The sequence below is a fragment of the Anopheles nili genome, chromosome 2 (genome assembly GCF_943737925.1).
Source record: "Anopheles nili chromosome 2, idAnoNiliSN_F5_01, whole genome shotgun sequence".
Lineage (NCBI taxonomy): Eukaryota > Metazoa > Arthropoda > Insecta > Diptera > Culicidae > Anopheles > Anopheles nili.
This window is the reverse complement of record NC_071291.1, coordinates 36,739,418-36,883,596: the sequence shown is the minus strand read 5'-3', so window position 1 is coordinate 36,883,596 and position 144,179 is coordinate 36,739,418. Positions and strand designations below refer to the sequence as shown.

At 47.2% G+C, this 144,179-nt stretch overlaps 2 protein-coding genes across 2 annotated transcripts in view; one reads left to right on the top strand and one right to left on the bottom strand.

The window, feature by feature from the left end:
- The first annotated feature begins 28,086 nt into the window (after nucleotides 1-28,086).
- On the top strand, nucleotides 28,087-116,942 carry LOC128721684 (dopamine D2-like receptor). The gene is made up of 10 exons (XM_053815463.1): nucleotides 28,087-28,510; nucleotides 37,150-37,343; nucleotides 95,119-95,228; nucleotides 104,547-104,799; nucleotides 108,520-108,740; nucleotides 110,115-110,201; nucleotides 111,100-111,327; nucleotides 111,406-111,540; nucleotides 114,944-115,044; nucleotides 116,731-116,942. The coding sequence occupies exons 1-10, from the start codon at nucleotides 28,087-28,089 to the stop codon at nucleotides 116,940-116,942; spliced, it is 1,965 nt and encodes a 654-aa protein (XP_053671438.1).
- Nucleotides 116,943-141,059: 24,117 nt separating this feature from the next.
- LOC128722360 (methylcytosine dioxygenase TET-like) overlaps nucleotides 141,060-144,179 on the bottom strand; it is a 3,366-nt gene continuing 246 nt past the window's right edge. Inside the window, exons 2-3 of the mRNA XM_053816099.1 lie at nucleotides 142,093-142,163; nucleotides 141,060-141,593 (exon numbers count right to left, since the gene is read on the bottom strand). Coding sequence (XP_053672074.1) covers nucleotides 141,060-141,593; nucleotides 142,093-142,163 — 605 coding nt within the window. The remainder of the gene's footprint in view (nucleotides 141,594-142,092; nucleotides 142,164-144,179) is intronic.

Here is a 144,179-nt window from a genome sequence, read left to right as displayed (position 1 = left end):
CCAGGGGTGAACCCAGGCGGATGCATCCGGGAGGACCCTTGAAAGCTTGGCTGCCTCTCCGGGAGATGCCATCACGCACGTGCCTCGTTAGCTGACGGTTGATGGAGGCGCCCGGATGCTGGCTCGATGCGGACGGAAAGAAGCGTAATTTCCGTACGTGTGTAATGCCACGTGGCAGTGAGTCTCATGTGCGGGCCACCTTCCCGTTAGTCTGGTTGTTTTGTCCGGGTCACTATGTGGGTGAGGGGTGTGCTTACCAAAGGGGCATTTGAGGGGAAGGAAGACCACCGGACGTCCACTTGAAGTTAAGCGGCAGAAATGCGCTGACTTTTCACCAGGCCAGCGTGCGAGGTTTGCAAACGAGAACGCGATAATTGTGCCACGACGCGCTGCGGAGCAATGAACAAGTTTATTAATAAAATAGCACACGTAAACCTGCAACACAACACTTGCACAGCGCGCCCTTGCGAAGAAAGGCTGCAATGCGCGTCCGTACCAACCCACTGAGGCTAAACCCACTGGGGAGAAGTAAAACAAACAACTTCAACCCGCGACGCGCTGGCCCTGCGCCAAAAGGGAAAGTGCTGGTTTGCGAAACGGTTGCAGCTGGCGGTTCGTTCCATCCATCGACCACGGGTTGGCATGACGCTCCTTGTGGCGGTAAAGCTGGTGTGCGTGGAAAACGGATGCTTCTTCTGCGGGTTTTCCCCTTTCCCTCACCGAACACGCCGTTTTTAATGTATTCAAATTCGTCAAATTTGGGCCCCGTTTCGGTAAACGGTTTGATGGTTTTTTTTGGCGCGCAAAAAACAACCAGCTTGTGACGCGGTTTTGTCAACTCCTCCCCGGGGGGCCAAAACTCGTTCCCTTCGGCCTTCGTTCGGTGCTTTTTATAGGGACAAACAGCCACCGTGTGGTGGCCTGGCTGGGAAAGGGGGCAAAATAAATAAATAACACAAAATAACACCAGGCGCACCAGACCACAATGGAGTGGATAAAAAACAAAACCGTACTCAAAATTCGTCAACCCAATGCCCGAGGCATCGAGAAACGGGCCTCCTGCTTCCCAGCTACAGCCGTGCGATTCTGCTGCTGGGCATCATCGGTACCGGGGATCGGTGGGGAAGGACTTAACCGGTGGAGAAAAACAATAACCCAATAATCCTCGATAGCTGCTCGCCTTTATCCGCCCGCGAACGCGAACGGAAGCTGCTCGAAATAGGGATGGAGGGTTGGCAAGAAATCAACACCAGTAATGGCCGCGTTCGAGTGGGAGAAAGAGTAGCTGGATATGGGCTGGATGGGGCGAGAACAGTAACGGAAAAACGATTGATGGTGAAAATAAAAACACTCGAAATCGCAGAAACAAACAATAAATTTCCGGAACGAAACGCGCTCGTGAACCGGTCGGTGGATGTTCAGAGGGGAATGCAGGAAAAGCCACACGAACGGAGAGGAAACGGAATAAATCCTCTTTTTCCTCTTCCCTCGCAAACCCTACTCGGCAACTTCAGCTGAGGCGCGGGTAACGGCCATGGCGCGGAAATGAACTGACAGTTTCCATTCGGGCACTTCATCTTGCGGTTGTTTTTTTATTCTCCCCATTTTTGCTGGGACCCTTTTTCTTCGGGACGGTTCTGATGCGGTGGCAGCATATTTTGAAGCTTCGCTCATGATGGACCATTCGTGTGTGTGTGTGTGTGTGTGTGTGTGTGTGGGGAGGTGAATTTGGCAAGTCTGCTTTTTGCCTTCCTCGCAGCTGACCAATGCAAGAACGAACATCGGTGCAACGAAAACTTTTCTCGCGAACCCGGTATGTGCGGTCTTATGAAGCTTTGCTGGGGGGCTACGAACGAAGAAATATATACGATCGATACGATGGCTGGCGCGTAGGTGTGTGCGCTCCCAATTGGCATGAAGAAGAAGAAGAAGAAGAAGAAGGAGACGCAGAACAACAGATAAAAGATGGGGCAAACAAATGGTTTGAAATTTTCACCAATCGATACCAGCCAGACCGAAGCGGATGGGCCGCGATCGATCCTGACGCGCCCTGCCAAGGATCCATTGTCACTTCTTGTTATCTTTGCAACGGGTTCGGTGTGTTCATTCCCCTGCTCTTCCCTCTAGGGAAACGACCTCTAGGGCTTCGTGGCTTCATGCGGGAAGGGGGATGGAAAGCCACATCTCACCTCGCGACGCTTTGCGAGCGCGCATTTCCACCCGAAGTGAAGTGTTTTTCCACGGTTCGCGCGGCGAAAAAACAAGACAAACAAAAGCTGAAAAGCGAATAAAAACGGAGCGAAATGTCCCAGCGAGAGAAAAACAACCATGGTGCGTGTGTGTATGTGTGTGAGTTTATTTTATTATTATTATTTCGCGCCTCCAGAACCATATTGTGGAGGGAGAGCAATGAAAAAAAAAATTAACAAAAACAAAACGCACGAGTAACACGAGAAGCATCGTAAGAAAACCTGGCGCTTTTTATGTACGTGTGTGTGTGTGTGTGTGCCATTTGACCAGCAACTGACGATGTTGCAGGACTTTTTATTCTCATCGTTTACCACACCAACTCCATCAAATGGTTGCACGCTGGCACTGGCTGAGTGCTCCTGAGACGGCGGTTGGGCTTAGAGTTTTCACGAACCGCACTCCACGGCCACCAGACAGCACACAGCGAAGGGCTTTCTTGCGCCCGCCTGTGAGATAGTTTTTCACTCGATAAACCGAACGCCGTCAAATCGATCGTTACAGTGCGATAAAACGTAATGGGCCGTGTGGTTGATCGAGATGGGGATGGTTTTGAAATGAAATCCGATCCCGGGCGTGGGAGGGCACCAACAAAAAAACACACTAATCGGTTTCTGAAGTGCCCGCGTGAAGTGGGTGGAACAGGTGGGCCCCGAAGCTTTGGAAAAAGCCGGAGTGTGCGAACTAAGGCCCGTGGCGTTTAATGGCCAGAATTCATGATCAAGAAGAAGCGCACGACCATAGGAGTGGAAGATAACGAATCCAAACGCTCTCACCCACACGAGACTGGAAGTGTCCCGCGAAAGGTGCGCTGGAGTGAAGTGGACACCTCAGGATAAAAAAGGTGGTGCTTCTTTTTTTTCTTTGGTGTCCGTTCGCCGTTTGGTCGACAGAAAAGCTCCCGTGGGTCGGACGACCCGCATGGACGAACGAGACTGCGAAGGCAAAGGTAAATTATGCGCTCGATATTGGTTTCCTGTTCCCTGCGTTCGATCGAGTTTTCCCAAGGGCGGTTTTCCCCAAAAACGAACGTAGCGTTCGCGCGAACCGGCAAAGGGCTCCAGTGCCCTGCGTTCCGTGAAAGTGGAAATGAATCCCGATCGAGCTGTGATGCTATATCGTGAGTGTGTGTCTGTGGAAAAACGCCCGAGCGTGCACGAGCGGGCGATAATTTTTGCTGGAAAATCAAAAGAAAACGCAACCCCTGCAACCGCCAGTAAATCATCGTTCTGCTGGTGGAAGATCCACGTTCGTTCTGTTTTGCTCTCTTTCTCGTACTGGCGTGGCGTGCAATTTGCAATTTACGCGGGTTGGATAAATTTAGCACCTGGCAACTGGCAACCGCTAGCTAGGATACGCGTTCGAGTGCGGCTGCCGGTACGATTAGTCGCTCTACCGAGCCATCCCGATAGCCTTCGAGAAGCTGTGCTGCGAGTGCTCATCGTCGTTCCATCGTTTCAGCAAAAGGCGCCGTTTGCTGCAAATACCCTCGTGCGAGAGTCGGAAAATTTCCGCACTCGGTTTCGTGAAAACACTCGTTCGGCACCAAAGCGCCATGCTTTGCAGGCCGTCTGGAGCGACTCGCGCACGATTGAAGTGTATCAGTTTACGTCTAACTTCTCGCGTGCCCCACGATTGCCCCGGCGTTTAGATTCCCGACCACTCGACTTCAAACGAGGGCGCCTGGGCCCGGGGAGCGCTTATCGTGCGCTATTCGTGCGTCTCCCTTGTCCCCCAAGAATGGTGTCGTTTTCCCTAATAATTCGCTTTGAAATTTCCTTCCCATCGGCTCATCGGCCACGGCTCGGGTACCCTTGGCGACCCCGAGTGTTGGGGTGGGTTTCGCGAAAAACTTTCCCTCGAATGCTCGTGCCGGATGCGATGGTGCGGGTCCCTCTTTCGCCCAAACAAACCACTCGACATTTTTTTTTGCGTTAGCTCCCAGGACGATGGCGGTGGTAAATTTGGGGATTTCTTTCATGAACTTCCAACCACTCGCGCGAACTAGCGAACGCAGTTTATTAGGGAGCGTACACCCACACAACCGTCTAGTTGATTGACATTGGGCGCTGGAATCACGGGGGGGTTTTTCTTTGTGCTTTTTGATTTAAAAACTCTCTCCGTGGCTATGTGCGAGGAAAAGCGGCTTGGCGTTCTGGTACGCGTGTGCGTTGAACGGTGGGCCCTTTTTTGGTGGTGAACATCCGCTCTGTGGTCTGTAATCCGGTGTTGTTTCCTTTCGTTTTTCCCGTCCAACGTGTCCAACATTTTCATGCTGGTGGAGTTTTTCACGAGCGCCCCAGAACGGGAGCAAATTCGGTGTTTGGTAATGGAGCCGCCGTGCGGCGTTCCTGGCAAACCGAGCCAGGGATGCCAAATTATCATCGACCATTTTTTAAAATGGGAGTAAGTCTAAGGAAAACAAAAAAAACACACACACACACGGAAGCCCTTGCCTTCCTGCTCACATTTGAATGCCGCGTGCGCCCATGTGCGGGCAAACTCAACCAAAACGCGCTTTTAATACCGAACGCAATCGCAATAGCCGTTTGATAACTTGCCCCCACCCGTGTGCGCCATGACCGTGAAAAGCGGACGAAAATGCGGCCCATGGAAAGCAATTTCCATCCCTCCGGCTTTCAACCTCACAGACGGGGCCGCCCTTTCCCTTTTGCCGCCCGATAAGCGCCGAGTTTTATCTGCTCGGGTGTATCGGTCCGGGTGTACGTGAAATTTCCTTCCCGGGCTTTCTAGCGATTCGTTTTTCACCCCATGCCGCTCATTCCCAATGGAAATGGGCTATTTTTTTCTCTTTTCCGTGCTTCTTTGTCTCTCTCTCTCATGCTTGGTTTTCTTACCGTTCGGGGCAAGCCTCGGGAAGGGCGAACGAACCAGGGCTCCCTGGAGGTTTTCTTCATCGTCCATCGTGTTCCTTTTTCCGCCCGCCTGCCTTTTGTTTTATGCTGTCCTCCAGGTCCGTGTTTGTGGCCCCTGTGACCGGCTTTTGTTTGTGCGCTTGTGTGTGCTTTCGTCCCTCGCCACCGTGGTCTCGGGAATTTCTCCCACCCACGGACTACGCCCGGGAGCCATCCCTTACCAACCGATGACATCCGTACGGCGAGCAGCGGGAGAAAAAGTACTTGCAAGCGAATAGAAACCGCACTGAAAAATGAAAAGCCCGCACGCCCCGCGTGCCCTTTTTGCGCGTGTGGTTTTGGGTGGGATCGGTGGCCCATCGGCCCTACCTTTGCGAGAGCAAAAGTTTTGCGGTGAAAATAAAAAAAAAAAAACCTCGCGAAAACATCCACTAAGAAAGCCCGTTCCAGCCGCGTTTGCGTTGCTAAGCAAAATTTGATTAGCATTACAGGCGCATCAACCCCTCCCCTTGAAGGTGCGTGAGGGTGGCCCAAGAGGGAGGGGTTTGAGTTGGGGGTTTACGGCCGAAGAAATATTGCCCCACGCGGGGCCCGCCGAGAAAAGGAGCAACGAGGGCGAAGAAAACGGGAAAAAAAACTCCCTCACACTCACGTACAGCAGAGCGAGCAGGGGGCACATTTTCCGGCCCGCTTGTTTTCGGGCACTCGCTTTAAAACCTGGGCATGCTTTAAACCGCCACGTCGCCTACTGAGCGAAAGCAGGCCCGCTCGCGCTCTGGACCGTTGCGAAGCAACATGCGGCTGTCCGGTTTATTATGGCCTGCTTTGGGGAATTTGATCGGGCGCAATGGGCGCAGCGTCGAACGAAAATGGCAGCGGAATTGTTCAGCTCGGTTTGAGAGTTTGGGGGGGACGAGGATAATTTTCCAACTGATTGATTACGGTCCCCGCTGGATGTGTTGGGTGGATCGATCGGTTTGATTCGGCTCGGCGGGCGTTAGAAAAGTGCCAGCTATGAAGCAAAAAAAAAACGCTAAAAAAAAGACCAAATCCGCTTGAGACTGAATCCCTCGGGCCATCCCAAAATGGGTCGGGCCGACTCGTTCCCCTTTTTTGCGCGCGGCCTACACCTACACCGAGCGTGGGTTCCGTTTAGCGAAAGCTGTCGCGCTTGGGCGGTGGCAAATCCGGCAATGATTTCGTTGACAAAATTCGACAACGCGCAGATTGACCCAATCGGTATGTATTTATGCATGAGCTCGCCGCTCGCCGGTGTGGGGCTGGAAAATGGCACCGGAAAACGGAAGCTGCGCCGATTGGCTGGGGACGGAGTTTCGCTCTTCTACCGCCGTGCCGGCACGTCCTCGGCAGCAACATCGGACATGGACTTTCTCCCTTCATCCGTTTTGCTTTGTCTAATCGAAACACATCGTTCCGAGCGCCGGTTTCCGTTCGGTTCGTATTAATCTTCCACCGCCCATCGGCGGGTCAGGGCCGCGCAGGTGGCTTGGGGGGGGGGGGGGGAACAACAACAACGGGGGCACTTTATTTTATGGATTGAATTTCTCGGTTCATTAGGCCCCGTCTCATCGGGCCGGTGAAGCGTAAAGCGCCCCCTAGAGGGTCCGGAACCGGACATCCGGAACCAGCGCGTCCCGAGCCTTGGGTCCGGGTGGTATTCCGGGTTTTGCAGGCACTCAACATCGGGGGCATTGATCTAAAATTAAAATCTTCCCTCTCCCGAGCCTGTTCAGGGCTCTCCCCCCTTGAAACCATTCACGCTCTTTTACCGGCCTGTCTCGCCTCCATAATTTTACTCTAATTTCCGAAACGAGAACGAGCTAGCTCCGTGCTGGTGCTGGATGAAACTGGGTGGAAAGAAAAACGGCGGTGACTCCGTTTTTCATCTCCCACGGGAACAATCGTGTCCTGTCGTGCCGGTCAGTGTCCTTTTCCGCCCTGATCGGGTGGAGCGGATTGGCAAAGGTCGGAGGGCGTAATCGATAAGCTCCGATCGCTCACAGACACACACACTCTCGCCCCGCACGGGTTCATTCCGAGAATTGTTCCGGGATAATTAATTTCCAGCCTTTCATCGGCTCGCGACCGATCCTGGTGGTGGTCCGATAGGCAAAATAGAATGACCGCTCTCTAGCAGCAAGCGAAAGGACATGTTTTGACGTAGAATGGTGCCGGCCAAATCTGTGCTGTTGAATAAAAAATTGAATAATATTAAGGAAGGATAGCACAAACAATAGAGCAGAAAGCAGAGTGAATGAAAAAAAAACAAACAAATGGCTCTCCATTTTGCTCGCTTATCGAGCGGACCGGTGGAAAGCAATTATGACGAGCGTTCGGCATCGTTTTACCGGTAGGATTCGAGGAGGTCACCATTTCGGGCGCGCTTCATCCTGGTGAGTGTGCTGTGAATTGGTTTTCTGGCCATTCGCAGCGCTTCCTCCATTAAGCTGCTTTCCGGTTTTTGCACACGCAGCCACTTCGTTTTATTTTTCAACCCCTAGAGACAGAGAGAGAGAGAGAGCGAAATCGGGTGAAAATCCCATGCGGATTCGAGTGTGCGGTTGGCACCCGTAAGACCGCTCAATTCTGCATGGGAATGTGCTTCCTTTACTGGGGCTTTAAAATAAACTCATCTCCATTTATTAAAAAAAAAACCCCAGCATCGAGTTGCGTGGACGCAGCGAAAGCGAAAGAGAGTTTGAAAAAGCTCGCTTCGACAAAAGCCCCACCACATGGTGCACGTTTTGGAGGGCTGTTGATAAAATTGGGACTATGATTTGCATATTAGGTGTAAGCGGATTATTGAAATTTGCCCGTAAATATGCCAGCCCTCGCGCGGTTACATAAATTAGAGAATGGGAGATAAATAATAGCAAAAAAAAACACAAGCAATCTCCCACTGGAGGGAAAGCGTAAACAAGCGACAAACAAATCGCCCCATTTTCAAGTGGCGCCCAATCCAAACCGAAAGATCATCTCGCGAAAGTCGATGGTAGCTGCGATCGTCGAAATAATCGCAACGTTTGACAGTTCGCCCCTTAAGCGCGTGACCAAAGCCTACCTCGTCGTTCGCAACATGTTTACGGCAAATTCGATGAACAATCGCAACATGCTCATTAAATCAAATCATGAAATTCTGTAATCGGTTCGGACGGTTTCGGAGTGATTTGTGGGCTATTGTTGCTTCCGCTCGCGTGCCCTATTCCTCTCGCGGTTAATGAAACCATTTGCACCGGAGGCCAAACATCACCACGACCAGGCCGCTTCGGGTCGGCCATTTCTAATTAATATACACCGCTCGCACTCGTGGTAGCGCAATCACTATGCAAATGTGATCGGCATCGTTGTGGTTCGGGAAAACTCGCCAAACCCGCCAAACCCAGGGCACGCTCGAGGGTTTTGGGTGGTGTTGTTTTTTTTTTGTTTTTGATTTCGGTCTGTTCTACAACCACGTAAGGCACGCTCGAGGGTGTCACTGGACGGGTGTGGCGGGTACCGAAATAAGCTGTGTTGCGATATGTTAATCACATGTATCCCGGTGGCAGCTGTTCACCGGCTTTCCAAGCGTGTCCGGGGGTCCCGCGTGTTACATTCGGGCGGCGCAGATTAACAAGCTGCGAATGTGCCGCTTTCACGCGATCCGATCGTTGGATCAATGGCCACCGTTGTTGGTGTTTGTGTGTGGGAGCACTAATTAGTGCGCCATCATATTTTCCACGAAATTGGAACCACCTTTCGTCGTGAGCTATGAAGGCAGGTGGCAAGCGCCGTATAAAAGGATGCCGGTACCGGTGGGACGCACAAGAACGCAAGAAGAACGCAAGGACACCCTTGCGGCTATCTCGACACGGTCGAACGGGAAATGGCGGCAGTACATGCGCCCGTCGTAATCTCGCCCGTATCGGTTGGAGCATGTCCATCAAATCAAAATCGAGCATCATTATCCTTCGTCGGTGGAATTCCGCTTCCCACGTGGAGCGCTCGTTACCTGGCGGCAAAAAAAGCAAGCTTGAAGCAAAGGAAAAAAAAAGCGAAGCAATAACCGGATACGTGTCCGTTGGGCCGGTAATTAGTGAGCGAAATGGTCATCGGATTGGTCATTTCGATGTGTCGTTAAAGTGGGCGAGCTTCCGACCATGTGGTGTACACAGTGTTAGTGCGGCACTCGGGATGGCGATGGTGCACCAAAACTAATCCTTTGACCTTCGCAACAAACCACGCGCTAGTGGGCGTCGAGATTGTCGTTAGCCAGCGTTCGACAGTATTGGTTCCGCTTCGGTGTTCCGTGATAGGTGTTCTGGGAATTTGCAATAACCCCGGAACATTGGGGCTTAATGAAAACGCGCCCGAACCGGGTTGATGGAACCAGCGCTCGCTGCTCCTGTGTGGGTGGAATGCAATCAAAATATCAAGCTTGCATCGGTACAAGCATATTGTTTAAAACTATTTTCGTTCTTCTCGTTACCCAAAGCCCGCGGTCGCTTCGTCTTACTCACTCGCATCGCTGAAGCCGCCTCGTGCATTTCCCTAGCAAACGTGTGTTTTTGGTCCATGCGAGCCTGATCACGGCACGGCACTGGAGGAAGCCGAATAAAATGAAATAAAACCATTCCTGCCGTTTCTCAGGGTACTGAGGACAGCGTCCCTTCGATTGGAGCTTAGTTACGCCATCTCGCTTCGAATGGCTGTCAACGAACCGTGAACATGCCACCGCCCGGGTGCCACCATCGGCTCATGCCATATAGACCCATTAGATGGCCATTTCTCTTACGAGCCCATCGTTATGCCCTTCGCAATGGACCCAAATGGTGTCCCGTGTGTGGGAAGGGAGAGAAGAAAGTTCTTCCTGTCCTGTGGGTGGGTGTGGCCAATCCCATCCGATTCCACCGCCCGGAACCACAGCCGTCCGGGAGCATCGCCCATAAAGCTCGCACAAAAAGGATCGCATTGTGGGTTGATGTGTTGCTTCTTTTATGTTATGTTTTTTTTTTCCTCCATTTGGGTGGGTTGTTGTTTTGTTTCGATTTCTGGTTGCCGTTATGGGATCATGCATGGTGTAAGTAAAAACGATACACCGGAACGGGATGGTTATGACGAAATATTGATATTGGAAGAACGAACGTGCGATGCTGTTCTGGGCGAAATATGGCAGCCCGTTCCGTTCGCCCGATTGAGATTGATACCGATGGGACGTGAGGACATGTGGGTGTACGCCGGGACCGGATGCGTCCGTGGAAAGCAGGTCCGCTCGTACGGTGTACGATTTCCGATCGATTTCATACCCACGTTCCCATCCTGACCCTGACCCGTCTCGAGCATCTTTTTTTTCGCTCTAGTCGTACGGATGTCTGTCTGCTTCTTTCACGTTACATCGTAAGAACGTTGCAAAACCACCGGTGGGAGGGACTCGGGCTGTCGATCAGGTGTTTTTTTTCTCTCTTGTCCGTACCCTGTTAGAGTGTTGTGAGTTTTGCCGTCACCGTTCGTCCGGGAGCACCCGAAAAAGCATCCAACTTTGGGCTAAACTCGTCCGGAAATGTCGGAACTATTTTTGGCAAGCGAGGTAAATACGCTCCGACACAGGCGATGGATTCTCGCTCGTGGATGGGGGTGATTCTTTTTAGCCCGCCCCATCTCCCACCTCACTGAGAAAGGTAGGACAGTGTTAAGCTAGCTGACGAGCCGACGACGTCGCGAGGGCTTATTAGCGGAAGTATGAATGTCTCACCAATTCGCTCCACCCGTCAGGCGCAGGCGAGACCGCTCGAGCGTGGAAAACTTATCATCATTTGGCCGCGTTTGCCAGCCATTCGGTCGACTCGGTGACGGTATGTCGTGGGGCTTCCACGGAAAATTCCACGAAAGTTCCACACACGTTAAATAGGTCACTTGCTCGTTGCGCGACCGGATTAGAACACCTAGAGACCAGGGCTGCCCGACCAAACGTTTCCGAATTAAGCACTCCGACTTTCGGTGGAGCTTCACGGGTGGCGTAATGTGATCCTTGTTCAGCTGTTTCGCGAGATGGCGCCCAAAATGTTCGTCAGATCACGCCAGATGAGCGACAACCTGCTGCCGTGAGCTTTTACGCCACGGGCGATGTCGATGATGCGCACCAGGCGTTGGGGTTCGTGGCACCGGAACGCCCGCCTTTTTCCCGACGGTGAAATCGATTTATTTAGATTCCCCATAAAATATGAAAACATTTTAGCGAAATTTCGCGCACGTGAGTGGCGTGACTTTCACGGGAGCGGCGGGATCCAAAAGTAACGGAAAAAAGCAAAAGCGCTCCGATGGTAAATGCCGTGCAGATTGAAGGGTGACTTGGGGCTTTTTTTTGTTGCTTCTTTGCTGGCGTCTTTTGCCAACTGCCGGTGGCAGTGTTTAAGAGGATTTGCGTCTGCGTGATTGCCCGGTCGGGTGGTCGTGGTCCTAGACCTGGCCAAAAGGGGGTTGGTTTCTGGGTCGGGCATCCTTTTTCCACCGAGTCACCTGGGGAGGGTTTTCATCCGCTTTTCGCCGTGTGTATTTGTGCGCGCGTGCTCTGGCACCATGTGTTCGGGACGGTCTGAGGCAAACCTCACTCAAAATTTGCGCCCTCGTCATGGCGAGGGCCCAAACTCCCTGCTGAACGGAACGGATGGGAGCTGGGAGCGCGGAAATTGTGATTATTATGATGATGTTATTTGGGCGGGTTGGGTACCATGTAGGGAATGCGAGAATGCGAAAACAGGGGCAACTCAGGAACCAAGGACAACCAGCCCAAAGGAACCAGCCCGCCGACACATGCGGGTGTGAACAAGATCGATTTCGCCTTCGAGACCTCTTTCGCAGGACGAACGGGGCGAAAGGACTCCTACGCCTTTCCGTTCGCGGGTGAGGCAAGGCGTTAGGACCATTTTCCTAGCACATTTGGGTAAAGACCTTCGAGACCGTGCGGACGGAAAAACGAAAACTTTCATCAATCATCGGGCGAAACCCCCACGCCATGCGGGAATCGGGACGGGACCGTGCCGGTCACTTATTTCCCGGAGAGATTTTCCGACCGGTTTCGTACTGCTCGGAGGGGTGTGTCGATGGGAGAAACAAGACGTAGCAGGAGGTCGGTTGGAGGGAGTCCGTTTACATGTAATTTCTGTGTTTTGGTTTACATTCACGCACGCAAAGCTTTTGGGCTCAAGAACAAGGAGAAGCTGTGTGGTGATCAAAGGTCACCAGACCAGGTGGGCGGTGCGTGCGTGTGTGCAGCAGTGTGTTACAGGCAGGATATTTCTTGGTATAGGGACCGGTTTAATAATGTGCAATCTAGATGAAATAACAGGCGTCCAATTAAGCGGACTCCATTGACAGCTGACGTGGTTGTGTCGTGAGTAAACGTGTTTCGGGAAGTGAAACACCTGGCCTGGGTTTGTGCAAAGATGGCCGTACGATAAGCTTCACAATCAATTTGTGCGAATTGAAATGTATGATAGAGAACGGACTACGGGTTGATTGTTTGCATTCTGGATTCCAAACAATCAGATCAAAAGACGCTATGCTTTGTTGCCAGTTTAATGCGCGATGCGATTGATGAGCGATGATGATTTTGGAATGCTTGCACCACGGTTAGAATGAACCATAAATCAATTGTTCAGTTGGGCCCGGAGTAAATTGCATCCCGATGTTCCGCTGGTTCCGATAAACATTTAAATTCTATTCATATTCATATCTACATTATTCTTTGGATTATAACTAACGTACAGCTTATGAGCGCTTTGATTAGATAATGAACCAGGGAATGTTATTGTCTTAGTATTGTTCCATGCACCTTTGAAGTTCTCTTCCTAAATATTTGCTTCTGGAGCGTTAAAACAAATCGACTATAATCAATCAAAGCCCTCTACGGACGAGTATAGTGGTTTTTATATGATTAAACAATAACAAAGGACTTTTTTCACCACATTGTTCCTTTTGCTGCTTTCATCTTTTGGGGTATTTCTCTGGGTTATTTACTTCTTGCAAGCTTGATTATGTATAAATATTTATTTTAAACCTTCTAGGGAGATTCTTAATCATTTTAAGTCGTGTGCAGTTTTGTCTCTTGTACCTAGACATTGCATGTAGGGAATTATTCAACGTTAATGTGCATTTGCTATAAAATTTACTGATTTTAAATTTTAAATTTCACATCGACTTGATGTAATATTTAGCAAATTGCATCGTAGTCTTGTTGTCTAGCACTTGGTTTTATTCCGTCCATTGTTGTTTGCTATATCATGGTGTATCCAAAACCGTAACCTAAAATTCAAAGCCAGCAACACACCATCGAACAAGAACATATGGGGATCTTCTCATTAAGTTAATCTCTGTTGGCGTTTGTGTTGTGTGTGTGTGTTTTTTTTGTGCCAATAATAAATGGTTGATATGGCACACAGACGCTCCAGGCGCCAACCCTACGCCAACTCCAGGCGTGTAATACGGGAAGTGGTCACGTATGAGAAGGACTCTTTCCGGCACGTTCCCAATTCGGCGACATTGAAACGGACGGATTGTGCACGAGCGGTTTGGTATTTGTTTTCACTTGCCATCGTCATGAATTTCGTTATTAATGAAGGTGGTCTGCGTCGGGTCGGGATTAAAGGGTTGCCCGGGCCGGGGTTCGAGCCGCCGGTCACGTTTGTGTGTGGTAGAACGGCTTCCATCGTTCCAGCCGCGCACGTGTACGTGTCGATCAACCCAAACAAATAGCTCGAAAATGAATGAAGCATTTTCCCCAAACATAACACAAAAACGGTCGTGGGAGCCAGAAAAAAAAACGACTAACCAACAGCAAAAACACATTCACTCACAGCCCGTGAGCGACAACATTTGGGACGTGAGCCAACGTGGCGTGGAAATCGATTTCTCAATCACGAGTCCTATCGCCTACGACCTACACCTCAACCGACGTTTGAATAGGGGGGACATTGTTTTCCGGACCCAATTCGTCGATTGGAGGTCACGAGGTCGAAAGGAGAGAGAGAGCAAACGGAACGCTTTTCTTCCGCCTCGTCACAGCTGTCAGAAGCAGCAGGCCATGGAATGAAAGAACGTCATCTTTGACAGCTGACACAGTCGTGGTCGAAAATGGAAAGGGACTGCGTACGATTTGCGATCCCAACCGTCCAATCAGGCAAGGGTCGAAAATTGCAACCGCATGTTGCACGTCTGCATAATTCATGGTGCGTATTGCCGGGACCTAGCAACCCCAGCCGCTTATTCTTTTAAAGCTCAGCACGCGCTCGCTTTAATGCAAAACCCCCATCCGACGCGCCCGAAGGGTTCGGAAAATAAATCGTTCAAACGATTCACTCGCCGTATAAATATCGCATGTTTATGATTGGGCAGGAATTCGTGACCGTTTATTTCGGGCTTGAGCAATTTATGGCGGAATTTTTAGGCGGGCTTCGGGAAAGCTATCGCTTAAAGTGGGTGAAATTCTGCACGCGCTCATATTAATTTTTCCACCCGAGGCTCGTAGGGAGCGGGCGTGGTGCCGATGGAAGGATAACACACCCGCGGTGGTTTTGCTGCCGCGTGTAATGTGAAGAAAGCGATAAATCGTCCGTTGTTATGGTTTAATTAAATTTTTCTCCATCTGCCGATGGAGGTTTTCCCGGCGAGATGGATACTTTGCGAAGGTATGCAGCGAGAAGAAAAGTAAAGCAATTTTGAAGCGACCAACGTGCCTGTTCGCGGTGCATGGATATATCGCTGGCGTGCACAAGCAGCACAACTCCGCAGGCCACCAAACCGGTGGTTTTTTCGTTGAATTTTGGATTTGAGAAAAAAAAAAAGAAAAAAAAAACTCCACAATTCAGCCCGGCCCCAAAAGAACCGCCTGGAGATGAGTCCGGCTTCGATATGGGTTTGACAGATCGGTTTTTCGTTCCATCTGGCCGCCTATTCCATCCGGCAGGTCTTGAGGCACAAGTCCGGTGCGCATTCCAAATGGGTGGAATGGTTGCGGCCACCGGCTGGAATGTGGATGAATTTTTAAGCTGCTCCAACCATCCAACGAACGCATTGGATTTGCAGGATGCGGAAATGCTGGCATGCAGTCTGAATTTCCACCGCACCTGCTCAGGCAGGTCCGCTGAATCTATTCCAAGATGACGCGCTCGGAACGTGAACCATCGGTGAGGGCTTACTCGAGAGGAAATTTGGAAACCCGAAATTCGGAAACAATTGCACAACCCGGAAAAAGTCGTCAAAACGCGCCCGAGCGGCTGTCTTCCGCTCGGCCCGGCACGGATAAAAGTCAATCTTCGTTACCACGAAATCGGGGCCCCAGTTTTGCTGTGTCATGTATAAGTGAAAAAGGTCATGCCTGAGCTGTTGTGGTGTGTTCTTGGCTGATACGCTGTACGGTTCCTTTCTTATTGGGGGATTTTTCTGCGACACGCAGCCCCAATACCCTCGGTTCGGAGAAGCGCAATGCGATAGGATGCCACAGAAACGCGAGAGGGTGGATGAGTGGGAAAAGTTTATTGGAAATTTAGCAGCATGAATGACAAATATATGAATGCGTAGTAAGACCCCCGGCTCTACGGTTGCGATGCTAGAATCTATTTGACGACGCGTCGTTTTTGGTGATCGTTCGACTTTGGATCGGATTTGTAACGTAAGGAGGGAAGCAGTAGCAGCGAAAAAAAAAAGGGGATAACTCCACCTACCGAACGTGAATCAAACAGTGCCATTCTGGAAGTTTGCGGGTCGGAAAAATGGGGCCAGCAAGAGAGGCCAAAACAAAAAAAAAGCTAGCAGATGCAGCAGCGAATTCGAAGAAGCGATGAGGTTTTTTGTGCCACACGCGTACGTTTGCCGGCAGGTTCGGTTGGAAAAGGATGAATTATTCAAGCGCACCATCGACACGGGCTATGATAGAACGTTATTGGGATATTATGTTATAGCTCCCTTTTATTACACGGGCTGCAAAATGTAGAACGAGCTTATTGTTTTAGCTCGATTGAGGGCAAACAGCTCACATTGATTTGGCACTGAGGCGACGACAAGGCGTCACACAAACAGCCCGATGAAGTAGGATGATCTCACATTCGCCATCACGGAGCACTTCATTCGCGAAAGTACCCCACAAGCTCAGCAAACACTTCGTCAAACTTTCAACTGTAGTCCTGCGAAGTTGTGATTCATTTCGGCAACTTTGCGCACCTAATCCTCAGGGTGATTATCGCACCTACCGGTACGGAATCCCTGCAGATTTGTGCTCTCCCAAGCACCATAACGCCGCACACTGCCGTAACGCTTGTAGTTACAAATCCGACACAAGGTCTTAATTTGGTGACCATTTTCCTTTTCATTTTGTTGTTGTTGTTGTTGTTGTTGCTGTATGCCATCCACGTTGTATTGCGATAAAAGATTTCGGCATTCGTTTGTGCTTCTCCCACCACCATCATGCGTATCTGCCGGCTGGCGGGGTCTCGTTTGTTCTTGGTTTTGTTTGCTCGGCCAAAACACTCAATTCTACAGTGGGACAAGATGCAGAAGAAAAGAAAAAAAGATGAAAAAACCACCCTAAAGCCGTCCCGCAAACCGAACGCTTGAAGCGGAAAAAGAACGAACCAGAACACCGCAGCGTTTCGTTACGGCGTGCGGTAAAAGGTTTCACGTTGCGCTCCGGTGCCATGTATTTTCGCCTGTCATAATGGATTTAATTACGCCCGCCTGAGACCTTCATCAGGCCGGGCCGGCCGCCCACCCGGATGATGCCTTCCGACGTGCATCCGCAATCACCGTACGCACCGTCGGCCGGTGTGGGTGGCGTGGGAATTGTAAGTGAAAAAAATACAACCCACCCGGTGTTGGAGCTGCTCGTACACCCCACGTTGGTTGTGGGATCCAGTGTCGACTTTAAGTCGGGATCTCGTTAAAATTTGAATCCTGACTCGTTTGCGCGACAGACGTGCTAAAACCGCTGCGTGTCGTGTTTTATTCTATGTTTATATCATTGTTTTCTTAGGGGTCCCAAATGATCTCTCTCTCTCTCTTTATATATTTTCTTTTTCATGTTCCTTTTTGTGTTTTCGATGGAAGCGTATTTCAGCAGGGTGTACTATTTTCCTCCCACACGGTTAGGGTGAGTGAGTGTACGGGAAAGAAAAAAAAAAGCAAATCCTCACACATTCCACCCTTCCAGGACGGCTTCGTTAATGGTGGCACCAAAAGGTTCGAGCAGCGCGTTTGTATATGTGCGTACGCCGGAGTCAGTTTGGAGCCCATTCCGAGCCTGTTTGTCTGTGCGTTGGTGTGCGAAAGAAAAAAACGGCCCAAATAAAGGCATTTTTGGGGTTCGGGATGTGATTATTTTTTTGCACATTTTCCCCCGGCCGAACCCGTGAGCCAATAGGGGTGAGTTTTGTCCCTCTGCACACATACTGCCAAGGGCTCTCCCATAGCTTGCTGGGGTGGAAAAATATACGCTCCATCTTGCTGGCCTGCTGCGTTCCATCGTTCCCTCTGGTCGCCGAGGGACGGTTTGTGCAAAATTTTGCCACCCTCTCCGGTTCGAGTTCCAAACCGCACGTGAATGTGTCACATTGGAAAATGGTTACGCGCCCTAACGATGTTACCAGACCGGGCACCCATCCGTTGGGTGAGCCGAAAGAAAAAGATGAAGGAAAAAAATGGCCACGTTTCCATTTCTGCCCGTTCGCGGTTTGCTCTTAAAGCCGGTTTTCTTACAGCTATTGGGGAGTTTTTCGTTTCCCCAAGGTAATAGGTTGTATCGAAGTGCGTCCAAAAACGCGCCCTACCTGATGGAAATGAGGCAAAATATAAAACCACCCCTAGCCAAGCCCCCCCAAAGTTTGGCACCGAGCTCGCAAGAGGGAGTGGGAGGGTTCACCAAAAAGTTGCCCCAGAAATCGAACGGCGAGGAACTTTGTCTCTGTGTCTGCCTACGGTTGAATCGCAGTACGAGATCGATCCGAATGGCGGAAAAGCTGAAGCAGTAGATGCGTATGGCGTGGTGAAGCTGCCAGCTGGCAACAGGCAACTCACTTTACATCGATCTCTATTAGAATTATCGTGAATATTTTCCATTTTCTGTCTCTCTCTCTCTTGCCTACGATGGCGACGTCCATGGTTCGTCGTCTTGTCCAATCATTTTCTGTACGCAAGCTCGAACGCAAACGAAGCGGAAAAATGACACAGTCGAGAGTAGCAGTGAATTGGAAGGATGTGGCGAAGAGCGGTCGTCCTCAACCAGGACGTGGAAGAGGGCTGTAATGGTGGGCTGTTTTACTCTTCGTCCTTGCTTCTTAGTTCTCACTTTTTGCTTACCATTTTTCTTGCTTCAGCCTTGCTTTGTGCCTTTTTAAACAACCCTAATTTGAGTGGCGGGATTTTCGTAGCATGGAAAGGAACTTCGCATCTGCCGAGAAGCAGCCATAATTAATTATAAATAGACATTTTTCACTTCGCTGCGCCTCGCGGAGCCGATATGGCATTGAAAAGCGGCTAATAAGAACGTGGCGGTGGTTGGTTTCCCGAAAATATAAACCATCCCATCGGTGGGGCAATCCCCTTTTTGGGCGATGGAATGCGATAATTAGAAACTAAAAGCTTTCGACAAGAAGGGCCATTTTTGCGGGTGAAAAAGGCAAAGAGAAAACGCCAGAACGAGAAACCTGGGCCAGCATCTGGCAAGCACGGAATGATGGAATGAATCTGGTGAAAGAGGCATCAGTCATTCGATGCTCTAAAACAGATCTTGTTTGACCCTATGGGTTGAGGAACCGAAGTCTGTGTTTGATTTTGTTAGAGTGCGATTTTTTTTGCTATAGTTACTGACGGCATTGCTGATATAATGCTGAAGCAGAAAGTTTCGAAAACATTTTCTTTAAGAACCTGAAAAAAAAAACTAGTGCCCATGGAGTAATTTTGTTTAAACTTTGTTTCAAACTATTTCAATACGATTTAAAGTATCATTTAGACCTCTTAGTAAATGGCCGACAAAGCACGTCGATTGAAAATAATTAAAAAATAAAAGTACGTAATAAAAGTAGCCTGCCCTTTAACGCACTTACTGATGTTTTGTTGTGGCATGCAGGTTTCCTAAGCCAAGGAATGGAGAGCAATCTTTTTTCTCATGTTAGATAGCATTGAGCTTTGGTAAAACGACTCATAGACATGGGTTTTCTGTTTTCCGGGAAACAGAAACACATTCGGTAGGACACGTGTGCCATACCGTTTCGCGGAAGGTTGTCCCTTGAGTAGCATACGGTAGCATTTCGCATAGCTTCTACGTTGCAGTGGAAGATTTCTAGCTGGAAAGGCATCGTGTCGCAATCATACGCGCGGTATGCTGGGTGACGATGTTTTTGCTGCTCCATATGGGATGTTTGTCGAAAAACCTACTCTCGTTATCTCAGTGCACCCGCGAGTGAGATATCGCGATTGGCTCGGGAAACGAAAGGAAACATAATTTCGTCGGCCCAGCCACACGATGATGGTCCCGCACAAGGTGATGGAGCAGCAAAATAGTTTTATATTCATGACCGAATGGTGAAGGATCCTGCTTCCTGGCGCTTACTTCTTCTCCGTGAAAGAGGAAAATCGACGATGGAAGGAAAAAAAGGGCGTTACAGGAAATCCCTATTCTTATATCTTATGCATGTGGTTCGCACCCATCCTGGATGCCTGTAAAACAGGTGGAGCTGAGCTGGGTAGGTGATGGGAAAAATTACACACACACACACACAAGCTAGGGGAAAATATTTTCCTCAAGAGCCGCCTTCGGGGAGCTGTTAAGACTGAAGATGAGGTCGATTACGATGCAAAATAGAACCGCGCGTAGGCAGTGGCAAATGCTCTCTATCGGAAGCATCACAGAGATGCGCTTTGGCTGTTGACGTTGGGAAGCAAACAAATATAGCCTCTTCATTGGCACGCGGGCTTACGTGCGCGATGTCACCAGGCACCAGGCGCCTCCATCGGGGGATATTCGACGCGCATTACCCATCGGAGACCGGTAACTGTATTAGCGGGATCGAGCTCGTTCGCTTTTCCCGATTGACGCTACACAGTTCACAGTAACGTGGCCACCCTTGGAGCCGCTAATGGGGGGATTTTTCTTTCACCGGGAAAACCGCCAATTCGGAAGCCTCCGAACGATAGTACGCATGCAGCCGTGAGGAATGGATAGAGGGAAAAAAACCCGCTGCATAAACAAACAAAATAAAACGAATGAAGAAGTAAAGCATGCGACAAAAAGAAAGGGAAAATCGCTACCCTTCGCGGAAACTTGAGCACGCAAACGAGCACCGGCAATGGAAAACCGCAGCCAGGATGCCTGATGCGAACCGCAACCAAGGGAAGCTTAAGATCTACCGCGCGCGCGCGCGCGCGCGTAGATAAGCGAAGCGCGCAATGATGATCAAATGAAAGGGCGTCACCGCCTGGCACCGGCATCGAACCGGGAAGTCAACTAACAAGGACCCTTCAGGGGAGAGCCAAATGCGCTGGAAGAAAGCGGTGCTTGGCGGCTTGGGATAGTTAAAATGAACCTCATGCATCAACATTCCGCCCGAGGCGATGAAAGAGCGCGGATTCGACACGGAGTGGCCGAAGGGTGGAAACTGGGAACGGAGCCCGGATTTGCGGACGGAAAGGAAGCGATGCAAATGCAAATTTTCTTCGACGCTCCTTTGCTCGGTGCTTCGTTGCCCAGGCGAACGAATCATTGGCTGCCATTTGAAAGGAAAAGCCCGACCCGTGCGGGTGGCATCTTGCTGTTGCGCAATGAGGTGCGTTGGTGGTAACCGGGTGAGGTGAAGGAAGCAAGAAGGTACCGTCCATCTTGTGTACGTGTCCCGGGTGCTCTCGGGCCGTCATCCTTGCCGATGCGATATGCATTTGTATGCTGCGTTTTTCGCCGTTGGAGATAGTTTGCTTTCTTTTTTTTTACGCCTCTCTCACACGCTGGGGCTCCATCCGAGTGGGCTATGATTGGGCAAAGAAAGAAAGCGAAAAAAAAATGAAAAGTGAGATAAAAAAATGGTTTTCTGGGAAGCAATTGCTCACTTTTGTTCGGAGCATCATAAATAGATTAAGAAAAAAAAGACGCTCGCCACAAAATTGAATGATTAGGATCGTTTCACGTATCCTTTCCGTGCGTTCGGCTGAGCTGACAAACAAGCAGAGCTGAGCGCTGATAAGTACGGGCGGTGTTCGTTCTAAACATTTGCGGAAACCACAAAATGGCCGCTGAAGCTGCAATAGGAGCCTGCTATCCAGGATGGGTAAATCAACGGGTTGCTTGTGTGAAACGGGAAGGAGATTGAACGGGAATGAGACGCCTGTTTTTTTTATATCTCGCTGGTGCTTTCCTATCATTCAACCCGTCGTCTCACAAAAAGGCGTCCCGGTGCACGGTGGAGCCTTTTGATCGGACCCGGAATGGACGATGATGGAAGGCATACATATGTAAAACTATTTCTACATGTCACTCGTGTGCAGGAACCGTACGCTTCCGGATTGCAAGAAGCGAAGCTGCCTGTCCTTGCTTCGGGATGGATGCGGGAAATCCTGAAACTTCCTTTTCCGCATTCCTTTCGAGAAGATGCATGAGAAGGGAAGCAGGATATCGGGAGGTGAGGAGAGTGATTTTTAATAAAGAAAGCATTTGAAACTATTTTACCCGACGGACACTTTGGCGGGTGCACGTCGTTCGATTCTGGTCGTTAGGTGTAGTTCTGCGTGGTGGAAAGACGGCACAAAGGAATTTTCATGATATTAAATATCGGAAGGCTTCCGTTGGCATATGTCAGGAAGCTCGTATCGTACGGGAGCATTTATTTTACAATCCCTAAATTTGACCCACATCATGAAATGGGAGTTATTTCCTCCGACGAGGCGGCAATTGAGAATTGTGTGTAGGAAAAATTCTTTCAAGCCGGAAAAGTACGGAATGTATGAAAGTATTTTTTTCTAAAATCCCTCTTTTTTCGGTACAATTTATTTAATTGCTTCAGCATATCCACGTCACTCGTGGTGCGTGGTGGAACGTTTGCATGTCATAATGACTTTTTACGCAGTTTTGAAAATATATTACTTTTATTAAATCTCGAACAAACTCGTTCGTCTGGAGGGTAAACGTGCATGTGTGGCTTTTGATTTCAAATCGCTTAAACAACTCGTATATGACTATCAGATATCTATTTGCGTCGAAACTGGCGCATCATTAGGTGAGCTAAACTAAAAAACGTAGAGTGTGGCGCATAGTATTTCATTTTTCATTTTAAAATGCCATTATTCGAGGGCGTTTATTTCCTTTTCGTGAACTTATTCCTAGAAGAGAGTTAGGGCAACGGAAAATGCTTTTGTGAGTGTTTCTTATTGATGGAAAACCATAAGCTTACTGCAGCTAATAAGTAGGGCATTCAACACTCTTTTCATGCATTTTCCTTTATATCTATCCTTTGAAGCCTTTAAAGAAACAGCCAGATTATCTATAGGTGCTCAGGTCCTAAAAAGATATGACAATTAGACCCTGGCAAGTAGTAAATTCTTTAAAACGAGTACGGAAATGTTGTTTGCTGAGGCAGACAAATGTTGTTTGGCCTTATCAATGAGATTCAGATTAGTATGTTTAACTTTCGGCCAAAATGTGACCTACCGAACCAACTTCCTTTGTAATGTTTTCCTTTCCTGGGTTGCACGTTATATCAAACATGCAAATCATCTAGCGTAAGAATAACTGTGGAATTTAGTTGACTGCCTTGCGCAAAGCCACCGACGGCTTGGGCTGAAGTAATCTCAATTGAATCATTCGAAAGGTATTTCAGAAATTTGAAATACTACCGCCGGCTCAGTGCTTACGCTGGCAGCTTTTCTATATCATGCCCCTATTCGGCATTATCCGCTGCGTGCATAAACCGTCTCAATCACATCGACGAGGCGCGTCGTCGTTAGCCCAAGCATAATTGAATGGTTATGTGTCACGAGACATTGGCCCGTTGGTATGACAAGTGAATACGCACAAAGCGAAAAAAAAACGAATGGATACACGCAAGGGCTTGAAGAAGAAAAAAAAACCCCACGCAGCATAAAAATAAAAACGTCACCAAACACTCGCACTACCTCGTTCACGTTCTTGCGTAAGGAACAGCATCGACGACAGGCGCTCAAATTTGATGCGCTTCATTACGCAACGCTCACGCTGCCGATGCGTGGATCGTACACGCGGTTTCCACCAGCAGAATCGATCTCGTGCGACCATTGCTTGAGCAGCACAGCGTTTGGTTGGTGAAGCAATTTGTCGGGCGATCGTGAAAGCAAGATTAGGTTCGTTTGTCGAAGAACACGGTGAGAGTGGCCGAGTAAGCGAGACAACGCCAGCCAGCTGTACTGCTTAGTACTTCGGAATCTAAACCCCGAGCCAGCCCTCCGGTGGAATGTGTGCGCTCTCGCTTGGGCGGGAGAATTTTCGCAATGCACAATGTGGTTTTGGAAAATGTCGGCACGAATTCCGACAGCCCCGCGTCTATCCGGGGTCGCTCGCTAAAGACGCACCGCATGGGAATGAGCGCTCCTGATACGAGAAAATTAGCAAGTGACGCTTAAATTTATCGCTTTTTGATGGGTGCTTTCCAGTGGTGCGAGGCGATACTGCACTTAAAAGCAACACGAGTGCCGAGTGTTGACAGCGATTGATTCTGGAAAAGCGTCAAAGCTAGTGGAGCTTTAGTGGAGCTCTCGATTGGTGTTTTCTTTACGTAGCAGAATATGCTGCGTGCCGTGCTCAGCGACCGTCGTAATGTAGCCTTCGAAATCGATCCGTCGGGTTAAAACCTCGAGATGGAAGCGTCATAACGTAACCTACAATTTAGCCCACCGCACGATGGCGTGTTGCGTTGCGGACAGCGACCGGAAAGCGGAAAAGGTTCCCGTGTCGGCTTTACGCAACAACAATCTGCGCCCGTGGCCGTCCGAGTGCATTAGCGCGCTTTTGCTCGTTCGCGAAAGGAGCTGTCCTGGTGCATTGCACGCGGGTTCGCTGCACGAGGTTCAGATTACGCCAGCGACAGGAGCAAGCCTCGAGGCGAACCACTGGCACGAAAACGTAAAGAATAGCCGGATAAGGCAACACGTTGCCGGTTTCCCTTCACTCAGGCACCTGTAGCGTCTGGCATGGATCACAAACTGGACGGTCGTGGCTGCGAGATTCACCCTTCCAGAACAGCGCCACTGGCTACCACAACCGGCTGTCACGTGTCCGCTAGTGCTATCGCCGCCCGTTGTGGCAAGGTTCTTCTGCGTATCGCTTGCATGTTAATTGCTGTGCCGTCCCACGGGAGAGAGCATCGAATGAGAAGCAGAGTGGTGGAAAAACTTTAAACCATAATTCAAATAGGATGTAAAAGGCTTACTGGCGTCGGCAGAGCGCCAGGAGCCTGCAGCTTCTGGACGTGATTCGCTTCGGTGGGGGTTTTAACTTTCTCGCGAACTACGGAAGGATCCGCCTCGGTCCAGCACGAGCTCCGAAGTTCGCCGGGTCCGATCCGAGGTGGATGGTTTTGTGCAAGTTGGCGCAACTGCAGGGTTTGCCCTTAGGGGGGTCCACCCTGGTTGTGCTTCGAGTACAGCTTCTCGCAACTTTGTGATGGGATTCAAACCTGGAGAAGCATTGTGGAGACTTCTTGCGTGAAGCTGAGCAAATACAAAGTTGTGCTTGGAAAAGCAGGTAAAAATTGTGTGGGTATTATTGTGAGCTACTCTCAGAAAAAAAATTGAAGCATAGCACAAAAGGGGCTAAGAATGGAGTGCGAGATTGCTCTAGCACTGGGTTTTAAGGTTCTAACTCTGCTGGGTATCACAAAACACCCTCTTGAGTGTGTTCATTATACCATTGAACCATAATAGTAAGAAATTTACGTGTGTGTAGTGTGTAGCGATTAATGCCTTGATTCTGTAGATTTACCATTCTGTGTTGGTAAAGCAACGGTTTTTATTTATATAATTTTACTTAGCCTAAATTTATTATTGATTTTTCTTAAATATGGAGTGCGATACTGTTGTTGAGTGAACTAAATGCTGAAATTATGACAACTTTAAGCTATAGGTATGCTTTTAATGTATGGTTAACTACGCGCAATTTTATTCCTTAGAAACTAGGTATGACATATTAAATCACAAGCAATTCTGGCGTATTTCGGAATTACTTTATTTTGTCTGTGTTGGACTCTTGAATGGAGGGAAATTTTGCAAAGTTTTTCGCAAGCTTTGACAGATTCACCATGCATAAAGTTTGGGTTTTTATTTCATTGTTGCGACTAGAACTAACCCTTAGATTAGCTTTAACCTTTTTTTTGTATTCTCTTGTTACCTACCTAATCGTTCGAAGTGATATGAAAAACTATGCTAGCCAGCATGAAATATGAAGTATTCATTACTCGCTACAGTGCCGGCCAGGTTCCCGCGTGGTAATATTTATGAACCTTTCGCATATTCATTCCAAGTGCTTTCCAGCCTGTCTGCGCTCTCTTAACGGCACGAACTTCGCCGCCAAGTTCTCTCTTGTGAAGCAAAGTTTTCAAGCAGAGTCCGGACACAGAAAACGGTTGCAACTGAACGGTGTCAGGAGCTGGCTTAACATCAGCTTTAAGTGTGTTTCATTGGGTTTTAGTTTTTTGATTTCACAACCATACCACTTAACCCATCGCGCGCGGTGTATTAATCAGTCGAAACCGCAGGACGTGAGACAAAACCGAGCAAAAAGGCAACATAACTCCGCGGGTGGCTTTCTTGTGCGTGGTTTTATGTTCTTGCCGGGTCGCCCCCGCAACGAACCGACGCGCAAAGGATGCCAGGACGGGAAATAAAGAACTTTGTCGACAGTCGTAACGTTCATTCGCACTCCAGCAAAGCTGCTCCTTCACCCGAAAGCCAAGCTCGTTCACTTGGGATGACATATTTAATTCGGAATCATAATTTAATGTCCAAAGTTGGGGCTCGGGTAAATTACGAGTCCTTCCAATTTCGAGTCTTTCGTCAGTGCACCGTCACCGCCGCTTGTGCGGCGGATGAAGGAATGTTTTATTTTACCATACTTCTTCCTACGTTGGCGCTGCCGCACGACATTAAACATAGCTAGCAATCTAACACGATTGTTGCGAAAAACTTTCTCCATTACGATCCCGGGCAACGGTTAGATCCTTTTTATTGTATTCGTTTTTCGCAATGAAATAAACGTGATGAAATTATGTGTGCTCGAATTTTCAACTTTTAAGCGCACATGCCTCTCGAAGGAAAAAGGGTGTGAAATGAAAATAATGGAAAATAATAACGCTTCAGTGTACCAGGATCCACTTCCATTTCGGGCTTATCTCTACCTCGCGTATTATGAGTCTGTTTTTTTTTTATCGATTTTTAATGTAATTCTCTGTTTTTCACCCTTCCAGGCTCATTATCGATAAAGCATGGCTGATTCGGTTTCATCGGCGAAAAGCGCGTGATTAAACGCCAGCAAAAGTTAATCGGATGCGCAGCGTAGCGGTAACACTAACGGTTCACTTCAGCTCAAGGAAATTCGACCCATCGCACTTCAAATGTCATTTATGTGCATGTAATACACTGCGGCCAGCGGATAAAAGTGCATTGAAAAACGATTCCCGCGCCGTGGGAAGCGTGCAAGGTGGTGGAAAAAAAAGGAGAGCAAACGCAAACGACCAAACGAACGAATCGCGTATATCCTTTCGCTGCGCGGGTAGCGGAAAAAGATGAAAAGTGTTTAATCAGATTAAATTTCGAAAATATTACGCCGACACCGGCGAAGCGTGCGAAACTAATTACACGCATTATTTCTCCTTCCTACCCCCATGAAAAGACACGATTGAACGTCCCAATGGGCGGCAACTTTCGGGCGGATCGGGTCGGATGAAGAATGCATGCCGTAATTAGCAGTTAATTATAAATTCTCGAGGGTTTTTTTTTTGGTTGTTGTTGCTGCTGCTCTGTGGATGCCGTTGCATTGCGAGCCCGGGAATGCAGCAACCGTTGCACCGTTGCCCATGACAACCACCCTGACATGTCTGTACGCTTTTTTTTTTGCACCAAGCGCGCTCGCTTATGTTAATCTGTGTGGTTTTGTTTGTGTTTCTGTGTTGCAGTTGCCGTTGCCGCTGGGGGTGCATTTAATGGAGGTTTTGCAGTGAAAATTGCTCCATTCGAACAATTAGAGCGCACCTGTTGCGGTGTGAGTTTGTGTGTGTGGGCGTATGTGTGTGTGTGCATCGGCTTGACCAAGTGAGGGTGGGAGTGTGTGTGTGTGTGTGTGGGGAGGGGTGCGCGTCGCACCTCTTGGGAAGAGAAGTTTGTTTACCGCGATCCGTTAATGCAGCGTACGTGCGAGCAGCCATCGAACGGTCGACCCGGAACGGAAGCCCTCGTTTGGACACGTTTTCTGCACGTTTCCGGCGTCCCGATGGGGCATTCGGTCGCGTTTGGCCCGTGCTCGGCCAGCGTTGGAAATTGATTTCCCGCTCGCTTTCGCTCTTGTGTGACGATGCGACGATGAGAGCGTAGTGTGGTGTGGTGCGGCGTCCCGTAACGGCGTGCTGAAAAACTCTGCGCGAAAGCTCCATCAGCCGGCGCCCGTCACCAGGTTGCGGCTTTCCATCCCCTTGGGACGGCGTCGTAGTGTAACTCTTCCCAGGTGCGCAGGTGCGCGAGTGAGTGAGGTAGTGTGGGTGAAAGTGAAAAGAAAAACCCCACCAAAAAGCACTCCGTGTTGGCGAACGGAAACGGAGCAACCGGGAGATGGTCCCAGTGGGCCGGTGAAATGAAATTACGCCGCTGAAAACAAAGCACCCGAGTGTTGTAGCCCGCCGCCATCGCCCAGCAGCAAGGACCCACGCAGGATCACCCAAGCTTTCCATCTCACACCGAACGAGCGAACGCGACGATGGTACCGACGGCCGAGAATGACACGTCCCTGGACTGGGCCGGGCTGGGCTGGGATTCACCGGACTACTTCCGGTTGTTTAGCGATGGCAGTTCCGAGCCGCTCGCTCACAACGACACAGTGCTGGATGTGCGGGTGCTCCCGGGTCGGCCTACTGTGGCCACGCTGCTCGCGAACGCAACGTCTGCGGCCGCGATCGCCTCCACTAACGACACGGACCAGTATTACGCCGACGAACCGGCTCCGTTTAACGATTCGCTCGAGTCGAGCGATGGCGACAGTGCACGGGGCAGCATTTTCGAGCTGCTGGCCGAGGACATCGGCGCCATCTTCTACAACGCGAACGGCACGTACGGGAACGACACGGCCGGTTTGGCCGCCAACTGTTCCCTCACCAACACAACCTGCATCGGACCGGCGGAAGGTAAGCAAGCACAAAGCGATGGCTTTTCCGGTTGACTGTTTCTTCTTTTTTTTTTTTTGGTCATAGAGCCGCGTGGCTTGACCAACGTAAATCCTGATCAACTACCGCCGGCTCCGGTCGGTCGATCGGTCGGTTCGCATTACAAGTGCAGTTAGGGAACCACGTAAGGGAGCCACGTACGAGAGCCTTCGTGCTGGAGAGATGGAGACATTTTCGTTTCAAAACGCTCAGTTACCGCTTTTCTGATGGGCAGCTTTAAATGTTGGTGACCATCCAAAAGGGAGTTTCCGGGATTCGAGAGGTATTGTCCTCGTGGGGGACCGGTTGATGGTGGTGACGTGCCAAGCGATTGCTTTCGGTGGCATTGTGTGGCAGCACAAACTTTCCTGCTAGGTTGGCTAAATGCACGCCACTCGGGAAGCTTAATGGAACATAATTACTTAACTGAAAAGCTCCGTTGTTCCACTACAGTGACTAGGTGCATGAGCAGGTTGCAAAAGTTTTTCGCACTCGAAAAGTTAGCACTCGGAGGACGTGTGATAAGCAGAACCTATCTTCCCTGTGATGGTTTTGTCTCAGTCCTACTTTGTAGCGAATGGATGTTCACGTAGATAGATGCCAGTTTCCAAAGTTGAAATACGTTGATTTGTTTGCTTTATTCTGCGAATGGCATCAACTGGCTGTGTCGATATTTTTTGCAATTAATTTCATGTATATGCTTGTCTTTGGAAAATCGTTTGCTTTTCCTTTGTATAAAGTTTAAAAATCGTAGTTTGAGTTTTCTTATCTCAAAGTAAATGTTGAAAAGGCAAAAAAAGTCAATAATATTACGTTTCAAAGCATAAGTGTGAGGAAAAAGAGTCGCTGAAATTAATTTTCAAACATATAACACACTAAGAATAAAGAGAAAATATAGATAGAATGAAGAAGTTATTGACAGTTCAGATATGTTTAAGCAAAAATTGTTTAAAGTAACACGAACTAGACTTGCTTTTTCCCGGTAAACGATCTACAACTATTACTTGAGAAAATAGTCATTTCAAAGCACGTCATTTTCGCCAGACCTTCTATTTTGAACGTGTCGCTGATACTTTGTGGTGAGAAAATGGCCAGATAATTGCGGTTTTTGCAACTACCAACCATAATACCTTTTGAAACTAACGCAAACTGGCGGAAAATTGCGGTCTGCGTGAAACCAAACCACTCCACTTCCAACGGACGCCAATAAAGCCTCCGCAGTGAGACATCGATTTGCCGGAGATTATCCCACGGTTGCGAGATTGTGATACTCCTTACTACAAAAATGCAAAGAAAAAACTCTGAAAATCCTCTCCCACGTTCGGTTGCGACACTATTCGTGCTCTTGCGGTGAACGATCGCGAAGATTTATCGCATTGCGGCGAACGGTTGCCTTAAGTTGATTGTCCAGCAGAGAGGCATCATGGCTCGTTGAATGGCTGATGAGCTCCTTCAGATCGGACACGGTGGAGCCCTCTCAAGCGAGCTCCTCAATTGTTTGGCTCAATCCCAGTCCTTTCTGCGTCACCTGCTCCATGCCTGCCAAGGCTGACTACCTGGAAGAGCTAGAACGAGCATTACGGTGCGCATTATTTATGCTCATTTGAATTTAATGAAAAAAGGTAGATCCTTAGGAGCGGTATCTTGGTGGGATGCTGCCAGAACCACTGCTGCTCGGTACGGCTGGGATTAGAACATTTTTCCATTACGGACCCGGTAGGCCCGAAACACATCCTGTGAGAGGTGGGGTTTATATATATATATTCCGCGCGCACTGTTCCACGCCCTGTCGGTCCCAGTCGAACGGAAGGATAAAGCAGCGCACGGTAGCAAAATTTGCGCGACGTTACACAAGCCGACGGACGTAAATTTAGGCCCCGTAACGGAACCAACCTCCCGTAGTCCAACGCTTGACGTTTCATCACATCTTTGTATCCGCTCGATGTGTACATTCTTTCGCTTTCGCCGCTGCTTTTACCCGCTAACATTATGGCGAAAAGCTTTTAGTGATTAACATTCGTGCGGGATGGGCATGTTTTCAAAATTGAAGTACAACCAGTGCATTTCGGGGCTCCGTACGGCGAAATAATGGTCAGCGGATTTCATTGCGTGGCCCTGTTGAAGTACATCTTGCGAGATTAATTCCAAACGACGAGTCTTAGGTGGGACGACGAGTCTCGCTTGGCTCGTCACTTGTGTATGTGCGTTTCTTGCACTCGAAATTCATTGTTCGCATGTACTACGCGTTATGCACCTGGCTGCAGCTCAACAGGTGGTATCACGTTCAACTTTCGTCCATAAACACTCCCTGACGCTTGAGGGAGGAAGTCGTCAAGCGCAAGACTAAACCTGATGGAAGTCAAATATTTACCCAACCTAATGGTGGTCAGTGTTAGTGGCCCTGGTGCTGCATCGGGAAGATGGTCAAAAAAAAAAAAAACGGAACGAAATTTCCATTCCGTTTTCCATTTGGCGTGGCTCTCGATGATAATGTGCTTTCGCTTTTCCTGCGCTTGAACCGTAATGACGGCACAGGAATAAAGATACATCGACACAATGGCCGTGCAGGAAGAAGGGAATGAGAATGGGGAGAGGAAACAAAAATGAAGGACGAAAGAGAACAAAAACGCAAGCGAGAGTGAATGAAGGGTCTAATTTGCCTAGGGTAGCGTCCAAGCGGTTAATTAAAATGAAGATGAGTTCTCTGCATGAAATAAATTAAAATTATTTCCAGCACACAGCGGCTTCGTTGTAAGCGGCACGTTGGGTAGCAACATTTGGAGCCTTGCAGCGGGATGGGCCTGCGTTGATAGTTGCACGGCCAATCTCTCGAACAACTGCGCGTGCTTGCTGGACGATGTTGCTGATGTTCCGGAAGCTACTTCGATGTGTTTTTGGGCGTAAATGTGCCCTGGCGTGCGAAAACCGGCCAGCACAGCAAAATCCGACCCGTCTCGCAGTCGCATGGTTCGTGCGCTGGATCCTTGGTAAAGGGTGCGTTGCCTGCAGCCAGGCCAGTATTATGCGCCCTCAACTGTCCTAGACAACGTATTACACCGAGTTGCGTTGTGGTAGATGAATTTTTTTTGCTCACTCGACTTGAAACGGCAACTTTCTTGCCGTATAACCATGCTGTTGCTGAGAGGTGTAGCCAGTACGGTCCCTCGCTCAAAAAAAAAACTGCTCTACATGGAAGATGGATACCCATGAAGATTGCATTTTCGTCATTGCCAGCTGGGGAACGGTTAATGAGGGCTGTGAAATTTGTGTTTCAAGTTTTTGCTGCTTAGCCATCGACACTTAAAGACATTTAGAACGCGCCAGCAGAGAGCACTAAAGAGTTTAAAAAACGATCAAACTTCGCTTAAAACAATGCTTTGTAGTTTAGGGAAAAAATAGTAAAGATAGATCAGGGTTCTAGAAATACGTTATGGTAAAAAATAAAACTAATACATTCGAAGATAGTAAATTGTATAACTAGCTTTACTTTAAGCAATTAAAGAGAGCACATTAGCGATGGAACTATATAATAATGCCTCATTACATACTAACTTTAACTGACAAGTGATGCCAATCGTAGTAGAAATAACTTAGGACAGAGCTATGTCAAAAATAAAGATACTAACATGCTGCAAAGCAGATTATTGTAATTTGATTATTTTTTCATATATAGATGAACCACAGAAGCATAGTTCAAATAATAAAAATGATTCAATCTATTCAATCTCTGGTGAAATTATTTATAAAATCCAACAACTATAACATTTTCGATTTTGCTGTTGCTTAAATATTAGTGAATACCATATGATTTAAGGAGATTAATGCTAATGGTCAGTAAGATCAATTTTCATCGAGGCTGTTTGTTGAGTCAATGATGCTCTCCATCAGTTGAAATATTTTTCTGTTTCAAAGCGCAAATATACATAATAATGCAAAACAAAACAAATATTTGCATACCCGTGTTCTCATTTCACTAACCACAATGATCGCGTATGAGTGAAATGAACTAGAGATAGAATCGGTTTTATGCTGCTGACTATTTGGATGAAAGAGCTTTTAAATTGATTTAATATTTGTTTCAAAAGCTGTGCTAGAGAATTCGAGACACAAAAATCATTTAAAAAATCAATTGACCATGGTGCTGTTTGAAATCCGAATTCATAACTTGTTCTTCATAATTCAAAATGTGTTAACATTTTCATTTTTAAGGCGTTGTTGTTAATCAATTTTATACGCTTTGAGGTGAAAGTTTCGTTTGATGCGTCAATTAAGCTACGCCAGCAAACATCTTCCACTTTTGCACCCAGTCCATCGCTTTCGGCCGTATCCTGGCACAATTAATCCAAATTTGCTGCGAAATATTTAATTAAACATTTATAAGTTAAACGTAGCAAGCAGAGGTTTCGTTTTGTTGGAATCCTCTTAACCTCGATGCTGAAGATCGAGTCCGTGGGTTCCTCGTCATATAAAAGGGAAGCTTAGCGAGTCGTATCGGAGCATCGGAGTTTTTTTGATGGTTTTTCGGAGGCACTGCTTTAAATAAGCTCCATAGGCCGTTGCCTTGGTGTGAGCTGCTGGTCCGAATAACAGGACGGTTAGCAAAGGCACCAGCCGCAAGATACGCCGAGATCAAAATTGGCCTGGGACGGATTACACTCTAGCTTCCTAATTTGCTCCGACCGTGCGGTAATGCTCTAACAGTATCAGAAGTTATGAACCCTTGGCGTTCGTAGGATACCAGATCGCTCCATTCCCGGATGGATTTAAACATTTTCCGATGAGTTTTAAAGTTTCCCCGCTCACCGAACCGTCGATGGAAGGTGTGTTCTCCCAACAGGCCGCTAGGCGCGCTTCTCCGCCCATTGATTCCGCGTGAAATATTCATCATCAATTTGTTGAGCAATCCTTGCGTTTAATTAATAATTGAATTAAATCATTCGCCAAATCCGGCCGGGCCCGGAAGAGAGCAGTAGAAGCAGAAGAACATTCGAAAAAAAAATGAACCAAACGTCAAAGCTGCCCGGATCGTCCTGATCGTCGGGCGCGAGTCCCCCACTAACGAAGACAAGCGCCTGAAAGTTATGCAAAGTGAAAGCAATACAGAAAAGCAACACCTTTGGTGTCGGCGACCGTTCTTTGGAGTTTTTTTTTTTTTGCAAGGACCTGCTCTTGAGGGCCACGACCTAGAGAAGGTGGGCAACAAACTCGACGTCTGCGTGCAAAGCAGCTGGTGGTGGTGGGTGTTTTCCGTTTCCTGGATTTCAAGCTTAATTTAGATGGATTTCTTCACTTTTCATTACCATCCTCGTGTCGTCTGCCAGAGCTACAACGTGCTCGCGACGACGCCGTGACAGCCGAACGGCTAGGAGCTAGCGCAAATCAAAGCTTACGGTGAAATACCGTTCACTTGAAAGAGATTATCTGGTCGTTTGAGCAATGTGCCGGAAACTTTGTATCATTGTAGATGCCATTGTAAAGGAAAGGTTTTCAACTTTTGCTTCTGCAGTTGTCGTTTGCATAGTTATTTGATACGGTAGCTTTCACAGCACCGAGAACGCGAGCGTTAATTAAGTGAGACGACATTCGTGAAATTGTATTGACAAAGTTTTCTGGGATTAGTGAGGTTGAAAAAACAAAACCAAAACCGAATAATACTCTCGCCGTTTAATTAGATGACACCTTCGCCGGCATTTCTCGCGAAAAGCTTCTGAGAGGTGTGCTTTCAAAGCGTGAGGTCTAATTAACATGAATGTCGTATCACTTGAAATGTGATACTGCTAGTATGGCTTCGATACTTTCTTCAAAAAGCAAAACGAATGCGAAAGTGGAAAAGCAGAGGTCGTGACAATATTTGGGTGTGTTGTGCGTCTAATTTTTCACAACGTACTTGCGTTAGTTATCAAGCAGATGCTACAGAAAGGTCGACGATGGTTGGCAAACCGGAAAGTGGAAATTATTCCAAAAACCTCGCTCTACCTTTCGGCTACACAATCGTGCTGGCAACGCACTTCAGGACGTTTGAAGAGTGCCAAATTGCTTTAGAGCTTTTGCAGGACACCACGTCGATACGTTTACGACATAGCGTAGAGGCTTAGCTAAGCGTTTCAACTAAAAAGAACAATTTGTTGAAGAACGACGGGACGCTTTTTTTGTTACTATGTTATGACATAGATTTATTTTTGGGAACAAATGAAAAATAATGAAATGAAAGGTGAACTGCGCGGTTGTGATGCTTTTTTTTTCTTCTCCATCTGACTTCAGCCCTCGAGCCGTTGTACTCGACTGGAGAAATTGAATTCATTTTCCTAATCTGGCGAATAAATTATAATTATAAATGCACTGGCCCGAATGAATAACCGTGGTTCACAAACCAGCGCGGTGAGTGAATTGCTCTTTGCTTATTTTCATCTCACTTTTGTGGACACAAAAAGAACTAAAACCAGCGGACGAGAGGATTGTTCTATCCTCGGCACCGGTCATCGTCGGTGTGAGCCAAAGAACTGCCCTCTACTCAACGTGATGATGATGATGATGATTGGCTCTCAGATCGTCCGACCATTTTGGGTCAGCACTTGGAGCGCGTGATACCGAGATTAACTAAAACACGCTCTATATTGGGGACACTTATCGCCGGGGCAACAGATCACGGCAAGGGCCGAGCTTAACGAACGCTAATTAAGAGCGCTTTTCATCACGAGAGTGAATCGAGTGGACGCAAATGTACTCCATAAGACGTTCATCTCAAGAAGGTGCATTCTAGAGCAACATTGCAACGGCGAGACCAAAGACAAAGCGGATCAATTTAAGCAGATGAGATCAAGCTAACTGCTCGAAATTGCACGCTCTCGCTCTCAGCCCAACAACTGCACGGTACGCCATTTGCTTTCTTTTGTCGAACGCCACCACGGGCCACTCTGCCGCGTGTTTAGGGTTGAAATATGAACGCCCGCATGTTGCCATCCTCTGGAGTGGCCTCTCGAGGTGAAATCCGTGCCGTTAATTCAACGGTACTGCGTGGAAACAAAGTGTGCAATTTATTTAGGCGCCCTGGGAAGCCTTGGGAAGGTTTGAATTCGGCCCCAGCATTTATGGGTCAAGGCAAGCGAACGTGAGTCTTGACTGTGTTATTTCACATTCATGTTCCCTCAGGAGGGATACGGTGTGAGCAGAAGCCCGGAAAGAACTCTTATTGGGGTTAACTTCAAACACAACGCATGAGCGCATGGCAGGCAGGCTTTTGCGGGACGTTCTACAGCAGTACGGCTTACTGCTTTCCCTACCAGCACCCGGAAGCGGGCTTGTGTTGTGGGCCGAAAACCTTCCAAAAAGGGCTTGCCCCATCCCTGGAGGGTCTCGCGGGAGTCTCGACCCACCCGTGCGGTTGGAAAAACCTAATTTTCCATGCGTTTTCGCGTGCTGAAGGTCGTCCCCGGGGTTGGCGGGCATGGACCAGAAAACGAGGGCTTTGTATTTATATTACTTCCGCCTGGTTCAACACGCCCACCAGCATACGGCTGGTTCTCGCAATCGGTGTTCTGTTCAGCACCGTGCGTGGCTCAGATAACCAACCGACTGGGTGGCTTTCGGTGGCTACCTGAGTCCTCCATCATCTGCCTGCTCGGTGGACCGCTTTGAAGAGCTTTTACGGTAGCCCAACGGAACCCAAAGCGACCGAGGGCTCGACTGATGGCACGGTAACCGTGCATTAAGATTTATTAATATTGAGATGTCATAATTCTGTGTTTACGAACGGAATAAAACACGCGTATTTATCTTCCGACCCGCGCTGGGTGGATCCGTCACCGCTGTTCGGGGCGTTTGCGTTTCGGCTTTACGATCGAAAGGGCGGACCCTTTGCGCGAGTGCACTGGAAGCAGGCAGACCGTGCTACGAGCCGGACTGTCGAGGACCACCGTCTAGACGTGAGACTTCACCCCACTCGGGGGTGGATTCGCTTGGAAGTAGCCGCCTCGTGGTCGGTGTCTAACTAAGTCGCATGCTCGTTGGCACTGTAGGACGGCTTTCGTTTGCTCGCTGGCCCTCGCCGGGTTGTGGTTTCCACTGCAATGTCAACAAAACAAACGAGCCTACAAACGAGTGCCTTGGGTTGCTGTTGGGTTGGGTTGTTTTGCGATGGATCGTCGAGCGTCGGTTGGAATGAAGCAACCGACTCGTGGCTGTCTGTCAGCTGGGGGTTCAAAGCAATCTCGCCCTGTGAATCCGCTGCAGATTACGATGTCCATCTTACGGACGCCATCGCGCTTGGCGATTGGTGGAACGGTTGTGTTCCCAAAGGAAAACGCGGCTTGTGCGTTGGTGGTTTGGAAATTTAGTCTGTAATTACGAACGCACGGTTTGGTGCCGTTTCCCGCCCAGAACGAGCACCGTATCAGGTAACAAATGACGAGCGAAATGGAGTCTGCTCTGGTTCTGCTCGCGTTGAGGACATATTTCGTTGGGCAGGGAATTGCATTGCGGCGTGCTGCAAAACCGAAATTGCATTTCGCTCCGGCAGCTCAGGAATGCGCTCTTTGTTGTCACTTGGGGATGGAGCGTACGCTTGCTAAACGTGTTTCTAACGAACGATTTCTTTCATTTCTTTTTCCCTTCCTTTCTTGCAGCGAAAGAGTACCACTACTGGTGCCTGATACTGGTGCTGTTCCCGATCCTGACGCTGTTCGGCAACGTGCTGGTGATATTGGCCGTGTGCCGCGAACGGACTTTACAGACAGTGACCAATTATTTTATAGTGTCGTTGGCGATAGCCGATCTCCTAGTGGCCGTGGTCGTGATGCCGTTCGCCGTGTACGTTTTGGTAAGTGTGCAGAGCTGTGTTGTAGGAAATGTAGTGCCTTTTTTCGTTGTTGGGATGACAATCCAATCGTTTACTGAAACCCAAAACCAGGGAAACGCTTGCGGATCGGATTTATCTTCGGAACACGATATGAATGCGCTCGAACGGTAATGGTCCGGAGACCCGATAAGGACGATAGCCCGTATAACCGTAAATGATACTGGTTCCTTCGCGTAACCGTTTTCCTTCGACCTGTTATTGCCGGGCCGGATAAACGATTCTGGGAAAATTAATTACTGCCACCACGCTGGAACGCTTACCAATCATTCCACAGTGGCATACCGATTGAAGTCACGTGGATGCCACTGACCAAGGATTCCAGTGATCCCGGAGATTGGTTGGCATTTACGCAATAATGATGCTTGTTGTGGTAGCCTGCCGGCTTGAGAAAATATTCCACGAATGAGATCTGGTGCTGCTTAGGGACGCTACCTAGGGTCCTGATAAGGTTGGAGTTTTATTATTCCCTCCATAAACAAAGCATGCTTCCCAGAAGTTGCGTTAGAAATTGCATACTTTTGGAAGCATTTTTACGCCAAAATCTAGCCATGATCGTGGCAAGTTTTCACGTGGCTTGCTATGGATCTAACGCTTCTTTATTTCACTTACCCATGGAAAAGCATTGCGTCGTAGGATAAGACCTTTGGAATGTACGCTTGTTTCTCACAAAAGCCTAATGAGTGTTCAAACATTTGCTCGAGAAATTGTTCAAGGAAAACTTTTCATTTAAACATTGTCAATGTGAGAATCTGCTACTGCACGGCATTCATTGTCGGCAGCAAACCAAACAAACTTTAAACTTGCTCACCAAACTGGATCATAGTTTCCACTGTGGCAAAGTTTTCCATTGGGCTGATAAAGTTTTACACCCCGTCGGCATCTGCTAGAGGGTTTTCATTTTCCTTGCCATCGCCGCTGAAGTGGCAGCGTGCAATGGGACGGCAAAAATCTCACGCTCGTGGCACAAAGTGTGCGCAACATTTTTGAAGGATACCCTTTAACAAGCCCATTTTAGCTCTTTCTATTTCACAAACCCCCTCACACACACGCACACACACAAGTACCGAGTATATATGCAGTTCGACTCTCGGTCAAGCGCCGGAAAAGGGAGATTCCAGTCAGAGGATATTATTCTCCACTCGGCCGCCATTCATCCGGCGTAACGAATCGACACTGGAAAGCAGCTGGCAATCCGGCAAATGGTGCCACGTTACCGCATCCGTTCGGGACAAAAAACCTCAGCTGAAAACTTTCCCCCGACCGTTAGCAGCGGTTGGGTGAAAGTGTTGCATGGAATGAAATTAATGTTTAATAAGCAATTTTATTTATCAACTTTTCGGTCGACCGATCGGTGAGTGGCCGTTTTGGGGGCTGATACGGTTGTAAATTGGGCCGCCGCGTGGGTTTCTGATGCCTTTCGACCCTCGGTGGCATCCGGGAATGGTTTGTTTAGTGGAGCCGTCGGCTGGCCGTTTGCGAAAGTTTTCTCTTCCACCTTCGGGAGCACAAGGGCTTGCAAAAGGGCACACGCTCGCGGACGGTTTAACTTGCCATCGCCTTGGATGCCGGAGCTGATGATATTTAATTAAGGAACGGCTGGTCGCCTGCTCATATTTAATTCAAACGAAAATCATCCAGCCCGATGGCCGATGCTCACACGGCTGGATCGGAGGGAATTTGCCGGCAGCTTTCGCACACTTGTTAAAGGCACCAAAATGCCGTTTTATTTGTGCCTAATTAATTGCGCCAGCCCCACTCACCAGCGGGAAAACAAGTTCTGCTGGACGTGGGATGTTTTCTTCAAATTAAATTCTATACTTGGAGATAGTTTCCTCTTACGGCAGGATGTTTTTCCAGGAAAGAACATTACTCCGTTCGTATCGGTGCCGGTGGAAACGGATTGTGGCTCTCGACTGGACTCGAGAGGACTGGACTTTTCCGTCTCGCTCTCTCACTCTCTAACTAACGTGCGAAAAGCAATGCAATGATGTACTCTGCAGAGATCTGCAAATAATCCCTTAACTCAATCCGGATCGCTCGAGGCGTGCCATCCGGCCGTCTGTGCCACATCGCCAACCCCTATCAAAGAAAGATTAGAAGCAGAACCATTCCGTCCCACCACGGCCTAACCGCAACGCCAACGCCCATGAGAGTGTTGGCGATTTTCTCACGAAATGGAGTAATTTGAAGCCCCACCGGGGTGGACCGTCGCCCGTGAGGCGCCCTGTTTGCCAAACGTGCCCGATCTGGCCATTAATTATGCCACTGGCGATGGTGGACATCCGGGTCCGGGTTGTTTTTTCCTCCCTTGAGTCATTCCGCCCCATTAGCGTCGGCAAACGAGGACAAGCATACGGGGTGTCGGTACGGTGCCTACGCATTGGTCATTACCTTTTTAAGGCACGTCTCTCGAACGCCGTAATCCTGTTGGTGGTGTTGTTTTTTTTTTGCTGGTTTCTTCTATTTGCCTGCTCGATAATGCATTACCGGAGCTCGTGTTCGTGCTCGGTGGCGCTGGACTCGTTGGGAGAAAACAGTGCCAGGCATCTTATAGGCAAATGACAGATTGAATGCTTAATTAATGTGTCTTTGATATTGGCTTTCGCAAAGTGCTTTCCACGCCCGGCACATTAGTGTGGTGATGGCGATCGGCCAAATGTATCAGTTAATCGATCTTTTCTGTGCGTTGCGGCTACATTATAGTACGACGATTGACGGGCAGCAGTACGTCGGTTCAATTAACATCCATCCTCGTTTACAGAGCAGCTGCAGGCTGCATAAAGCTAAGCTGGCTCTTTTCGTGCGGCAATATTCTTCAGTCACGTTGCTTGTTGTGATTTGAAAAGGTTTCTCCCACACTATTTAGAGCGAATCAATTTTAAATTTTGAGCTTAGCAGATATTTAACAGTATAAAACTATGTTTTGATCTAAGCAAAAATTGATTAATAAAATGAAACGATATCAAACATGGGAAACAACTTTGAAGAAAAAATCTGGTTATGCTGCTTTATCTGCTCTCCGGCACAGCATGAATACATATTGTGTAAATCATTCACCCACTTGTGAACTATTTACACCCCATCAGCTTTTCCACATTTCCGGCATCAGACGCTTACCGGAACGAAGAAAAAAGCCCATAATCGCCCCATTGTGCGTATGGTCTTGTGAGTGTGCGGGATTGTTGGCCGGATAGGTCACAAAATACCGATGGATCCGTCAGGCTTTGAGAGACAAATCCGGAAAAAGTTCAAAATAGCCTATGCATACACATTTCCAAAATGGGATTTGAGTTTCAGGAAGGCACAATAACCCACCGAATGAGGGTCACTCCCGGAATTAGATTGGCAAGAATTTCCGCCGCTTGGAGGCCTTTCCCGGAAGTGACTTTAAGCGTATGTGTGCGCAAAAATTTGCACAAGCGACGGATGATGTATAACCAACTGAGAGTGGTTCCTTGTGCTGCTAAAATTGTACATATATTTACAAAAATATACATGACGCATTTTAAATTAATTGCTTTAAGCTATAATTGAGAATTAGGAGCTTTTTTAAAGATCCCTCAAATAGTTAACTCTTGGGATAAAATCTAAATCTCTTGGGGTTTGCCAACTTTCTATGATTTAAATTGTTGTTTCAAAAATATTTTTATTCATCACTCGCCCGATTTCCAAACGAAGCAATTGAATCGATAAAACTCAACAGAAACACCTCCACATAGAGGTAGGTAAATATTAAGCCACCTCCATTCGACGCATCCTGGAGCGTTCCCCGAAGGGTCCCTTTCACAAACAGCTTCTATTCTTGCACGCGAACCGCGTAATGGTGCATACCAGGAACCTTCACCCATGTGGGTGTGATTTCCATTAAACAACTGTTTACCGGCCCACCCCGGTGTCGAACGAACGTGGAGCGTTTTGGGTCCGCCTAAACAATGGCCTCCCGAGTTGTTGCGTACGATTCCGTGCTCACCATCGTGGGCATTTCGCTTCGGGCAGCCACAACGGGCAACAAAGCAGCGACGCTGATAGTGATAGTGACGGCTCCATACGACCAATTTGGCATTCCAGGTCAGGGCGAAGTGGAAGAGTAAGCGCGCGTGAAGCAGGGAAAGTGTGGTTTCTGCCAAAAGTTGAACTAATTGTTTCCGACAATTTTCCGGCCATCCGGAAGCCAGCCACTTCCCGGGCACGTCGGGGCGGTCTAACGAGTTGACGACAAGATTTGCGGAAAAGCCGCGGTCGGCCACCATTTCCAGGCCTTACGGCACGCGAGAGTGAACGGAGAGTCACCAGGTGTTCGGTGAGGATTTTCACCAACTACTTCTGACAGGCCGGGTGGTCGAGATTTCCCGCAAGTTTGGGTGCGGGCGTTGACGGTTTGCCCCCGGGACGATGTTGACGATTTCTTGCCATCCTGGAACGATCCTGGCGATCGACCGGGCACCTGGGTTGGCCTTTTTCGAAGCGTTTTGTTTATTTGCTGGCTGGCTCGCAACGCCTCCCGTTGGGCACTAATTGTAGGCTCAAACTGGTACGCTTTGGGTGCCTCAAGAAGTGAAGGGAAAACTTTCTCTTCCTCGGAAAATGAACCCTCCTCACGCTACTGTAGGTCGAAGTCTATTAGCTGGATCGGCAACGGCTAACAATGGCGAGAGCGGTATTTAACCTTGCATGTTATCACCGCCCGGTGAAAACCGCAAGTTTCACATACACCAAAACATTTTCACACACCGCACCAGCACACGCGAATAGTCGGTTGAGCCTTGGGATGGTGCCATGAAACCATAGGCCTAAGATTATCTGCAAACGGACCGTAATTGTTAGTCACGCACGAAACGGCTGATGAATGAGGAAGAGAAGGATGGTGAGCTGGTGAGCTTTTGATCCAGAACAGACTCGTTCGGTGCTAAATGTGTGTGGCTCTTGGCTTTGTAACGGCCTGACATGAGATCGGTATTGATTAAAAATCAGTTGGAAGAATGTCTCTCATCGACCATTTGTATTAGGTATGCTCAAAGCTAGCGAGCAAATGGATAAATGCGAATTTATCCGGAAGCTTAAACGATTCTGGTTCTGTATGAAAACATCTGTTGGTTTTGTTTTAAAAACCTCGAGCAAGAAAAGAGTGAATGAAATCAATAGTCTTTCGTGAACATGAAAGTGCTAATCTAGAGCTTAAATTTATCGATTTGATATTCGACAATCTCACAAAGCTATGAAAACTTCATCGCTATTGATTTTCCATGGCTCATTGGTTTGTACTTGTATTTTATCTCCTAAAGTGACACTACGCTTATTCTCGAGATGCACTTTGAATGATAAAAAAAAGTGTCATTTGAAACCACGTCCTCCCCACAATTGTTGAAGAGATAAACTGAGACAATGGAACATCGAGCTTCTTTGATCGGAGAAGTAAGAAATGGCATTGTTTTGTTTTTCACTTACAAAGACAAACGGTTTCTCCATCGTTTTCATCCCATTTCGGTGACACTGTTTCCATTTCTTCGTGTAAATCTTTTGTTTTCTCTCTTCATGGGCCACCTTGGGCTGCTTTCCACTTCTGGTGCCCGTACTGACGCCTACAACAGCGAAGAGATTCCATTCCCACGTAGCATTTCCAGATTACGGGCTATTTTCTCTACGAGGCTCTACGATCACTGCCAGAGCGTTGATTGTGGTGTGAAGAATCGGGGAACTGTTTCTGAGCTGTCAAAAAAAAACATGGAAGAACGTGAGCAAGAATAAAAGTGGCGTCTTTTGCTGTCTGACGCCTAGGGTGCTAGGGAAGCAAACTGCTTTTACAGGTTTGACGGGTGCAGAAAATAAACAGCTGCGCTCGATCCCTTCGGTGACGGCGAACTGCCATCAAGCGACCGTCCTGATTTATGGCAAATCCCAAATGTGAGCCCACTGTGATAGCAAAATCATCCTCTTTAACAGCGGGCAGCTTACAGCAGCCAAAAACAAAACGAAAGAGTGCCGCTCAAAACTGCGCCCCTACACTCGAGCAACAATGTGCCAGCTGGGGCAGAATGGACCTCCACCGGACAACCGGCGTGATGTAATGATGTAGTGCCACCGTCCGGAATGGAAGGAAACACGCTCTCGACGATGACATTTTCTTGCCACGGCAACCAGTCTGCCCCGGTGGAGGTTGAACGCGAAAGAAAAGAAGAAAATCGCCTCTTTTTTTCGTGCGCTCGCCTCGGTTACTTCGTCCCAGCAAATGGATACCGGCTTCGCCCGGTCTCATCTGTTATTCATAGGCTACATGATGGACGATGGCCCGGGTGTCGTCAATTACCGTGACCCTTTGGTTTGGCCTTGCCGTGAGCTTTGACCGAATGGGGCATGGGTCGATCGATTTCTTGGACGATTTCCAATTTCCGCCTACGCTGCTCTTGGTGGTATGGTTCGTCCGTCCGGGAACCAGCGCTGGTTAGCTGTTTTGGGAATTATTTCCGCCGAAAAGAACCGACAATTCTGTGGAGCTAGTTGTGCTAGTGTGTCAAGAGGGTAAAAAGCAACGGAAATCCCAATTTAAAGTCGCTTTAACGGGAACCGGTAGTGGGAGTGAAGAATGTTATCTAGCAACTCTTAAGCTCGTGTATTGAGGAAAACAAGCTCGTCCCTAAAGCCAAACAGCAGGTGCCGTTGGAAACGGCCATTGTAGGGCGCATATAATCCGCAGTGGCTCGCAATTATCGTTTTCGAAAACTATTCAACAGACCGTTAAAAGCAACAAAGTGGAAAGCAGCTTACCGGCCAAAGGGCTACCTCGAGGCACTGTTGCAGTCTAACGGGCACTTTCGTCCCAGAATGGTCGTCTGAAACTGCTGGAATTCGCAAAACTGTAATAAACGAGCGATATTCCCTGCCCAGCCTCGTGGCCACTCGCCGTGCCGGGAGTCGAGCGTCAGATGCGATTTTGGATGCGGAACTTTGCATGCTCACCGCACGTTCGTGTGATTATCATCGTGAATGTCATGGCTGTTGGCGGTTAAAGCACCGAGCTGCACCCGGTGGAGCTGTGGTTTTTGGGGCGTCGTTCGTCGTACGCTACGAGCTCCTTCCAAGACGCTTGTCTGGCAATGCCAGCTGCCTTCACGCTAGCAAACGGCACAACAACCTCAAACCATGCATGGAGCTACGGTGGCTCTGTGGCAACGCGTGAATCCCACACTCGAAAGTGCAATCAACGTCCGTCCGACATTTTGCGATGTGGGAAAAGCGCTGTGTTACTGAGGGGTGTGCTCGTGAAAACTCAGCAAACGTCAGCACAGCCGATCGAATGCTGCTCGATCGCGTTCCGTGTCATTCGATCAGGCCACTTACGCGTTAACTTCGATGTAGGTGAGCAAAAAAAAGAAGAAAGAACTGCCTCACCAGCAACAATAAAATCAGCTGAAACACGCCACATCTGGCTGGTTGGCGGAAATGCGTACTTACCGGGCCGGAAGAAATCTGCAGCTGCACACGCGGTCGGAAAGGAAGTTGATTGAATTTGCAAAGCGGAAGGAAGACGGTGTCGATGTGGTCTGGAACACTGTGTGCCTTCCGACAAACCAGCCAGCCTAGACGGCTTTGAGTTTAAGACTTTTTGGCGAGCCCAGCAGCAATCGCAACGAGCAAACGCTTCTCGGCTGGAGATGGAAACTATTCGGGCCTCAAGCAGCCGGTTTGGACATGGCAGTGGACGTTAACTTGAAGTATAACTCAAGACAATCGTGTGGTTAAAGACGATCATCGTGCCGTAACGACTCGAGGGTCTAGCATGCTGGCATTCACCGTGGTCAAAGTTGTGCGTAAGTTACTCGAAGGATGCCGGTGGCGAGGTTGCATACACGGAAATTCTGAATACATTACACGAGTGGCATAGACAGCTCGTGGGAGAGGCAGCTTGTCTAATTTGAAACAGCTTTCACACCACAACATTCGTTAAATGTACAAAGCTTAAATTTATCATTTTCTCGTAAGTCGTTGAGATTAATTGCCTCTTAGTTTATGTCGACTAATTTTCGGAATTAGTGTATGGGTTGTTTAATTGTTAATATTAATTGAGATCATAAATTGATGTGTGATATATGTTTTCTTTCTTAAAATTACATCATAAAATATGGGACGAACATCGTTAAAAGACGAGGAAAGAAGATTATTCTTACCTCTAAAAAGCGGTTTAGCACGGTTGAGCTTAGAAAATCATTCAGAGAATTTCAGTAGTTGTTCAGCTCAAGACGCTTTTGCATTTTCCAGGAAACATGAGTTCATGCAGCTTACACTTGATGCGGTAAGCTCCCAATGCATTCGAAGTAATATCAAATTGTGTTTATCGTTGGTGATGATTTACAGTGCACTGAGTTTTGTCAATGATCCGATTACACTGAATGCGCGTAGTGTCCGCATCCAAGCGCGAAATGTAAGAAGATTCTTAAGGCACACTCATCGCAACATGCATGCCTGCCGAACGCACTCATCCAAACGTCCATCTTCCGCTTCGCAAGGCTAAGAAGCAACCGCAAGCGAAACTTTGCAGGAGCACGACATTTCCGCATCCGTACAAGCTCACCCATTCGCATTCCAATCCAGCAGGTGGAAAATGCCGCCTGCAGATGCGCACACTTTCCCAACGCACAGTTTTACCGTTTACGGTTCCGAAAGCACGCACAAGCCGTCGTTTGCCTGCTGGCGTCACTGAACCATCGAGGGAAGTGATTTTTATTTTTAATTTCCCGCTCCCAGCCAGCCTTTCCGCGTTGGTGGTTGTTTGTGTTTGCTGTGCCACTATTATTTCTTCTCGTTTGGCCGACGATCTACCATTCCAACGGGGCCCGGGGGCAATCTCTTCTGGCGTGTGCTTTTTTTCTTTTCTTCGCAAAGCTTCATTCCAAACCCGGACGGTTCCATTGCACTGGACGGTGAAAGAAAATGAGCAAACAGGCGAGTAAACAGTCAAACAAGTAAACAAATAAACGTGTATCCCCAGGGGTTCCTGTAACCAAAGCCATTTATTACGGGAGCTGAAATCGTGCAGTTTGCTAGATTTTTCCCTCCACTGGTAATGCCATTTCCAACTGGCGGCTGGAATTTCCATGCCCGTTTGTATTCTTTTTAATGCCGTTTTCGTGTGGCTGCATTTGACGAAACGATTCGTTCTGTGTGCTTATTCGCTGCCTTCGCTCAACAGTCGACACGCCATCATGTGGTTGGGGTGGAGAAAAAAATGTATGCTGCAACACAAAAACAACAACACACGTGTGTTTGCCTTTAGAATGCACTTTGGCTGATTGTAGTCCATCCTGCTGCATGCCACCATTTGTACCATTCAAAGAGCAGCACCGTGGAATCGCCACAGTTTCACCTAGTGCGGCCGGACTACCGGATCGGGCGGGGTGTTGTATTTCCACACGTTTGCGTGATTTTTCGCTACATTTTGTCCCACGACCGACCGTCTGGTGGGTGGAAATCTGCGGCGTTTCCACGCGTTTCAACACTTTTGGCTCTGTTTACATCACCGAGTTGTGCTACCTGCAGACGAAGTGAGGACGTGAGCGCTGTTGGCTTTGAAATTGGATTAATTTTTAACTCCCACGAAGCGTTCCAACTGGGAGCTGGCAGCTTTCACCCATCCGGCTGTCGGGGGCGCTTTTTTTTTGCTCCCGTAATTTGTTTCGAGTGTTTATCTGTCGGCCCGAGGGCGAGATCTGAGTTCTGTTTATTCAGTCTCGAGAGCTCGGTTGATTCGGTTCGGTACCCCGCTCCTGGTCACTGGAATTTTTTGGCCACTCTTTATGTGGGTCGGCTTGACTTTGCGCAACGTGAATTCAGCTTGTTTCGCGGCTGTAACGCATGCGGAATGCTGACATGTGTTGTGTAGCTGACAGGATTGCCCAAACAACGTGAAGCTCGATGCCTGTTGTTTTGTTGCTTTTGATGTTGGTAACGTACGCCGGCAGCGAATGCGTAGTAATGTAGTTATGATTAGTGGTTGCCAGCATTTCGTCTGACTACATACCGTTGTGGTGTTGTTGGTGTTTGATCGATCAGATCGGTTCGAATAAATTAAAAGCCAGCTGTTTGTGGCTGATGGAGCAGAATTGACTTCGTGGATTTTCTTTTCTTTTTCGTTTTATCTCACTTCAATGGAAGTTTTTCCATCTCCCTTCAATGGAAGTTTTTTCAGTGGATAGTTTGCATTTTGATTAATTCAATTAATTTTTCTTCGAATTCACTAAATTTTATTTTGAGGTTAAATTGGAATTATAGAACAGAAACGTTCATCGTTACCACAAGCAGATAAGTGAGTTTTATTTAGAAAAATTATCGTGTTTCAAAATGCAATATTTATCACATCTAAACAAACGTAGGTTGATTTATTAGAAGGCATATATAACAAGATAAACAACCAAATACCAAATATGATACTCAAATTTAATGCACGAAAAAATCACTAGCACACAGGGACTGAATATTAAGACAGATTAAAATCGATTATAATATCCTATTTTATATCGTATTTTATCTATGTCAAACCATTCGTACATCTTGGAAACAGAGGAAGATCATCGACGGTGGACCTCTGTTTCCTCAAGAAACACCTACGAACATCTTAATTAGTGTAAAAACTAGCAATACACTAATTTTCAGATCCCAAAGCAAGCGTTCGCGCAAGCAAAAGCTAGAATGAGCATGTGCTGCGGCAAGCTACGAATTGTTGGTGCGGTCGATACGCATGAAATGGGTCACATTGGTAGGCAGAAAGCTTATCATTATGGCCACCCAGTGGGAAGTGTAGACTCAGGAGCCGGTTTGAAACCACTCGGAGCATTCAAAGCAACATCCAACGCTCGACAATGGGTGGCAGCGGGATGTCGCAGCATTTGCCAACCCTCCCTCGAGTCGCGGTTAATCGGGCGACCGGAATCAGGGACCACCTGGGAAGGGCCTTTATCATTCCCGACACGTATCCAATTGCGTTTCTTTGCCGGTAAATTTATTTCCTTTCGCCGGAGCTTATTACCGGGCAGGCGGCTTTTCGGTTTCCGAGCGAAAGAGTTTTGTTTGAAGTTAATTGGAATTTGCTTCCTGCCACAGGGTCACCACCGTTCGGGCCCGTGAGTCGACTGCGTGCGTTCCGAGGCGCATCCGTTGGCCGGAAAACCGGAAGCGGAATAACGGCCGATCCTTCGGTATCGGCTCTAAAACACGAGCGCCCACTCGTTTTGGAGGTTCGTCCTTTTGCAATGGTGACACCGTCGAACGATGGCGCTGACGAAACGACGGCATTAACGATGCGAATGGTGGCGGTTTCGGTCTCGCAACCATCGATGTAAGAAGGAAACAGATCCATATATTTGCATAACGATTGAATTAGTTACCCTGGTGGGTGGGGACGCTCGGCTTTGTCGCAGGAAGGGCTAGGTCACAGGTCTGGAGGCGAAGGGTTCAGGGAATAACGGTAATTTATGGGAAATTATTAGCCTCGTGAATTTATTTGCCCACCCAGCGCAGTGCGTGGGGTAAACCGGGTACGGTCATTTAAAGCAGCTCCCGCTTCGAACTGGTACGCGTAACCATGTTATTTCCTTTGTGGTGGTGGTGTTGCTTTTTTACCCACCATTTCCGTTATTAAAGTGATGAATAATTTCATAAATTGTGGCGTTCGGCTGTTGTAGCATTTAGCGCAGGAAAACATGACCCAGCTATAGGAGTCACGTTTTTTGGTGTTTTTTTCCCTAGGGACTAATAAGGATGTTGCTAAAATTTTGCGCTTAATGAAATGAAAATATGTGCCGTCAAAGCATTGTGAAGGGGTTTTTTTCCCCTCAAACATCCATAATGAACGCATGTTATTCGTTTGTTGTGATTGACGCGCTCATTTAACTCAATGACCCATTGATTGGAAGCAAGTTTTTGTTCTGATTACACGAATTTGTGATTTGCTGGTGAAACAAACACATTCATCAACGTTTGTTTGAATCGAAGGTGTTTTGAATGTACTGCGCTAGATGATAATTTCCACAAAAAAATAATATCCTCTGTTAACATTCCGAAAATCAATTCCATTTAATCATATTGGCAAGATAAAACCTCATTCCAAATAGATGCGTGCAACGCATCGAAAAAGTCCTGTGTTGGAAATTGTACTATGCTGGATTACCGTTCGGAAACAAATTCGCCTAAATGACGCATTAGCGATAGTAGAAGGCAAGCTCATTGCGTTGTTTTTGCTTGCTGCATTGATCCGTTTCCGCTATCAACTGCAGCGACTGTTTTTCGTGGTGAAATTGCATCATCTGCTCATCCAAACCCAGTCCATGATATGTATTCCGTTCCATGTCCATTTCCTTTATCCGTGCATCCGCTTCTGGCAGCGACTTGCTTGCGACCGATGCCGGTCTTCCGGTGGGCGTTGTCGAAGCCCACAATGGCACGATGGTCATGGGTAGTGCGGAGAAGATATCTCCGGTATTAGGGAAAATTGATGGACGAACAGCATTCCGTCCGGTTTGGACAGTTTTCGGTCGAGTAGGCGATTTGCCCGGATCGGTTGCATGTAATTGAAGCCAATTCGATTTCAATCAGCTATTTCGACCCATACCGTATCTCGTACCACGTTGTGAGCCGAAACAGCGTCATGGTAATGGATGGGTTAGTTCGAAATTCGTTTATGCAGCACATTTCCGGAAGAAGAATGCTAATTTTCTCCGTTAAGCCCGTGTTTTCCGGCTCGGAAATAGGTCGCCTACACGAATGCTTAAGAGGTGCGTCGGTCGTGGCTCGAGAATTCCGCACCAACTGCTTCCGGCAGCAATAAACGCTGTTTAAAGTTAATTACATTTCCACCCAGTGTCTCTTCGAGGGGCTTGATTCGGGTTGCATTACCACGCGCCACCCGAGCGATGGATGTGGGCGTAATGGCTTCAGCCTAATCATACCCGATCCTGCTGAAAGCTTCGGCATGGGGCAGGCTTTTCGAAGTCGTTACTCGGTACATTAGCACCTTTTGAGCAGTTTCTGTCGGGTAGCACCGGTTTGACGGTACAGTGGGGTAGGTTTTTACGCTAGCTACGTTGCCTTAGCGCTTCCGGGCCTGGTAGAACGCTCACCTCCGGCCTGCTATCACCACAGCTGCCCCTTTTCACCAGCTAGCAACCATATGATTAGTTTCAGAAATTCTGACGAGGCATAAGTTTTCATGAATTATACATCGGCCGCCCGGGGGCAAGAAATATGCTCCAACTGCGGAAGACCGACCCCGGAAAGACCTCCAGCACGGCCCAGCAGGCTCGGTCGGATTGGGTAGGCTGATGCTGGTTGCTTGCTTGCTTGCGGTTCTAGTTGGTTCGCTTGGTTACGCCACCCCGAAGCAACGGAGGTCGGTATCGAGGAACGGTGCCGCAACCGGTTGGAAGCTGAAAGTCCCAAGAAGTTTAGCTGCCTTTGATCTGCCGCGTTCGGATGAAGGCACTCCGGAAACGGACCAAGGCACCCGAAGCGGTGGTGTTCGGTATCTGCAAGGATGCAAGCAACAACAAAAAAAATACACCCTTCCGAACAGGCGTGCGGTTGGAGCGTAAATCCTCTGGTCGAACTAAGTCAAGGGCCATCTTTTCCACTGACGACCGGGGGAGAATGTGGATGATGGCTTCTGCCACAGTTTGCTCCCTCTCTGCAGGACACACCCCGAAGCGGCCGCTTGAATCTTGTGCCCGAGCGCGATAAGGCTTTTCCGGGCACGAGGCGGAAAGCCTTCTGGGCTGGTATTTTGCATTCCTCGGTGCGAACGTCTTGGGGCGCGATAAATTCCTCGAGCCAAACCCACGCAACCCCGCTCGCTCGAACGAACGCGGGAACGGGAAATAATTTCCTGTCGGCTTCTGTCAACAGCGCCGGTTCGGGTGGGCGAGTGGTCTTTGACTATGATGGCGATGATTTGTCGATGATTTGGCGTTGTTTAACGGTCGAGCGATAATGGGCAAAGTGTCGTGGAAGAGCTGTTGGGCGCAAAAGTTTGACCATGCTCGGGGCCCAGGTCGTCGTCCTGCAGCTGGGAGTTGAGCCGTGGAGCTGGATGAACCCGGTACGATTATGTTGGGGGTTAAAGCTGCTCGTGCTTAAAGTTCACCGGCTTGGTTGGCGGTGACAGCTTGGTGTTGAATAATTCTGGCTTAAATTTTGAAGCATCGCCAGCGTGCTCGCAGGAAGCAACTGTTGGCGTAAAGAATAGGAGTAAATTCGTCTTTCTTTGTCTTAGTGAAGTATACTGCAAAAAAAACAAGACCTCTGGGTTGAAATTTATGCGCTGTATTTTGAGTCAGAATTTCATGATTTATTCTTCACCGGAGCGAAAGACAACTGTAGCTTAAAGTATTAAGGCAGGGGCAGCAATCCGTATACAGCCAACAGGTTGGAAGTTGAACTTTCATGTTCAATGTACGCTTCCGATTGTTACGCTTTCTGAAATGTAACTCGAGTATCTAACGATAAATTACTATTTTATCGATTAGTTTAAAACGATAATTAAAAGTTGCATTAATTGCAAAAGCACCTGTAAGAGGCTACCATTGGTATTTTCTGCGTTTTATCATGATTTAAGCCCAAATATTTTGTTAAATCCGTTGTTGATGTATGTTCTTCCAATTCCATGCACAAAAATCATTTCATGTTCATATTTTATTGAAAATTTACGCTTTATTCAATTGTGCTTTGAACGATGAAATAGAACAGCTTCTGGGGAAATTACACAGCATTTTTGTAAACAAACTTTTTAGCAAAGAAAAAGATTCATCAAGCGCAAGAGGTCAACAAAGAAAAGTAGCGCAATTTAGGGTCTGCGCTTAGATTAACTAATCGGTTTGCATTCGCACGCATTACATATTTAATCCGCTCAGCATACGATTGGATGCTTCGTTTAAATAATCTCTTTCGACATCGCCCATCGCCGCGATCTAACTCAGTTTTAATCAGCCTCGGACTGTCCATCGCGTAATTAAGCTAATGCTATATCAGCACAGCGATAATCTGATTTTGCATTATGTCCTGGGCAACCCACAGCTGGGTCTTTCCTTTATTCTCCCATCGCCAATAGCACCGCCAATTCCGGCTCAGCACGTGGCGTTTACTTTATTGCCTCGGTGCTAATTTTGTTTCGGGGATTGGATTACCGGCCCGTTTTATGTTCGCTTTCGTTCATCGCTTCTCTTCTGCACGCACATTCAGCACCACACCGACCCAACCAATGCGCGCTGTTTCTCTTGTACTACCGGCTCCTGCTCTGTGCCGTGATATCATTGATCTTAGGCCTGAATAGGCTCCGAGTTGCCATCGCTCGAAGGCAATTCTTTGCCGCCCAATCTGCCCTCGAATGCTGTCGCTGTCGCTTCACCGTTCATCGCGTTTTGCTGCCGATTTCATCCGAAAATTGGTGGGCGGAATTTTGTAGATGGGTGAAGATAAATATTACACCACCCAAGCCCTCGACCACGCTCGACGGAAGGTGCGTGTGGAGGATTCAAGAATCCCTCGCATTGGCACAATCGTCGTTTCTAGGTAGCGGTCTCGTTGACCACGGAGTGTTTTCTTGCTCCATTCAGGGACATCTTTTCCCCATCGTTGGTTTCAGACTGGCGGTTTCAGGAAAATAGGCATCCTCCCACGAATCAAAAACCGAACCGAGAATTCGAAATATATCCAAGCGCTACAATGGGCCCAGCTGCCAAGCCGACCTTCACAAGACAACCGAACCATACGACAACTCGTACCGTGGGAATTGTGGGCATACTGGACTGGAGTCCTTCACAGGTTATCCTCCCGGTGGCACGATATTGGATGAATTGGTTGTCCCGTTTCGCAGACTAAAAGCCGTACGCTGGAGAAATGGAAGTAAAACTGCGGCCGGCTTCGGAAGAACCATTTCCGGACCACTGCACACCCACATCGAGGAAACAATTCACCGGTGGGGTAGAGTGCCGTGTTGGGATGGGTAAGAGCATCAGAGAAAGAGCGAGAGAGAGAGAGAGAGAGAGAAAGACACAATATGGTTTGGCTCGAGTCGGTGTTTATGTTCCATTTGCTTCGATCCTCGACTGAAGCAGATTCGATCGGGAAGAGCTTTGTTCCGCCCCGCTTGGGAAGAAGCCGTGATAAACAATTTTTCCGACCCACCAGGCCCCCGGGTAGCGTTGTTGTGCCCGCGCTACCTCACGGGGAGATAATTGTGTCAAATAAATTTATCGATACGGCAGCAATCCGGTGGCCGTTTCTTTGGCGTACCCGTAGAAGATACCCTGGAGCGATTCACCGCAGGCTACTTCGATGGCCTCGAGGATAGCAAAATGGTGAAGAAAGAGAGTGGAACCTGGAAACAAACTGAGCACATGTGACGGATGTTGAACGCGGGGCTGAAATTATTCGACGTGAAAGCCTTTGAAGAGTGTGCTGCAGCCGTCTTTGGATGTTTAATGGAATCTCTTCAAAGAGAAAAAGAGATAGATACAGAGAAAGAGAGAAAGAGAAAGAAAGAGAAAGAAAGAGAAGAGAGAAAGCAAACTCTAGTGCAAAAAAAAATAATAGCATCGGGCGCTCGCCTAAGAGAATCCACGCGAGAGACCAAGCTTGAGGCGCATAAAAAGCGACAGATGGCGAATCGATAAAACGCACTTTCTTCGTTCTGAAGTGCTGCTGTCACGACCGGAATCCCAGAAACCGCAAATCGTATGCCACTCTTCGGTATTGTTTCATGCTTTCGTGTGTGCTAGGAAGCTGGTCTATTTTTTTTTGTATTCCCAACGATTCGCATTCGGATTTCCCTTTTCGGGGTTAGACCGCTGAAATTGTTCCATTTCATTTCACGGGCACTCTTACTCGCGTCGTTTCTCTTGACGTGACACCTATAAGACACGCATCGGGTTGAGCCTGGGATGGAGTGTGGCTTCACCGGAACCCATCTTGAAATGGAGCGTGTATTAGACGTCACGCTTTTAAATGCCGGCTCACGAATGAGATTTACTGCCGGTTTGAATATGTTTTCTTTTTCTCTTAGATCAGCACTCTACTTCAGCTACTGTGAAGAAGTAGAATGTGAACGAGAAATAGACCGTATATGCTCTCTTTGCGTGTGCGTATGAGATTAGATTTTGTGGGCGTCAAGCATGGCAAACAATACGAGTATTGACGTTCTCGCGCCTGAGTGGAGATAAATCACTCGCACGTAGTGAATTATTTGTCCAAGAGAAAGCTCCTATTCTGTACGAGGAAAACAAATCTGGGAAGGAAAGCGCATACAGCTCCAATGTTTTGAAAAGTAAATTACTTGAAAATGAATAGAAAAAGTATTGGCAGATATAAAACAAATAAGGATAAATTATAAGAATATAACAAAATGCAAATTTTGTATGTATGTTCGATATACATAAACACCTATTAATACACTCAAATAATTACTTACGCGTCACTGTATTTTAAATCCTACGTATTGCTATGAATATTTTATAAGTGTTTGATTTTCAAAGTGCTCAAGTCTGTGCCTCAAAACCGGTTGACTGCAATGCTCACGCTCGTGTGATGCTTCAATTCGTACAAGACACCAGGCGTCTCCATCACAGTTGGTAAGCTTTGAATTGACTTGTCCAATGAACGGCAATGCCTTAAGAAATTTGCCAAAGATCAACTGATCCACGAAAAAGCGAGTAAAACATGCTGCTTTAACATCGGAAATACATGTAGCTGTCACATTACGGAAAACACACGACCGACATCAATATCACCACCACGGAAGCGCTTTTAGTTTCGTTGACGGTGAGCAGTAACAGTTGCTATCTGAAGTAACCAGCTTGTAATTACTGGCCGCCATCTGTTCATCTGACGGTGCCCTCGAGGAAACCTACTTTGGATGAATGATTCGTACTCTCGGTTACAGCGCGCGCTTGCCTTTGATGCATCTCGGAGCGCACTCGCGGTGCACAAATGGACCGCCATCGCCACCAGCCCGTCGGTAACGCTTTGTCAAATGAAAAGATTGATATAAATGGGTTGGAAATTAATTTAGACGTGCCGGCAAAAAGTAGAGCGTGCTGTATTCGGGAAAGGACACTCCACTTGGGCCGCGGCAACGAGAACCAGAAGAAACCGCTCTTTCGAAGCGGCATGAGCGGTGAATCGTTCGCATGTTGAGACGACTCGAGAGGAGAGATTTTCACTTTCCTGCCACGTTTTCTAGGGGGAAGCGCGTGTCATAACTTACCTCGCGCGTTCTGCGCTTCTCGCACGTCGTTAAGATCCATCTGTCCAGCAAGCCACAGTGAGGCCGGAAGGATGGGGCCATCTTAGACTGAAAGCTAACGGGAAAGAAAAGTGCTGTTAAAATCTTCCAAGGCGCTCGCAAAAGTTCGAAAGTGGAAGAAAACCCAAGCTGGGTGGCTGGGTCGGATGGTTTCCAGGAATGGACCGACTTATCGGGTGACCGTTTTCCTGTTCTCGCGGTCATAACTGTCGGACGGGTGGTCGGGATTAGGTCGCTGGTGTGGAATGAACGCGAGTCGGCAGGACGTGCTGCAGCAAGAGGAATGATTATTAAATCGCGCAGGAAGCGCGATGCGGTAGGAAATTAGTGCGGAGCGATTTCGATTACGGCGTCGCGTGCTTTCGCACTGGTGTCATACGGTCTGATTTTTCCTCGCACTGAAGCACCACGTAAGACGGCATTTCTGCATTAAAACGTTATTTGGCAGACGCAAAGTGTGCGCACAAGAAAGCAGGGGGAGCGTAATTCACCGGGGCTTTTATATGGAAATATATGGCATATAAAATGGGGAGGGCTGGTTGAAAATTTAATCCAGTTTCGCATTAATCATCGCACCATAAAAGTGCCTCATGTTTAGTGAAATTTGTGCCATTTTTATACGATGATAAACTTTATCGAATGCCTCCGGTTCATTGGTCGTAAACATGTCGAACGACACATTTTCGTTTGCCTAAGTGATGCAATCTTTCGCCAACATACATTGCCAACGATTTAGAGCTCTCGCGATGTGTTGCTTTTCTTTGAAAGTATTCACTCATCTCGCCTTTCACTTGCTTTAAGTATTGTTTGAAATCGAGTTTCAGGCTGTAAAGAATTAATACAAGTCAAACAAACTGCTTCTAAAATTTTTCATTGCTTGTCGCTATATTGCGGCAGTTTTGAATTAAGATTAAATGTGGCTTAAAGTTATTCATTTTTCAAACATCAAACTCACCTGAAACGAAGAAGACGGTGTATGTACTCCATTTTGTTCAAACCAAAAACAAACCAGGGTGGCAAGATAACGCTGAGTAATTGCATAAATGCAACAGACTTCCATCGCGCTCACAACGAGATGTGTTTCAACTTTTCCCAACGCAGCCAGGTGAATAAAGAAAAGCCAATGTAATAAAAACGACGCGCCGCAGAGCGTGGAGATGTACGTGAAAAAGTGGAAAATGAAATACCCACAAAAACGGAGCATGGACGAGATTTTCAGTTTTTTTTTCAACACTCTCTCTCTTTCTATCCATCTCTTTCTCGCTTTCGATCGCACTCTCCTTTCAACGTCGGCTGAGGAGATTGCTGAGCAAAACAGATTAGATTCGCAACAAAGAAAGTCTAAATTTGATGTAATGAACAAACGAGTTACATTTCTGTTACCTTTCGGTATTGTTTTCGTATTGCATTGTTTGCTCTGGCGGTAGTTTGAGATTGTTCAGCCCGCCTGCCGCACTCGGTGGTGTCACGTTTGCTCCCATTTGGTGCCCTTTTTACCTTTTGTGTCAGCTGCCGCTGCCATTGAGGGCGGTTGAGTTTTGCTACGTTTTAATGCGGAAGAATTTTTGTTGTGGCTTTATTCGTTTGTGTTCAAGCCGTCACTGCCGCCGGTGGCACGGATGCTGACGGCACTACAACAGGCTCCCAAGTCACGATCCCTCTGGTACCCTCATCGCTTGTTTGCCCCTTGATGCTACTGTTTCAGTATAATTTATGGAATCGTATATTTTTTCCTGCCTCTTGTCCCATGAGCAACAGGGTGTGTGCATGTGGCAGCCGACGGATGAAGCAAAAAATGGCCACGATTCAACTTTGCAATGTTTTACAGAGCGGCAAAAACATCAAAAACGCCGCTACGAACGCAATGCAACCAAATAATACAACAGTGTGAGGGCAAGCTGCTCTGCCAAGCCCTCTAACGAGCGCTGCGCTAGAAAGAAAAATGGTTGCGTGCGTGTTGTGAGCAAAACCGACGGAAAAACGAGCACACAAGCACACCTCGCCAAAGGAAGCATCCTTCCGGTTGATGGTCGTGAGAAGTCGACATTACACCTTTGCCAGTGCGTGCTGCAGGGAGTAAATGTTTAATTGTTTTTCTTCAGCCACGGAAGAGTTTGTTCGGATTTTTGTTTCGCAACGTCTTTCCTGAGAAACTAGGTAAAACGGTGAGATGGAAGACTTTTCCCGCAGGCGTGACATGTTCGTGACGTTGAGATGAACCTCACCGATATACGCGTTACAATGGAAACGCCATTTTCGCCATCGCCTTGAGCTTTCATTTTTACAGCGTCTTGTTTGAGTCGGGGTGCTTTTTCCTTGCATGACGCAAGTTCGAACGTCTGCATCGTCGGGGAGGTTTCTCGTGGCACCCCTACGTTAGGCGTTAGCGCATTTACGCCGTTATGATGCGACGAACAGACGCACTTGGTGCTATTCGAGCGAGCGGGATCATTCTGCCTCGAAGAACATGCCTTTCGACCGCCAACTACCACTGCTCCATTGCACCCTTCAGGAAGATAGTGCGCACACAATGCGATAAGTGCTCGCGCTGAACCGGACGCCTTTTCGTTCACATCGTGAAAGGAACACGTTTCCGTTTCTTCCATGGCTTCCGTCGAAAGACTCGAGGCTCCTTACTTCAGGAAGATTTTCTCAGCTCCTTTCCTGCTCCCACGGCTCATAGCGCAGTTCAAGGATAAGTGGCTGAGTGCCGCACCGTCGAAAGGACGCTCGTTTGCGTTCGATGCACTTTCGCGTTCACCGTGTTGCACATTCGCCGCACTGAAAGGGGCAGTTTATAATAATAAACTGCACTTCGGCGTTCCCGTTGCTGTGGAACCCGTGCTTATCATGGAAGTGTTGGGAAAGTCTTGCGATGGGGAATGCAATCGGTAGCGAGATGCCATTGTTATTTGGTGTGATTCGAGAATTCCACTGTTTTGGTTCATGAATCGGTTCTGAATAAACAATAAGTAAAAGGACTGCATTTCTCACGACGTCTCTGTCTACACGTCAAAGGGGTTTGCTTCATGGTTAAAAAGCGCAGCCAATTCACACTCTCGCGGTTTTTTTTTAATAACGAAAATACTTAATCTTATTCTCGAAAATGATTTTTGCTCCACAAAATACATATACACTCATGAAGAAAATGAAAAGCATTTTCCAAAACAAGATATACAATAAATTTAAGGTTAATGGGATATTAAGGACTGATTTTTTCCTTGCCTTTTCTTCCAACGAGAATATCATTGATTAATTTGTTATCTACCCTGCTTAATTTATTTTTCAATATATTTCATGTTGCATTTGTTTTTGTTGAAAAGCTTTTTGAGCCACATTTTTTTTAATAAATTTTGACCGAAACAAAATAGCAAAATGCTTTTTATCAGAAGCAATATTTTTACAGCCTGTATAAATATTTTATCATCGCAAGCTTTCGCTATTTATATTTGTGGGTTTAATGAAACATTCAAAGCTAAAGAAAACAAATGGGTATTTTCTATGCATATTGATGGATATATTAGTTTGAGCTTTGTTCAAACCATTTTTTTAGGAGTTGAAGCGACTGCTCGTACAATTTACAATGGTTGAAAAACTTTAACAAATCTTTAAGAATTGGTATAGAAATTACGCTGAAAAACTAGCTTCCTTTGATATTTCACAAAATAGTCGAGGCTATTCTAAACACGACGGTTTACACGGAAAGCAGCCGCACCTGTTGAAAGAAGGCTGTTTGGAGTTTCCATAAAGCATTCCCAGACCCATTCCTCGCGCATCCCTTCGCAACCTTTCACCCAGCGCAAGCGTGTACCCCTGAATCTACATCAAATCCGGGCACGCTGAAGGGAACCGAGGTGGCTCGGTAAATATTTGCGAAGGATATTTAAGATAAAAGACAACAGCGGATTTTCTAATCTAGCCGTGGCGGCGTCTTTCATATTTTGTGTGCACAATCTCTTACTTGTGGTTACGCTTTTGGATCACAGCACGGGTGGTCCAACGGACGAAGTAGGTTTGTAAACGTACGGTGCTTGAGTTAATGGAAGGAGCACCGGCAGCCTTCAGCTGCGTTATCGCTGGGAAAAAGGGCGAAGGTGAACATTTTAGTTCGCTTTTGCTATTATAGAGCTTTGCTACCAAGGAATTTTGAAACCTTTGGGGCCAGGTGAGGAAAGAAGCCATTCAAAGAGTGCTGTACTGTTGTGCCAAGCGAACATCTAACTGGACGGATGTTTTTTTTTGTGTAAGCTTTCATTCTTTTAGTATCCTGTAAACAATGTCGTTGAGTAACAATCTTGCTCAACCACGAAGGCTCTCGAAAGCTCACGATGTGATCGATCCGGTTGAAGAAGGGATACTTTTAAAAGGTGTGTTTCTCTCTCGTTCGTTAAAAGATGTGCTTTTTTTTAACGCCTTTCTGCACTCGTCAGTGTTTCTTTGATGATGGTTCCGAATGTAGAAATGTATATCCTTTAGTGACCCGGTGATTTTTCGTTGTTTGAGGAGGAAACAACTTCTTCAGGAACATTTTGATCACAGTAAAACGTGTTCCACATAGTTATAAATTGAAAGTTTATAGCACATAATCTAATTTTCTGCAAATCAGAATTTGTGTTTAAAAATGAAAAATTCAATTAGCTTAGCAAGGATAGAGGGCTTGTAAAAGACATTGCAGAATAAAAATACATGCAAAAGAAAGTGAGAAAATCGAGCGTTAAAAGTTGAACTGACCGTGATTGTACAATTAAAATGGAGCATCCCACAAAAGTGTGTAGAGCGGAGGTCAACTTGTGGTAATGCTTTGTGCGAAACAGTGGAATTTTGAAGAGCCACATACTACTGGGGCATTCGCGGTTTACTAACCAGCTTGCAAACCACCACAGCGGATGGGTTTCAGTAGCTGAAACGATTTTATTTAAAAAGCGATTTGAAGCTCCTCTGGGAAAGCCAGAAAAATTATTCCCCTTTGGGGCCAGATTCACTTAGCACGTCACCGTTAATGCTGTCGCTGAAGGCTAGTGACGCGTTCACTCGTTCGGTGAACATCGCATACCCCAACGAATTGCTTAGAGAATGCGAAACACATTTGCTTTGATGCGCGTCTGTGCCTCTATTTTCCCTGAGAACGCCCCCAGAAACACCACACATTGTTCTTCGCTACCATTTTCAACCAGTTGCGCCACCAGGCGTCTCCACGGAGCGATTAAAGCAAACAGAAAAGAAACGAAGCGAATAGCTAAGAAGCATACACTCATACTGAAACGTTATCGCCCGTAGCCAAACGAGTGCCAAGCAGGGAAAAAGCAGCGGCAAGAAGAGCGAATCAATCGACCCACCCACCATAACGGGGCATCTCGGTCAGGGCACCCGTGTTCGGTATTAAATGGTTTATGACGACCAAAGGGGCGACGCCACGGGTTCGATCGCCAAGTGCCAGGGCGTTGCTGGTCGATGGAGGGTTGTATCCAACGATATTTAATTTATTACTGTACCCATTGTCTGCTCGAGAGCGTCTGGACGCTCAGGGCAGGTTATTTATGGGAGAACGCATCACCGATTGGGTCGAGCACGTGAAAACACGTGAGAAAACGAGGCGATTTTGGGGTAAAATTATGGAACGCCCAATTGAAATTGGTTTGCGAGGTTGTAAGCAAATGCGTACTTCTGTTCGTTCACACCCGAATCGTTTACTAGCTTTCGGAGTGCTTCAGAGTGGCACGGTCGGGTAATCTCGCGCTCGATTAATCTCCCGTTTTTTCCGTGCTCAATTACCGGATCGACGCAAATTGCGACATATTCGAGCTAATCCTCTTAAGCAACCGCCATTTAGAGGCTCCTTGGAGGACATTTGCCATGTATCAACCGAACGAAAACGAACTGCAAAAGCCCAGCGTTTACAGCCGCTCGAAGTACACACGCCGTGGTCTCGTATGTGGCCCGAAATAGCGACACGAAAAATGGAAATATCTAAATCACCGTAATACTACCCTTCGCTAGGGTGGGTCATAAACATACCGAGTGCCTTCGGGGTGTTTTCCTTGGCCAAAATGCGCCTGCTAGCCGCATAAATCTTCCGAGCAAACAACAAGCCCAAGGCGAAGCGCCGGAAGCCGTGTAGCCCAATCGAAAATGTGTTCGGAAACTCATCAATTTTAGCGCCCCAGAAGCTGCTCCATATTCGCGCATAATCTGCGGCTAAAACCACCAGCCCTTTTGGTAGGGCGTGGTGCATACGAGACAAGAAAAAACGCCTTCTCCGGCACGGCTGGCAGTTCACGTGGCGCAGGATGCTTTAGGGGATGAATTAAAATCGGCTTTCCCGTGTCTGACGCGTGCTCTCGTTGCGTGTCCCGTTTGGATTGATTGTTTTGGAGGGAGGTGGCCCATTCAGGACCTTTCGGCTTTGCACAAAAGCCACGGTAAAGTGAAATCGAAGCCCCATTCGTTATGCCGGTAGTCCTCGCGGGCAAACAGTTTGCCAGAGCTTGATTTTGCGTAAGCATCCACGCACACCGGAAGCCTACGGTACCGCCTTTTCTTGACGCGTGATTTTCCGAGCACGTTACGCTTTTTTTTCCACCCAGTGACGGTGAAAATGAAAACAAACTCTCACCAACACTCATGCGCATGCATGGGCGAAATAATGCTTTTTCAATAAAAGAAAGCATTCTCCGCCCATCCGGCATGCGAAGGCACCGTGATCCTTTTCGCCGTCACCAAAACCCGGCCAACCGCGTGGGCCGCTTCCGGCTGCTTGCTCCCGCTCCGGAAGGATTGGAAAGGCTCTAAGTAACAAGGAGTTATTCGAAAATCAAGCCCTCGCAAATGGCGCTAAAGCTTGTTTCGATACGGCGCTTGAGAGCCGGCCTCACACCGGAAGGAACTGAAAAGACGCGGTCTGGAATGCCGTGCGTGGAGGTGAGTGGAAAACAAGGCAGCAACGTTCCTTGACACAACCGCCCGATGTGTCGGCTACCGAGAAAGGCCACCGTCTTCAAGTTACTTCGAGTTTGCTTCCATTTCGGTGACTTTGGGTGAAAATAGGGAGGAAAAAAAAACAGAGGAAACCACTCGTTCCACATGCACGTTACCCGTGCCGGGCCGAGGATGGGATACCCTACTTGTCGCGCTACCTTTTCGCCTTTGTTCCCTTTCGAATACCGGTTGAAGGATTTATGATCTGCCCGTGGTCCTAAGCTTTGGCCCGCTCCGTGGGCGCGTCGTGCTCGATTTGACATTTTTATTTTCATGATACGGCACGCCGGCAACACTTGCGCCGCTTCCGATCGCTGGCGGCTTTTCGAGGCCAGTTGAACCCTGCGTGCCATGCTTGATCGAAAGAAGAAGAGAAAAAGAGAGAGATAGAGAGAGAGAGAGAGAGAGAGAGAGAGAAGACAAGCGCTAAGTGAGGTTGCCAGTGCTAAGTGAGGTGGCGGGTTGGGCCATCCGCTTTCTACGACGGGTGGCAGCAACATAAGGCGGACACCATGGGGTGGTTTAACGCGCTGCTGAATTTGATTCAATCCGCGCACTGTTCGTCTCCGCTGGATTCTTATAGCGGAGGGTTTGTGGTGGCGTAAATGGAGGATAAATTTGGCGAATGATAGAGGCATTATCAGGCTGGATGGGGGTAAACTGGTAGCACTCGTTGTGGTGTGCATTTTGTGATTAATTTTTTCGTCCGTGATGGATGGTGCTGGCCCGTTCAGACTTCATCCGTGAAGTAGCTAAACTAGACTCACAGATTGTAGTTGAGGAATCGTTCCACTCGTTGTGATGTGACTGAGAATATCGAAAGCGAAACAATCGTTTTGATCCAGGATCCAGGGTAAAATTCACATCCATTTACCTGGTGTTTTACAAAAAATAAAACAGATAGCATGTTCTTTCGACAAGCACAAAGATACATACGTGAGAAAATGCGATGGAGAAATAAGATGATGATGTAAAGTCCAAAATCGATAAAAGGTCTTATCTTTTCAAGCAGTTGTACTTTCATCGCCTCGGTGAAGGATCACAATTACATGGCTTGAACAGTGCAAAAGACGTCTTGCGATACGATTCAGCAGATTCTCATAAAGCACTTCAATCGGACCCAGTGCAAATCAGTTTAAGGTTTAGGACTCTATTTAAAGTAATCATCCTGGGTTCCTGAGAAGCCATAAATTTCGCTCAAACTATTTCCTCACTGATTATTTTTTACTCCATCTACAGTCTCCAGTAAACTTCACCGATTGACAAACTATTGCAAATTTAAGATACAAACCCAATGCCAATAGGGCTGCAAATATAACTGGCGCAAACAATGCTGATTCACCTGTTCAAGCTAACTCGTGCGAGAGAAATTCCCAACGTGCTCACCTCGTGCCGCGGGCTGGTTGCATAATTAGCTACCTGATTCGATGAGCGTATTAACGGCATCATTAGATCCATTACGCCCGGAATCGATAGCACATTATCTCGTCTTTGCGTGGGCCGCTGACGGTTAAAGCCACCAGCGAAAAGCGAGCCAAACGCATAAATCAAACCATTTAAAGATTAGCTGCGGGTCACGGGCCGTTAAACATCTCTCGTCCACCGATCATTCCAAGCAAAGGCGGATCGAATCGATATCCAAGTCCATTTGCTGTTCGGCGTAATCATTATGATTACGTGCACTGCCAGTAATTGACCGCGTTTGTGGTTCCCCGAACTCGTCTTCGCTTTGGTAGTGAAGCGTATTTTAGCTCGCCACATTGCGACCTTAACGACGACCTTATTAGCCGACCGTAATCGATCGTTGACGCTACAATTAGACGCTTAGTGATTGATTCCTGGACTTCGAATGGTGATGATGGCTTAATGAATGTTGTTAGCTGATAGTTGCTAGCGAATCTTTGAAGCGATGTCCATGAAGGGTTTTGTGTCTATATCTCCTTAAAATTGCTGGTAGTCTGTACTATTTCAAGCAGATATTCTAATATCTAAAGATCATAAACGATTGTGATACACCAAGCAGAAACAACCCTTGTCCAGCACAATAGACAAAAGACCAAACACCGGTTGATGGTACGACCATTTACGGTTCGAGCTTTCAAACCACACCGTTAACCCCGCCAGAGGTTCCATTGCCTAATGTCTCTCAAGATGAAAGGGCACTCTCCATTTGAAATAGTATATTATGCTCAGTTTATGTTGCCCCCTTCCCAGGCATTGTGCTCACCGAACAACGGCGTAAGTGGCACTTTCGCCTCACAATGACTGCAATTGTACAGAGGACATCAAACAAACCGAGACCGAGCTGGCACGTCTGCCAGAGGTGCCTTCTTTTCACCTGTGCAAGCGAAGATCCTTAAACGCACATACACACACACACACACACGTGCGCGCGAACACATACATCTGCACGCAATATCCTGCGACTGACACTGGGTACCTGTGTCCGGAGGCGGACGAGCGTTGAGAAGCCCTTTGGCTTCGCTGGGCAAACGTCGGACGTCGGCGACGGTGATGGTGACAACGGCGATCCTTTTAAATTGACTTTTCACCGGTCGGATCGTTTGCATTGTCCTGCTGGCAGTCCTGTGCCACCGTCTGAGGAAACACCGAGAAAGTGAATATTGGCCGCGTGCCGATGGGAAGCGTTCGCGTGATTGTGCCGTCACTTGAACGGAAGGTAAACAAAGAACACGAAAGCGCTACTTGACGAGGTTGTTCGTACATCATCACCGTTATTGGCTTTTTTTTTTCTCTTCCCATGTCCGGAAATTTGTTTAAGGACACGGGATTATGTGCCATCGAAGCGTGTGGCAACGGTGCAGAACAAGGAATGCATTCTCTTTAAGGTTTCTTTCTCTTTTCGCACCTTAGAGTGGAATTTATTGTTGCTTTTGTATTTGAACGGACATGGGTATGCAAAGAGTAACGGTTTACTGCGCTTCAACTGATTTGATCTGGCAGTCACTGCTAACAGCTCTTGTATAAGGATCAGAGGTTTTGTGACGTAGTGAACGTGCATGTTATGCGCATAAGCCGAGTGTTTGTTAAATACCATAATGATCGTTACCTTTTTTTTGTAATCCATTAATTACTTAACAATGATATTCGATTTATTTACTAATAATATTTTCAAATAATTTCAAAATGACTCTCAAGACTGTTTACGCATTTAATATTTAATTTAATTAATTTTAATTTTTAATTTAATTTTAATTAGTTAAACTGTAACATTACAGTATAAATACAACATGATATTCAACTCTCAAAAATCCAAACGATGTGCGACCAGTCAGTGTAAAGCGCCAAATTTAAATTCACACGCATTCAGATGGAATTCTAACTTCCTTCCTTCAAGCTCAGTCGAAAAAATGCAAACTTTTTCGATAATAGCAATTGTTGCTCATGCATACAATTATCGGTTCATTGAACAAATGTTTGTTGAAGCCACTTCGTGAAAATACCCGCAAAGCAGAACCAACTTTGGCAACTCGCACCGCAAATTTTCAGTTAAAAATGGTCTCATGTTTGCCAAAATATGCATTTTTCGACATGTGTTACACCATGGCCGGACGATCTGTAAAACCAATCAGCACCACCATTCAAGCGGTTCGGTTCGGTTCGGAGAAATGAACGAAATCTAATAAACCCGGACTCGGTGCTTTTCAACAATGTTCTGCGAACCGAGCCAGGTGTAAATCGATCGTTCCTTCCAGCGGCGAACGAACAGCGAGCCAGAATGCGAACAGGCTGCTCACACGGGCTGTATATTCTACGGCATTCGTGGCGTGTTCGAAGGAGTTTTAATAGCAGCAAAGGTGAAGTGAAAAACAATCCCACCAGCCCTGGGAGCTGGTACGAAGAGAAGACGGCTAAGAGGACGGCCGTACCACTCAACCACTGTATTAACAGCAAACAGTATGGCGTGTCCGTGACCGGAATCGGCAGCAAACGGCAGTAGTAAACGTGAACGTTTCTTAAACGGCAGCTATTGCTGCAGTGATTCCTTCCATCGACCTTCGCGACCAACCTGGCTGCACGAAGCACGTGCTGCATATCGCTTTACGCTACAGCGAAATTGTTGACGCCCTTTCGGGTCCTTACATCGGCTCACTCACGGCGTGCCAGCTCGTGATGGAGTGGCTGTAACCATCGAGGCACATACTCCACATCTGCACCGGAACCGGAACATGGCTGCCATCGACCCTGTTTTGGAATCTCGAGTGGGGCTTAATCGCTCGGTTAAGGCAATCGGTACACACCGGTATGAGCCCGGAAGGGCATAGTTTGTTTGTTGGTAGTGATATTTTCTCTCCATCCTTTGCTCACTCTTCTTTTCACTTGAGCAGGTAATATCGCAAATACATGCTCGTTTCGCAAGGGATGGTTGTTTATCGAAATAGATCCAGTGGCATGGGCTGATCCTCGACCTTTCGTGCATGCCTTTACCGTTCCCGAAATGATCATTCATCAACTCCAATTAAATCAACTCAGCCTCAGGGGAACTGAGACACGTGTGCGAGACAGCGGTCAAGTGAGAAAAGTTTGTAGCACTGCCATTGCCTCGCATTCCTAGGAACCTTTTTTAGGCAGCCTTCCGCATGAAGGGATCATCTCTCTCTCTCTCTCTCTCTCTCTCTCTCTGTTTGCTGCCATGTGCCTTCCTGGTCTTAATTAAGTTTCCCCGCACCGTTAGAGGCAGGAAGGACGGCAACCGGAACCCTTTCACCGAGCTACCGACAAAAAGGACATCCATTATTGGAAACGATAAACTTTTGCGATTGAAATATGGTACCCCACTTAAGGGATGCGGATGATTCGAAAACTTCCCACTGCCACCACCCATTTACTACTGGGGTCGTATTTTAATCGCTGGCTTCACTCTGGCCACCCACCGAAGGATTTCGGCTCGAGCTCAAAGGGATGGCTCGAAGGATGGATGGGCGAGGATGGTCGGCCAAAAGCCGCAAACACAACACGAATCTTGAAGCCCCTCGGTTGAAGTGAGAAACCGAATTAAATTCCGAATGAAATTGACCGCAACACGGCGGATCGCACGGCTTTAGAGTGAAACTTTTAACACCGGCCTGTGTTCATTAAGACATCCATTTTTTGCTGTCACCGAAGGGATTAGTGTGTGCTTTCGGTTTATTTTTAACACTACATTCCATCCATCGCAGTAGAGAGTGACGAACGTGCTGATAGGGTCCCATTTCGATTAGCAGCTCGCAAAGAGCGGGTTGTTGTGGAAAAAGGTAACAGATTTTGAATGTAGAAAAGGCTTTTTCAAAAGACAAGAACATTCCGGTTCAAGTCACCACTTCACGCCAGCTAGTTTAAGAGCGTACCTTTTTCTAAAACGCAAAAACCCCGTCTAACGACCACATAGATTTCGAGGAAGCTCCAGCTATCACTACCGGCAGGCGGACAGGTGAATCGGGCTTGTTATGTGCGCAACCGGCGCCACAGCCCAACCGATAATGATTTCCCACAAGTCCCCGAGCCGGGCGCTATTGACAAGGCACTTACAATGAGAAATTCTTCGAATACTCGTCTAATATTTGCAGGCGGCAAACTTTTGCACGGGAAAGTTTTTGAAACCACCGCCGAGTGGTAACCCGGGGCCCAGGAAATCATTAGATTGACATTCCAGCCAACCTTCGCGCCCGCACACTCGGAATGTGACCACTGGCGAGCTTGCGGCCGACCGGAACCGGAATGGGCAATGCCACATCCTATCCAAATAACAGCGACGACTCAATTCATTTGCAATGGCTTTGAAAGTTACTTCCCAGGCGTGGGCGTGGTGATGGGCTAGCCGTGAGTGAGGCAAAATGGACGAAAACCATCCCCGTGATGTACAAAATGGCACCCCATTGGCATCCCCATCGCATCGCTCGTAATCTGCTTCCCGGGGTTTTATCAAACAACCGAATAAAACTCGATCATCAGCAGTACAATCGCCATCATCATTACCATTTTTCACTCTACCCGTCCACCGTGCAGGTGTTTTTGGGAAAGGAATTTCTTTTTCGTTCGGCCTTGGCTTTATCGTTTGTGACCCGTACCTGTTTTTTCTTCGTAGGTTTTTTTTTGTTGCTCTCCTTTTGTTTCCCTTCGAGCCCACCCGATCAATGGTTGGATCTTGTTCCCCGGGAAAGGTCGAATTTTGAGCGCCGATTCCCGGTACGTGCCGATGGCCATCCGTGGGCCGCTTTTCCGGCTGTGTGTGTATGTGCTAATGCTCCACATATACAACCCAACACGACCCATAAATACACGAGCTTCGGTCGGCTCCGGACGCCAAGCCGGAGCCCAAGAAGGGATTTCTTTTCACGTGCCCGTCGTGGTGGGTGGGCCGGTGAAAAGTTCACCTCTTACGTGTGACGAGGACGTTTCCCAATTGAAAGTGTGCTTCATCGGTGGGCCGAGTTTCGTGGGTCGAAGCGTGGTGAAGCGGACCGTTGGCACCTTTTGTTCGCCCACGCAGCACTTCTGATCGGCAGCTGTGTGGGTGTGGCAGGAAAACGGAAGCGGTACCGCGGAAGAGTGAGTGAGCTGCGGAAAAGGTGCGAAAGTCACAGCAAACGGTGGCGCATTTTTTTTGATCGCTCCGGTTCACCCAGTGTGGAATCAGGCTTCCGGATGTGGCACCACCCGAGACGGCATGACGAAACCGGTGCAGAAAGGATAAAGGCGCAGCAGAGCAGGTTTTTCCGGGGACACCGGAGCAAACGAAAGCGGCAGGAAATCGAGGAAAAATTGAGATGAATATGTGCGACGTGAGCTTCCGGCTGCGTGCGATCCTTTCACCGACTCAGCCTCACGCAAGAAGCGCTCGGATGTGCGGAATCGGGAGCTTTCGTCCCGGCACAACCCCGTAGGAAAATAGACTCCACCCGGTAATAATCGGATCAATTTAGACAATGGCAGTCATTTACCTTCCGGTGTAAATGGACCGAAAGCCCGAGGCGCCCGTGTCCCGGTGTGTCCCTGTACCCGGGTGCGGACCGACGCAAGGATCCTGCTTTTTTTTCCCAAGTCACAACACAGGCAGGGATGGTTGGTTGAACCGGTTGATTTGTGGGAAACATGGACGGCTTGGGTGGGATGAAGATGAAAAGCGAGCGATTGCGAGTCGGCCTCGGGAAGGTGTTTCTGGTTGCGCAGAAAGCCACCGAACGGTGCTCGCAGGAAGGAGTGCAAAAACAAGGTGGAAAACTCCGGGAGAGAATAAGAGAGAGAGAGAAAGAAAGAGAGATCCCTAACTAGACCGAAACCATGGGATAATGTTTGCGCAAGGAATGACACGTGCATTATCTCGGTTCTGCCTGGCAGCTAATGATTCAAAGGAAAGATTAATGCTGGCCTTTCGTGCTTCGCATTTCCCGCATCGCACACACACACACACACACGCATTTACACACGTATGCTTTTGCTGTGTTATGCTACCGTCGCGTAAGTGTCAGCCGAGGGCAGCACTGGGAACGGGGATATTTTATGGTTTTGCATCGTGGGGTTTTTTTTATTCTCATACACGTCCGCAAGTGAAAATGACCAGAGCATGAATGAGATTTCCGCTCACATTATTGAGCGCCCGAAAAGCGTCCTGAAATGCGGGCTGAAATGAGATTGGGCTGATGCTTCGTTGGGGTTTGTTGTAAAGATTTTCCGCGATTAAAAAGTGGCATGGTTGGAATCACAAGAGTGATCTTTATCGCCATGTTACGTGCAATAAATCGGATTGGGAAAATTCGGTTTGACAAACTTCGCTTTTGGTATGTAATCAAAGTAAATTTGCTTGAGCAATGCCACAATTGCCACCTTATTTCATAACAAACCATTGATGTTGATAATTGAGACACATTTTGGGATGTTTTACGGGATCCACGGGCACTTCAAATGAACGATTTATTTTGGGGTTTATGCCACCGACCCTACTTAATGAGTTAAGCTGTCCAGAGCACCCTTGTCACGAATAAACATTGTTAACGCCATTGCCGTTGGGCCACGGGACAACCAGCGGGAATAATTAGCGGTACACACTTCAAAGCAGGCTTAGAAGCTGTACCCACGGCACAGTCCGTTACAAAAATGCGGAAACGGTGTTCCAAACGTCTTTCGGTGGGGTGTAGTTTGGGAGCGTTGGGGTTTTTATTTTTCTGCCCACCCGAAAAAAGGGTGACTTTTCCACCCGATCCTGTCAAGCCTTTCAACACCTTGATGAAACGGACACGCTCGTCCACGAGGGTCATCAGTTTTTCATTTCACACCCTGTCATGTGCAGACTTCATCGATCCGCTATCCGCGTAGGTTTCGGCACGTGAGGAATAGGTGTGGGTTGTAAAAAAAAATACAAATAGAAAGAGACAAAAAAAGCGTGCTCCACCTCCCCAGAAGGATGGGACGGAAAATGTGCCCCGAGTTGGGCTTTCGAGCTGTCCACGCAATGAAAAGCACGCTGATGTGGGTTCGATCAAGCATCCGGCCAACGGGCCAAGACACGTGGGCAAGATGGCGCCAGCAAGGAGCGCGCCAGAGAGATGACATTGGACAGGTGTCAAGCTGTACACACCGATACAAACCAATTACTGCACGGTGGTGCACGGCGTCGGTTCGCGTTATGGTCCGCTGGTTTCACCCGAGGTCCGTGGTAAGGATTCTGGTCTCCTGTCTACAGCACACAGGGCCTCGAAAATACGACACTGCTGCCCTGCGGGATCTGGTGACCTTTTGATGTACGAAGCCGTCGTCCATTTGCAAAAACGGTGACCATTCTCACGCCAACGAAAACATGCGCCCTTGCGGCTCGAGGGACTCACACAGATGGAGTGAACGCGAAAGGAACATAGGCAGTATGGAAGCGGTGGGGTTTAGAAAAACAGGGCAGGTGAAAAACCTAAGCTTTTGGTTTGTTTTCGTCACATTGTTATGTGCTGGAAATTGGTTTATTTGCTTAAATTTTTTCGAACGCTCCTAAAACACGTACACTAATGAATCTTGTAGTGGGGAAAGTGGTGTTTTCTTGTTTTCGTTTCCGAAGCTATCCAGCACAGACCACGTTCAGTCGGAAAATCAATCAACAAAATAAGGGTTTGTAACCGAATCGTGGTTACCGAGAAGAATGCTCAATTTTTCAGTTGGTTTGCCGCCCGCATTCATGTCACGCAATTTTTCAGCGATAAGATTAACGACTGCCGCTATCCCGAGCGATGGGTTTGGAAATTAGCAACACGTAATTAAATCTCACGAAGAGAAATGGTTCCGACCACGCAAAAGACACTGTTGCCGGTCGTCAACGGTGCTCGATGGTGGGAAATGTTTCAAACCAGCGCCGGTGTGACGTCGAAAATTTTGAATATCGAATGAGCGGTGTCATGTTGCGCGCGGACGCTCGATCAAACGAAGCCATGCCGATTTATCATCTTTCGCGCGATAAAGTGGGCGTATTTTTGTCTTGCCGTTGCTTGATTGCTCGAAAGAGTTGCTCAGCGAAACCGTCGCATCACGCTCATCGAGAGTGGGCTGTGTTTGTCTTCGGGAACAGACAGAAAGGACATTCCATACCACTCGCTTCGGTTTTCACCGTTTGCTCGGCATCAATCTTTTTGATGACGCGGAGGAGCTTTTTCCCGTTCAGTCCCACCTTCGAGCCGTCGTGATGGATGAATGGAACTTGCCAAACTTGGTCGTGGGCTTCGCAATTCGCAACGCTACGCCATCATCTATTAGAGTGAGTTTTCATCGAGCGCGGGTGAATTTCGATCCACCGATCGTTTTGGCAGGAATCATTTGCCGCTGAACGAAACTGCCCTTAGGTGGCAAGGTTTGCAGAAATAGATTTCGAGGAAAAGGTGGTACAGATTCCTCCCCATCCCATGCACATGTACGTCGAGGCGCAACAAGCGAGATTACGTTTGGGGCTTGCAACCGACAAGTAGTTTTGCAAGTCAAACACACGATGCATACGTTGGTGCAGCGTGCTTCGATGAGGCGCACAAGTTTCGCTTACGAACTCGTGTGGTACACTTGTAGATGAAACCTTGCAAAAAACTCCATTTTGCTGGCTCTCACATTTTCACATTCAATCGAAACCCGGCGTAGGTAAACGCCAATCCAATGGAAGGATATTCGCTGTGCATCCACCAGAGTAACGTCGAACATCGGCTAATAAGGGCCGCTTAGAAGACGTGAAGCAAGTAAAACGGATCCATTTCGTGGGGTTTATCAGCCCCGGGGAAGCCTTCGTTTGTGCTCAACTCAGCTTACAGCCTTTCTATTGATTAGTTTCCTTAGCAAACCACCACCTTAGCACCCCTGCGAGCGCCGACGGACGATTTTCGATCGGACAAACAAATTATGTGTGAATCCGCATAATTATGATCTCATTTCGCTAAACTCGCACAAAGCTTGCGGGTCGTTGTTTTGATTGGCGCATCCCTCACACCGTATCCAGTAGAACACGGCCGCATTGTTATTCTCCTCGGGTGTCTGGCGCAAGTGGTTCGGCACCATTCGGTCGGATCTCTCTCCTACCTCGGAAGGGCTTGTGTAACTTTGCTTCATCGAACCGTCGTGTGAGCGGGTGTCGAGCCTTCTCCTGGGCTCGATTATTCCACCACGCGTGGGCTTTTTCCAATCAATCTCGGCGTGGGGGAGCGTGATCGAAGTGAAACTTTTCCACCCCGTGGCTACAAGTAGCTACATTTTCGGTAACGGTGAAAACGCCGCCTCTGGCAGATTATTACGGCTCATTCTCGCAAACCCGATGGTATTCGGTCTGCCAGGAATACCACGATGGCAGGAGGCTTGCGGATCGCCTCAACTTCTGCCTTTGATAGAACTTTACGAAATTTTCGGCAAATTGTCGGCCCCACCAGACGAATGCGAAAGTGCTGATTGAATCCACGGTGTTACGAGTGACTTATGTTCTGTTTATCTAAAGCCCCACCGACAGCTCCCTCGATGGTGCTTGAAATCTCGGAAAGTTATGCATCCGCAGAGCCGCTCACATACACTCGGCATCAATTGAGACAGCGAGATAGTTTCAGGCCATTTACCTTTTCCATCGGATCGGAAGTTTTCCGTTCCAAGTTGCATCGGCAGTCGGGCAATGACGGTGTGCGGTGAGGTCGATACGCCGCACGGGACTCGTAACTCCTGCCTGCAGGAGCTGGGATGCTGGTGTCGAGAGAAGAACCACCCCCACGGGACATTGTAACACAATTTCTCACTCTAGCCGCGCCTGCCGGCAATCCAAACATTCCCATCGGGAGAGGTTTTTCCCCCCCATCGACAGTATGGGCATGGTCCGGGAGTTTTCTCTACTCCCCCAGGGGGCTCATCTACTGGTTGAGCTGGCTCCAAAAGAACACCGAACGGCCCTTGCCGGTGGCTGGATGGAGGTGCGAAAAAACACTTGTGATCGCCGGATCGAAGCAAAAGATGGAGCGGTATCCAAAAGATCGCCGTCAGAACTTTCCCATCACTGGCTTGGGCGTTGGGCGTATCGAGAACGTGTGCCCGTTTTTCGAGCACCACGACCAACCGAGCCATGAAAAAGCGGCCAAAAGTCTCGTGAGATGATTTCGGGCAGATAAGGGCCGAAAGTTGGCAAGTTTGGCAAATCTTGCCTTTTGCAACCGGCGCTCGTCTACTTCGCCTTACTCTAACCGTGGAAAGCGATTCCTTCGGAAGGGCTTTCTCAAATATTGATTGTTTACCTTCTCGCAGCCCGTGCGGAATCGCTTGAAAGTATCGCTTTTCCACCACCAATATGGAAGGCGTAGTCGCCACTCACCGCTAAGCAACTGCTGGCGAAAGTTTTCCCACCCGACCCACCGGACCAGATACAGTCCGCTGATAAACCGCTCGGGATAAGTAGTTTGTGATGGGATGCGGAAAAGGTGCGACAATCTGTAACTTTTACCCATTTGTGCTGTTTCCCGACCGCGGTGGGGTTTTCCACGCCTGCCCAGCCCATTAGCGTCTCGTTACGTCGGTCCGCCGAGGCCCACCAAAAGTTGGGTTGATAATTTTCCACCCAAGGCTGGGCTCGGGGAGCGCGATTTTCATGCGACACGGCTCGATGTGGCCCATTTTAATGGTCGTTTGCTATCATTATCAGCTAATTTAGCGGCGGGGATGCCCATGATGACTTTCAGCTGGCCGCGCCACCGAGAGCCAAACGAAACCCTTTACGAACCCGAGGGATGATGGCATTCGGGATCTGAGCAGGCATATTCATTTGCACCTCATTGTGCAGTTGAAACAAAGGGCTACTTTTCTCGATGGCAGAAAGGTTCTACGATGCTTGGGACCCGGGATGGTTGTGTGGAACATTCCGAACACAATCGCATTTCCGAAAGCTTAGCCTAATTGCTGGGGGATTGGAAGGAATTATTTTCCGACCCAGTGAAGGGAAAACACTCAGACATTGTGCTTATTTGGGTGGCAGTCGGCTGAGGGAAAGGATTCCGATTGTACGATTATTACTTGCTTCAATCTCCAGGGAAGCCGTTTTCCTTCGGGTAGCGTGTATACGTACACCTGGCCATTACAAGCTGCTTGCAAAAATGGCGTATCCAAGCTCCGGTGCCTGTGGCATTTGTTCACATCATCGGCCATCAGCAGGCGCAGATGGATTCCCAGGAAGCGGACAGAATCACCCACCAAAGCCGATCGATTCGTTATTATTCTTACGGGTTTCCACGTCGGCTCCCGGTGGGGCTATCTCGGTGATGGATTTATCGGTGAGGAAAGATAAATCATACCCACCCATCAATCTCGGCCCGGGCGTTCTCCGTAGGGGGAACAATATTCTCGTTTGTAGCATCAGAATGGCGAGCGATGCATTAAATAGTGCACACATCAGCACGCCATTCCCATCGGTCCGTTCGATTCATTACGCCGTCAAACCGGCGTGTGGCCAAGGAACCATTCTTCGCTTCGGACAAATGGTCCACGGATAATCCAGTTTCATGTGGGCGGTGTGCTGCAGGAAACGCTTTCATTCCATAAGCGGTCAAAAGCTTCGACCGAAAGCGAATTTATCACCACATTCACTTCGGCCATTGCAGGTTGGAATGTATTTACCAATCGGGTCGAAATGGAATGTGAGATGGTGAGATAAAAATAGAAACATGAAAACATGCACCGCAAACCAATCTACTTCGCAGCCCATTTCATTATCCTGTAATAACTTCCATTTGTCTTACTTTCGTTTCAGGTAAGAATCACTGACGCTGAAAGGAGTAAGCCAAATCCGTTGCGTTGAAGCGTTTGTAAACTCTTCCCGACATTGCACGAGCTCCAGGCGTCTGGGAACGCAAACGTGATTGTCATCGCTCCAGCAGCACAGTGCATTATTGGATCGCATCCGTTGACCATCGTTCGCCTATATCTCTTACTCCCCAAAAAAGCACCACCCAAACAGGGAGTGTCATTTTCACCGAATCCATTCGGCAATGGTATCATTCTCCGATTCTTCGCCCATCCGATGCGCTACGCAATGGTAAAATAAACAAGCCCATGCTAACTTACGCCCCGAAAGCTCAACCATGGGCCGTGGGCTCATGTGCGAGCGCACCATTACCGTCAACCGGAAGCTGGCCATAAGACGGTAATGTATGGCGGATTGGGGCTTGGTGATCAAAAAAAAAGGAGAGAGAGAGAGCGCACGTGGGTTGCGAAGGCGTACAGGCGCACAGGACGCCATTCTTAGGGCCGTGATTTCGGCTGACCGAACCGGGACCGCATTGTGTCACTTTTGGGGTGCGATGGCTGTCCGTGGGTGGGTGTCGAGTTCCGGGGAAATTCTGGCACGCCACCACGCCTCGTCCGACCGGAACGAGCTGATAAAGAGAGAATTAAGGCCGGAAAGCTTTTTCGGCTTTTGCCCAAAAACCCGTTCCCTTTCTGCGGCACCGTACTGCGAGAGACGAGCGTAGAAGCGGTCGTAGTGTCATTCCGGGCACACTAAAGGTTGCTGGGACCGAGCGGGCAAAAGGGCACGGATGTCACCGGGTGGTGGCTAAGCCTCGCTGGCCGTCGGAAGCTTTGCCGTCTCGATATGGGAAGTTGTGAAAATAATGTATGGGTGCAATTTATCACAAATTCACACCCATTTGTCACGAGCGGCCGGACCGGTCCGATGTCCGATGGTGTGGGCAGTTGTAATTACTGTTACTCGGCTCCAATCACCCGCGTGGTCCGGCTCGAACTGACCAGAGAAGGAAAGTGGCTGTGAAAGAAAAGAAGAAAAAAAAAATAGACACCACGAATGGAATGACTCGCACACACCGACGAAGAACGCATTACAAGAAAAGTTAGCGCCTGTCGTCGGGCTGACGCTTGGTGACATGATGATAACACGCTAGATTGAGCTGACTTTTAATAATTCCATCGGTTGATTGTGCCCGGACTCGTACGTTGAGGTTGGCAAAATGGTTGCCATACACAATTAATTAGCCCTCAATTAGGCGGAACCGTACTAGGAAGGCATGCATACGATGGCGATGTGTTATGCTTGCGGGACAGCTGGTGGCAATGTTTGCAGCATAGTATTTGTGCTGTGATTGTATTACTCTTTCGTGAATCATATTCCTTACGGAACTTTGGTTTTAGTGATTGCGGTAAAAATGATAAACTACGCCAACCAACCGAAAGCTTTCCGAGTGTTTTTGAAAAAGTGCATAAATTTGAAACGACTAGCGAAGAAGGAGAGCGAAAATTTCACTGCGATGTTGACAGATTTATACCAGTACAGCGTCAGGAAACGCAAAAACATACAACGAAGGAGGGCTTTGTGAATTTTGAATTGAAGAAAGGGCCCCGTTCTTCGATGCGAGGCTTCGAACATCTGTCCGGTTTGTCAACACACGCGCGCAATGTAGCCATCGAGCAGCTGCATAACGAGCAGCTCGACCGAAATGATGTCGTTTTGACGTTGCCGGTGTGCCATTTGCCAGTCAACGCCGCGACGACCGAAGCTCTCGTCACGTTTGTGTGCTTTGATTTCTCCACCAGCGGCCGCCGGATGGCATCCGGTGATGGGGTCATGTGCGAATTTGGCGTCCTCCAAACAACCTGCACGTATTGACCACAAATCTCCCCGAAAGCGGCGTGCGTGCTCATTGCATTCTTTTGGCAACTGGTCTCACCCCATCCCCGGGGAGGCCCGTTAATGTGTCCTGACGGATGGAGACGCATGGTGGTGCATAAATCCGTGCAGATGACATTCGTGCTGCGTCCGCCCGTGGTCTCGACCGACCGAGCGCGGATCCGTTTGGCTCTTATTATTGACTCTTTTACGACCACCACACCGGCTGAAGCGGGCGTCGTTCACATTCACTCGGTGTGGCATAATCTCCAGCTTCTGGCTAGGGTTTGGCCGCTGAAGCTGCCCTGGCACCCTGGCACGTAATGCTGCATGTAGCAGGCTGGTTGCGCTTCGGCGGAACACCGTGTGCGTAAATCAATTTAATGCGCCCGACAGTTTGTCCAATTATCCAGTAATTTATAATTCATAAACTACAACCAATGGCCAATAAAGATTACGGAGTGCGACGGAGGCCTCAACGAAATTTGTGGCCCAACGGCTCGCTGCGAGTGTGCGAGCGCTGGGTCAAAACCCGTAACCCGGTCGTGTGCGGGCAATAATTTAATAACCGCTTACATCAAACAGATCGTCACTGGGTCTTGTCACCGTCAGCGTGAGCGGCAAAAGTGCGTTCGGTGAAGGCGGTTGTCGCTGGCAATATTTCGCCACATGGCTCAGGCCGAATGGTGAAGCTTCGCGATAATATGATTAAATGGTTTTGCTGCCGGATGTTCACAAGTACGTAAAGAACGAGATTAAACGGGAACACATGAGCTTGGTGGGGGTGGTAAAATATTTGTTCTACATGATTTGGAATGCTGGTGTTTCTGGCCGGTTATCAAAGTCCATTAGAAGCTCTTTGTCCGAAGCTTTATTGTAGGGATTGAAAAAATAGTGTTTGGTTAGTGCTGTAATATTTATCGAAGCATTACTCGCGTATACATCACAACTCAAGCAAATAATTCATTTTAATTTGCCAATCGTTTATATCGCCCAACGCACTACTAGTTTATTAAAAAAATAACTAGTTTTATTCAAAATATTATTGAAGCCATATTAATCATTCAGATTATGTTTTTTTTTTAATAAAAAACATTATTTTTTTCAATTGAAATATTGAGTATTCTCAAATTCAAGTGAATATTTAAAATGTTCATGCTTTCAAGCCAAATGAACGTAGATAAAAGCTATCTAATTAGGTTCATGATTTATTCATGAGCATATTTATCATCAAAAATCAGTTGATGAGTGATTGATGAATTGAAATCAATAAAATCAGATCTGAAATCAAATAAATAATCAAACATGAATGATTGAATAATTTATTAAAACAAACTATATGACTTTACAAATCAAATTGAGTACGGAGTGAAAATTGGTTCAGTCTTTTCAGTTGTTTTTCAGTATTTTGAAGTATTTTGGAGAATCACAAAAAAAAATCAATCTGACATTACAAATCAGATTGAGCTTGAAGTGAACATTTGTTAAGCATTTTCAATTGTTTAGAGTAGTTCGAAACAAATCATTATTTTTTATGGAAGTCTTGTCCATATGTTGAAGCTTCAAACAAATACAAGCTATCGCTGAAAACACCGCAAAAAATGTGGCAAGGGCTCTCAGCATCTGTGACCAACATTCCATCGAGAGCAAATCGACGTTGTAGAAAGGCAGTCAAACATTCCGCCACGCCACGTGATATTTATTTTATTTTTATTGCCCTTGCTTCGCCATCGAACCCGTCGGTGCCCGTGCTTAACAATCGCTCAACCGTTCACTGGGCTCCCATGTCATGGCCCGCGGCCATTTCCCATGCTCGATCCACCGAGCATAAGGATGGCGAAAGGATCACGAAGGTACCCGGTGTAATGAGGCTAGGATTTAAGACCAGCCAATGTGTAGCTTTGGTCACCCACCGAGCACTGAACTAAATGGACCACCCGATCCGTTCGTCTCGTTGGCTTAAAAACATAAACCGGTTGCATTCAGGGTGGTGGTCGGGGAAAAAAGTCACAATTCAACATAAAGCCAATGCTGGGGACCGCTCATTGTTAGGATCATTATTTATGTGATGGAGATAGATGGTTGGGAAAGAAAAGAAAAATATGGGCTACCACACTGGACGAGCTAGGCGAGCGAACCAAGGCAGCCATGGTGGCTAGCCGCTGCTGGTAGTGGTTGTAGACTCTGAGTCAACGCTTGCTCTCGTAAATCATAACCAACGGGCACCAGTGGCGTCCGATTCTTCCGACGGTGATTGGAAGACGTGGAATGAATGTCTACCACAGTGCTCCGGCGCTTCCCCACATCCCAGATTCGCTGATGAAATGCTTTCAGAAACGGCGGCACATGCCATCGTTCGTGTACATATATGGCTAGTGGAAGAACTTGGCCGCATTTGTGGCTTGGTCATTTTCGATGTGGGATGTGTGTCGCGAGATGAACCTTTGTACCAGGCACCAGGCGTCTCCATCGATGGTAGCTATAGCACACAATCGACTGTATGGTTTGTGCCTGGTAGGTGTAATTATTTTTAACAATTTGCTTAAGTACATTTTTATTTGTTTTAAACAAAGAACCTCAAAATACCGTTGTATAAAAAGGGAGATTAACTTTTTGGAGCCAGTTGAACCTTATGTACCAGGCACTAGGCGTCTCCATCAATTGTTTACAGTTATAGAACATATGCAATTGCTCGGTTTGTACTTAATGGATGTCATTATTTTTGGCAATTTGAATAAGAAGATTGTGATTTGCGACAATCAAAGTGTAAAAACATACCATCGTATAAAACGAAAATGATTTTTTTAGTAGCGAGATGTACCTTTCACGCTAGCCACCAGGCGTCTCTATCGATGGTAGCTGTACCGCTTATTCGATTGTATGATTTGTGCCTGGTGGTTGTTTAAATTTTAAATAATTTACCTAAGTGAATTATAATTTACATCTAACAAACAACTAAATTGAACCATCGTATGAAATGCCGTTAAAACTGATCTCGAATTCGTTTTCCTAGTATTCTATTATATTATCAGTATCTCCTTTGAACAGATATAGAAAAAAAAATAAAAAGAACTTAAGCTAAATTCATTTTAATGAAACTGTTTGCATGTTATTCATTCTGTTTTAATGCAGCGTTAATAAAATGCTAGAATTTATAATTTCAATAATGATTCATAAAACTATTTTTTTATCTTTGAGCTAATTTTATATGATGTATATCATCAGTCTGTGTATCCATTGTCTCAATTAACGCATATTGTGGTAAAATACACACAAAAATATAACGATGCTTTGTAAACAGCTGTTTCTGCCAAAAACGTGACCCCGTTCTTCAAGGGAAAAAAAACCAGCCACCAGTTGCGCTACAGCAAAACGGTACCCAACAAAACTTCTTTCAAAATCTTTTCCCAATCCGGGATTTTGCATCCCAAATCTGGTTCAATTGGTGTCCTCTTTTAATAATATGGCTCTCCACACACCGCAAAAAAGCTGGCAATATCGAACGGTAATATAAAAAATCAATCGACCGCATCGACAAAGAACCTCACAACAGGGCAGCTGCTTTATATGTGTTCGGGTGTGAGTCGTTTTCCCAGTGCACACCAATCGTCGTAATGCTATGTCGATTCGAATTGCGACAAAATTGCCAACTGATCAAACACAACGCCCAGAAAGGTGTGGTGCGGTTGAGCTTAAAAATTTCTTTCCTAAGCCGGTTTGAGATGGAATCTCCTTTGGGCATATCTCAAGGGCTTCTTTGAAGAAGATTACGTGACCTTCAACAGCTAACCTTGGTCGGCGGTTGTGAAAAATTCCCATCGAAAGTACTTCCTGTATGGCAGCTTACCAAAAACCGGTATGTCGTAGTAGGAATGCACACGTAGGGCATTCAAAACCGACCGGTTAACAATACGATTTCAGGACTGCGAGAGATGTTTTCCAGTGCACGCTGAAAATATGGGTCATGAGATGCTACAGGGCAGATGATTGGTTATAAAAACGAGCTCCACTTGAAGATGTCTTAAAGGATTTTCCTGCAATCCTTTAAGGGGAAAAACATCCCTCTGGAAATTCTTTACGGCTTTGTACATATATGTTCTTCAGCGCTCAATGCCTATTATATTATAAAGAACTCAAGTAACCTAGGATATGCTATAATTGCTTAAACTAAATTAATATAAGAAGTTTTCCTACTCTTAAAATTCTTATAAGTCGTTTCATGGCATCAGATCAGAGATTGTTATACGTATACCTATTAACGATGCTCACCAGCGTCTCAGTGTCGCAGATTTCTCGACAAACGACGAACGATGAAGAACATCCACATGCTCACAAACACACACTCAAGTTCTGCGATTACGGCGATATCTATTCCCCCGCATTCCCAGGCGACGCAAAGGAAATGCAATTTCAGCTGCACACTTTTGATCATAAATCTCCTCTAATGAACCACGCCAGCCCAGCGGCTAGTCGACGGAGCACTACCGACTATGTTCCGGTGGTAGTGATACACGCTTCTACGTTAAAGAAACGTGGTCCAAAAGTATAAAAACCAGATGGAACGTTAAAAATATTATGGTTACAGAAAAAGTGCTCCAAACCAGTTCACGTTTGGGTTGGGGTTTACGGCATTTTTGAGATTGATTTCTTGGTAAAGTGCATCTTGCACGTATATGTCTTCACGATATTCGATGGACATTCCTCTGTTAAATGTATATATATATATATATATATCTCTATGCTGTAACGGATGTAGTTATTCATATGAATTACAGATTCAAATCGAGCATATCAAATGATCTGTCAGATGTACGCTGATGCTCTTCAAGGTCTCGTTTGTAGCGGAATTCGCTCAGTGAAACAGGTACCATGCATTTAACATGAAACGAAAACAGAATTAACATCACCAAAGCTGCAAAAAACATTGATTTCACTGAATTGATGCGATGTATTCCAAATTCAAATCACCCGACGTCAGATTTAGATCAAAGTCGCCCGATGCAGAGCATTATGTTCGTCTCATTTACATGATCGAGCGCTGCTTTTTAGATTCTCATCAACGGTAATTCCTGTATCAATTACCATCAACCGTACCACCCGTTATTTTATTCAACATCACCAAGTTTTTTTTGTGTCCTTGCACAATTCCCCATATTGTTTAGGAGGACAATATCGTGCTTGTCTATTGGGTTGAGTGTAACGTAAGACAACTACATTTTAGTACCACCAGTTGGTTTAAATGCACTACTGTAGTTTGCAGTGAGTTTGAGCGCATTTCATCGTAAATAGATTCCAACTATTCACGGACGAGATTTTGTAGATTGCTTCAAGGGCAGTTTGTTCAGCATCGGGCACAAGGCTCTCGTTGAAATTACGTTGAGCAGTGGATTAATTTACTTCTACCAATCGATGGTGTCGAGGCACTCGGGCTAAACAGTTTAACGATACCCAGAGCTTTATTATCGATTTGCTGGCACTTGCCATCTTCAGCGTGCGACCGAAGGGTAGAATGAACCGTCGGATTGAGCACCCAGGCGGATCCTTAAGCTTGCATTAATTATACTTACGCTCCCTCGAGTGGACACGATTTCTCTAATATCCCGTGCGACCGTTGTTTGTGATGTGCCGGTGTCGCCTGGACGATCGATTTTGTTCCTTCCCTCACCAGCAAGGACCCTATCTTTAACCATCTCATCTCCCCTGGGGTAAAGAACGTTCTGGCCTCGCCAATGGGATGAACGAGCAGCACAGTACATTTGCAAGACAGACCACTGGGCGGTGCATTGACAGGAACAAAAGCTCTGTCCCCAACCCTGGGCTGCAATTCATTCTCGCCCATTGCGATATTTCCGATGAAGCGGGATTCGCTGCAGCTGGGAGGAAGCTTTAAAGCGAAACCTTTTAATATAATTGCCTTTAGTGTCTCAACTGGGCTCCGGTTCCGGGAGAATGGTGGATCGCGCCACAGCGCTACCTTACAAAATTGTGTTCCGTTTTTGCGGCACATTTCATCACTTTTACAGTAATGGCGTTGTTTTACATCGTCTTGGGCGACAAGCGCTAACAGTAAGCATCCAACCGTTTCCAAGCGGTCCTTTTCCAAGGGCAGTCCCATGGCTCGTTTTTCTCGGGTGCTTGTCGTTGTTTCGGCTGCATCCGGATGATGACGAATGTCATAATTTTCTTCCAATGTCAGAGCCGTAAACCGTCACCCTCCGGGGTCATGAATGTGGTTTTACGGCGTCAGAACCCGAGACACACTCCCAAAGGACGCACCCTCAACCTAGCCTCAGGGGTGTTTCGTTTTAAATAAGGAAATGTTATTGTTCCTCTCAATGCAGCGGAGATATTAAATTCCCTTGCTGATGTCCTCCTCCCATGGGAAGCGATGCAGCTGCCGGATGGCGGTTGAGTAGGAGAAAAACTGTTTCACACAGCTCACCCGGGTGTTGGAATTTCACTCTGCACCGGTCTCGTTATGGTTTTAAGCATCGATAAATTTGCTGGGTGTGTCGCGTCTTTTGTTATATTGTGCTCTGCCGTCTTTCGCAGCGCGCACATAAAGCTCCCTGGTCGTAGGAGCATTATCTTGATCTTCGTGTTGCGAGCAAATCATGATGTTGTCTTCCGCTTTGCGGATGAATTCCGTCGACATGGTGCCGTATATTACGCCAACAGGCCACCAGTGAATGGCTACGACTCACAAATGCAGATTATGCTGCACGTTACCCTCGCCCGGTGTTATCTCTGACGGGGGCAGCTCGAATTTACTTTTTTGCCGTTTCCCCCAACACTGGAAAGCAAATCTAGATGAAGATGCTCTTTTTACGCTTTGAAGCAATTCCAGCATAATTTGATTTGCGTACCATTAGGCTTGCCCGATGAATTCTATATAGATGCGATTTTACTACATAGGTGTGTATAAAAAACATTTTACTTTCAGCAGCGAAACTAACCGTATCAGAGATATGGTAGTAAAAGTGAGTTTCACTGTAAGAAGGACACAAAATAAAGCCATGTAATCTCATCTTAGATTACATCGATGCGAATCTAGTACGGTCCAGTTACAGCCGCAACAAAATCGTTTATGAAATACGGCCTGGCCGTCCTTAAATAAATAAAAATAATAATTTTAGGATTTTATATTGTCGGTTGTCTCAACCGTATTTTCACGGGATATTGTTTGCGATCTTATGTTGTTTGTTTAAATTTTATGAGCCTTCATCGAGAGTATGATGGGGGAAGTTTTGATGGTAGATTTTTCGGTTCTTTAAGAAATGCTTTCTTACCGCTCGAGTTGAATTTCAAGTATGTGAAAAAAGAGGAATAGGATTGCAAGGATCGTCTTGTATTTAATTAAAAAATCAGCGTTTTCGCATAGTTTTGATTTGTTTGCTGAGTTAGCGCCACGTAGTGCAAGAGTGTGACAGTTGACTTTGAGTCGATCTTTTGCCGGTCACTGGTCACTGATGATTTAATTAACTTAAGTATTCTGAAATCTAACAAACTAGTAACAAATGTGAAGAAATCATTAACGCTCAACAGATCTTAAATATTTGCTATAAACAAACAAGCATAAATGTAACTTTGTTTAACAGATCGTTTGACTACACTAGCTTTTATGAATGATTCAGATAACTACTATCAGATAAATTATTGCCATAAGCACTTTCATAATCCAGCATTATCATAAGCACTTCCCTAAAACGGTGCACTAAAATGAGACACAAATTTATCGCTTGCAATTGGATGACACTTGACCAAGCGCAAGCTCTAGCTCGTTCCCAACTAACACTTCCACTCTGTGAATAAACGGACGGAATTCAACCAAAAGCGATTGGCTTCGTGGCGGCACGGTGGCTCTAGATAATCATGGTACGAATGCGCTGGAAAAGCTACTCCCATGCTCGCTTCAATCAACCCGACATGACACAAAGTCACGCTGCCATGTTTCGGAGCAAACATGACTAAACTTGCCCGTGTATCACAAGCTTCCGATTGTTTCACCAAACTTCCCTCCCAGCTCGTCAGCTCCGACCGGTGAAAATCCTCCATACTTATCAGCGAATAAAGTTCAGGCATCAAAATCAGCCTCCCGGTTCGGTTGACAATGCCGGTGCCTTCTATCGCTCGACGCGGCATGGGCTGATGTGACGTGATATTCTGCGAGCTGGCTGAAAACCTCCAGCCGCGGGTGCTATGGTCGGATGTCACCGGATGGTACGGCTTCGGTAGCAGGTGGAACACACGAGTTTGGAAGTTGGAGAATGCTTTATTTAACATTCATTCCGCTTCCGGTGGGTTATCTTATCGGTTGTCATCGTGATCGTGGCTGGTTCTTGCAGGCGGCGGAATGGGCAGGAATTGTTCGTGGCTCTACGGGATAGTTTTCCCGCGCCCGAGAATCGCACATCGCTCCACGCCAGCCTGCAGCCACGTGTGCGCCAGTCGAGTGCATCGGCTCGGAGCGCACGCTACGTGCCTCTGCTAATGGGTTTCTTTTCTGTGCCCCAAGATGCTTGGAAGCAGATAACGAAGCTCGATGGGGAGCAGCAGAAGCTCGAATTTCCCACCGAGAGTATCCCGGTGGAGTGGCACATGTAAGAAGATCCCGCAAGCCACGGCACGGGTTGAATGATAAGCACAACCTTAATTTCTGCTCCGCGCGATTGTGGAACACCAATCGCACGGGAAGGCGCTTCAGCTTTCGTGGTTTCTATTCGGGAGCTCCTTGAAAGATGCTGCTTCATCCGGTGCAATCCGGCCTCTTGCGAGAGGGTCAGATAATGGGGCACACCTGCAAACAATACGTAATTCCAGCAGCTGAACGTTGGTTTGCATCTTTGAGAAGTGATGCCAACGTGAACCACCTTCACTAAATAAAACGCAGCACCGTTTGCATTGAAACGGCGTTCTAGTTCGGCGTTGGCTCTTCTCGACGAGACGTACTCGAGACAGGAGACGTATCGCGAAGGCATACGAATGCGTGCGAAATTATGCACGACAATGCGTGGTTAGATAGGAAGCCATTAAGTGGAATGGCACCTCCGCAGCATGGATGCATGGGTTCCTGGAACTGTAGTGGAAAGCATCTCCTGCTGTTGGCAACGTTTATCTCGAGCGTGCGAGATCCGCTCAATCGTAAGTGTTGATCGTGTTTAGCGAACCTAATCTTGCACCAAGTCTTCGCTGCAATGCACAGCGATACCATGGGGTCATGGAGTAAGTGCCTGCGTTAAGGTACTGTGAAAGCCTCCTTCACGACACCGGACAGTGCCATTGCGAATTCCAGCAGATTGGACCTCATAAATACCGCTTCAAACGAGGCGAAACTTTCGCACCTCCATGGTCGCAACTTCATCATGTGCTACACCCTTCGGCGCGTTTTACAATTATTTTATGCTTATTATGCTCTCGACCAGCCGCGGTCCGGTGACGGTTGGAGCAACAGTTTGGTCGTAACGTTTCACTGCCCGCTGCCCTCGGGGTCGAGCGGAATTCATCGAGGGTGGTTGAGAGAAGAAGAAAAAAAAGCGCACAGCAAAATGAAGCCCGAAAGCCGAAAGCCACCGTGAAAGCGGCCATTTGTTCGTTTACCACGACGTCGGGAGTGGGTTTTCACGCCATCCCGGCGACCTGGGCGAACCAGCATCGGCCGAGAATGAATGAGCTACGAAACACTGTAAATTAGTTAGGTTATGAGTTCCCTCCACAACCGACTGCACAGCGCTTCCGACACTTTTCCGCGGGCTGAAACTCTCCTGTGCAGCTGTTGTGTGTTCTTGCTCGCGTTTACGACGCGCTTTTTCCCCTTTTCCCGGAGGCGAACAGTCCCGGTTGCCCTTGTTGGACACATGCTCACCGGAAGTCGGAACTGTTGGTGGGTGTAACTTTCACCCATTACCATTGGCGTGGAACGATGCCGCTGTTAATAACGATGACACTGACGATAATATGCTGCGCAGCGTTTCGGCTACTCGTGCGCTAAAATGATCGCTCATCACAATTTGCTTTTGTGCGCGCACGTCGGCACGCTAATCTTTCCGTATGGGATGGGCTAGGGAAAAATTTTGCCGAAACAACCGTAAAGATTAAATTTTTACACAACGCCAGTCAGTGGTTCGCAATTCAGCGGGCCAATTTGTGAGCCTAATGGTACGTTCTCCGAAACATCGGCCAATCGGTTTTATCGGTGCGTCGGGTTTGCTTTCTCTCGCATGAAGCCAACTCCCGAAAGCACCCGATCTGGTGTGGTGTATGTTCCATTTTTAATGAAATATAAAGAAGCGCACCGCGTGGAACAGAATGATAATGTTCGTATTCACATTGTGTGACACACATGCAGTTTAAATCGGTAGGTTAGACCAACACATCACGTAAGCTTCTCTAATGTGCGCGACACGTTTCGCTGTTATGCGTCAGATTTTACACTGATTATGGCTTTGTACCGCTCTGAAGCTAATAACCATCATAAAGGTATTTTTATAGCAGCTAATGAGCATAACATGCATGGAGAAGTTGCTCACTGTGCTGCATATCATTTTCAGCGAGCTGATTGCCTGAGCTTTCAGTATGCAAGCACCTGAATTAAGATATCTACGATTTTTTGTTATCTTTGTGCTCTGAAAAATAAATCAAACTTAATTAAAGTTCTTCCATTTTTTCGTCTCCTTGAGCAGCCAAATTTTACCAGCGAGCTTAATTTAATTATCCGTTTTGCTGAACGATCAGGAACATTTTAAGGCATTTGCCGTTTAATGATGGCATCTTTGACATCGTTCACGGATACTATTAGGTCGTTGAGCTTGATGTATTTTGCCTCAGCACAAACAAGTGGAAGCAGAAGCTATCGCATCTGCCACTAAGCGGGATCTAACAACGGGATTAAAAAAAAACGTGGGATGCTTTCTCGATGGAGACGCCCAGTACCTCACTCAACGACGGGACGTATACTTCCCGCGAATCTTTAAACGAGTGGTCATCTTTTACTGACCGTTTCGATAAAGTGCCACGATCTCCGGTAAATGTCACCATGGTCTAGAGCCAGCGCCACGCCGTTGGGTGCTCAAAAACTTTATGGCGTAATTAATTTGGCACTTTGATCGTAAATTCTCCCCGGCCACTTATCAAGATCATACAGCAGTGTCTTCAAGACCACGGTCACAATGCCTCACAAATTTAAATGAATTGAACGAATACAATCACCAAGCTTTTTCCAGACAGAGATAGTTACGGCAGCTGCTCAAATGGTTTCACTTTTCGACAACCGTTCGGGAGCTACTTTTGTGGTACATTTTCTTGTCCCAACGATAGGGTCATAGCTGAAACGAGCGCAAAATGTGTGTCAATAGTTGACCATATCACGTCAACCTAAATAAAAAACAATAAAATCTAACCAACCAAGCTACAGTTCGGAAAAACAACCACTGATTCTCGAAAGCACACCGTAGATGCGAAGCCATTTGTTCAATTTCAGTACAATCAATTATCATGCCAACAGTAATCAAAATTAAATCCGTGAGGCAATAAAAAGTTCTCAAATCTCGTGCCATAAATATTTATGCACTCGAACCAAACGTGGCGCTCGAAAATTCGCCCCTCCCAGTTCGGGCCCCACGTAAAGCCAATTGTGTCGGCGAGTGGTCGCGACGGCGGTTGTTTTAATCAAAACTTTCAAGGGACGAAATTAGATTTTCCCAAAAGAGCGTCACCCGGGAAGGTTGCCCGGGCGATCGCAGCGAGCAACGTCTCTCAAGGAATATTAAACGAAACACTTGAAGACTCAAAACTGGGATCGAAAAAGTGCGCAAAAAAGGGACATCCCCTTCGGAAGGTGCTGGCCATACTTTCGGCAACCGGACGATGAAAGCGCAAGCGGAGAGCGTGTCTTAACTTGATAAAAATTTTGCCTGCTTTTTCCGGCCATCGAAGTGATAGAAAGCTCGAATCACTTCTTCTCGGTGGAGGCATCCAGCTACGACGCTCTTTGCCGTTCTATCGAGCGATTGGCATCATCGCCGATCCGGTAGACCGTGCTTACTTCCGCACCGGCAAGTAGGCGGTCTTTGTTGAAGCTTGAGACATGAAAATTGATAGATTTTCGCAGATTGTCGTAAATCACGCCTGTCCTCGGGTGGAGAGAACGTGGGTGCAGAACGAGGGGGATTCATTTTTCATGCTACCCTATCTATCGTTTTTCCTCCCGGTTCGGTCCGGTGGCTTGAGATGGCAGAACGACGACTCTATCGCGTTCCGGTGTCCTCGCGTGTTTGCTGGCTGGAAAGTTCGATCGATTGGCAGGGTGTTTTTATTGTACCGGTTACGGGCTTGGTATCCGTTTTGAGTTCCCAATGAAGCGTCCTGTGTTGGGCGTTCATTTCAGAGTTTCAGAGTAGGGCTCATGCGCTGTCTGTCTTCGGTTCGGTTGCGCTCAAACTGTCCGCTTCATGAAGTTGCAATGTTGTGTGTGCATTATTTTCGAGCTGAAAAGCAACGCCAACAATTTTCGAAAAGTTTCTCAAATAAATAGTTATACAAATATTTTTTTAAACCGCGAGGTCGATTCATTTTCTGATCGATTTACTTTATTGCGATTAAAAGCGTTGTCTATTTGATTTGAGCTGGATTCATAAACCAAAATCATGCTTAAACAAAGAACTCCTCTACCGTGAGCTGTTACTGGCCAGTTAGATAGAAGCATAATGTAAAATAGCTGCTGCATATTATTCACAATAAAACGGCTATATCGTGATACTTGATACAAAATCAGGTTATTCATCTCAACACTATTGAAAGAGTTTGAGCACCACTCATTCAATAAAACATGGAACTCAATGAGCCTCATCATTTCAAGCACAAAAGGTACAACGGCCTTATGTATGTGATGCTTAACCCAGCAATACCTGTGCTTTGAAAGCTGAAAAACTTATTATGGCCCCTAAATTGTGCAGTTTTATTTTGCTTAATGATACTGGCCATTCAAAACGGCACAAATACTTCTCGTTATGCGTCGTACACACGCACAAATAATCGTCGAACCGGGATAAAATATTTTCAAACGGTGATGAAAAAAGCACGATTTTTCCTCTCCCTGTGGATGCGACAGCAGCCTGAGATTTTCACCGTGGTCATAATTTTAAGCCCCACAACGAGGCTGTTTGTGCTTTTCCACCAACTCACCTTGCGCTAGCGATGTCTCTTCGGGGAGCAATTAATTACGCAACCTTAGTGCATTCCATCGCATAAGCAGACCGAGCCGATTGCCCACGTGCCCCGATGCCCGGTGGCATGTTGATTTATGGGCATGACAAACAGTCACGCTTGCAGTGTGAAGATACCGAGCCACGGGTCGGTTTGATTCCGCATTCCTTTCAGCGCGAAATTCCAAATTTACGACCGTCCCCCGTTCAGGGAATGTTATTTTCCAGCGCAACACGGCTCCGCTACATGCCTGAAGCCCGATGGAAGCGGTAGCTCATTCATGCGGGACACCTCGGTTCAGTATTGGAGCAATGCGAAATGGATATTCATACCTGTGCGCTTATAAATAACAGAGCGTTATAAATAATGCCATACACTGCATTGCCAGCTTTGATGATGGCCAATGAAGTATGAATTGATCTAATTGAATTCTTTTTCATATTCGGGATTGTTATCAATCCCCTTGTAATAAAACTATTTGAAAAAGAAACAAAATAAGTAGCTGGTCATATAGAATTAGAATGAATTATTCTTGTGCTGATGAATTATACCCACATATTTATTTTACTCATAATCGTGCTGCATGCGTGTGTGATTAACATTCTAACTTAACTGCGTACAAACGAGGCTTGTTATAATGTTTTCTCATCCAACTTGCTACTACTCGAAGTCATTTCAGCATCATTCCGCTCAGTTGCTACTTACGAGCATCGTATTTAATGCGCAAATCGGATAGGCTCTTTATTATCATAACGCCTTCAAATGGTTCCCGCTAGCAAACCGCTGCGAAAATGCTGAAGATCATCGTCCTGTTGACCCCACACGGACACCCCTGCCCAAACCCGACCGACCCAAAGTGGGCTAATTTTGCAAATTATCGCACATTTCGATTACTAGGGCGCCACTGACATTAACGACTTGTACGCCATTTCGCAATCTCGTCCGAATCGGTAGGGGGCCAGAATTTTCCTCTACCAGATCAGCGAGCAAATGACATTACGTTTTCCCGGCGTTGGCCACCCTCCAGGCGCTAACGAGCCCGCTACTCACCAATTCGTTGGCTAACTCGAGCGAGGATTCGAATTCCATAAATCGCCCCACTAAATTTCCCTACATAATCCCCACCCGCACCCCCGTTGTTGGGCGAATATTGATGGCCGGCGTGGTGGGATGTATTTCGAGGAAAAACCCACCCCCCGGGGGCAGCTTAGTTGGGACAAAATCAGACGGCAAGAAGCGGACCACCGAGTATGGATTGGTCGGCGCTAGCGTCACTCTAGCCATCTGGGCCGGATCGGAAGGTTGTTTCGCTGGTGCGCAAGATTATTAGCCTGCTCGCTTGGGTACGGGGGTTTTCCCGGGGAAACTCTCCACCAAGAGTGGGCTAAACAAAATGGATGTTTGTGCCTCGACGAACCGAGTGCGTTCTAATCATTACACCTGCTGATATCGAATCGGAGGTGTCGGATTACGTGCGTAATGCTGCCCATCCGAGGTTCTGGGTCGCCTTGAGCACCTCCTAAGGCCTCGTTGGGGAAAAAAATCCGATTCCATCGGCCAGCGCAAACAATCGCCCGTGTCCATCGAAGACCGGCATCTCGCAAGAAAGTGTAACTACTGTTGACTCACGCTCGTTTCCATGGCAACTGTGCCCTTCGGTGGATGGCGATTTTTTGCGCAATGTTACGAGTCCTTCACCACCCACCGACAAGCTTTGGGCGCGTGCAGCGAAAGCGCACCGAAAGGATCCCGAGGGAAATTATGGTGCCATTAGTTACGGGCGGTTTAGCCGAAACGATCGATTACCGGAGCCCCGTCGTGTCATTTCCAAACGGCACTCATGCGAACAATCACGGCGTGGTGAGGCGGCCTCCAACCGGAAGCTGCCGGGATTACCGTGCGTGCGAGTAATGCTGAATGGGATTCTTTCTTTTTTCTTCTCCCGAGACCGTCATTTGGCCGGTCGTGGTCGAATGCAGGTGTAGGATTCGTCTGCCAAGACGCCCGGGCCCCGGTCCGAGCTGTAGATCGTGTCTTCTAAGATTGCAAAAGCCCGGAGCGCACTATCGGAAACGGATCGTTCTAAGGATACCATCCGTGGCGATACGACTGACCCCCACACGAGCTCGGGTTCTGGATTTGTAACCACACAGACACTCAAACACACACACACACACACACGTACTAGGCATGGTGCCATTTCGCGGTCCAACGAGTACGGTGTGCGCTTTTCCGAAATCGGTTCAACCGCACGCTCCGAGTAATGACATTCCCGGTAAATCCCGGCCCATTCGCTTGAAGGTACGCGCCACTCCCATTTGGCCGGAAATGGTCGTTTCGCGCCGTTTTGTATTTAAATGTTCGTTGTCCCGAGACAAAACGATCCAACCGGATCCCGGAAATCCTGGGATCACTCGAATGGGCGTCGGGACAAAATGTGGCCTTTTGTGGCCAACGTGTACCGAAACGCCGCGCAACGAACGACGTTCAGTTGAAGGTGAAATTACGCCGCCAGGTGCCGTGTTTTCGCGGTAATGAATCGGAATGGGCTTTTTTATGATGCGACCGGATTGCGGAAGCTTCCGGCTCAAGTAGGTTAATCAAGCCGTTGAAAGCGTTTCAAGTTTTTGGGTGTTTATCTTTAGCCGATGGTAACTCCGTGTACGAACAGACAATGCGTCTTTGTTTGCAGCAAACCTCGAGAAAATGTTGAGATATGTCGTGAGGAAAATGGCAGGTAAAAAGTCCTATTTGAAGTAATCCTAACTGCCATAATGGTTTCTAGCAATGTAGCAGAAGCTTCGAAGCGGGTCTGCTATATGGGAAATACGTGATTGTAGAACATCAACTCTTCTAAGCGACACATATCGGAAAATGTGTACTGTGAACATTCACTTGCAATTGCCGAATGAAAAGGAATATAGGAAAGCGTCAAATAAATAAGTTTTAGAACTGTCAAATAATCGGAAAAGTTTTTGAATTTTTGAATTGTTCAAAAAATACTACCCAAGAAACATTAGAAAAGCAATTATATTACACTTGCACTCTATGATGCCTACTATGATGAGTCTAAAAAATAAGTGCTTTTTTGAACGAGCTGTTTTTTTAGTGTCAATTATTTGAGAATACAGTTTTCTGTAAAACTGGTCAAACTAAAATCACTACCGCAACCCAAGCTTAATAAATGGTCATTAAACACAAAATCACCTCTCCTCAATCATATTCGATTGGATTGACCCAGTGGAAGGCGGAAAGCCCAAACCAGTCGTTTCTCGAAAGGATATTAAACCATAATTTCTGTCCATCGCAGCACCCAACATCGTGCCACTCGAGGGACACAGCGGCCATGAAAAATTGGCAACAAAATCTGTTCGGCAAACCACGTCCACCTTTTGCGGGTGCAAAGCCAGACCTAGACATTAATTTCCTATCAATTCCTCCACACCCTGCAAGGGCGGGTGCGAAAAAAAAAACGAAGCTTGCTGGTCCGTCGTCCGGCCTGTCGTCTGCAGTTTTTTTGGCGCAATGAAGCGGCCCAGAACAAAAGCGGCGTGCCTCGGGGTCTGTCCTCGAGTTCACCCACTCGAGGAAGGACGTGACAAGAAAGCACAAGCACAGGCTCGGCATTGCAGCAGTCAAGCACACCGTCAGCAGACCCGATGCAGTGGACAAGCCTCGGAAGTCTATAATTACTTTCCGCTGTTGACAGATATCTCCCCCATCCGTGCCGTTGGGTTTTTGGGTGACCGGGCGAACCGATCGGTCCACTTGGTTGCGGGTGGCCTAAAAACCCTAAAATTTACTTTGCATAAAACATTCATTCCTTTGCACTTTCGCCCGGCACGGCTGGCTGAGCGGGCCGAACTTTTCACCACCGGCACCGGGGTGTCGGTGCCGAAAAATGGGTCAGCCTTCGCTTCGGACGCTGGGCGTCTCGATTTTTCGTTCGGCTGCTTTGGCCATTAAATTTTCTTTTAAGAGCCCATTTAGCCATTCATGTGCCTTGATTTATTTTACATGGGATTGCTTTTTTCCCTCGTCGACCGATGGCTCGGGAGGGTTCCCAGTTCTCGTTCGCTTTAATTTATACCACCGTCCTTATCGAATTGCTCACGCTTTTTCTTTCTCTCTTTCTCTCTCTCTCTCTCTCTCACACTCTTTCCGCCTCTTTCTCTCCGCAGGTGAACGGTGCATGGTCGTTGCCAAATTTCGCTTGTGATTTCTACATAGCTATGGATGTGATATGCTCAACGTCGTCGATATTTAATTTAGTTGCAATATCAATAGACAGGTAAGTGCGAACAGCCCGATGGGTTGCCTGACTGGTAGCGAAAGAAAAGCGTACAGCACAGTTTCTCACATCTTGCGGAGTGCATTCGACGATGAAAAACAACCCACGCTCGACAACATAGGGGCTTCGATTGGATTGCGAAGGCTCGTTCGAGCACTTTTCCCCCGAAAGCTCTCGCTGATGGGCCGTAATTTTCCACCCCAATCGAATCTGCATCGAAACGAACGAGCGAGCTGCCAGACGGAGGGCTCGTCGGTGGGCTGTTTGCTTCTGCTGAAGTGCTGGTCGTATTTTCCTCTCGAAATTGTGCTTAAAATATTTTCACTCCCGTTCGTCTCCCATCCATTTTCTACCCACCCACACCGCTCTTCGCCTCGCGCGGTGGAGCCGAGGGACCATTCGTAGGAGTAATTTATCGCAATGGTGGGGTGTCCGGCTACTAACTGCTACTAACTTTCGTTCAATATTGTGAAATATGAGCCGAACTTGCACGTTGGGCCATACGGTTTTGGAAAACAGTGCAGATGCCGGAGGGAAGCTGCGGGAAAAGTTTATGGTCAGTTTTAGCGCTGCAGGTACGATATGTTACGTGCAGGCCAGAGCGGCTTCTTTCCGTCGTTCGATCAATCTTAAAGGCGCAGCTGATGTTCGCCCACGGCGTAATTAAAGCATCGACCCGTGGGTGGCGTTAAATCGTTATTTAGCTTAAATCAGCTTAAAGCTGCACAAATTGCAGCCTTTGCCAGCGTCGTACGGTCGAATGTAAGTGTGAGAAATCTAGCTAAAACAAAATTAATGACTTTAAATTGTTTGAATTGTTGAAGAGCTACATTAGATTTTTCTGTTTGATTTCTTTGAATTTTTGCTACTTTGTTTCAATCGTTAATGGGCTTTAATCTATGGCCAATTGTTTCAGTTGGTGCTTTCATTACCTTTTCATTACCATTGTCTGATTGTCTGAAATAATGTTTGTGATTGCTCGTTTTTTAGCTACAATAATACTTAGAACCAAAATTAATTACGTTGAACGTCAAACTATTCATATGGTATTAAACCAAAAACAGTAAATAAAGAACGCAAAGCTGTTAAAATAATTACTACTAACAGCACTCCCACGTACGATCAGCCTAATAAACCACTTTGTATTGAAAAAAGAAAGTTGCAAAGTACTTTCATGAATACCTTTCAAACAGCATTAAGCATTGAAAGAGAAGATTGGTGAAGTTTGTAAAGCTCTCCAATCACCGAACCCATTGGATTAATTTATAGCACTACGATAAATTAATTGGAAATAGATTCCAACGGATTATAATTGTGCTTCCACGAACAACGGATGATAAACAGCTTCCACCAGCTGGTCGAAGCTATTGATTAGGATAAGCCCCGAAAATCCCATCCGCTGCCGTGGCCTCGATACAGGGCAAACTATCATCAGGTCGGTGGGTTAACTCCGTTCCGCATCTAACGTTTCCCAAACGGATTTTAGTAAATTGGATATAAAGTACACCCCATCAGCCCCTCATACCGAGCTATCTTCTTGCGACAGGTGCTATCTGTGCAAAGCATCGTGCCCGTTTTGCAACATCCATTATCGAGTAATTATCAACTGGTTTCAATCAGCAACCGGAGGTATAGAATGTGCATTGAAATTACCGAACATCTCCGCGGGACAATGCTCAATGCATTACTTTACCCACCACGTAACGGCACGTGTGCGGTCCTTGTCGTTCTATCCGCGGCATTCGTGGTTTCAGGTGCTCTATCGAAGGGAAACAACCCAATAAAGCCACCATAAAGAGCGGAATGTTTTCTTCTCCACCCGATGCACCCCGGTTAGTGCATCACCGAGCGATGCATCGCAACGCAACCGAAGCGCAACCGGCAACATTTATTTGAATTTAATCGAGCCTCATAAAAGAGACCGAGAATTGCCCTCGGGAGCCATGCCATTGAATCGGTCCGTTTCAATCGGCAGCACGAACCAACGAATCGCTCCCGCAGATGCTCTCAGCGCAGGTTAGGTGTAATCCTATTTTTATTGCGGATTTTTCTGCTTCACATGTCAAAGCGAACGAGCTGCGATTGAACGGACGTTCGTGGCTACACGGGCAATGCTGACAAAATGGAGGTTTCCTTCTCTTGCCAATGTTTTGCAAAAAGTTATTTTTTTCTCCTCCCAACCACCATGACTGACTGGTTTGTCTCTAGGGTGATAATTGGGTGGCTTTTTTCGTATTGATTTAGATGTGAGTGGCTGACCGTTTGCTGCATTGCACCCTTCCCGAATCGGGTCGGTCTGTTAAGGGTTGCTCGTCACGCGATTTGTACAGAACGAAAGAGGCATCGTTTCCTGCTAGCATCGTGCTAAAGTGATCCAACCGCGAGCTGGATGCTTTTTTCTGTTCAGCTCCCTTACTCTTGCTTATTCGCTTGTTGATGATCCTTTCAAACACACGCAGCCCCGCACACTAACGAAGGGGCTGCACGACAGGGTGAATTTGTTACCTATCCGTGTGGGTATGCGCTTTTGCTGCGGTAAAAACACTTGTGGCGTAGCTGTTGCAGCAAGTGTGTTGCATTTTTGCACCACTCGGCAGGTGTGAGGTTTATGCTTCAGAGCGTTCCACCTGCGAGCCGATGTGTAGTGTGGATAAGCGGGAAAATAGAATTTAATTTCATGTGCACACATGTACGCGGTTGACACACGGTGCACAGATAGACACACGTTCCTGGAGCCAGGAATGTTTGCATTTCCATTCAATTTCTTTTCTCGCGGGTTGTCTGTTTTGGATCGTGAAGTTTGCTCGTCAGAACATTCTTCACAAGTAATTGGCATGCATTCAGAGAACCTGCAATTCGTTAACGGAATTGACGTCGGTATGAAAGATGAACCGACGCTTCCACAAGGCGGTATTTTATGGTTCAAATTTGCAACTTTCTTGGACAAATGTGCAGGCTCGCTAACCGGCAAAGCTGCAAAATTTGCCACAAATTTCTAATGAACATTTTTATGCCCTTTTGAAGCAATGTAAACGAGCTTCTTCCAAATTCTGTTGGTTTGCTTGGTGCGGGTCATGGCGCTTCGAAACGAGCAAATAAAATGTAAGACCTAACGATTAGCATTCCAACGAGGAAGGATGATGCGTGCACCTGCTGCTTGGGGAAGCGATCCGTTCTCATAAAATTAGTTAAAAAGGATCATACTGTAACATCCTTCGCTCAGCATGTTCTCGGGACGCAGATGCAAACATTCCATTGTTCTTCATTTTTTCTTCTTTTTTTATTCTTCCGTAAAAGGTCGCATTGTTCTCGTATTGAAAATGTCACCCATTTCTCCTTTCCACGGTGTGGGGCGTGTAATAAAATTCACCCGGAAAGGCACCCCTTCCAATTCACCGGCTCGATGAGTCAGGCATGTATCCGGGTGCGTAATTTCATTATCATATTTAATTTGAATATTTCGGCAGTTGCCCGCACTGGGCCTTCGGCGCTGGTCTCAGTTTTACGAGCCGGCTGCAGTCTGAGTGCCGGTGCAGAGGACGCACATGGGGATCAGTTTTAAAATGCAGCTCATGTTTCGCCACGGTGACGACGGTTCACAGCGGATCGGCGTTATCCTGCAATCCGCTTCCCGTGTAATGACACATCGTGCAAAAGCTCGCACTAGCCAGCATGCGCCGGGAGTGGTTTTGTGGAAGAGTGGGGTGAAATTTAATTTAAAATTTGTATTAAAATGTTAAACAAGATCCGATCGTCTCGGTACCCATGGCGCATCCTGCTCGGCGGAGATACACGAGCCTGGTCCTTCGTGGCTCGATGGAAGGATCGCCAGGAGCCTGCCAAACTACTGGTGAATTGTTTTTAAGCATGTTGGGATCGGTTTAACAGCGAGCAAAACCACGATTCATGTAATGCCAGCTGACAGCTTACACTCTGAACGCATTTCGACAGTACTCAGTGCCGCAATGACTCGTTAAGGCATTTCGGTATGGCAAGATCTGTGCGGTAGTCGAACACATGGTTTTGGAACTGTATTTTATTTGAGCTCCTTTTCAGTTTGATAAGGCTAATCATAATTTGATGCTTATGGTATTTTTATAAGTAAAAAATTATGTTCGTTTATGATAAATTATGATTATGATTGTTCTAATAAATATTAAAAAAAAAACATATGCAGTTTTGAAATTTTGCAACAATTTGTAAAAGATATATTCGAATTTCATATTTTCTCAATTTATCAACCTTTTGACATTATTTAAAATCTGTAATGAAATGATTACTCTTAAACTTTGGATAGTAAAAACGATTCCGAACCCTTTTGTTAAGTTATATATGATTATTACAGACACATGACGATTATCAGTATGCTACAAATCAAGATTCATTGCTAAAATGATGTGTCCTCTTAAAAGTAATGATTAGAAACTTTATATTCGAAAATTATTCATGGATTATTAAATATGTCATTGCAAAATATCGCACTTCAAGCAGATATAATACCACTATACGAATATAGTACCGAATATAGTACCACGTAAGAAGCTTTGATACTTTATGATATCCTTTACGTTTACTTTACGTATCCTTTAATTTACTTTGTTTTAAATACCGTTAATTTGATCGAATCATAGAATATCGAATAGATGGTAAATAAAAATACGTTTTTTGTTGAGTTTCACGGTTCCTGGACACGTTGCACTCAGATTAATGAGGTTTTTTTTTTCAAACATCTGAATGCTTCCTGCCCAAGCCGTGTTTAATGTTGTGGAAGGTGCATTTGACAGCTCCGTCATTAGCCGGAACAAAAGGCGTACCGTGGGCGTACTGCACCCAATCGCGCCTTCTGTTGTCGCTGGGTGTGAATGTCAATCAACCACCCGGAACGTAATGTAATTATGCCCTTCTTAACATATTTCCCGACCGCACGTGACGCCACGTCACACTTAACACCTCTGCACGCGTCATTACGCCGGAATCAAAGAGCTAATTTCCGGTCTCCTGGTTTCCCGGCACGCATCCTGCGCATTCAGGGCCACTTTACTGGTTCTCGCCCGATTGTTTTAAGGGGCAAAATTGTACCGACCCTTGACCCCCAGCCGTGCAGACAATCCAGGGACCAGTTTCGCGCAACCGAGCACCACAATAGTTGTGTTTCGTCCATGGGAGCACGTGTTTCACGGTGCATTGTTGCAGTTATTCAAACTCCAGCTCTTTTTTTTCTCCCCCCGAGACTCCCTTTGGTGGGGTGAGTTTGTATTTAATTAACCTTTTCCTCGTGTCCGGACCGTGAGCGATGAGGTGGCGATCCCGGTCGGAGTTGGGTCAGCGTGTTCCATTTGCATCTCGAAACAACCAGCTGCGGACAAGGGCGGTAGAAAAAAAAAAGGCCATATTGATTCCAATCAGCCGCCCGACCCACGGGTCTACGTCACTCCTCGGGGGTCGAAATTCAATTTCACTCGCGTGGCTACCGGGACTTGCAAATGGTGTGTTCATTTCGAACGGCGAGGATACACGTGCAATTGGTGAAAGCGCAACAGCTCGCTCACCAACGAGCGGTCGCCGCCTGGGGCAGATGTGCTTTGAAGATGAATGAAAAGAGGCAAAAACCCTAGGATAACTAATGAAAAACAAACAGCAAAGGCAAGCACCACGTGAAAAAGGTCAAGGGCTACGACGAGCGTTAGCGTTGGCACTGACAGCAGCTTTAAAATGTTGCTAGCAGCGACTTTTCGTCCAACGCGGCTGGAACTGACTCCCGAGAATAGCACGAAGCTTTTCTAGTTTACTTTCCTTTTATGATTTAAGTTTTCACTAGCCTGGGTTAAAAAAACGTTATCGTTTCGAAAACTCATATCATAAAATTCGATTTCACACGATTTCATAAAAATGTTGCTTTTTGAACCAATTCATTCAACATTCATTACGTAGCGCATGTGATGATAAGGCGCAAAACATATCCTTGCTTAAAATCGGATTAACGATAACGTGCATAACGTTTTTGAATCTGAGGCAATTATTGTGGCTTTCGTACCTCGTTTCAGTCACCCGGTTTATTTCATCACATAAAATCAACGTTTCCAACTAATCCGTGCGCCAAGTCACGCCACCCTTGTTGTCACGCACGTTTTTTTCCAACAGCGTTGCATTTTACGTGGCGTTTCAACGCTTCAGCAAATATGTGCCCGGTTTGGAACCCCCGTACAATGGCCTACATGCCCGCGGAATAATTGTTCTGCTGCACCGGTGCATGCTACCAGGGCGGTCACCTTCATGCATTTGCATGGCAACGTACCGCAAAATTGTTGCCCTGCCAACTGTACCGATGAAGTGCCACATCCCTGGCCTGACGATGTTTGCTCAACAAATGTGAAAAACATACCACCAGGGTCGCGCCGGAGATACAACCTTGTTTTTTCACATGCCAAAAAAAGATGAAACCAACTTTTTACAAAACCGTCCACCGAGACGGACCGGGCAGCTGCAGCGGTGAACAGCGGAGAAATAGAGAGTGGAAAAAAATGGATGCAAAATAAAAATGCACCTGAAATAAAACTGCATGCTCCCTGAATGCGCCTCGATGCAAAACCACACCACAATGCGCTCGGGCACGACTTTACGGGAGCGTAAAACTTTCATAAAAGGAAGAAAAAAATCAGCAGGGATAAAACATTGGCCGCTTTTTTTTTTTGCACGCGGGAGATAAATCGGACTAATTGAAATAATTCCCCGGCTCAAGGCTGCTTTGGCCGGCGAGTTGCCCGCGGGTTCGCCGACTGCAGACAGCGCAACCAAAGCCCCGGAGGATGTCACGACTTGTCAGTGCTGTTGCTACAATGCTGCTAACGTTCTTCGAGCGCCTGGCAGGCTGATGCAGCTGAGCAATGGAGGCGACGTTCGCTCGTAAAAGTTACAGATTATGCTGATTTTTGGGAAACCGAATCGTGCCGCACAGAGGAAGAGGAGAAAGGATAAACGCCGGCCACTGTTTGTGGATGAATTTTGTTGCATTTTTATCCCCACCGACCGTCGGTTGCATACATTTGAATTCGCTTGGCGTATTTTCTCGCCCCGGGTGGTATTTGTTTTCGCGTGTGCGCACGCGAGCTAAGCGCGACGAACGAAAAAGCAAAACTTTTTAGCGGAGGCTGTCAAATGCAAAGCATAAATGCTTTCTCGCATCCGCTGGGGAGGGAACCAGATGGAGATGGACTTTTAAAATAAGCTTACCAGAACAGTCACCCGTTCGGGAATGGCCCCATTTTCGGTGTCGTCCACTTCGGGCGAGAGCGAATGCAGTGCACGTGGTGAATTTTGGGTTATGCAACTAAGGGGACAGCTTTTCCCAGCTGCTGCGTTCCTGTTTTCTTTGCTTCTTTTTCCATCAAAAACGAGAAAAAAAGACACCATCCATGTTTCTGTCCATGGAACGTGGCACGAGATTGTGCGATAAAATTTACGATAAAACTGCAATCTCTCGCTAGCGCGTGATGTTCTCTGGACGGCGCGCGAACGGAGATGGTGCAACAAATTGGTAATGGAACAAACATTTTAAGCACATTAGACGGAAGAGTTCTAAGGAGTAGTTTGTGACTTGAATTGTGTACATAAATTTGTGTCAAAAATTGTTTCTAACTGTGATGATGTGAGACCCTTATGCCTTCTCTGGAAGGGAATTTTTCTGCGATATAACGAATTAATTCGTCAAAATCCATCCCACTGAAGGAGTGTACAAAAAACCTGTTAGCGTGTCATTTTTTATTAGCAATTGAATTAATAAACCGAGCGCGGCAAAAGCCACATCGCCGGTACAACCATTGTGACATGTTTTCTGGCTACATAGCATATTTATTTCGATTCAACCATGTCCACGGGGCATTGGCCAACCTTGGGCTGGTTGAATAAATCAATCGGTCAACTTGATTAAAACCACACCTAGATCGCCCTCGCACCGCATTTGCACTTCTGTCTGGGCATTGTTTTCCCTGCGGCCACAAGTTTTCCGGCAGGTGATTGATGACTTCACGCGCACCGGAGGTTCCGCTCGCAAGAACCAACCTACACCGAGTCGAGAGGATCAGAAAAAAAAATCCACACACCCACACGTTCCAGAATTGGTTCGTGGCCTACGATGAGATGGCAAACACCGCTCAAACTCCCACGGAGCCTTCGGGATCTCGGACACAATGTAGCATCGACCGTGTTCCCGGTGCCATGCACCGTGGCGCGTGTGCTTCGAGTTGTTTACAGACGATGTCCTGGGGGCGCCTGCGACACACCTTGAGACCACATCAGGAACACTCAATCCAACCCACAGTCTCCAGTGTTTGCCGACCGCTTGGTGAATCGGCTCGGAGTCGGCTTGTCTTTTGCACCCGAAAAAGGGATTATGGCTCTCCTTATGCTAATCTCCACGGTGGTGCACTTCTATCGGATGGCAGCGGTTGGCAGCCAACCCCCGTGTGACGTCTGGAGAAAATAGAATTCCAATCATCATTGTGGAACCCGCTCGGATCGGCTGGGTCGACCGGTTTCGAAGCCAATTTGTCACTTTGCCGTGGCCCACGCAGTAGCCCACCGGTGAAAGGCAAACCACATCGGCTCGAGTGGAGGCTCTACATTCATCGAATCATGCGCAAATATTGGAAATTTACCGTGTACCTCCAGGCTCGGTTCTCGTCGCACCCTATGCCGGGTTACGAGCGGATGATATCTCCCGCCTTTTGAGTGGTATCGTCTTGTGCCGGTGCCATGCCCGATCCCGGCTGCCATTCACCCATGGGTACATATCTGTTGTTTATCTAACATATGGTCGGAATAATGGGTTTCATAGTCAACGAACGGCCACGTACTTGCAGTCGCACAATGTCGGCTCGATATTTCATTTCGAAAACCATAATCCACCAGGCTCTCCGGAGCCGTTCTCGGAACGGGCAGGAACCTGTTGGGTTTGCCTGCCGAGCATCGAGCATCGGCCACAGCAATCTTCAGCCAGCCAGTTGGCGTATGTCGTCACCGAACAGAAGACGATATCTATGGTGGGTAATAATTTTACCATGAAAGTGTCTGAAAATATAATCGAATTACCGACCAAACAAGATTCAATCAACGACCCGGCGTACCCGGCGTTTTATGACAAGTTTTATGGTTTATCAATTGATGTTATTCGAACATTCAATTTAATTTCACCTCCGTTAGAGCGTGCTGGTCGGCAAAAAGGGAAGGTTTTAAGCAGTTAACATGACGTTAGATATATGTAGCTGTGTGTTTTGTGAGTTGAATGTAATGATTTTTTCTTCCCCGGCGCTCTCATTCCAGATACATCGCGGTGACGCAGCCAATAAAGTACGCGAAGCACAAAAACAGCCGCCGGGTGTGTCTGACGATCCTGCTGGTGTGGGCGATATCGGCCGCGATCGGATCACCGATCGTGCTGGGACTGAACAACACGCAGGACCGCTCGCCGGACCTCTGCGTGTTCTACAATACCGATTTTATAGTGTACTCGTCCCTCACTAGCTTTTATATCCCGTGTATCATAATGGTCTTTTTATACTGGAATATTTTTAAGGTAAGCATGCACGAATTCGAAATCGTCCCGACCAAGCGGGACGTGTTTCCCATTAATGTCGCTTGTTTGCCTGCGGCCAATGGCACACATACAAACACTCACACACGGTATGAAAAACGCACGCCTAGGGCACGACAAACCGCACGGAAGCCGACGGCTTTCGATGCAAACAAAACCACGGACGGATAATAAACCGGAAAAAGACGCGACGCATACTAACACTCCATTTCCCAGGCCCACTGCTGTTTAATGCTGTGGAGTGTGCAAATGCAAAAATAACGCCCCTCCGACACAATTGACGGAGATAAACCACGGCAAACGGCCGGGAGCCGGGCCATACATGGGACGGCAGACGGCAGACGTGTTTATTTGTTGGCAATTTTTCGTTTGACTTTTTACTCACGTCGTCGTTTTCCCGGTGCCGTCATCGTTTGGGTGGGAGAGTTTATTTTTCCCAAACCGATTTTCCCCCGGTTTTCTTTTTTCACTCGCTCATTTCCGCCCGAGTTCCGGGGTGTTGTTGGCAAATAGATGGCACAATATTCAGCATGAAACGTGGCTGCTAGCTGCCAGGCACAAGCAAATGAACTTTCTGTCAGCAATATGACAGGACACGGGCTAGATCTGCCCTTTTCTTCCTGCGAGATCCGACCGGAACGGGGATCGGGCGAGAAGCTCGTCGAATCATCGCACTATAATGCGCCAGCAGATAGGCGGGTGCGTAAATAAGCGAAATAAAACATAAACACACACACACGCACACTAGCCGTAGCCATACATCATTTATCGCGCGCGAGCAGGACGAGCTCCCGGCTTCGGCCGGAAACGGAAAATTGAGCCATCTTACGGATCCGTGTGATGCCGACGGTGGTTTGTTTTTCTCGCCTACGATAACGTTCATTTCGTGTGAGAGTTTTCCAGCGGGGATGGAAACTAAAAAAACAAACCCCCCCCCACACACACACGCACTCTCACTGTGCTTTCACTCACAATTTTCGGCTGTTTGCCATAATTTATAAATCATAGCACAAACAAGTGGCAGGAAAAAACAAATCCAGGAAGCATCGCCCGCTGTATTATATCTTCAGTTCGACAGCGAATTATTCGTGCTTGCGGCGAGATTGGATGGATAATGGCATGACATGGAGAAAAACACGGCCGGATGTTTACGCTAGTGTTAGTGTTTGTATCGTTTCATTGCTGTGCTGTTGCGCTATTGTTCAGCCATCTATTCTGCATGGTCTTACGGCTGAAATATTGCAAAATGATATACAAAAAGATTTTTGCTGAACTGAACGAATCTCTTTGAACCTATCCTGTACGTTTTCGTTGAACTCCGAGGAAAATTTTGATAATACTCCATCGTTTTTTTGCATCGCTTGTGTCAGTAACACAAAATAGTACAGAAAAAAATCCATAAATTCGTGGTTACTTTAATTAAGCACATGAATAGAAAGCTGCTTCAAACGCAGCTGCAGCTCGGTTTCGTTGCTAAGCAATCACTTCCTCGAGTATCTTTCTCTCTCTCTCTCTCTCTCTCTCTCTCTCTCTGACATCATCTTTGATGTTCAAGACTCCACTCATGAGCGAGCATTTTCACTTGAAACTCAGGGTGGATGGATTGTCCACATATTTCCCGCGTGCCAGCTACCACGCAAAGGAACGCCCCAAAATCAACAATTGCGCGCGATTATCATATTACGTTGTTGATTGTCGGAGGACCGCTACATCGGCGTTCCGCGGTTTTGCGTCGTTCGAACAAATTTAACCACCGGCAGACCAACAAAACGGCCCGACAAAGCGATCCTGCAACTATGTCTGCGCTCGAGATAGTTTATGAATAATAAAATTTCAATTTAGCCAGCTAAGCGGTGTGTGTGTGTGTGTGTGTGGGAAAGAGAACGCGCACTATGAGATCCTTTATACGTCCAAGGAGCCAACGAAGCCCAAGGAACGCGAACCACAGCCAAACCGAGGCTTCCTGCCTAGCCGTGGCGCCTTCAACACGCGTGGAACTGGGCGAGTCTCTGACACCAGCCCGTTTCGGTCGCGTGTAATATTTATGGCGTAAAGTTTGCCGACGACGGCTTGCCGGCCTGCTAGCTGGCTGACTTACTCCCGGCGATGACTCGTGATCCGTCATCCGACCGGTTAGCGTCGGTCGCGCTCTTGGTTACGAGACATGTCAAACACGACAAATAGAGCTCGGTCGCGCTTGTTGCTTTAATGAGCGGTAATGGTTTTCGCCGGCAGAATTTCATTACCGCGCGTGCATTCTCGCTTGGGTGGGTTTCGAGAAAATGGTGGAAAGGACGTTCGCTGCACCGCATCGTGGCATGTGTGCGCAACGTTCAAGAACAAAGCAGCAGACCAAGCTTTCGTTGTACTCGTGCTGGTGCTTGGAAAACACGCCGACTTTCGGGTTTAAGATTTGCTCAATTTGGCCAAGTTTCGCACTACAGGTGCACTGGCACGCTGTTTCGGCAGTGTTTTACAAACTATTGTAATTAAATCCATTCGCAAGGAAAAGTCACTAAGATATACTCTTGGTACTCCGGACTGGATGGACGAAGACACTACTCTGAACGAAGATACATTAGAATTGTTGGTTTAAAGAGCTAGTCATACCATGATGGTTAGAGTTCATAGCAGCATTTATTTTTAGTAAGTTGCGTCAAGGAAATGGAAAAAGTGTGATGCATAAAGTACAGACTAAAACTGTTCTTCACCAAACTAGTAACTGGTGGCGGTTGGTTCAGCTCACATTGTCTTATAATACAACGATGATCGATTAGACAAATCGCGTTGCTCGTCTTCGACGAGATAAAAGACGTTTTATTCATTCTAGTCGTCGTTTTGTTTCTAGAGTCGTTTTGTTGGGTTTTTTCGAGTATAGAACCTGGAGATCATGCTGCAAGGAGACTGCCCGCATCCGTTCTTATCGCAGAACCAGTTGGTCCATTTTGATCAGCCAAAGGGCATTAGAACTTCTCCTCCACGTTCGAACACTTTCATTAGGTTAAAAGACTGATAAGAAATGGTAAGAAAATGCGATAAGCTATGGCTAAAAATATCTCATACACATGAAATTACTAACGCAACCGCAGAATCGATGACGACCAGGAAAAGTGGACCCTTTTTTAATATGCGACCCAGTTGCAAATCTTAACAACGTTTCGACTCTTTTTTCAAAAGTGTTTACATTTGTTTTAAGCCCCTTTTACACCACAAACAAAATGGCATGCAAAATTGTATTCAAATGTGGGCTGGTTTAAAGAAAAATAATGAAAAATATGGAAATATAGGCGTGTACACTAGCAGCGTAAAGAAACATATCAAAGTATATACTCTCTAATCCTGAGGATAATGCCTTTTTCAAAAATTGAGGATGTTTTTTTCGAGTGGTTGTCTAAACAAATTGTCTTTTCTAGGTACCCAATGTTCCTTAGCATACAAAAAGAGATAAAAAAAATCACGGAATTAAATCATGTTGGGTTTTCTATCAGACTATCTCGGAAAAGGACATACACACAATTTGCTAAAACTTGCATAGCAAAGTGAAAAACAAATTCTCGCAATTGCGCAATTCGTCTGCTACCGACTGAGAATCGTTCTATCCGTTCTCCAACACCAGAACGATAACAAACATCGTCACAACGCCTCGGCTTTCGGTGCCCGAAATGGTCCTTTTCATTCGATTATCTAATTGCTCGCTTGCAGGCATTGCGAACGCGAGCGAAAAAGCAACGAGCTGCCCGAAAGCCGCACCTCTCGGAGATCACCGCCGGTGGCAGCATCATCGAGAACATCGCCCAAACGAAGCGCCTGGCGGAGACGCAGCTGGACGGAAGCACGCGCAGCGGCTCAAAAATCCTTCCGGACGAGGAACGTCCCACCAACACGGCTTCCGGTTCGAACGAGGAGGACGACGAAAACGCCGGGTAAGCTGTGGGCTGTGGACCGGGGAGTCCCAATTCGCCCTCACCCTGCATGGCTTTTATTAGGCGTAGGAGATCATAAATTTTGTTGCATGCATTTGCCGGCCACTGGGGTGCCGTGTGTTTTTCGCATGAATTTTGAGTAATCTGTGTCCGTTTCGTGTTTTTGTTTGGCTCGCTGGCGCATGTACAAAAGACTGCCCGGTCATCCCGGGGAGGGTCATACTTACGGACGGTTCCAACGTGGATCGCCGCCGGGCGAAAGGATGATTGATGCAGTTCGATGTTTTATTCACCGCCTGCAGTCGTGCTTGAAATTCATGATGTCACTCGGGGAGCCGTGCTTAGGGGATTAGACGAGTTCTGCATGAGGTATTGCACGCATTGAACTGTTAGCTTTTTTTTTCTCTCGCAAGTTTCGAGGATGACCCATAACCAACGACAATTGTCACAAACTCGAATGGAAAAAATGTAGCGAAGTATCAGCATTGCTCTTGGTGAACATGCGAGGCTCTTTGTTTTGAGCTGCATCTCTTCAAAGTACAAGTTATGATTTATTATATATATAAGCTATGGAAAATATAGGGAATAATGGTGGAATCATCGGAATGAGTGATCTAGTCAATGAAATTTGATTTTAAACTCTATAAAATCTCTATGAACCTTGTGGCAATATCAAGTACTTGCATTTCAATGCAAATAACGCTTGCAGATTCTTGAAATGTAAATATTTTGGATTAAATTTCTAATACTTTTGGCTAAGTAGTACATTTCATATTCTATCAACCGTAATCAACTTATGAGTTTCTGATGCATGCCTACCGCTTGTTAGAATCGTTTGTACAGAATGGATGATTTTAAGGAAATGAGTATCATTTGTGCATGCGTATTATCTAGTCTCGTATTTTTTAGATTTATTTTTTTCTAATTAAAAGACCTTGCCATTCTTACGCCGCTTACTATTGGCTATCTAGCTACTATTTATTCCTGACAACACAAAACACGTTTTCAGCCCCTGCTGATGGGTTGCTATCTTTTAAACACATCTCCATGAATTACTTGAATTTCATTTTCATATTTATTGCATTGCTTTGAAACAGCTCGTTCATACTAATAGATATTATTAACAAGTAAACAAACTGCTCTTATGCGTGCCTGCCCGTTTATGCTTGACATTTTTGTTTTTTGAATGTTTTAAATTGCTTGGCGCTCGTATTGATCAAGCTTTCGTGCTCGAATGTGCTCGAACCGTTTGGCTCTAGCCACGCTCTAGTGAGTTTCGCCTTTTTGGCTGGCCTGATTAATCATCCACCGTATGCGATCGCTTCGACTGTCCCATCGGATGATAACCCATTTCTCGTTTTGGTCGCTTCGCAGGTCCCCTGACATTGACGACTGTCATGTGATTGTGAACGATAAATCAACAGAATTTATGTTGGCGACAGTCGTGGAGGAGGCCGGAAAGTATGTCCCATTTCGTTCTCTACCACATTCTCTTTCTCTCTCCCTCTCTATTTTGGTTCTCTCTCCAACATCCTTATTTTTTCTTCGCGATACGATTTCCATATCCTACTTGCTTCTGTCCCAAGCCCGTTGGTGTGTTTGTGTGCTCCACTGTGTCCATTTCCCGGCCGCCGTTCTATGTTTCGCGTTACATTGGCTGTTTTACCTCCAGAAAGAACTGCCCCATACGATCCAGGTCTTTTAGGAGTGGTTTTGCTCGTCAATCAGAAATATTGTATTCTTTTCGTATTTAACGTACTTCCCTTACATGCGGGGATAGTTTATATTACATATTCAACTAGCTGTAATGGCTGCCCATGCTCATATTTATGTACGTTTGAAACGTTCACGGATCTCCACACAGTAATCATGTCGTTGTGGTAAGAAGCGTATTGTCGAGTATAAGTGTACTGTTTTAAGTATTTTGATCTGAATGTTAAACGCGTTAGCCATCTGTTCAGATACCATCACGTAAAGATGTGTTTTAAATGTAAGCAAAATCCCACACCGTTCAAGCCATATAAGATGCACCGTTACAACCGCTCGCGGTCAATGTACCTGAAAAAAAAAGAATCTTGCAGCGTTGCATACCGATCAAAATTAGCACAAATTTACACCAATTAGGCAACCGAAATGTAACTCCAAGTATGCATACTTCGCTGTACTAGCTGCACCATCAGTCCTTCGGCACCATCAGTTCGTCCACATCCAAAACGGATCAACTGAGGTGGTCGATAGAACCGGGGGCTCTTTCTTTATCTCAATCACCCTCAATTTGCACGGGAAATTGCAACAGTGTGTGTGTGCCGAACCGACGCCAGCACTAATCGAAATGAAACTGGTTTATCGTCACCGAAAGCTTCTCGACGTCTACTTTTAGTGTGGTGGCGCAGATCGCGACAACGCAACAGGTCCCATCCGACCCGAACGGGAACCATGACTCTGGTTATGCGCCCTCTAGCGGCGCCGACGCCCTGGCGGCAAACGCCACCCCACCGGAAAGCCTCAACGTGGCCGCTACGGTGATTGTAAATAAAAGTGCGGCCCTTCGCAGCAGGAACGGTTCGCCGAGGAAGGAAACGACAAGGTTGGTCGACGAGCTGGTGCTCAGGAAACGTGTGATTAATTGTTGTGCCGTTGTTTCTCTCTTTTCGCCACTCTGCAGTGTTACCTTAAAACCCCTCTCGTTAGTTAGATGCGGTGTCCAGCAGGCACTGTCGCTCAATCGGAACGACTCAACCTTATCAACGAACTCCCGGGATAGCTCCAGGAAGGACAAAAAGAACACCCAAGCATCCAGGTTAGTAACACGGTTACAGCTCGCATGGAAAAGTTTAGTTTTTTTTGCTGTTTCCTTTGTAAGCTTTGTAGCTTTTAAAGTTATCGATTATTTAATGTTGTTATTTTTGTTTTCAATTTTATCCAAATCAAAACTTCAAAATATCTAGCTAACTAAATCCATTCAACTAACTCCCCTTGGATTGATCATTATTCAGACACAGCGATTTGAAACAACATTTTGTCGTTCTGAAAGCAATATTTGATAATCAATTTTAATATAATTGCGCTTTGAGAGCTACAGCCCAGATAGCCATATGTATTAATCTCCTAAAATACGATACCTGGAAAAGAGCTTTTTTCGTCATTTGTCAAAAATTGATCAAACCCATTTGTTTGATATAAGCTTTTGAATTTCATCATTTATTTTGTTGAAACCGTGGGTTTAACAGCTTCAATACTATTTCATGTTCGATGCAAAATGTCCAAAAAAATAAATTAAATGTAATTCAGTGGTTGAACTGAACCTAGCATGAACCCATGCTTGGGTATAACAAGCTCAAATGTTTATAACATGATAATACCAGCGAAAAGAAAAGTTCAAGTGGCACGTGACAAATTTCGCGCACGTTCAATTATGACCCGGGGGTTTTTGTTTTGTTTTGCACAGCTGCCGTAACTAATTCGGTTACGTAACTTATCGTTGATTGGCATCGCTCAGCGTTGATAAATTAATATTTTCCAATCAAATTAACGCGTGTCGACTGCGCCCGAGAATCGAGAATTCAAAACTGCAATCCACAATCCAACATGACACCGTTCGCCCGTATACATCCACGCCACGTTCGATGGCCATCCGCATTCGTCAAGTCCCAGGTTTGCGTAATTGCTTGTGCTTGATTGATATCAACTAATTGACAAGCTGATCGCATCTGGCCAGCCTCAAGCCACATGTGGGTGGACATTTTTTGCCAGCAAATAGAATTAACGCACCACTTCCTCAGCCAACCCATGGCACTTGTACGTGGGAGTGTATCCAGCCGGTGAGTAAAAGCGCGACAAAAAAAAAGAAACAAACCCAAACCGGTGAACGAGCAGCTTGCAATTTGTTTTATTGGCCCACAAATCATGATCGTGTGCCGTTTTTTGTATTCTTTTAACAACATTCCTATGGAACCCGTTTCTTTTTTTTTTGAATGGCACCCACTTTCCGAGACATGGTGCAATTTCACCGATGGATAGCAGCGAATTTTTCTGCATAAATTGTGATCCACAACCCGCTCGACCTCGTGCCGGGGGCCTGAGTAAGGGCCATTTCCACGGAAAAGCGACCCGCGAGATGGCGATTCTCGGGAGGCCTGATCACGCACGACCATGGCACGAAGGGCACCCAAATCCTTTCGCTAATCCCCCGGTCCCCGAACGGATGGTGTGGGCCCGTCGAGGCCCGTTTTAATGGGCTGAAGAAATTTACTGTTATTGCCGTGGGGACACTTTCGCCTTCCGCGAATGGGACAGTCCGACCGGGCCAGCATTGGGCAGGTATGGTTCTGTGCTGGCAAATGACACTCTGCGCTTCTCACGCCACGGGTGGAAAAAAGTGCTTAATGAAAATTTTGGTAAATTTCCGGAAAATTTATCTCCGAGTGATGAAATTTCCATGATTTGTTACGACACCAGCTCGCGGTGGGATTGAGCGTTCCCGTGAGCCGACCGGAAGCCGAAAAGATGAATAATCTTCCCTTGTGGGTGTCAGCTATAAGTGTGTGTGTGTGTGAGTGATTCTGCCGCAAGGATCTACCTTAACACCTACGCGCGCACAGAATACGTAACGCGTGTCACGGTTACGCTAGGGCCCATAAACCCGCGGATGGAAGACGGAAATGATCACACCGGGCTTGGGACCGGCCTACCGTAATGGTCTGTACCCTAACGACGCGGTGTGAAATAAATCCATATAAAAGCGAGTAAAACTTAAAAAAAAAAGAGAACCCCATAAAGCGGCCCCATTTTGGCAACCCGGACTGCGTACTAAGAACCCACAGGCGCAAGGTAATGCGGTTGAAGAGACAAAGCAAACAAAAAATCGCCCCTAAGATGGTAACTCTTCACTGGCTAAAGACGGGGTAAAGCATTAAAAAATGTGCGCGGCTAGAGCAATGGCGGCCATCCACCGCTATTTCCGGTCGGGCACTCGGCCATCAAGCACCACTCTGGCGTCAATGCGTCCATCTGTGCCATGTCCGTTCCCGCCCGAGAGAGAGAGAGAGAGAAAGAAAGAGGGAGCTTTTGGGTGCAGCTTTTTAGCACGCAGATCACCTTATGCGCCCATGTTTAAATGGCGGCCATTGGCCACCCTGGGCATTCATTCATTTATGATGGCCCTTCGGCCCGGTAAATCTCGCAGCTCGGTGTAAAGGTGTTTTAATTTTGGGGGGCAAGTGAAAACGCAAACTCATCCGCTCGCACCCATGCCGGGGCGTGAAAATAAAAGCTCCAATAAAATCCCTTCCCAAAGAGTCATTTTTCGACGTGACATTTCGAAATCGGCCACTCGAGATGGACAACCGACAGCTGGCAGGCACATCGTGGCACGATGGCGCGTGGGCAAATTTTTCCATTTTTTTTTTGTTCTGCTTGCCCAGCCCGGCCCTCTCGAGGCAGGGAAATCATGCAGCCGGTGAAGTTTGTGCCTGCGCTTGACACGCCAAAGGGCCCTCGACACGGCGCTTGATTCGGCGCTCCGAACCAAAAGCACGCCAAAGGTCAACCGGCCGGTGTGGCTGGTGCGAAATCCGCTCCGTTTTGCGTTCCTAAAAACCAGGCGACGCCATAAAACGATACACTTTGATTCCTGGCTCGGGAGCATTTTTATTTGCACATGCAAAGGGACACTCCGAACGGTTTACGGCGATGCCGACGAGTTCAAATACTCGTTATGGGAGCTTTAAATATCACCTACTCACGTGGTTACCAACGTACTGAGGACAAACGCTCTAAACTTTCGTTTAAGGTGCTCTTGCTTCATAAAATGCAGCCGTTGTGAAGCAAACGCCTTGACACCAATTTATTAAATTAAACTGGAAAATGTAAGAGGAGATACAGTGATATAAATCAAATTCGGTCCTTATTATTAAAAAAAAGACTCCCCTTTCGATTGCGCAGTAAACAAAACATATTAAGAATTTTTTCTTTTTGGAAATAAATATTCAATATCATTGCAAGATTCTTATTCTAACAAGATCGCTATTTAATTTGTTATACATAGTTTTTCAAATGCACATCTTCAACTCCTGAATACACATGTTGACAAGAATCTTTTGAACAACTTTGATTATTAATTTTCCTTTGATCAACTTTGAAACTTTGAAACTTTGAACAACTTTGATTATTAATTTTTAATTTTATCCTGATTTTTCCACTAGATTTACCATCTACAAAGTGAACAAAGCGTCGAAGAAGAAACGGGAAAAATCGTCAGCTAAAAAGGAACGCAAAGCGACCAAAACATTAGCGATAGTCTTAGGTACGTACTACACTTCGAAAAGCAATGTTAACCAACACTGAACCTTGAATTCTTCTCGTATTTTGCGTGTGCTTTTGAGCTAGTGATAAAGCTTTTCATCCTTCGATCGAGAGCGATCCCCATCACTCACATCCGAAAACGATATACATCAGTACAGCAGACTCAATTACAGTGAATGTCAGCTTAAAGCTTAAAAATAATATTACCCCTTTTGTGGGCCGCAGGGCAAACTGAATGAATGTATACATTGCTCCACCGTGAGGCCTCCTGGTCGTTATGCTTTAGTAGCAATAAAACCACAATACAACCCAACCCCTGCCGTTATTCGTCGGCCAAAAGGTCAACGGGGGATCGTAAAGCGTGTAAAAAATTAAAACATAAACCTGCCGTCGAAGGAGACGTTACAATCGGGCGAAATGAGGTGAACTTTTCAACCGGTATGCAGGGAAATCCATCCCGTAAACGATGTGCCACCCGGTGCTACAGCTAACGTGTGGGGACGAAAACCCCAAATGGGTAATTACTCTGCCCATACACTGCCATTCAAAAGGATGAAACAAAACTACACAGCATTACATTACTCATTCATAGCCCTATTCCCGCACACTGCGACCAGTCAGACGGTGATGGATGCAATCGGTGATTGGGACAAAAACGAAACAATCCAAGCAGTCCTTTTCGAGCACGCATTGTTAGTGTTGCTGGAAAAACATCAAATACGCTCCCACTCATATATGCGTGACACATTTTTCTGCAAAAATTATTGAATCCTTTACGCTTAGAACGTTTCAATATGGTGCAGCTTAAGCTTTTTCTCCGCCGCACGGTGACTGTTTCCGCTCGCTGTCGAAGGAACACGTAAGCACATTTGTTACGTTAGTGCTTTTTTTTGCTCGTCACCATTTTCCAAGCTTTCCCGGAGTGGTTTTTCTGCTCGTTGTTTGCGTTAGCGGCACGTTCGCGTGCGATACATTCCGCTAACGATGTGTGAAAAAATGCACCCTCAACAGGGTGCCCTTCGGCTTCAAGCAGGTCTAAAGAAAAAAGGGGCCTATAAAAAGTGCACTTTTTTCCTACCACCTCGATCGTCAATCTATCCACGGAAAAACCGTTTCTTATTCCGGTTGCCCTTTTTTTCGAGCATATCTTGATGGTGATTTTGTGAGTTCTGCCACGAACCGACTGGTAAAACTTTGGCACGCCTTGAGTTCCACGAAAATCGCCCCCGCGAACGGACAGGTGTTTGCGAAACTTTTCGCAAAAGGATTAACCTTTCGCTCGCGGGATGCAAGACCAATGGATGCTGCTTCATGGAGCTTTTTGGACACGGTCCGAGTTTCAGTCGGAGAGATTATCTGGACCAATGGGATCTTTGCCACCAGACACGAGCAACCAACGAAGGAAACGGCGTTACTGCGTTTGACGTGCAATTTTTCATCTGTCTCGTCGAAGATGGCCATGCGTTTGTTATCCTTTTGTTTTCTCACGTGCACAAAAACTCGTCGTTGTATGTTGTTTGAACAATCGTAAGGTTTCTTTTCATCGTTGTGGGTATAACTCGCTCAGACTAGTTTTCAATTCGTAACAGCGAGAGCTTCAACCCTCTTTCAAGGACTCCTCCGGCACTGACCAAACTGCCCTCGCTAATCGATCCGGTTCGCTTCTCATCTTTCCCCCCTCCGGCAGGTGTGTTCCTATTCTGCTGGGTGCCATTCTTCACGTGCAACATCATGGACGCGATGTGCGCCAAGCTCGAGAAGGACTGCCGGCCAGGCGTGACGATCTTCAACCTAACCACGTGGCTCGGCTACATGAACAGCTTCGTCAACCCGGTCATCTACACCATCTTCAACCCGGAGTTCCGCAAAGCGTTCAAGAAGATCATGCACATCGAGTGAGTGGGAAGGATCGGTCCGCGCGCACGCCCGGGCGGCACCGAGAACGGTGGCGGCCGGAATGGTGCCGCCGAGACCGAGCTGGGTCGTAGTGACGGGTGTAGCGTGGCGGCAGCTGCGGTGGCCGCCGTCACGGCCCTTGCGGTGGGTTCGACTCGCCGTACCAACGGTTCCCAGCGACGTAACGTCACCTGGAGCTAGCCAGAGGCCACCGTCGAGCGGTGGAACGAGACTCGATCGCCTCCAACTGATACCGTCCCTGGTCCTTCCGTGTCGGTGTCGGTGGAGGTGGTCGAGCCTATCGTTCAGCCCTCGACGAGTCAGGGCGGTCGTGCGAAAGGACGAGGACCGTTCTATCTGTTTGCTGCGAGCCACCGGCGGGCGATCGAAAACGCACCGGATGTCGAACGTCTGCCAGTCGAGGTGTAGGGCACACGTGTGAGCCCTTAAGTGCGAGATGCCACCCGGCACCGGAGCGTTTCATGTCTCAAAGTGGGTGACTCAAAAGACTCCGTCAACAATCACCGTCGATGTTCCGAAGCAGGTGAGTCAGTGCCCATGGGACGTGGTACAACGGGAAAAAGCTAAAGGATGTAGGGAGAGGAACTTAAATATCAAAATCAACCCTCCTCACGTCCGTGCGGGAGCCCATCGTTATCGGTAATCAAAAATCAGTGTAAAAAGGACACCCAAGGAGTCGCCACGTTTCACCGTCAACTCGATGTAGCGCGGTAGCGATGTAGCTGTGTAGTGTCGATTTTTCTAGCGGCCAGTTTTACTCAACCTTCTGCACCATCACCACCCAACCCAACGAAAGTGAAGCCTGTACATATCGGTGAGGGTGTGACCACGTGAGCGGGCATAAACGAGCCTTCTCGCTATTTTTTTTTATTGTTTTCTTTGTTTGTTTGCTTGTTCGGCATTCGAACCTGAGACGACAACGATTCGAAGCGCTCGAAGCAAGGGCGGAAAAGCGCACACACACACACGCAAAAACGTAGGAGAAGCCACCCCAACACGAACGTAACACAAAACACAAAACGCACACAAAATCCCGAACTAAATACCAAAGCAAAGTGAAAGACAAAAAATTGAGATTAGTGTTTAGGCGTGGCAACCGGGCCGAACATCCGAGGAACGCCATCGATCGTCGTGGCGCCGTGGATCCCGCGTTGCCACACACACGTGTAAATGTCATTGTAAAAGTACGTTTAGGAAAACTGCATCTCGCTCCTCGATGGGGCGAGGCGATCGTTGTTTGTTGTTTTTTTTTCTTCCTTTTTCCTAGCTCTAAGTAGCTGGCACCTGTAGCGTAGATAGCCAGCGCGGATAGCTGTAGGATAATGACGCACGTGTAAGATAGGTCCTGTGCTTGTTGACCCCACACGAACCAGGACCGTACGGTGTTACACGCAGGACACGAGTCTCTCTCGCATACTAATACTCACATAAACTCACATTCGCCCCATTAGCGAGGGGAAACGGAACTTCAAAGCTCAGTACAAATTTGCCCTGTTTTCCTTCGTGCGTACCGTTTTCGTTGCGTTGGAGATGCATTCCGGTCCGCAGATGGGAATGCTGGGTTGTGCGTAACCGGCTCGGTGTGCTAGACCACGTATGTGTGTGTACATATATATATAAATATCACTGTTATCTTTGGTGGCTGATCGTTTAGAGGGTGGGTTAATGGGGAAAGATACAAAAAGTGACCCCTACGTTTTTAAGTTTCAACTCGTTCCGATAGTTTAATGAACTGTTGCGATTGAATAAGTTTTAAGACTGTCCTATTGGAATCTATATCTATCTACGACAAATGCTCAAGTGACTGCATGCAAGAGTGGGAGAGAGAGAGAGTGAGAAAAAGAGATCAGGAATAAGAGAGACACAGGAAAAGGCTTCGAAATCAAACCACTTCCTACGCGGCGTCGAGATGCTTCCCGAGGTTGAAAGGCAAAAAAAAATGATCGGTTTTAAGAACACCCACAGATGGAGGCGATAGAAGACGATTGATGGACGTACGTACGTGCGCAAGCAGTAGGCAATCTGTGTTGCTTTCCTTTTAATTTCCTGTTATATCCGTTTCGATCGATTCCCAAAAGCACGGCTTTAACGTAAGTCATGGCGCGGTTCAATCCGCTTACTAAAGCAACATTCTTGGGGATGCTTTTCGAGGAAAACTCCCAAGCTGTAGCTATTCAATTAGCTTTAAAGTTTTTTTTTGTTGCTTCTATTTTCGTACCCCATTTCGTACATCCCACGCGTTTGTAGCATTAATTTGGGTACCCACGGGCATCGCGTTACCTTGCGCCGTGAAGGGATCGCAAGGGCAAACAAAACGCGCCCGCCTCATCAAATCCGACCACATTCCGTGACATTCCCCACTCGCTTCCGGGCAAAAGGGACCCGGGGAATCCTGGGAACGCTAACATTCCGAGAGCAACAAAAAAAAATGACAGCAGAACGCAAAAAAAAACATCAGTGTCTCGTTTACGGTCAATCAGAAATTCGATCTCACTACGCCAACCCTTGACCTTATCACGGTCGCCATCGCGAACGAACACGCTAAAATCCGAGCTATGGGTTTGTTGCGTAGGTTTGTGTTTCCTTGTTACTTTTTCGTGTTTTGTGGGCTGTTGTCCGTTTTTCTCTAACAATTTTCACGGTTTTTTTTTATTGAAAAGCGACACGAAAAAGGACCTTCCCCGGGAGGAACAACAACGGTGTGCTTTCCGTCGACTGATAGCTTTCCGTGTCTGCCATTCGATGCGGTTGCCCGAGCGGGTGGTTTCTATTTGGCCAAATTAATTTGTCATCCCGTGGGTTCCTAAATCCAGCCTTTTTCCTTGCCACAGCTCAAACTTGGGAACGCCAAAACCCGAGCAATGAAAGCTCCCGACTCGTGGAAGCTAAAAGCGCTTCTTATCAGCGCGCATCCGGGGTTCGATCGAACTGGCTGTGGGGGAAAAAAGGACCTTTCGCGAAAAATAAAAAATCTCAAAGTATGAAGAGGCAACAAAAGAAAAAAAGGGGCGGAAAGTAAAGAAACACGCCATTAATTTGCCGACTCGGCCACGCTACCTGTCATCTCACGCACTTTACCGTGCGCTGGTTTGACTTTTGCGCGGAAAAGGCTGATATTTCACCGTAGGGCGAGCACCGGACCGGAGAGTCCCACCCAGAACGGTCCTTTTTTCTCGAGTGGTGTCCCAAAGCACGAGCCAACCATCCCCGACCGGGATCGGCGAGATAGCCACCCCATTGTTGTTAAATACCGCCACAACAACTGACGGGCAGGTTGAAGAAAAAAGAAAAGATGACAACCAGCGAGCGGAAAACCGGAGGCAAACAGCAACAACAACACACAGACACACAAAAAAAAACAACGCAACTCTTGGCAGGGATTTTAATTTCTGAACGCATTAATCACCTGTCAACGTCCGATGTCCGGTGGCAGGATCTTCCGCGTTCTTCCGGTCACCCATTGCAACATTGTCGCCGTTTGCCGGACGGCGGAGTTGTCGCCCGGAAAAGCTCACCCTCAAGCCGTACGAAGGACCGGCATTGGCGATGAAACTCCGAACCAAAAGTCCTTCGTTTGTGCGGCACTGGGCGTAAAAGTTGGCGGTGATCCGTCGGGCGTGAAATAAAAACGCAAAATCAAGCGCGCAGATCTCGCCGATTCCGGCCCGGTGAAGTTAGTAAGTTTTTCTTGAGTTACTTTTTTTTTCAACTCGTGGCTTTCGATCCCCACGGCTTTTACTCGGACGCTTGGTGCGGAGTTTCAAAATTTATATTCCATCCCTTGGTTTCGTGGTGGTGGTGGTTGTTTTTAGCTTGGTTTTAGTTTTCCTTTTTTTTCCTCTCAGCTGCGTATCGTCCGAGATAAGCTGATTTTGTTTTTGCTTTTGTTTTGTGTGTGCTCATTTTCCCACAACATCACCAACACCAACAACCACCGGCGTTACTATCGGTCACGTAAAACGCATTACTTCGGCGTCGGGCGGTTCCAGGCGGATCGCTTCTTCCGGGAATGGATGGGACATGTATCCTGCCGTGCTTTGCCTGTTCCACCGTTGGCTATCGTTGGCTATCTCCTGACAGGCTAAACGCCCACTCCAGCAGGATCAAGTGACCTCTTTTTTCCGCATCCCTCGCTTAGTTAGCTTTATCTCGCTTCACCCACCGAAACGGTCGGGTGCGATGTCGAACCGGTGGCATACATCACGGACGTGCATGCTTCGAATCAATGAATCAGGAGCACCTAATGGGCCCGGTACGAGCGCATCGTAACGTTTAACGGCACGCCACATCGGACCGGGAACCGACGCACAAGGGGTTTCTAATCAATTTCGGTTGTAAAACACGACCATTGGTTGGCGCTTGGTCGCAAATTGCCACTAATAAACACCTCGCAGGCCAGTCAGGACCTCCAAAAAGGCCTGGCCAGCAAAGTGCCACGAGTGGCGTGCGTTAAATTAACGGCCAAACTTTCCTCCCGAACGGGCGGGCTTCTTTTTCATGTGCAGTTTTAGGGCCGCAAACTTTTCCATCGCGCGCGCGCACACACGCGCGCACATTCACTCACATCTAATCTCACTACGTTTGAGCGGAACCGTAGCAGAACAATGGCAACAGTGGCGAGAGTAAAAATGCGCTCAGAATTGGCTCATAAAATCACGGCGGTTGATTAGGTTTTGTTTTTGCCCTCCGATTTTCCAACCTTGAGTTGGGGGTTTTTTCGTTCGCTCGTCTGACGCTGATTAATGGGGTGGGGTGTGGTAAAAATTTCATCCCCCATCAAACGCCTGCCCGTACTCTAATTTCACATCACCAGTGACCGAGACCATCAGGAGGTCTCTACGGGGCTCGATGACACACGGCGCTGGTCCGTTCGGACAAACTTACGCTGCAGCTGACCGATTCCCTACGGGGTGCGTCCTTTTTGCAACCCCTCACTGGCAAGCGAATGCACGTTATCTCACCCACACCGGATGTAGCCCAGCATTCTCACGAACCTTCACTTCCGGTGCGAACTCCAAACCCACCCACCTGCCCTTGCCCGGAGGCGGTCGTTCGATCCAGTTAATAGCGTTTGTTTATCCAGCTGTGCGATTTTACGCTAGCTCTCTCACCGATGCGCGTTTGGGTGAAGCCGAGTGTTCCCGGGGGAGTGGGAAAACCGGCGAGAAGGACGAGTGAGAAAAGTGTCCACACCATTGCTGGCCATTCCTGGCACCTCGAGCCCACCCAGCCCAGGGCATGAGCGAAACGAAGCGTACGGTTTGCGATGAATTTAATTGCTTTCGTAATTACATAAATGCACAAGCATCATTTGCATCCCGCCCATGCCAATGCAGGATGGAGCCAATTTAGCGGCTGAGGCACGGGGTTTTGGACGCTCCTCCCACGCCTCTCCCACTGTGGTACCGATCACTGGGCCAGCAGGGCCTTGCACCTAACCAACCGCACTGCAGGCAGGCGTCTACCAATCGGTCCCATGGGGAAAACCGATTCCGCAGCTGGGTTTCAGTGGAAAACCTGAAGCGATGCTGTCGGGATGCCTGACAAGACAGATGAAGTAAGCTGTTTACTGCGTGGGTGTGCGAGGGTGCTAAGCTTAAGCGATTATTAATCGAACCCCATTGGCAAGGTGCTGTAAGCTAGCGGATTGCTACAAATCACTTACAGCCGTTTTGGGAACGTGGTGAGCGGATTTACGGCGAACTCGCGTGAAGTGTTGCTTAACATTCTCCTACTGGCCACTGGCTACAATGTACGTATTCAAGGTACGTTGAATTTCCCCGATCGAAATGAAATAATGTGCGATCGGTTGGGTTTAACTGTCGCGAAACTCAAATGGTGCTTCTTTTTTAAGCGACAAGCGCGCAAATTTACTCGCTGCTGGAGTTTTTTTTTTGTTACATAAAACGAAGAACGTGCAACAAACGTGTAAAATCACACACACACACACACACTCTGTTTAATGAACAAATAGCATCGATTCAATCGCTCGTAGCAAACGGAAGCACAACCAACAATGGAGCTCAAAATGAAGCTTCGCTTCGCCTCCTCGCCAGCAACCGGAACGTAACGTCTTGCAAGCTGCCATTTGCTTCTCTTCTTCAGCACATTCTGCACCGACACAATCGAAACAAACTAAAGAAAAAAAAAGACACTCGCTCCACAGATCGTAAAAAGGCAGCGAGCGAGCGGCCATAGCGAGGCGGGTGGCTCATAAATATAATGTAACTTTCCGGCACGCGTCATTAGTCGATAAATCCCCGATGACAATCATTGAAAAATCCATCAATCCGATTCCTGCCGTCGAACGAGTGAGCAAGAAAAAAGCACGTCAAGTCAAAAAAAAAATGCCCGTGCCAAACACCCACACGAACCGAAAGGGCGCGATAACTTTCTCGCCTTGTTCGAAGCTCGAAACACGCTGACGCTGAAAGTGCTAATGGCATCCAGCCCGAGGGTTGCGTTTCGAAGCGTCCGGAATCATTCGCTGCCCGAATGAAGGAACAAAACAAAAAAACACGGCTCGGCACGAAAAATGAAAAAAAAAAACCCCTTCGCAACCCGGCCAATAACTTTCGATCGGGTCGGCCCCGTTTGGTGGCGTTCGGTTCCTATTAGAAAAACTCATCTTTCTTCATTATAAAACATTAGCTTCGTAAAAATAAATCAAGACGCCAGGAGGGGGAGGGAGTTTGCGAGATGAACTTGCTTTCCTTTTGATCCCGCGGATCGTGTTTTGTTTTTGTTTTTGGGTGGTAGAGCTCGATGACGCCTTCACCAGAGCCCAAGCCATCGGCACGTTTGGAGGTGTGAAAAAAGCGAGCCCGCTGCAAGCACTGGAACCGAACTGATTATCAGAAACCGATTTGGCCCGTTTGGCATCTCTGTCTGCCTTGCCCGCGAGCATATGCCCCGAGGCTGAACACGTTTCCAGGCTCCGAAGGAACGACGAGATCATCGTACTGGTGGAACTGGTCGCCTGTTCGCTGATACAGATCGTTAAAACGGGCCAAATCGAAAGGGTCACTGGCAAAAAAAAAAGAATGCCCATAGCTTGCGGTGGTGAAGAAAGTCGGCAAAATAACGCTGGGCCGCTTTACCGCAACGGGTGCGCCGAGCATCAAAGTAAATCTCGAGCATTATCCTTGCCCAACCCTGATCCCGCGACCTCTGTGCTAACAGCGAACGGAAAATCACACACATGCACAAACGAAACGAAAAGCAAACAAACAACAAACGGACCGGCACAAAAATCATTACAATGGCGCAGACAAACGGTTGAAAACAGGGGAACGGGGAAACGTTCCGACTAAATTTACTACGGGGTTAGTCCCGGGTTTGTGACTTCCATGCGAGACTTTTCACTCCCCCATCCACCCACTGAACGCCCTGAAAAGCTCGTCGGGAAATGTCTTAAATTTTCACCCCTTTTGCCGCGCGCTGAAAGCCTCCGGACGGTCGTCATTTTTTTTTTCTCTCACCCTCTCGTTCCGTTCGGCTCATAAAATCCGATAATAACCTCCCAAAATGAACAAACTCCCCTCTCCCCCCCCCCCCCCCCCCGATGCCGCCTGGGCATCTCACCTTTGTTTCGGGCCGTTGCTTTGCTGCTGCCTTGCGTGGGTTTGCCTTTTAAGCCCCTCATCAAATAATCCCCGTTCGCTGCCACGGTTCGATGGAAACACGACGGGGGTGGGGTCGTTTTTCGTTCGTTCGTTTTGTTGTTTCTTCGCTTCCGCTCGCCGCATGGGGCAGAGTGTGGGCGAAAATAAACGGATATCGATATTTAATGGCCGATATGAATCGGTTGGCGTTTAAACTGATTATTTCTTTTTGTGATTACCATAGTTAAACCGAGCTATATGGGATGGCTACACGAGATTGACGGCACGTTCGATCGGTTTCGGATCGGTGATGACGACCGCGATGATGCTGATGACGCCTTTGATGATGGTCCTATGCGGGTGAGGTGAAGGTAGCCATTTCGGTTTGGTGGTTGGTGGCGTTATTATGTGAGCTCGCTTAGTCGCCAGGTGCACGCCGCCCACCCTGGGATGGTCGTAAATTCGGGCTATCGGTGAAACGATTACAAAACCCGATAGCTAACGTGTAATTTGAAAGCGTTGGCAACGGAAACAGGACCATCAGGGGCGCCCGTGATTGTGCTGTTTGTGGTGGGTCACTTTCAAACGACACCTTTATGGACTCGCGGGAACATATTTTTCGGGTTCGAATGATCGATCAAAAAATGCTCGTATCCATCGCGGCCTTGTTTACTGGGCGGTTTTATCGCGTGTAATGGGCACCGGCAGGCATGGGGGATCTATTTGTTGCAACAATTTGGTGGTGGGGTAGAATGAGTTAGCGTAATCAAATAGATGTTCTATGGGTGGTTCATATTCGTTTGATTTGTGCTTGATAGCCACCATACTCGAGATTCGGTTATAAACGCTATAAACGATCTAAATTGTGCCGAAAAGCTTATGCATTTTAGAGATCTACGGTAATTGAATGATACGTTTGTAAACGTTTCGAAGGGATAACGGATGGTGTTCAGATCGGGAAGCACACACACAAAAGTAATTAGTACGAGACGCTTCCAACCACGGAACAAACCACCAGGCGCCTCCATTAATACTGGCACGAATGCATTCTTATGCATTTGAGAGATACGAGCCCACGGGAACCGATTGATGATTTGATAATCGTTTCAAAGGGTTTACAAATGATTTTTAGATCAGAAAGCACACACAACAGTAGTTAGTACGAGACGCTTCCAACAACGGAACAAACCACCAGGCGCCTCCATTGGCACGAATCGTTTTTTTTAACATTCACATGACCTGTCTTTAGATCTGTCAACTGGGGTACCTGTTTAGTTGCTTCTTTCTTAACAAGCTAGTTTTGCAACGTCATAAGGGAGCGAAATAAATCAACAACCAAACGACTCGCACGAGGTTATAAAAAATCCATTCCCTCGACGGTAACAGCCTACCGAACGAACGACCGAACGATGCCAAAGATCCACTTCAGCCTGCCTGTGGGGAGTAAACTGTGTGTCAAATCTGACACCTCACATTCTTTCCTGATTGGCAGCGTGCGGATACTACGGGAAGTTGATACTTTGATACTTTCAATCACACGTCCAAACTCGCACCTCGCTATTTATGGAGTTGTTTTTTTTTTCTCTTATTCTTTTTCCTTTTCTCTCCACTTAATCGCGTCTTTTGCAAAAGTTTTCCCCTACACAAACTGGTACCGGTGTTGAAGATGAATCGCGGGGTGCCTTGACAGCATGGTAACAAACTCAACGCCTACTTTATCGCTCGGGGAAGGCTACAATTATTGTCCAACCTCGTTGCTAGGCATTAGATCAAGCAGGATACTAATTAAGCCATTTTGGTGTTTCGTTTGAGACGTGTGCATTGACGCATGACGAATGTACGCGTGTGTGTGTGTGTGTTTGTGTGTAAGTCGTCCATACTGCTGATGCTGAAAGGTGAGCTTTTCACTAGCAATTTCATCGTCACCGTGCGACTAATGAGTCTGGACATCGGGGGGACTTCCGTTCTCGGACTGTTCCGACGCACAATCAAAGCGCAGAATCACACCATCTCTCGTTTCTGGGCCACCCTGGTGGCCACCTGTACAGCCTGCTGCAAGCTGAACCGGGAACGGAATCGCAATCGGAACAGACACCAATTAAGCATTACGTCTGGAAAGCGACGACAGGAAGCCCTCGCGTTGCTCGAGTGCACCTGTGCATCGTTGGTTGTACACCGTCTAGCTGTCATCGACACGTATGCTCGTATGCCACGTGTCCACCCTCTACATGCCAAGCCATCGTCGCTCGCCCATGATCCATGTACCATACAGATGTTTTTCTCGGCTCGCCTGCAGGCCAAAGGCACTACCACACGTACGGATGACATCACGTACGTTTGATTTGCTTTCGCAGGGCAGAGCATTTCAACGCGGTGGTGGTGGCGTAGATTTCCCAGCGCAAAACATCGCAACAAATTACACCATCAGACTCGTGACGGTATGGTCTCGGGCGCGGTCCTAACGCAACTGGTGCCCGGATGCTGAAAACCGGCGCATCGTAACCTGGTGCATCCTGCACCTTCGCTTTAACAAGCTCTCTTTTCCTTTTGTCACGCCGGTGCCTTGCGCTGGGCGCTGCTGTGTGCTGAGGCTTCTTCCCGTTGTTGCTGGCTTGAGCGCATGCAAACGACCGGAAAAACGACCACCACCCAAGGGACCACCGTACGGTTGGACGAGCGTGGCATTCGCTCATCGCAGCTCGTGCCTTCACGTCGCTTTATACGCCGTCGTTTGTCGACGCACGGGTGCACGCGACCACAGATAAGCTCGCTCGAACGAACGTGCAGCCGGAATGGTTGGGAGTCAGGCAAGCCGACATGCGACGTGGCTAACCTCTGTGCCACGGGCCACATGACCAGCTGCATTTCGAGCACAATCGTAATGAATGGTTGTTGCCACAGGAAGCATTCATATTTCCGTCAGAAAAGATTCTTTTTGTTTCATCTTCCTTTGTGAAATTCAACCAGGATGTGGAAGGTTTTTTTTGTTTTGATACCTGTAAAAGTATCACGTAATAAGGGAAAATTTAACCAGCGAATACCCATCTGGGGGTGCTTTTAAAGGGTGGCATTTTGTTTTTCAACGGGTGTTAAGATGTTTTTAACGGCTTCGTCCAGCTGGCGTTAATCAAATATTAACGTGCTTTCACCAGCAAAAGCAGACCATGCAAAAGAATACATGCAGCCCTATCGTGCCCTAAAAAATACGCATCAATGACATCTTTATTGCTCGCAGCGCACAGTGGAATTGCTTCAGCTCGACCGACGATTCGCCTCCGTTTGAATTTCAGCTCAAATATTTATGCCCGTTGCAAAATTCCCCAATAAAAGTGGTGCCACGACTTGAACGAGTTGAAATGAAATTGCCCCGGCATTCGGCATCAATAACGCGAATCCCACCGCGAGTCGCCACACCGGAAGCGGAAAGAGCTTGTTTCCGGAGTGTATCGCCGGGTTAGCCCGGGTGGGTTTGATGTTTCGTTTGCTTCTGCTCCAACCTGTCCCGCTTCCGGTGAGAAGCCAATCGAATCCAACCAAAGCAGACGACGTCTCGCGGGCGCTATCGGTATTCGTGCTGGTGGAAGCGAATCGCGAATCGTTTTCCGCACCGCAGGACTCCAATGCAGTAAATCAGTTTAGCAGCTATCGAACGGTGGAAGGACGTAGCGTCGCGCCGGGAATTGGCAGGATGTTAAATCACCGATCGCTGCCGTGAGCGTGCATTTGCATATATTTTTTTTCTTGCCATCACACGCTTTTCGCTGAGGGAAGAGTACCTGATCGGTTTAGTTGCAGGTTGCGAATAAAGAATGGCACTTTCGCAATATTCATCCAGCTCTGCAAACTAATCCTTTTTCGGGCTAAACGCCGTACAAAAACACAATCCAATCCACGGAACAATACGAAATAACCACGATCGTTTTCGTACCAACATGAGGGCCAATAAGAACGAAAGAAACAAGTTGAATTGCTTTTCTGCTTTGTTTTTGATCACACGTTGTGACGAGCATCGTTTTTTTTTTGTTACGTTTTTTGACTCTATTGATGGAATTTCATCAAATTATCATTTAGAGTCCCATCCCACAAATGTGGAGCAATTTTGAATAAACACTTGAAACCATCTCAAGCAGACGTCGAATCGTGTGAACAAGGTCCCTTGGATATATTTTTGTTTGCGTACCATAAGAAGGAAAAACAGTTTGGAAATTTGTTTTTCTTTGCCAAGTGTCTAAAGTAGGATATTGCAATACCAATCACTTTGCATTTGCATCGTAGAATAAGAATATATTGAAAAATTAGAAATGCACTAGAATATCCCACACCCGATAGGAGTAATTCTGGATTCGGACGAAAAAAATATGCCCCAATTATCTCATCAGCATTAAAAAAGGATTAACGCTGTTCGACACAAAAAGATAAATCATCAGAACCTAGGTACCAACTGGCATAAACATTTGAAAGCTTTACCGTCTAACCAAATCAATTGCACTTCGTTGTGGCACACTTTGCGATTAATGTAGGGACTAAACTATAGTCACTTGTGCTACTCGTTCAAATCATCATCATATCATTTTCTTCTTGCTTATACCATTCTGCTCATCCACAAATGCTGATTAATCGCATGCCAGTTGAAATCAGTCATCAAAATCGTACAACCAGCCGCGGTCGCATGAGTGATTGTCATTTTCCTATCAATCTTTCAACCGTAGCACACCGAAAGGAGCGTTTTCCAATGAAGCTAAAAGAAAAAAAAACCACCAGCTGACCAAGCCCGGCTGGTCCGTATTTCCAGTTGACAATGATATGACACTCGTTTCCAACAATCCGCTCCCTCCAAACTGGACAAGAAAAGCCGCCCGATCCGCTCGACATTTCGGATCCGATCAATCCCCGAAATTAAAGCGCATAAATAGCTGTACCAGCAGTCGGTTCTCTTCATGTCACGACACAATCACAGATGGATGGGAATATATTTTCTTTTTGCTTCTTTATTTGGCATTTGGCCAACAGAAAAAAAAACACCGTTGAGTCGAAGCGAGAAGTAACAAAAAAAGATCCCCATGCGGCATATGCCCTACCGAACCTGCGAGCGTCGTTTTGAATCGTTCTAATTTTTCTTTCACACCCCACCGGTTTTCCATCCCCAAAACCTACACCTCTCATTCTCAGCCCTCACCGGAGGTATTCGCATTTGGTATTCGCCCCGCGTGGCCGTGTCTGGCCGGCTGTCCACGTCATCGCCGCCGTCAGTCCCTGATTATCATTTATTGAATTTGATTCGGACAAATTGTGCTCCACATAATCAATCAATCAAGAGGCGAACCCGAACAAGAGGCGGGTTCCATCGAGAAGGGAGCAAACACACCGTTGCGGTGCCGTGTCCGTTGGGGATGACAATCGGAACTCGGGGAGAGAAAATCAATTTGTAAACGTCACAATAAATCCCCGCGCATCAGTAATCGAACGCATGGTCCAGTGCACCCGTTGGTGGGCCACACAAACGTGTCGCCACGGCCGAGATTCATTTTGGCGCTTTTATTGGCGCGATTTGTCCTTTAGATGGTCGGATCGGGTGGACAAAGCTGGACCGCTTAAAAGTTGGTGAATTGGTCATGCCAAATTTGCGCCGAATGGCGCAATGTAATTATGGTGTATTAATTCTTTACTGTGCGGGAATTCAAGCACGCAACGGTGGCAGAGAAAGCTTTTCAAACTTTACGCCAGAAAAAAAAACGGACACCATCCCCGAATCGAGATTAAAAGCAACAAATAGCGACCAATGAAACGCATCTGTTTTAGGCAACAGTGCGGCCGGTGCAATATTATTACATTTCACGCGCACATACACCAATGTAAACCATACAAAAAAGCTCCTCGAACCAATCCCACATACAGTTTGCTTCGAATAAACGGCGCGATGGAACAAAATAACATAATTAAGACCCAGCCCGGAGTTGTACGCAGTTGGTGTGGCCATGTAACCGGGCCAATAAACCGCACCATTGTAACCACATCGGCGTGCTAATCACGTTCGTGCTTTCGAAACTGCAAAAATATCTAATTAATGAACCGGCAAACGGCGAATCTGCGTGTGTGCACAAGTTCAGTAGAACGCACGTGCTTCCCATGCATGAAATGATAACCTCCTCTTTTTTTTGTGTGTGATGTGTGTTTTTTTTAATGTTTTGATACCCGATATTTTCGCGATCGAAGCACCAATCACCACCATTACGAAGCAAGCAAACAAGCGGTGGAGTGCTTTCAAACGATTCAACTCCATCAATTTCGTATCAATTGATGTGAGCCGCAAGGGAAGGCACCACAATTTCTGTGTTTCTGTGATGGTGGCCGCAAATGAAAAGCGTACTTTTGATGTATGTTCCGATGCGACTTTTCGTCGCGTAGCGAGGTTTGGGTTTCTTTTTTTTCCCCCCTACACTACTTGCCGATTGCCCGGGGGTCGGTTATCGAAACCGATAGCTCCCGATAGTGGAATGAAAAATGAGCGAAAACGAAGAGTTTTTCCCTGCAAACACGATTACCAGAAGCCACCAAATTCGGTTAGAGCTCGTAGCAAAGGGGAGCAAATTCCGCGAGATGCTCCCACCGTCACACGCTTGGGGCTAGTTTTTCCCGGCTCCGCCCTATGGTGGGAATGCTCGGGTGCACCCACGCCACCTTCCGTGTGATTTATGTGGATGGAAAATTTGAAAGCAAACAGCGCCATTACAACCACATCGGCTCGCTTTCGATCGAATGTTATTTTTTTCTTCCTTTCCCTTTTAATACACTACCAATCGGTGCTGGAATCTGTGTGTGTGTCTGTGTGTGTGTTACGTGCGAGGCGGAAAATCGAGGGTGTAATAAACCGGTAATGTGGTGGCGGCATAAATTGAGGTGGATAATAAATTTATGAGATTACATCTTTACACACGGGTGTGGCGGGAATCTTCTTCCTTCCCAAGCGGTTCGTCAGGCGCGAATTGTCGCGCTGATCATCGTTAATTTCCGTCACATTCTACGCGCTGTGTATCTCGCCAAAAAAAAAACGCTCCAACGTACATCTCACGTGGCGCAATAGGCGGTCACGATGCAAGCATTCAACTTGAGCGCTTGTAGCTTTTTTTTCAACCTTCTTGAATGCTCGGCGGCAAAGAGAATAATCGTACACCCTCACGGTCAGTCGGTTGTCACCTCACTTTAGGCCTTTGGAGCAGTTCCGCAACCGCAACCACACTCGTCAGTTGGCGGTCAGCAGGCGGAACACGTCCGATAAGTGCCATCGGCATGTCACCGACAGAGGTCACCACATTAACTGTGCGTTTGTTTTGCACCATCTGACAAATTGATAAATGATTAGCGTACATTCAAAAGCGCACAACCGCGAATGTGCGTCCCCGGGCCATTGTTTACGGGTTACACGTACACGTCCGCGACATCTGCTGGCCGCTTTCTTTTCCCTGCACGACCGGGCGCAAAATCCACGCGCACAAAACATCTTCCAGAGGGAGAGCATCCAACGTACCATGCTTGCCGGCCGATTGCAAGGACGATTCCACCACACGTGATCCACGAATAGTTCAATGTCGCAGGGGTCAGGCTAGCAGGAAATCAATCGTCTTCTACTGCCTTCTTGGGTTTCTGGGGCGCAAAAAGAAAAAATCAAACAAACAACCATACACAAAATACCATCGCACAATGTTTCCAAACCGGGGCATCGACATCGACATCGACAAAAACACATATCCAGTTCGGCCAAACGCATATCAAAACATTCCGCTGGTGGAGCGGTGGCCGTAGAACTCGAAACGATAAGGCCCAGGGCAGCGTTCGATAGAACGAGCGCATAGCAGTGATTAAATTACTTGGGAAATACTTCGGCCCAGCTGCAATAACCATTGATACATTGTCTGGAAAGCGCACCCCAAAAGCATCTCGGCTCGTAGGCTATAGTTTTCTTTTTGTTTTTTTTTGTTAAACCTGCTATCTTACCGGACTTACCGGCACACTGGGCTCTGCACACAAGTGTACTGCAACGATATTGGAATTGCTCAACCGAGAATCTTCTCCTGCACCGATCCTGCATCGATGAATCCCGAACGGATCAGTTTATGGCTTGCCGAAAAGTTTCACGCTTCCACTCCCCCCGTTGAAGATCCATCCACATGCATCGATCTTGCTGTGGGGTGGGATGAAAAACTAGCCACCATGTTTTCCCCCCCAATGCAGCTGGCAAATGGCATTGGTTCGGAAACGGGGGTGGCACGCTTGCAGCTAGTGTACGCGGAAGTGTGTGCAAGGCGTTGTTCATGTCGGTTCATGGTGCTTAAACCACGAAAGAAACAATCCAGACACACAACGCTCTGCCACACTCCCCATTGAGCCCCCATAGCTGTATGTGTGTGTGTATGTGCGCTGCCGAGTGAAGCTTTTCCTGGCAAACCATAAACGAGAAGCGCGAAAAAGCGCAGCATTAAATGTAAGGCACCCGCTGTACTGCCGTCGGACGTAGCGTTGGGGTGTTACTTTTTAAACCGCGCAAACGGAATAACCGAGCCACGGATAGCTGTTTGCGACGGTGGCGAACGGTGTATATTCGAGTTCGAGTTTTGACGCGGCTGTACATTCGTTTGTCTCAAACATATCTCGTTACGAAAGGTCAGCACAAAACTAAGCGCAACTAGCTAAAGGTACTCAAACAGTCAAAATGGTCCACCTTATCTGTTTCGGATGGCATGTTGAAAGATGCTTCCAACCGCGGATCCATTAGAAACCGTTGGCTTTTGCGATCAAACGAGTCTGTGCTTTGTCGCCATAGGTAACGTGTAAGCACAATAGCGTTAGAGCGAGAAAAAGGACGATGAAAGCTTCTCAGATGCTAGCGTTTTCTATTTTATGGTGAATCAAAAGTGTACTAAAAACACACACGTTACGAATAACCTGTGCGGTGGGACAGTGCGGCAACTCTGCTGGTGCGCAGATTTGAAAATAAAACATGCAACAAGAAAGTATTACACGAAAGGTGCAAGCAAACGAGCATTTAAGACGAGAGCATATAAAAAAACCCAACCAAACAAGACTCGCAAGTCGTAAGTTAGAGTATTTTTTGTAAAAAGAATATATATATATTGAACCTGTAAGATGTGTGCAAGTGGAAACACCATCCACCGGTGTCGGTAGCGAAATGTAGACAAAACTCACCTAAAAAAACACACACAAACACTAGAAATACGCGATTCTCGTCAGGCGAATCGAAATCGTGACTAGGAAAGTAGCGCAACAAGCAAACACTTAGCAAACGGTAGAGGCTAAACATTAAAGCAAATAAATTTCAGCTCAAGCTCGCGGTCGTCCTAAAGCGCGACCGGTAAACTGTCGGATGTTCACTATTTCGTAGAAAAAGCGCCCGCCATGGGGAAAAGGGGAAACCCCTTTAGAATCAAAAGAAAGAAACCTACCTGGCCGCTCTCAAAACAAAAGAAAAACACAGGCGGTTGAAGTGCATGCAGTGCGCAGCAAACCACTCAAACTAGAGAGCGTAGAGGTACTATAGATACAAAAAAAATGTCAACAGAAACAAATCACTGCTACTGTAAATGTGCATCAAAATGTCGTGCTAAGCGGGGTGTTTTAAGAATGCATCGAGCGAAGAAGCAGAAGCAAAATCAAACTCACAGTCGAGAAAGTACGCTAATCCTAACACTTAAGCATTTGTAGCAAATGTCGTACGCACAAGCTGGGCGAGGAATGGGACAAATACTATTATAATAAAATCAAAGCCAGACTAAACTTATGGAATTTCTGAACATGGATGAGTTCTTTAGTGGGCTTGATTTGCTGGTGCATCCGAAAGCGAGAGAAAGGAAAGAAAATAGTGGAAGGTGTTGAAGAATTCTTCATTGCTGAAATGCGAGCATGATGGAGGAGCAAACTGCATGCAGTATGGTAAGCAAAAGCAAATGTTCTTTTTTATAAGCAGTTTTTGTCGAATTTTCTGATTCAGCTGTATTGAAGGACCACGGCTCTCGTGGATAAAATGGATTCGAAAGTTGTCATTATATTGTCATTCCTTTATATCGTCTGCTTGCACTCAAAATGCATAACATCGCACTCGTACAATGCAATCTCTCAAGGCCATCCTGAGCTTTTTGCTTTAAGCAAAACTTCTTGAAGCGAAGATGCTCATTTCCGTAAAACATTCCAATGTTTTAGGCTTTTCTTAATCAATCAAAAATATCCGTCAAAATACTCCTGAACTGTTAACACCAATAAAGATAATATATCTATTTAATGAAGTAAACGTTAAAATTATGAAGCAAATTTTCGTGAAATAGTTCATTTAGTCAAAACACGCGGTTAATTTTTCCCATGTAACATTGCACTAATTCATAGACTTGCTTGTTGTAGAACATTTACATTACACTAGATAAATACATTTATAATTAATTTTTTTGGTCTCATTTTATCCAGATGCGCTATCGTTCTAGCACTACGTTCAACTATCATTTTTTCCCTAGAGTAAAAAGTCATCTCAATGGTGAAGAAATATTACCTTTTACCATTTTACTTCGTTGCTCTGGAAATTGGTACTTTCCATTGCAAAAAAAAAATCACATGCCCGCGAATTTATCTGCCCGCCACAGCGTGGTTCTTTCATCGCCAAGTGCTATAAATAGTTCGCCCCACCCATTGCACCTGCTCGTCCCGTTCAGCGGTCTCCCACTCACCGGAACCGGATCTGCATTCTGCATCGTGTTGCATTCGGGGCAAACTTTGTCAAGAACTGCAATCCAATCATTGCTACTTCTCTCTCTTGACTTTCCGCAGGCGCAGGACGAAAAACCCGACACTGGGCGACCCCGTGACTTTCATTAAGCGAAATGTCAAACAGATCAAACAGATAAAGAAAATCCCGGTTCGATTTTCTACCGAGTTAGTTTATGCCTCCCACCCGTAGCCCGCGAGCGGTTTTTCCTTGCCAACCTTCGCACCCGCACGTGCGCAGGAAAAGCGTATTGTTTCGGCGCCCCCCCAGGAACGAAGAATGCACACACAAAAAAAAGGCGTGGAAGCAAACGGTCGCATTCCTTCGCAATACAATATCGATGGAATGTGATTCTTTTTCCCGGGCACGCCACCCACCGATCTCGACCCGCCCAGGCCGTTATTCGCTGATTTGCTCTTCATTTTCCTTCAGCTTCAACGTAGCGGCAGGAATATTCAAACCGATCACAGCCTCAAATGCACACACACACGCGTACAAATTCTTGCAGCAAAATTACTCGCCGTTTTTATCTTATCCGCTGCCAGTCGAACGGTTCGGCTTTTGTGAAGAGAACGAAAAAAAAAAAAACCACCCCCATTTCAGCTCCAGATATTCCATTTAGCGGGACGTTGTTCTTCTTGCTCGCTGGCCGGAAAGTGGAACAAAAAGTACGAGATTTCGCAACTTGACACACCCGTCATCTTGCGCCATGGTTACTTACCGCTCCTGTCGCCCAGGCGTTCACTTTATGTTTCATAAACGGTTTGACCGTACGCTGATTTATGCGGGCAAAAAAGTCAACTCCCCTGTTCGGGGCAGGGATTTTGTTTTTTGTTTCGTTGGTTTGTGTTTCCTTTTGCGCCCCTCGCTGGCGAAACCTTGCGCTTTGATGATGGCATATTACGGTCGCGGCTGAAAACATGATTCTCATATCGAACCGGTGGTCGGGTTTCAAAAACAAGAAAGGATCGTCCCACGGGTGCTTGATATCTGAGGCGAGTGGGGAAGCCCGTTTTATGCCGTAACGTGCACGAAAATTGACGCCACGTTGGGTCGCGCTTCTCCGGACCGGTTCCGATCGACCCGGGGAAATGGAAAATGGGTCTCCACGAGGCGAGGCCGCCGTCCTTCGATAGGCGATCGTCACGTTATCGCATCGTACCGGGCAACGGCCACGAGCAACCTATCCGCACCCAAGTGTGACCCTTAGCGCGTGCGGACCGATGCCGATTTTCAATTTAGCTCACTGTTTATCGGCGTGAAATCGATATCCTCCTCCCACCGGGAGGTCGGTGTGTTTATATACATTTTTTTTTCTTCCTACCACAATCGGCTCTCATTTGTTTGTTTGTTCGACAGGCGCATGGACGAAGGCTCAATAATAGCACCGCAAGGGCTCAAGATCAAACGAATCATCCGATTGAAAGCCGATCGAACCGGCCAGGCGGCAAAGAGATACGAAACATTCTGGGACGTATTGGTTTTCCGTCGCGCAGCCTCGTGGGACACAAATGGAACGCAAACAACCTGCCAAGGCTCGAAGCCGAGGCTCGAATGTCCCCGGATTGCGTATCAACAAAGGGGGTAGATATATAAATGGACATTTTTTTTATGAGTTTTAAAAATTTACAGCTCTTTGTGCGACTAATGTGCGAATAGGGGTGGAAAGAGCTTGGCAATGCAGAATGGAGCATCCCATGGCGCAATTTCCAAGAACACCGCATCGTTCGGCAAAATGGTTGCATCGTTTTACGAAATTGAAATTGAAAACACTCCATCTGACGTTGCAGCTGACAGACGTGCTCATTGCTCTGCACGTTCGTGATCAACGTAGCCCATGCCAAGTGAACGAGAGCGCATGTGTCAATGTTGACACAAGGTGCTTGGGAAATTGCCGCATTCTTGGCTAAGCTTCCTGGAATCCCCCACAAAGCGATATTATCTGTGTGTGAAAGAAAAACGAAATGTATTGTGTGTTGATATTGAAGCTCCTGCTCCTCCTGTTACGCGACCGTAATCCGTGCACCATAATCCGCTCATAAATGGATGCGTTTTGCTTGGTAGTAGTTGGATGCTCATATTCGATTATGTTGACAGAAAATTATCATTTGAATTCAAAAGCATAAACAAGTTTCCAAAAGGTTTTGTACAGAGTATATTAAAAAATTTTCCGAAAAAGATTTTCCGTCAGTCCTTAAGATTTTCCTCCATCTACATGGCGTTTAATTTGGTCCAAAAAAGTACTAAGGGATTACAGGAATTGTTGTATGAATTCAATCTAAGCTGTTCGACGCTTCAGTAATACACTGCGAAATATTTTGTTATCAGATTATGCAGTGGTGCAGTAAATTTTAAGCCTTCATAGCCATCGTCAAAATGTATAACCAATTCATAATGAAACTAATCCTTTGCAGCTGGAAAGTTTGCGCAACAAACATCCACACGCAGTGTGTGTTCAGCGTGATCAACACAACTACTTCAAAACTGTGTAAATAATACTTAAACTTATTCAGCTTTCAATTAATTATTAAACTTGAAATATGCGTGCATTCGAGCGCTAGCCTCGTAGCGGACTCATTTTATTAAAATTATTCAACCATCCACTGCACCTCACAGCAATACGAAAGCATCTTTACATTGCTGCTCTCGTTTACCGTTACATTGTGCATGATTAAATAATCTCCGCTTCGCTAGCCCCACGTTCAGAGCTAGCACACGAACGCCACGAGGTAGCTAATAAAACGAGTACGCGCTTCGCAACCATGCAGTTTACTTAACGCTCATAAAGGACCATGAATAAGCGCCCCACGAGGTTGGAGGACCAAACATCCCACCGGCACCGGGTGACCCATCCTGCCAATGGGTTTATTCAGTGGATCCTGGCTCCTGCCAGGCGGTATCACATCGAGCTAGGGACAATTAATTCGTTAGTAAGCGCTGCTCCTGCAGGTGACCCGGCCATAGATCGCTTGGGAGTGCATCGGTGCGATGTGACAAGCGTCATAAAACTCACAAAACGGTACGCCGTTCGTCAGCATGAAAAACCCCGGCGAGGTTTGGCCTTGCGTTGCATACACTGTAAGGTGACCGAGACCGTGAAACCTAACGGGGCGGCCGGTCGGTATCGGTGGGGAAGGACACATCCAACGACATTAGGGTTGCCTTTTGTACGAAAAAGTTTATTAGCGCCATTCGCCCCGAAGGAAAGGAACGCCTCCTTGCGTTCGCCGTACATTCGACACACCCGGGCCTGCTCGGCTAATGATGCTAATTCAGGATTTCAGCGCAGGCAAACGGGAGGGGCAAGTAAATAAATGCCGCCTCGTCCCGTTGTCCGAGGAAACTCTCTTTCTGCTCCTTAGCCCCGTGGGAGAGCCAAGGGGCCGTATTAATCGTTAATTACAGCTCTCAACGCCCCGACGAGGGGTGGTTTCACCCTCGAAAATATGACCCTCGGCACGGTCGAATGTGCCCTGGGGGCGCTGGTTTAACTGAACCGAACTGAAGCGACCGCAATCACACACACACACACACACGCTGATGTTATGCAACCCGACAAAGTTATACTTTTACGATCGATTTGGTTGATTTATATGGCTAATATTTAGCCAGCCAGCCGCCGTACGCCAGTACGAATGCTCACGCAACCCCTTTCGCCGGGCGGTTTCATTTCCATTCTAATATGCTTGTGCTTTTCTCTTTCTCTCTCTCTCTTTCTCTTTTGACTCCTTTTTCGAGTGCGCAATGACTCGAAGTCTCGAAGCCCACCCAAGCAAACCGCAATGGAAAGTGTTCGAAGAAAGAAAGTAGAAAAAAACAAAGGGAAAGCAAACACTCTTCCGACTCAGGCCGAATGGAGAGAACACACACACACACGCACACGCATTCGATGGCGGAACCCCCAGGATTGGGCTGGAAAAGTTTTTTCCCTTTGCCTGTTAAGTTTCTCGAGCGCCCGCCGGTCGTGCGTTTATTTGTCTTCACCGAAGAACCGGTTTTTGGGGTGATTTATATTGCTGAGTGTGTGACTGTGTGTGTGTTTGCCGTCATTTTCTCGCTCTTTTCACCCAGCGCGGTGAACAATTCGCACAATCCAATCAAGCCCCATCATGCGCTCAACTTGTCACTCCTGTCGCTCTGGCTCTGCCGGTCTCCCGTCCGGTTCGGTTCCTATTATTCATCGTGAATCGCGGATCGATCGATGGTACGCAAAACTTGCCCATCACATCCCGCGATAAGCGCGGGAGCGTCCAAGGGCCAAAACCATCGCAAGGCCGGTTCCCGGTTCGGTGGCGCTATCGTGCATTTCTAATGCGATCGTTGGGCGAGAAAGTTTACCACCCATGTCCCGGACTGAACGATCCGCGCGCTGGTCGGTGTCATTAGATGAGATTGTTTTCCCCGACGAGTCGATGTTTTGGAGGTGATGCGATGGTCCTGGTTAATGGTCCTGTTTGTGCGGTGTCAAAACGAGCGGAATGCGAGCACCCGTGCCGGCGAGTGAGGTGGGAAAAGTTTTTGGAATACAAAGTGCGCTGCTTTTTGCTATGCGAGACGGTTTCGATGGCGCTTCGTAAAGGTGCCTCGAGTGGGTCGGGCTCGTGTGTGCTAAGTGCGCGAGTTTTCCCTCTCCCAAGTGGATCAAGCAAAGCGACAATAAACGCGACGTTACGATGATGATCGTTAGCGTAATAATCCCTTTTCGGTTTCCACGATGCTACGGTTTCCACGGCTAAATCTTGGAGGAGGATTCAAAATTCGTTCGAGTTTCTTCTGGGACTTTCAAATTGTTGCATCGTTGAAGTTCATTATTTACGCAAAATGTGTTATCAACACATCATCAGGATTAAATGAAATCCTAGTGGCGTACACATGATCGGCCATGACGATACTTGAGGGATTTGTATTGTGTAAACTGATAATGGGCATGAAATTCTAAAGCACAAAACAATGAGTCGTGATGGAATATGATTGATGTTGTGGATATTTGTTCGATTATTTCTCGATAAGAATGATAAGCTTTGAAGCTGTCTTTTGAAATGCTTCATTCTGATGTAAAATAAACCCGTTTCTCAAAAGGTACAATGATTGCACAAATTACCACTTCCACTAAAGTGTTTTATGTTATTTTATTCTATTTCAATAAGTAACCGCTACATATGTATCTGTTTTATATGCTTCACGTTGAACGGAAGCCACCTTTTCAATTGCATTTCTGCACTATCGTTTCCTGGCCTATCGGATGGCCTTAAGCTGTCGATCAAATGAAGCTAATTCCTCTGCCATTCGGGCCATTCTAATCCACCGCCTGAGGAGAAACACTTTACACATATCACATCAAGCCCCAGCATGTACACGAAAAAAAAACTTATCAATCGATGCTGCGACCCCTAACGAAGTGAAAAACAAATCCCACCGTAAGCTCGTCGACTGCGCATCCGCTCGGTCGCCATCTAATTGGTGCCAATAAATACGGTTTCGGAAGCTTGTCTGTCGAATCGAATCGCCCCAACCACCCTTAAATCTACGCACGTTTTCAGCATTACCCTGTTACCGCATGGCCCCAAAAACGGCTCCATGTTTCGTTAAAAACTTTCGCTCGCCTCACTTCACCATTCAAACGGCTCAAGCGCAGCCGGCATGGCCCATGGCCAACTCGATGCAGTTTTCGCGTGCGATTGAACGTTGACAAAACCTTACACACACAGTAGGCGACGAACGTGAGGCAGGTTAGTGCAACAGATAGATGGATCCGCCACGTCCACCGGAACCGGCCGCCGCACCATTCGGAGCGTACGTGATTTTCCCGAACGCACCCTGTGGCTGGAAAAGCCCAGCAGCCGGTTGATGCGAGCCGTACGCGTACGCCGCGTACTGCGATGGTACCGGATGAGCAAACTGGCCTGCGGTGTACACCAGTGGGGTCTTCTGAAGCGGACTCGTTGCGGTCGGGTAGACCTGCAGGCGTTGGGTTTGCTGCTGAACCTGCTGCTGCTGTTGTTGCTGCTGTTGCTGCTGGGCCTGGCTCCGGTAATATACTGGAATGTGCTGCTGCTGCTGCTGTTGCTGCTGAACGTTGGTCGATGCGGCGACGTTGTAGTAGGATGGTTGCGTCTGTAGCAGACTCTGTTGCGGTATAGTCTTCAGCTGGCCTGCCAGTGGTATAGCGGATGCATGCGAGGGTTGAGTGAAGGCGGTGTAGCTGAGACCATTGCCGTGGTGCTGCGTGGTGGAAGCCGTCGTCACGGGGACCAAGGATTTGAGCTGCAATAGGCGAGTGGTGGTTAATCGGATGCGGTCTCGCCTTAATCTGTGTGTGGTTACGAATCTTGCTATAGTCTCAACGGTTTGCTCGACAATCGGGTTTTACAATTTGCTATTTTTCATTTTTTTTTCGTCAAAAAGGATGACTGTTTTCTAATGTGTATGCTGTTTTCTAATAAATGAAACGTTTTTTGATGTATTTCTTGAAGCTTTCAAACGAAAGCGTTTTAGCAAAGAGAATCAATTTTATAATTTATCCGCATAGCGTTCAATGTAAATATACGTCCCTGTTAGCAAAAACCGGTGCTTTTATCAAACCATTCCGCTAAAGCCGCTTTCCTAACCAATTACAAATGGCTCTTATTTCTCGTTTTATCAGCAAGCAAATTAAACGTGTCGATCCAAACGAAATGGGATCCGTTTCGACTAAGCCGTGTTTTAATTTCAAACATAATCTCTCCTTCTTCGAGCCTACATCATCTGCGAGCCCTCAACTTACATGGACGGGAGTGGCGACGGTCGGTAGAAGCTGCTTGCCGGTTGCTCCTGCTGCCGCATGCTGATGGAAAGCTGAAAATAGAACGCGCGGTTAAAAACGGCCGCAGATTAAAGGATTGCGCGATGGAAAACCGCGCCCGAAGACGAACCAAATGCAATGCACATCCCAGGGACGGGCATGGTGTACGATTTCTACCGCACTTGGACTCCAGCTCGGCTGGTAGCGAATCGACCCCTTTGGGTGGCCATTACAGGGTGACCAGGTGGGTGAGAAAATGGATGGCCTTTCGAACGCAACATTCACCATCACCGCACGACGGCTTGCAGGATTATCTCGAGGCAATGATTAATTACCCTCTCGCGCTGGTAGTGCAAAGTGCCGTTTCATTTACATAAAACTCATCATCATCAACAACTGCTGCGTGGGTTTGGCCCGCATGAACCGGCACAAGATTTCAGTGCCAGAGCCAGCAGGCGATTCAGGGAATCTGAATCATGCTCTTCATCCCGCATTGCAAGGATCTTTCCTGCCGTGGTGTAAATTACGATCCCTTTATCTGATCTTTGCCCCCTCCGAGAGTGCCTGCCGAGCGAATTCCTTGCATGGAAATGCTTTCGCAACGATCTTCCATTGGCAGACCTGGTTCCGTTCTGCTTTCATCAATAGCCCATTTTGCAGAGCGGCTATCAAATGGCTGGACGTCCGGCTCGCATCGAACGCTCTAAACGGTTTATATAAATATTAACTCGATCAAAATCACAAACCATCGCCGGGTAGACAAGTGAAATGTACACAACTCAATCAAGGCAATATAACAAATTAACGTTCCATTCCGTCGGTGCAGCGCTCCAACAAAGCGCTCGTGGCTCGCCCTCTGGGGGCCTTAAACCACAGGCGAAGCGAAACGGCAAAAGAAACAACAACAAAAAAACTCACAACTCGACGCCCAGGCACGCCGACGAGGGTATTTGAAATAGAAACAAGCTTCAAATTGGCACCGAACACGAACATTCTTTCCGCACCCGAACGATCCTGTACCGTGGCAGGTCGAGCGAGCGTCAGCTTCATTGATGGATGGCGACCAATGAAATGGCAATAATGAAACATAAGTGGACCGTTTCCTGCTCCTTGGGGGCCTACACCATGGCATGGTTGTTCCTGTCCTACCGAATGTCCAACGCAGCTTGATTAATAGCTTAATTCGAAAAAGCCACGGAAAATGGGCGTATATCAAAATGCGGGGTAAAAAAAAGGGCTCCACGCTAGGGCAGTGAAATAAAACAAAATTAATATTGGATATGGGGCCGAACAAAATAGCACGCGCAAACTGGTTGTGCTTTTCGATTCACAGAGTTGTGTGGAATTGGGATTTTTTTGTTAAAACGGATGGACATGTTTATCCTGCGTTTTAATTTACTAGCCAACACGATGAATAGTTGCAAATCGATCGTTTCAATAGATATTTGGGTTAATACCCAGCTAAGCTAGAGTTCATTTGGATAACAAAATTTAAAAAGCATAAGGTTATGCTTTTAAGGCCCTCTACCGTCCTATGTGTACATAATACTTTCCATAAAACAATAAGCGTACGAACAGAGTTTCCCTAATTCAAATTATCCAGCGTTCATTCAACGTTTCAAAGTTATGTACAGAACACACTGCCGAATTTTGTTCTGCATGAAGAATAATGGAACAGACGGTTAGTGGGCGCGTCTTAAAACCACACTAGAAAAGTTGCTCCCAGTTCAAAAGGAAACAGTTTCTCGTATAGCGAAAGCGATGAACCGTTCTGAAGCTATTTCTTTAGCAACGTTCCGTTGCGCAATTTGCTCCATGCCGGATGTTGCCCTAATTCTTTTCTTCTTTTAAGCAACCAAATGCACTTCGGCGCGAAATAGTTCACTTGATCTAGTTTCTTGTGACACTTTCGCCCGTTCATTCTCACTCGAAGCTTTCCGAAGGCCATCCTTGACCGCTCTTGGGTCTCGTCGATTGCAAACGTCCTGATTTGTCCTAATTTCATCACCACATGCCAACTCGCAGAAGCTGGGCCCGTTTCATTACACATTCGCGCTTCTCGCATCGAG

Bases quoted from the DNA above. Each gene is read 5' to 3' on its own strand.
- LOC128721684 (XM_053815463.1), top strand. From the start codon at position 28,087: ATGGTACCGACGGCCGAGAATGACACGTCCCTGGACTGGGCCGGGCTG. The intron at 28,511-37,149 runs GTAAGCAAGCAC...CCTTTCTTGCAG, and splicing joins CTGCATCGGACCGGCGGAAG to CGAAAGAGTACCACTACTGG. The intron at 115,045-116,730 runs GTACGTACTACA...CCCCTCCGGCAG, and splicing joins AACATTAGCGATAGTCTTAG to GTGTGTTCCTATTCTGCTGG.